General features: G+C 40.6%; 1 protein-coding gene across 3 annotated transcripts; it reads left to right on the top strand.

Annotated features, from left to right (window-relative positions):
• Positions 1 to 35,861: 35,861 nt before the first annotated feature.
• On the top strand, positions 35,862 to 124,530 carry ZNF608 (zinc finger protein 608). Of its 3 annotated transcripts, none has more exons than XM_075740252.1 (10): positions 35,862 to 36,232; positions 39,411 to 40,458; positions 77,743 to 77,998; positions 115,158 to 115,245; positions 115,715 to 118,166; positions 119,929 to 120,346; positions 120,908 to 121,080; positions 121,987 to 122,140; positions 123,402 to 123,483; positions 124,394 to 124,530. In XM_075740252.1, exons 2-10 carry the CDS (start codon positions 39,571 to 39,573, stop codon positions 124,398 to 124,400), a joined length of 4,518 nt encoding a protein of 1,505 aa, XP_075596367.1. In that variant the 5' UTR covers positions 35,862 to 36,232; positions 39,411 to 39,570; the 3' UTR covers positions 124,401 to 124,530. The 3 variants fall into 3 exon arrangements, with proteins under 3 accessions (XP_075596367.1, XP_075596369.1, XP_075596368.1); XM_075740253.1 differs by lacking the exon at positions 35,862 to 36,232 and adding an exon at positions 37,770 to 38,456; XM_075740254.1 differs by lacking the exon at positions 124,394 to 124,530 and having other exon boundaries at positions 123,402 to 124,291.
• The last annotated feature ends 19,649 nt before the right edge of the window (positions 124,531 to 144,179 follow it).

The raw sequence follows: 144,179 nt of genomic DNA, 5'->3' as shown, positions 1-144,179 counted from the left end.
AAAGAGTCAGAAATGCACTGCATATGTAAGCACATATGCTCAGTAAAAAAGACTGAGCATGTGAATTTGATATTTGCAGGTGGGGAGTTACGCAACTGTCGGGAGACAACTGCATGCACCAAGACTCAGCTATGGTAACTCAGGAGCAGATTAAGCAAGCTACCGCATGCAAGGTTTTTCTGCATAATTGCACATTTGACCTTTCAAATTCAAGCCAAAATGTCAGTGATCATTGGTTTTGTTTATTATACAACTCTAGCTGTGTAACTGTTTTTACTACTACTCTTTGTTTTTATTATTACTCTGTGGTTAACCCCAGGACTCTAGAGGAACTGTTGCTTGCTGCATCGCACATGTTAATTTTGCTTATTGTGCACATTTTTCCTTTTGCATGATTCAAAAATAAGGCACAGTGAATCTGTTGCAAGTAGCCACAGCTAAGAAAGAGCCTGTGACTCCACAGAATTGTTCGTTCACAGGACAGCCAAAACAAAACTGGTTTGCAGAACTTTTCCTTGTAATATTTTCAGAAGTATTCTCGAAGCCTGGATTGTAATCTGTCTCATGGAGAGTGCTTGTTTGCTTGTTTGGTTTTGTTGTTTTGGCTTCCTTATTTGCTGCTCCCTCCCTCTGTTCAACTCTTTTCCTTTCTTCAGCTACCTATGCAGGAAGCATTCCCCTTTCTTGCTTTCTCCATTGATCCTTTCCCACCAGGACATCAGGACAGCACTAGTTTTGGTCTAGCATTCAAATGGTTGAATTAATAATGAGCTGGAACTTAAGGGAAGTTATGTAGAATTCTTACAGATAGTACCCCGAATTTGGATAATATTTATTACAGATGTCTGTTGTCACAAGCTATTTTTTGCCTCTCATGGTGCTTCCAAAAGTCTGCAAAGCTAAATACAATTCTGTCACTAAATTTGTGGCAAAATTTGAATCTTTTTTCACAGTTTTATTTTTAAAGATTTCACTCAAAGGGCACAAAAAATAGAAAATGACCATATCATTATGCTTGAGGACAGGTCCTCACCTGCTATAAACATATCTAGCTAGACACAATTTTGTGTGAAAACACACCTTCAGCATTCCCTACGTGCTTCCAAATGGTAAATCATTCACCTAACTAGCCAATAACACGACAGAAACATTGATTTACATATATACCACAAGAATTGCTGTTTGATTTTCAGCATGAACAATTTATAGCAAATGCATAAATTGCATTTGGGATAGCTTGATTGGCTATATTATATAAAGCCTCCACATGCTCAATAAAATTATTTACCCAGTAACAGTTGTTCTTGGGAAATTACTAACATTAGGGCTTCCTTTCTTCCACCAATGTCAGCAGTGTTCACCTCTATTTGCATATGCTTATATGAAACTGTTTTAAAAGTTGTGGAAGAGAACATAGTCCTTGTAATACCCAAGAGAACTTGTCTCCTACTTCTGTCCTACTGCAGTATCATATTACAGTTGTTTTAGGAAGGTAACATACTTGCTAAATGAAATATAATTTTTTCACATCTATGACTATGCCACTGAGATCAACAGGTCACATTTTTTATCAGCAAAGTGACACCAAAAAATCGGTAGAATTTAATCTACCAAACCGGCAGCGTCCAAAGGCAGTATTCCATATATGTCATGTTATATTTCTGTCAAAAGTGCCCATGTCAGGATGTTAGTCTGCAGTGAGTCAGCCTGTTTAAGTACCTGCTTCCCCAGGCAGAACCTATTTTTCTTTTCTGATTTGATAATGAATACGGAGAAAATAGCCTTCTAAAGGTGCATGCTTTAATTCAGGTGGCTATCCAAATTTTATCATGACACTTCTGTTCCCACATTACTCAGGGCTCAACTCTAACCACAGCAGACAACTTTAAGTTACCCAGGGTTGCTGACAGGGTTCCCTGAGCGGGTTGCACGGCATGCCTATGGGGGGCTTGGTGGGAATTAGGCATGTCCCAAGAGGGTGCAGTACAGCCAGCACATGGAGCACTGAAGTTACCATCCTAGTTAGCCAACAGGCACTGCAGCCTTGCTCTCAATCTCCAGACTAAAATCTCCTCCTGCAAACAGCTATCTGAAATCTTTCCTTTAAGGATCATTTTTTTTTTTTTTTTTTAATACATCTAGAAAGTATAAAATTTGCATAGGAAGTCATCAGGTGCCTCTCCAGCCAGAGGGAAATCAAACCTTCACTTCCCTCTTCCTTTTCCCCACCAAAATCATCAAATGATAGGGCATTCACAGTCTTGTGAGTCTTTTTGCTGAAGCTATTTTATTTCAAAGAAAAAAATACAGGATTCGCAGGATCACTGGGAGGGAGCAGATCGTCTAAACTTTGTGCTGATTCCTGCTTCAAGTGCTGTTGTTATGGGCATGGAAAGGACCAAAGATAGACATGATGCATCTTATTAATCTGACAATTCCTGTTATCTTAGTCCACAAAGGCAGTTAGAAGACTGTGAGACTGTGTGAGTACATGAAATACTAACTTTAAAAAGGAGAAAGTTTAAAAAGGCAAAGTTAATTGCACCAGATGAGAGTACCAGGAAGCATCAGAAGACATTTACTCAGAAAGAAAGGATGACACGAGAAGAGTAGAAAAGTGAAGGGGATATGGAAAAGCAAAGCTTTAAAAGGCCAAAAATCTCAAAATAGTAAGAAAGGAGTTAAGGGAACAGAAAAGCAATAAAGAGATTTATGAAAAATGATGGAGCCATTAGTGATTGCACTGTTAAAGCAGGATTGACTTTGTCTGATAAAATGAGACTTACATCCATTTATTAACAAAAGACGAAATGTGGATCATAACCAAAATTATACCACCTACTCTGTGGATAATGATTCAATTTTATCAAAAGTCACAAGAAAATTGTTGAAGGAAATTGAACAAATAACTTTCAACTCGATGATTGTTAAAACTCACCTTTAAAGAATTATACTCTGAAGGTTTTTTTACATGTCTTTGTGTCCCTTATATATAAAAAGGGGAGGAAAATTTCAGCTGCAGGTCCGTAGATTGGCCAGTATCCATCATAGACTTAGCACACAAGACTGTCTTTGAAGCCACTAGGAGAGGAAACCATGACATGAGCTTGAATTTCTAAATAACCAGAGCAAACTTCATTGCACATTGTTGGATATATTTTCAATTCTACTTTTCCTCATGAGAAAAGCATAGGAAATTTGAAGACAGCAGATATACTCACATATTAATTGCTGTTTCAATTGCTTGCTATTTGAGATGTTTCAATAACAGTCTTGTAAACAGCAACATGGAACAAAAACTCAATTATGGATGTTTTATTACAAAAAAATGAAACAAATCAGCGCAAAAAATTCTACCACATTATTTTTCATCTTGAGAAACGTTTCGAGGAATCACTGAGATTTTCTCCATAGGATGTCTCCAGCAGCAAAAAAACTCCAAATATTTTATTATCTAATTTAATTATTTATAGTTAGATTAAAATAACTAAAACAATAAAGAAAATAATTACCTAATAAACCTCAAATATAGTAATAGCAAAATATGAACTACAAATAAACAGTAAAATAGAATATATTAATATTTATACTGATTTTACCTTTTGTTATGTATTCATTGGCTTAGGGATAACTTGAATATCCATTGTGCCTCAGAAAATCTCCCCTTTACATTCCAGGATGCTCAGGATCCAACAGCTAGCAGGATTCTCTTGCCTGACATCCAAGTCTCACACTTCTAAGGAGCTACGTTGAGAGGCACCCCTGGCCCTTGCACATAAAAAACGAGTTGAGAAGTTATTCCTGGATATTATAAAGTCTTCAGAGGGATTTCATTTGGGAGTAAAGAATACTGACCAAGAGAAACCAGGACAAAGAAGAAGCTGCAGAATTTTCAGCAACCATATAAGGAGTCATTGGAAAGACTTCAGCATCCTTCTCACCCCTTCTGAAGCATTTTCATACTTAGATTTATAAAAACCAAAAATAATGCCTGTTCTCACACAATGTGGTGTTCATCCGGATGCCCTATTCTTTCACAGCTTCTTCTTTTTGCCCAAAACTTTGATTTGCTGATTTGCTGCCTCTATTTCTAATAAGTTAACATCCTCTATCCTGAATTTTTGAGTGTATTTGAGTTAACTGCACTTCATGGTATAAGAACTGGGCCATCATTTACTCCTGTGGATTCCTAATATCTATAATAGCTCCCACAGCATTCATAACAATGTTTCATGCTATTCTTTGGGGAAAACAACAATATATGGAAAACCATTTTTGAAAGGCCATAGTTGCCTATTAAGTTGGAAAACACCACCAGAAAAAATCAATCACAACTTTCCTTGATGTACCACTTGTGTATTAATTTATTTACATATTATATTACTTTTTGTGAAACAGCCTTTAGTTAATACAAATCTTAGAATGTATGCTGAGACACAATGTGCAGTTTTTCCCTATACACATTTTCTTCTAGGTTTACATGGCACTTTTCCTCATCAGTCCATCTCCAAGTTCTCCATCCCAGGGGTAAGTGTGTCTTCTTTTACAACAAAGAAGATGAACTTTCCACATAAGTATTGGAGATGTCTTCTAAACAGTAAATCCCAGATTGCTGAACCATCCTTGCTGCAGGGCCAATAACTTTTGGTGTGCAGGTAGAAACAAGCGGCCGAGGACTGGTAGAGGGAAGAGCTTCTTAAGCTTGTTTCACTGTCAAAGAAAACATGCAATGTAATTACAAGTTGTAGTACAGACTCGTTACCTTGTCTTTTAGTTTCACTGAGGAAAGCATGAGATGACGTGAAGCCGTGACTTGAAGCCCTGAAAGAAATATTCTGATGCCCTTCCTGAGAGCAGAAGCGGGAGCATTTTCTATTTTAGTCTTACGATGTTGATGGCAGTTTGGCCACCAGCGATATGAAGGAGAGATGGCAGAGATAGATCAGTGTGAGCATATGCTGTTTATTACAGTGCTTCCGGAGGTGTGCTCTTAGCAGCATTTTTTTTCTACATGATCAGAGGTAGGGAATCTCTTTGAATGGCAACAGTGAGAACCAACGCTGGTGACCAGCTGCGTTAAAGCAGACCTTGTTGGCAATTTATGGAGATTGAGAGGTTGTTGGAAAGACATCACTGGAGATTTAGGGATTGCTAACATGGAGATTTTAGGCATGTTTGTGGATTCATTCTCAAGGGGGATTTTGCATGGTAGTTGTTCTACAGGTTGTCATAGTCAGATAACGATCAACCTCAAAGGAATTCAGCTTGGTTTCAAGAGCAGTTTCTGATGATAAAAGACTTGACTTTGGAGTAGTTTAGTTAACTTGTTTCTACCTTGTACCATGCTGTACATTCATTGCTCTTCAGAGCATGCTGCAAAGTTCTTCTTATCTTTGTAGGTATTTAGGGAATCTGCAAGTTTGTAAGAGAAGGAGATGAAGATTACGAGTGACTGAGCTGATGTTTTATGGTGTGCAATTGTCAGGCTCCTTTAGGGTTCTGTGAGAATCTGCTAACAGGAAAATGCATAATAGGCAATTTATTGAATAAAGTGGGGGGTTTTTTTACTGGGAAATGCTACATTTTCTGATTGGGTATTAAATTTTAGAGGATTCCAAGAACTCTGGATAGGTACCAGAAAACAAAATAAAGTAACATGAAATGAAATAAATAATTCCCATCAATAAGAGCTGAAGTTGCAAAATTAGGGCAAGTCTGGATTGAAATGTTTAACATTGTTTAAAGGGCTCCATCACTAACTCTTCCCTTGACAGGCTTATTCCTTTAGCAAATATTTTTTTGAAATATTTCCTTCCATGTGGCATTACCATATGTTTCATATTGCATAGATTTCCATAAACAGTGCTCATACACACATTTTATAGAGTATTGGTCTTTTTCCTGTTCTGAACAATGTTGATGAGATTTTTTTCCCTGACTTTTATAGGAAAGAGTTTATTATTTTTTAACAGATTAAACTATATCATGTGCTGTTGGGGAAGTTTGTACTTTTCCAAGCTATTCCTTACAGTGACTACATAGAGACTAGGGAGAAAACTAATACAGTTTCTTCTCTGGAGAAGTACATCCATCAGTAAGCCACCCCAAATGCTCATTCCAGTAAATGTGCTCTACCCTGAGCTCTGCAGCAGTCGCTGAGTGATGTCAGCCAGGACATCTCACCTCTCTGCGGGTCGTCCACATCCAGGCCTTGCTCCTCTCCTCTTCACACACCGAGGCCATTACTTTGAAAGCCTCCATTTTTATCATGGGACATATTAACTAGGATGCAATTTTCTGAAAATTAAAGCTTTTAAGGTATGGATACTCGCTACTTAAAAATCATACTACAAAAAAAAGAAAAAGCCAGGTTTAAATACATCTCTAAGCAGTTATAATGCCCTTGTCAAACATACTTAGCTAATGAATAGCTGCATTTTGTGTGCAATAATGTTAATTTCCAACATACAGAAAAGAGCTGAGGGAAGAGATCACAGAAGTGTGCCAGAATATTAAAGCCGTACTTTGAGATCCACCTATGCCACCTCTGCCACTGAAGAGGTCTCTGCCCTCTTAGCTGCTGGCTGCTTCTCTCCAGGCTGGTGCCACCTTGCAGCCAGAGCCAGAAGAAGTGCTTGTGTGCTCGTGAGCCAAGATCAGGAAACTGATACAGCTGAAAGACAGCCCAGCACGAACCGTCTCTGTGCATTTCAGATGGATCAGTTCCCTCAGCTACGCTTAGTCTCTGCTTCACAAATGCTGCTTGTGCATGTTGCAGGTCGGCACAACGGAGGGAATGGGCAGCATGAGCTATGCATAGGGAGGGCCGTGATTTTGGCAGCACTACCAGCTTAGAGGTGCCTAAACCTGCAGCCTAAGATTTTCAATAAATGGTGAGACTTCACGACACAAGGGCTCCATGAATTCTTTCATCTTATAAATTAGACATGACTGAAAAATTCTGTATACTGCTGGTACAGAACTTATAAATAAAGCAGGACTGGAAACACACAGGCAATACAGGCAAATAAATTAGCAGTAATTAACCAGTGTTGTATTTTTTCCTTTTCTTTATAATATCTGTCTGTGTAACATTAGGTCATTCAGTTAAATCCCTCTTTAATAAAATAATCTCTTCTTAGTTCTACAAGATGGCCTTGTCTTATCATCTGTTTTAATGAGGGCAACAGTACAGACTCAAGATCACTTATTGATGCAGCATCTCCCTTGTTAAGGTTATCCAGGTAATGAGGAGGCGGACAATCAATACATCTGTTTGAAAGAGCAAATTTTCAAGGTGTATCATGCATATTTCTAATCATTCAAAAAAGTCATCATGGTAGGGAAACATCTTCAAAAAGGGAAAACTGATGCATCTTGTCATTTTCTGGAAGGATTGTGTGTGATTTTTAGAATAGTAACAAGAAAGTTAACATTGGTATTCCTTTAATTCCTCTTTCTCCACACAGACTATTGAGCTGATTATTATTGCAGGATTATTCCCTGTGGAACATTTTCACAAATGCTTTCTTTCCTGTGACCTGTCCATATATCAGTAAAGTTCACTTGTACATAAGGAAAAGGGAAATGAGCAGAAGTTTCCATTACAATACCGTCCCAAACCATCCTTTTAAGGCCATATCTTTCCTGACAATACGCACCACAGAACTCCCACTTCAGACTCATTCCTTTAGCAAGTGGTAGCCAGCAGAAAGAAAAAAAAATACACAGTTAGAAAAGCTTATGTCAATCATTTGAATAGCATTTGCCTCCAGCAGATATCACTGAAATGGAAGAGAAAATGGCGCCAGCTCATCACAACTGAATCTTAACCACCATTCCCAATGGGTCAAATGCTGACATGGCCAGAGAGATGTCAGAGCTGGTAGGGCCACAGCAATACAGTCCACTGGGCTGTGAATAGCTTCCACCATCTACCCAAATCCCTTTGTGGTGTTGGTTCAGCTGCCCCTGAATCCTCAATTTGTTTTGCCTTGGTGAGGTCTAAGTTTTAGGACCTGGCCTAGAGCAATGCCCTGTTTACATGTGATTTTTAAGTGTTAGTTATTAATTGCATTTTACTTGCAGAGATCTGAGCTCTCTCAAGAGATCTTGAGTGAAATTTTGCGGCTCTTTTCCTCTCACTATGCACCCATAATGTTGCAAAGAAAAAAAATCCTGTTGCTTGTCATGGTTGATAAAATAAATATGTTTTTCAATCCGTTAGTGATATAGTGCTTTCAACAGAGGAGTGAATAATACCAGGTGTTCCGTGGGATAGAGACGTTGTACTCACATTTCGTTTCATAGGAAACCGTGGAATAAAGCCATGTTTGCATTCTATAGCTGGAAACAAAGAAGTGAATATGCTTGAAGTGGCTGCCTTCAGTGTGAAATGTGGAATGAGGGAGGTTTTGTTTACTGTGAGGAATGTCACTACCAAGTTTCTTAATCCTTTGTCAACACCGAGCTAATTCAGCTTTCATAAAGACAGGGTAGGGCAACGAGTAAATGGATCAGTTACATTCTTCTACTATCACACTATATTAACATTAGAGTTTGCAGGTTGCTGTGCTTAAAGGGCTGTCTCAGTTTTATGCTTCATGGGGATTTTTTTGGCTAAAGCTTTGGCAGACAATTCTTTAAGAATATAAGGAAACAACAGAAGATGTCTGTGAAACAAACATGACGCATTTCGCAATGACCTCAGCTATGCAGTAATAGCAATTAAAAGCTACAATACCACAATGGTCACTACAATTAATGCCATTAAAGTAATTAGGCCCAGCAGCTGTAGGGTCAAATAAAGACAGCTTTGTAATGACAATACGCCAGAAGAAAATTACTGACATTTCCATCTAAATTATATTCCCTAAATTATCATCTTAATACTAAATAAATAAAGTTACAATAATTCAAAGACTGATTACAGATGAAATTAACAGAACTCCTTGCTCTGCTGTTGGCTAGGGTTAACATTTTAAATGTAATTAATAGCCTTTACTCACTGTATCTGGTTATACACGGTGTTTCTCATTTACATTCCTTTGCAATATGCTGACAGCACTAAACGCCTGAGAAGAAAGATCTCATCCACCAGACAAAAATGGTTCTTCGTGTTATATTGCTTATAACAGACATGGTTGCCGCACTGTTCTAATAATAATGACCAGAAAAGGAATGTGGGGGAGAGAGGCTCTGTGCTGTTTTCTTTTCAGTTTTGTGCTCCAAGCCTTTCCTGGAGTCAACGTGAAATGTAATTGCTCTTTTGACCTCTATCTTCTCTCTCCCCAGGTCTGAGGAAGAGCTACACTGGTTGATTATTGCAGGAATGAAAGGCACTCTGACCTTGTCGACCGAACGCCTTGCTGCTTTCAATGTTGCCCATTATGCTGAAGGCAGGCAACTCCTGGAGAGCGGCTGAAATCTACAGGAGAGCTGCTTGCCGGGCAGCCTGCCAGCACGGGCTTCGGCAGCGGCACGGCAGACACCGCCAGGCAGCGAAGGAAGCCAGCTGGGGAAGGGAGGGGGGGACTATATCAAAACATTGTTAGCACAGGGTATAAAGAGCTCTCAGATGCTGATCACAGATTGCTTCTTCATTAATAGGACTTTACATCATCCACCTGAAATGAAAAGTAGCAGAGGAGCGAAGGAGAAAGAAGAGCACAGCGATATTTTTTTTTTCCCAGTGGAATGTGGCAGTCGTTAAATTAAAAAAAAAAAAATACAACCCCAAACCCACAGTTTTCACAAGAATAGAGAGATTGTTGCTGTATAAGGATCCATTGAAAATACTCCTCCAAGGAAAACGGGTCAAATATTCAATTGCTATAATTGTGCTAAATCAGAAAACATTCACCATAAAATCTTCCTTAGAATATTTTTGGAGCTGTAAGAGGCTGGAAAACATACCACCTGGCAAACATTCTCTCTCTCTTTTCATGTGTGTGTGTTTTTATATATATATTTCAGAAAACCAAAACCTCAGAATCCACAGTCATGAGAAGACATTATTTGAAATTATTTCCTATTACTCTGACTGTAACTTTCTTTGCTCTGAGCCAGCCATGATGACTGACTGAACGTGGTTTCTAATCTGACCTGAGAATAATGTGGAGACTCAGGTGAAGCTGTTGAAGGGCACTGATAGTGCAAAGCCCGTCCATTTTAAATTAAGCTATCCAAAAAGACAAATAACATGGGCATTTTGTTTAGAAACGGAGCCTGTCCCAGCTGGGTCAGTAGTGTTTCAATGTCATCATGACTTGAAGGCTGCCTAGTGACTCATACAAAATGAATCAGTGTTCTTTATTTGTTGTTGGGTTTTTTTCTTGGCCGTGTACCCTATCACAAAAAAAACCACTGCTAAAACACGGACAAAGAAACTCTCATGTTGTTTCCTCAAGCTGAAGCAAGGACTGGACAATTGCTTGATTACTCTCGCACTTACGGAAGTGAATGCTGTTTGCCATAGTGGGAGAGATGCAGGGTTAGGATGACAAACGTACCATGTATCATGTCTTCAGCGGCCATGTCACACGTTCCCCAGCTCTGCTAGATCTCCAGGCTGTGGAGGGGGGTGTTGGCTGCTCCTCCTGGCAGCAGGGCCAGAGTGTGCTGGCAAGTGGCTGCCCTGCAGTGCCTCTTGCCGTTCCCCTTCTCCAGGTCAAGCAGGGAAGGCACATGCTATGTCTTCACAGGCACTTTCTACCTTGAGAGGATGGTTATATCAGGTCACTGATGCTCAGAAAGGGAAGCCCTGCCCCATGCTGATGCTGTACTGCTGCCCAAGAAGCTGGAGCAATTGTGGTGGGTTGACCCCGGCTGGAGGCCAGGTGCCCCCCAAAGCCGCTCTGTCGCTGCCCTCCTCAGCTGGGCAGGGGACAGAAAATACAACAAAAGGCTCCTGGGTCGACATCAGGACAGGGAGAGATCACTCACCAATTACCATCACAGGCAAAACAGACTCAACTCAGGGAAATTAATTTAATTTATTGCCAATCAAACCAGAGTAGAGTACTGAGAAATAAACCCAAATCTTAAAACACCTCCCCCCACCCCTCCCTTCTTCCCAGGCCCAACTTCACTCCCCATTTCTCTTCCTCCTCCCCGCCAGCGGCACAGGGGGACGGGGAAATGGGGGTTGTGGTCAGTTCATCACACGGTGTCTCTGCTGCTCCTTCCTCCTCAGGGGAAGGACTCCTCACACTCTGCCCTGCTCCAGCGTGGGGTCCCTCCCACGGGAGACAGTCCTCCACCAACTTCTCCAATGTGAGTCCTTCCCATGGGCTACAGTCCTTCACCAGCTGCTCCAGCGTGGGTCCCTCCCACGGGGTGCAGTCCTTCAGGAGCAAACTGCTCCAGCGTGGGTCCCCCACGGGGTCACAAGTCCTGCCAGCAAACCTGCTCTGGCGTGGGCTCCTCTCTCCATGGGTCCACAGGTCCTGCCAGGAGCCTGCTCCAGGGGAGTCACAGGCTGCTTCAAGTGTCTCCACCTGCTCTAGCATGTGGTCCTCCGCAGGCTGCAGAGGAACCTCTGTTCCCCATCATCCTCCATGGGCTGCAGGGGGACAGCCTGCTTCACCATGGTCTTCTCCAGGGGCTGCAGGGAAATCTCTGCTCTGGTGCCTGGAGCACCTCCTGCCCCTCCTTCTGCACTGACCTTGGTGTCTGCAGAGTTTTTCCTCTCACATCTTCTCACTCTTCTCTCTGCTGCTGTTTTCACAGCAGTTTTTTTCCCTTTAACTGTGTTATCCCAGAGGCACTACCACAGTCACTGATGGGCTCAGCCTTGGCCAGTGGTGGGTCCGTCTTGCTCTGTCAAACATGGGGGAAGCTTCTAGCAGCTTCTCACAGAAGCCACCCCTGTAGCCCCTCCATTATGAAAAACTTGACATGCAAACCCAATACAGCAATAAAGCCAAATAAATTACTTGTAGGTCATGTCCAGAGTTGGGCATATATTGCCCTCATTGCTTGGGGCAGGGATTGTCCAGCAATGGAGAATCTATCAAAAACCTTTGTGCACGGTAAAAATAATTAATGACCTTTATTGTTAAAAGAAATGCCCCCATCAGGATTGCACTGAGATGGTCTGAGTTTGTCTATCATCAATACATTCCATGCAGTTATGTCTCTGATGGAGCTCCATATAATCAAATTTCTGATTCCTTGTAGGAATTTGCAACTGTGACTCATGTTCCCATTTAACCTCCGTGTGATAAGCAAAACTGACTGCACACCCCAAATCTTTCACCGGGAGACTTTAAATTTCTCTTCTGATTCTTTTCTGCATTTTCTCCAGAATATGAACATCCTGCTTGAACACAGTGCTCCTGTACAAACCATCCCACTGCTAAATAAAAAAAACCATAAAGGTAAGATTTCATCTCTTGAATCTTATTTGAGAGTCACCCAGCTTTGTCATTCAGCTTACTATTCCCCATAAGCCTCAGCTCACTTTCAGAGCTGCTGAAGTCCTCTACCCTGTAAGTAATGGCTTCTATTATTTGTTTCAAGTTGAATTGCTATATGGTATGGCTGGTCCCTTTCTCTTTCCTTTTGTTGGATAAAGAAAAGCTGTAGTGTTGTGTCAAAGTGAAAGAAGTCGTGTTTTAAAATAATGTGTGTAAAGAGCCCAAGTGTGCTAAAACAGGGGATCCTTTCATGCAGTTACCATACCTTCAGTAGTTTTTCCATGGAACAAATACAGATTATAGACAGGAATTGTTATATTTACACTTCACCTTATAGTGAAAGGGCATTCATATTTAATTTAATTTTATTTAATACTATTTTTACTCATGCCCTGTAGATTTCAAGAAGTAGTTACCAGGATTAGTGTTGGAAAAAGGAACATATTGTACAGGCAGAATTGGCATAGCAATAAGAATGAAGCCAGGTGAGCAGGAGTCTAACACACAAAAAAAGAGTAAATATATTTTCTCCTACACACTGCAGGAGCTAAGTGGCTTTTTTCCCCATTCTTTCCAGAGTTCAAATCCCTGGCAAACTGCTTGCAGCTCAAGTTATTTTGTTTGGAGAAATCTAAAAAGGTTAAGCCAACTAACACCATGAAACAAATGGATCAGAGGTATTTGAGCTCTGGAAAGTCAAAGTATTAAATAAATTGTAAGTTCATACTGTGCCAGTTCTTAGTTTTCATTGCCTTAATCTGAAGGATGAAGTAAAATAAAACTATGTCAGATAAAAACAAAACAAAATAAAAAAGTATGAGTAATGTGACATAACATATATAAAATAGAAAATAATTGTTTTTACTCAATCTGCTCACACAGAACCTCAGCAAATAGATGTATTTTTCCTGAAAGCAGTTCAAAGAACACGAGCTGTGGTTTGTACCCTGTGGTTTTTGCATCTCTTTGTGCTTGCCATCTTCCACACTTGGTTCCTAAAAGCTTTGTATGGTGGGTACAAAACAGGAGTTTTGACTGTGAACCTGACAGCATATCCAGGTTTTTCTGGCAATCTCGATGGGTGCAGTTCTCCGCAATACAAGTACCCACTTAACACAAATGGCTTATACATATATATAACCACATGCACTTTCAAAACCAAATATTCCTGAATTTTGCATGCACTTTGCATGCATTGGCTTGAGGCACCGATCCTCGTTTAGCCTGAGAATCAGGCCTGGTAGGTATTCAAAGAGCATAGAAATGCATACGTCATAATAAGTCCTCCTGTCCACCTAGACCTTCACTCTATTAAAAAGTAATAATAAATGTCATTTTTCTAAAGTATGGTGGTATGTTCACCATGGAATCACTGGTAGATAAAGCAAAATGTTTAGAAATCACACAGTATAGCTCTAAAAACAGCTTTATGAAGATTTTTTCTTGGTCCAAAAATGAAAACTGAATAGTAGCAAAATTGAAAAGATAGAAGCAGTTTTCCAGTGTTTGTGTACAGTTTGGTGAATGGTCTATTGTTATCTTTAATCTTTATTTGGGGATTTTGTTGTTTTGATCGGAGTTGTTCTCACACAGATTGCATTTTCCACTCTTAAAGCTTGGCAGTAAGGGGTGTTAGTGAACCTCAGAAAGATGACCAGAAATGAAACCCTGAAAAATACATTAAAATATTGGTTCTTTTGCTATATCTGCCCAACTCTGCAAGGTGTTGGAGTTTTACTGTTGTCATTGAACTAACCTGGGAGAAATGATAAGCCTCCAGAAGAATCATGCACCCCCGAGGACTGGGCTCAAGTGTGTCTATGGGTTCAACAATTGGGCTTGATGCATACATGCAATCTACGTTTGCTCTTTGCTTTATTTTAAAGGTTGAAATGTGGCATTTCAAAAATATAATGTCAGATAAGTAATAAGTCTGAATGTTAAGGGTTTATTGAATATCAGATTTCATCCAAGGAGATGAGAAAGGTATAATTTCTGCAACATTTGCTACATTAGGGCTTTTATTTTTGTAGGAAGGGTAGATTTTGTCAGGGTGGCTGGCAGCTCCTTGTCAGCAGACGGGTAGGAGTACAAGAAGCTTCCTTGTGTTCAGTATCAGCAACTCCTGTTTAATTTGCATTTGAGGGAGTTTTTTCCATAGCTTATTCATTTGCCAGTGAGTTAACGTGTCCCTGCATAATCAGATAAGAATGGAATAGAATTACTAATGATAAGAGGAGGTGGAACAAGGGCATGCCAGTAGAGCAGCCTTTCATTTGCCCACCTAATTTGAACAGACCATAACTTCAACTATCTCAAGTTTGGTTTGGTCTTATTTCCTTTCCCAAGGTAGGAGTAGAGGGTTGGGGTTTTTTCTCAAAACCGAGTTTAGAAAATGAAATGCTGTGGATTGGCTATGACAGCTACTATTTCATTCTGTGAAGCTGGAGTTAAAGAATAAAGCACTCTTGCTTGCAGCTAGGCAAACACATCACTTTTACCCTCTAAATCCAATCCAAGGGCCAATTAATTAAAGCAGAGTAAAAAATATTCTCTGTAAAGTACAAAGGACAAAAAAAACCAACCCAGAAACAGAAAAATTTTGCTCCCAGTGCAACATACTTTTAATGCGTGCAAGTCAAAAGTCATAATTTCATTACAGTAAAATGCAAATGTTACAAACCTTTAGGGTTGTAGTGCGCCGTTCATGAGGCAGGCCTGCACAGTGAAGGAAGGAGGACTTCCAAACAGCTTTGTCAGCTGGTATGGGGCCTCTGGGGGCTCGGAAAGCAAGTTGTGACAGCAGCAACGCGTGGGCTGCCCTGCCAGGCTTGTTGGTGTGGAAGAGGTGGGGCGTTGACCTCACCCTGGAGGTTACAGCTGCGGGGGGGGGGGGGGGTGTGTGTGGGGGGGGGGGGGGGGGGGGGGGGTGGGGGGGGGGGGGGGGGGGGGGTGGTGGTGGTGGGTGGGTGTGTGTGGGGGGGGGTGTGTCACAGCCACAGACAGGGATGGTGCCTCAGGCTGTTGAGCAATGCACGTGCGGGTCCTTCTTTAACATTGCGTGAGGGGCACAGTGACGAGCAAAAGGCAGCCACGCGAACCTGCAGCATTTCAAAACATCGCACAAAAAAGCTGATGACTTTACCACTAGTAAATTCTACTGTCTCCTGGACAAAGCAGCAGTACAAACACCCTGGAGTTTTATGTTGTATCATTACTTCTAAGCTTCTGTAACTTGACATAGATTATCCTTTTTAGCTGAAATACTTTGCAATGTAGATGAAGCTACTTTTGAATCAGAGACAGGTGTTAATGGCCGAGATGCAGGAGGCCAAATCTTAAACTTGTGTATGATGTCATTTCATTTGGCTTCCTCAGCTTCTAATTTGGTTTTGTCTGAGCAAATTCTCACTGAACTCATTGAGATACACTCTTTAAACATGATAGCTAATAGAAAAAGTGGATACTTCGTAAGTTTATTAATTCTATTTAAGAGATTTCATTGTGATTTTTAGCATAAAACTGTGAGCATATATGCTATGATATATTGAAAGAGAATACAGAGCTATGAATATCCATAGCGGTATATGGGGAAGGGAAGGGCAGGGCAGGGCAGGGAAGGGAAGGGAAGGGGAGACAGTAGCTCAATATATGTGTTACGGTCTTTCAATCTTTATTTCTCTAAATATGTATTATGTGGCAAACCTGAAACAGTTCCTGCAGCCTAAAGCTTTCCTATGGATTCTGCTTTGGCCATTTAAAAATATACGTATACGTTTCCTGTTTGCATATCATCTGCTCAGCAGGACAGATATACCAACTATATTCCACCTAAGAAACATAAACTACATGACCTTGCAATAGCCTCTGCAAATTATTTGGACCAATGATGTGTTTAATTGGGAATGTAAGGGGTGAAAGAGACGTTCCTGTGCTTTTCCAATCCACAATTATGTCCTTCTGCTTTTACTTCCAGGTAATTCTACTGACTTTGAGGAAGGCACACTTTGGACACCAGAAGAAAAAAAGTAGCAATGCAAGAGGCCCACACCAACTTCAGTGCTGAAAATCAGCGGAATTTGCACCACCACAGAGCAAGCAGATCAGGCTATAAAGCAAGGCAAGTAAGCAAGGCAGTAACTATGATGTCTGTTGAAACAGCCTCCCCAAAAGAAGCACCAGATCCTTGAGAGATGTTTCAGCCACTGTCACTGAAACTAAACTTTGTGACTGCTAACACTGTTGAAGAGCATTGAAGAATACTTGATCCTATCGCTGAAATCACAAGCATCTCCTCCAAGAAATACAACCCAAGAAACACCCTAAAGATTAAAATAGCTAGTCCTTTCTGAAGAAAGTCTATGCTTGATCCTATGAAGTTCAGCCTTTATAGTGCTCTTTCTTCTATACTCTCTTTTCTTAGTAACATAATTGAGAAAAATATATAACTATCATCTAATCTGAATAGGTTTTTTCCATCACTACAGTGCTTGAAAACTTAGTACTGTTTTGAGAACTGTAGTGGTATCTATCTACGTACAGGATTATGGGATTCCTTGTTTAGATAGGAATATGCTTCAGAAATCACCCCAGAATTCAGACTCTATCCAAAACTTCTAGCTTAGATTACTTCCCAAGTCACCTTGTGATTGGCAAACTACAAAGAAGATGCAATACGCAAGAAAGGTGAAAGTATTGAGCTCCAACATAGCAAGAGAACACAGAGCAAGAGGGCTCTTGTGGAAACTGGAGCAGCTCTCAGGCATTGTTTGATGCAGAAATGCCAAGCTGAGGACATCTAGCACCTGAGGTAGATACTTATATAGGAGGAACAATCCAAGTAGAATGCTTATTCTGTCAAAACCATAGAGATTCAAGCTATGGACAGTGTGTTCAGATCACAGAGACATCAGGAAAAAAAAGTTTTTCTTCAATGGTAAACTGCTGTGTAGAGTTTCTGTTTTTCCATTGGTTTCTGTTGGTGCCATTGCACCCCCCAGGGGGAAAACAAACAAAAAAAGCATGATCTGACTGGGGCCACACTAGAATGACATTGATTAATTGCTAATTCTTCATCTCCTTATGGAGTTTATTTATGGTAGGCAACTGGTAAAGTTAAAAGAACGACATGCCTCTGATTTTTAAAGATCATTTTGTTCTCTCTGTACTGAAGATTCTGTTCAAGCACAATACATCATTCAGTGAATCACTGAACTTCTGAGAATATCAGGCCCACACAAAATTTTCCAAAAATAGGTGCAACTAGCTTTCTTACTTCAACTTTCCCCCAGTCTCTTAAGGGATTGGTGTTACCCTTCAGGTACCCAGTCAATGTCTGGGAATGTCTATGATCTTTAAAATACAAAATTCCAACTTCACTGTATTTATATGAAAGCAAATTCTGTATTTTTCCCTAAGCCATAGAAAATGTCAGAATGTGTAAGGCATTGTGACGGTCAGAATTAGAGCCCTTACTGCATTATTAAGGTATGTCACAGCAATTGTCCTACATAAAAAAGCCCAAGAAACTTGTATTTTTAAAGGTCTTCAAGTGGGTATTATTTACTTCATAATAGTTGTGAAGGAGTAGATATGTTCTGCTAGGCAAACCTCTGTAAGTCACTTGTTTCTGCAGTTGACAAGAGCTTTTTACAGGACGTTATAGGCATGTCTACAAAGTTGTTGCCATCTAGCCAGAAAAAAAAAAAAAAAATCTGCATTTTAAGAAGGATTTATTCATTCACATAACTAGACTCTAAAGCTATAAATGGCTGTGCTGTGCTGTATGCTTCCATTGTTCCCAAAGCTGCTGCATATGTTTATTGAATTGGCTCTTTCCAGTGGTTAGTGCTGGTCAAATCTGACTTTTCTTTTTTTTTTTAACTAAAAGGGGAACAATTAATTTTCTTTAAATAGCCCTCTAAGCTATGGTCCTGAGTTTGTGGGAGTACAAATATATACTTAGGATTTATCTTATCAAGTCTCTAAACTCCAGCAACAATGTAAAGGCACTATTCAGGACACGCAGCCTTAAAGAAAGTTATACCAACGTCTTTGAATGGCAAGGATTTTGATTCAGCAACAAGAAAGATGAATAACCATTCCTGCGTGTTGATGAGCCACCAGAAGATTTCTAAAGTTCACAGACCTTAACTTTTGTGGAGAAAAGCCACAGACTGACAAACTGGATCCTCTCCAGAAACAGGATGATCTGAAATAGTTGAAAGGCGTGGGGTTCGGTTTCTGAGCATGCACAGTAAGACAGAAGGATCAGATTTCCAGCACATGGGCTACTCTCCATTGTTTTGTGAAGGCAGCTGATCATCGCCTGAGCCCAGGCAGCTCCAGGGACACCTGTGAGGTTGCAGAGCACCTTTGTAGGGAACGTGCGATAGGTCCAGCACGCCTGGTGTCGGGCTTCCAGCAGTGGCCGTTGGAGCCTCTGTGAATGGAGACCTGCAGCTCCAGGGGCTCCTGCTCTGAGATGATCGCTAGCAGTAAGAGTGAGAAGCACCCAGAAACAGTTGCATTATCCTTGTTGATTGTTTTGGTCAATTCTTACTGAGTTGTGAAAAACAGACAAAGCGATCACCTTTCTGCTTTTCAAATGTATGTGGTGATGACAGGCATACATAAATTGTGCCTACAAAGTACATTTCCCTTTTTCTGCTTTACTGCTTCATAGCAACCTACAAAAAAAGTCCAGTGGGCAATAGGGAAAGTAATGCACAGAAGAGGGACATGTTGTTAGTAAACTGGTGTTCAAATATTTGTTCTTTTTTTTCTCTGGGTTTTTTTTTTTTTTTTTTTTTTGGTCAAACAACTGCAAATTAAAATCACATTATTTGATTACAATGACTTGTATATCATTCTGTATAATTGGTCCTATTGCATTCCTTTAGCAGCATGGAATAGGTGTCAGTTACTATTTGCAGGTTAGGAGATATATATATTTGTTACATCTTTCTGGAAAAGCTTGAAAATAAAAGCATTTTCATTTAGCTTATTAACATTATGTAAATGGCAACTTAACCAGCCTTGATTTGCTGCCACTACCTTGGAAATATTTAAACATTATTATTACTTAGCTCAACATTACAGTTTTATCTCTGAAATTAATGCTTTTAGGCTCAATTTATGCTTGTCAACAAATAATGATCATAGATGTGAGCTGGTTCATAATCCAGAGGTACTAGGTTACAATGTGTTGCCATGGAAACTGTGTTTTATTGCATTTTCTCTACTTGATTTAAGACATTTGACAATCATAGCAACTGTTTGCCTGTCTTCCCATATCATAAAAAATTCAAAGCCACAAACAACCAATAGGGGACATTCATACAGTTCTTGGACCTCACTATAAAAATAAAAAAGAAATGACAACCTTATATTTAATAGGGACCTTTTGTGAATAGTTTATCTCACAGAATGTCTAGGAGTGTTGGAAAATTCAATCAGTGGTTAGTCATCGAATGGACCTGTCTTGCCTGTGGTTCATTTTGTTTATTGCATCATATATCTTTTATGATCACTGGGACTTTAGCCTGAAACAGCATTTTCTTTAACAAGAGCCATGTTTCCTCTAACGTTGTTTATTGCATCTGAAACATTACTCTTTGAAACCACAGTACATTTTCAATTGAGCAAAGGTCTGTAACGGAATACAGCACGTCTGTGTTTATTCAGGATCCCGAGTAAAAAATATCCCAGTTCATGTAACATTAATCACTTTGCCAGTGTTCAGCTGAGGTCATTGCCACATTCCTAGCAGTATTAAGCCGAGTCAAGATTAATCACGTACATTAAACCCTGCAAGGAAAGCACGTGAAGCGGATCTGAAATTAGACATTTGGTGAAGGACTGAGAGAACACTGTAACAAAATATGTTAGCAGTGCTGTAGCAAGCTTTCAGAATGATACGAGATTTTTCCTACTATGTTGTTGTCAGCTCATCTATATTTAGGGCTTTGTTGCTGTCTCCTTCATTTAACCCATTTTTCAGAAGTTTTAAATAAAACCACTAAAACCCTTTCTAGATTGTAGGAGTGATTTTTTCCCCCTTTTTAACTTATTCATATATTTTTAAAATGCATTAATGTATTCTTATGTAACTCAAATTAGGCTTCTGGGATTTTAAAAAAAGCCAAACCAGGTAATAAAATTCTGCAGTATTTTAAGACAGAAAAGTTATTAATCAAAGAGTATTTAAAATCAGTTATCCTTTCATACTTTCTCTTCTTTCTGTATGTGTACATGCGTTAGTACCATAATGCTTCGTATTTCATGCTGATGTCACTGGAAGTGTAAAAGATGATACATTTTACACTATGCCTTTATGTTCTACACCGTAGAATGTAATGATTCCTTCGTCCACTCTTGTAAACTTCTATTAAATGTTTGTTTGTTTTTATTATGTTATACAGTCATAAAAGGATAATTGAAGCACAAATAATTCCCATTGAAAACCCCAAGGAGAAAAACCTATTGTGACGTGAGGTTTACCATCAGTTATCTCCGTCTTGAAAATATATTGAAATGTCAAAACCACTAGATTCATGTTTTTAAAAAATTAGGAAACTAGGCAGTTCAGCAACAGGAATGGAAACTAAACTGCTGAACTAAAAAATTAAAGCAGGCAGATTAATGTTATTTTGCTATTCTGCAATGGCCTAGCAATGGCCTGCAATATCAAATGCTTTATTTTTCAATGATAACAGAAAGTTTTTTGACATAGCCAACATCCAAAATTTGGGCTTGCCCAAATTATAAGGTGATATATATATATATATATGTATATATATTATATAAGGTTGTGGATTTACATGGCCCTACAGAGTCATAGAAGTAAATAACACAGGCTCTCACACAGTGGTCCCATCAGAGCACAAAAAAGGCTCCTGACTGGGGCTGGATGGACTGAGCATTGAAGGTAATCCTCCTCCCCTTGGAAAGTCCCATACTGCCTACCCGACTTCTGTGATGTGCAGCAGGGATATTGCCACATCAAGGTCCTCAACAGGAAAGGCTGTTTTCTGTAGAAAGGGTAGGTGGCAGCTTACCTTGGTAACCTGAAAAGGATGCCTAGCACCAAACTCTAGAAGCTTTAGGAGAATCACATTTCTGCAAGGGTTCAGACCCTATTAAGTTTTTTTATCTCCTTCCCTATGTACTGAGCAAGAGTGGGCTTTTTGTAGCAGACCAGTGCAGAAAGCAGTGAGAAAGTCTAATGCTTCCCTGCACTTAGAAAAGAATGTTCCTTTTATGGATCATCAGAAGCACTGGTCACAGCTGAAGGCAGGAGATGCTTCTAGTAGCAACGAAATTTATGAGACATCTGTTTCGTGTGTGTTTGCCACAACTTTATGCCAAACTCATGTCTGGAAACGATCTTTGTTGAGATCTGATTGGCATAGACTCTTGATGTTCCTCTATAGAATTAGCCTTTTTCCAGTGGTTGTCTGGGAACTTTCTCTAACAAGTTCCCCTCTGCTGCAGAGGCTTACAACGCTGGAAAAAAAAAAGTCGGCTGCCTTCCTGGGACATACTATAGGTGTGGCTTTTGTTGTTTGGATATAGGTCTCATATTTAATGTGGTACTTGGGAATGCATTCTGTGGCCTATGATGTATCAATAGTATGTAGAATACATATTCTATGCACCTCCTAATCCACTTATTGTATGGTTTTCTGCAACAGCAAGGACTTAGACTTCTTGTACAGTGTCTTTTCCAAACCCATACTCTGGTGTTCTCTAACAAAATGGCTAGGAGTCCAGTGATTTCAGCCGTCCTCTTAGTTCTGCCACAGACTTCATGCATGACACTTAAACTTGCACTCATTCATACTACCTGTCTATCTAGCAGTTTGTCTACTAGATATATCTGTCATATTTGGGCTTCATACACATATTCTGAAGAGGTATTTATTAACACCTGTTTGAGAAATAAATCACATTTTCTTGGGGTTTTTTAACTCTTTGTGGAAAATAAGAGGTAAGAAAACTAAAAAAAAATTTAAACAAACACAAACAAACAAACAAAAAACCCACAAAAGTTTTGGTCTCTCTTTTCTGTCTTTGAATATTTGCTTCCAAAAACTTCATTAATGCAAGTTTAAAGTCAACTGACAGGGCCTTCCATGCCTGCAATATATCAAATTGCATGTGCAACATTGTCTGGAAATCAGAGTTTACCACTGGCTTTATCTGATACTGAATTGCACCAGTACTGGTCCCACTGGCTTTAGGTGATGCCATAGTATTATGTTGGTTTGGTAGTACTACTACAGTTAAAGTTCCACCACTGTAACCTGACAGTGTTTTTCCGAGTCCTTTTTTTTTAAAAAATTGATAAACTGATTGATTGATTGATTGATTGGATGACTGATATCCCATTACAGATTTGGAATTAATAGTGAGTCTATGCCAGTCCTAGCAGTAGGGATGCCTTTTAGAGATATTTCTCCATGCTCAACTTTAAAGCTGAAGAGACAAAATGAGTATGTCAAGAATATCACTAAAAAGTTCCGGTTTTGTTAAATTCACAGTGAAGAATAAGACATTGAAATCCTCTGTAAAAAAATAAGGACCTGTGGCTCCATGTGTGCCAGTGAATGCATCCCAGGCTGATGCACTGAAGGACAAGGCAGATGAAGCACAAAGTAGTCCCCATGGGCGAGTCTGAGACAGGAATGCTTCAACAACCCAGTGGCCCACCATAAGACAGGGAAGAAGCCAGTGGGCAACGGGGCAAGAAATCGGGTGACTTTGTATCGGGTTCCTTGTGTCTGAAAGAAGTCATACAGAGATTTACTTTGTGTTTCTAAAATCGCTCAATGAATTTCACTCAACAAAAAAATACACAGACTAAGACAAGAAACAGTAACTCTTGCAATTCTTACTCCTGATTTCTTACCATTTTGGAACATTCTTCAGTAGTCAGTGGCCTGGCTGAATATTCTATGTGACTCTTCCAAATCATTTGTCTTCCAAACCATTTACTGCCTTCAGCTTAGCTCATCTATTACATATGTTGATCTAACAGCCAAATCTCTCTGCTCTGCTGTGAAAGCAGGTTTATTTTCTTCCCTTCATTTGCTTAGGATTTCCCATGCATCTCTGTGAGTCCCTGTTCCAACACCTTGATTTCTTTGCTCTTTTTTTTTCAGTGAGAAAGTTACTGCAAAGTATACTGTTGTGAATTTATAGCACAGTCATTCTTCTGCACTAAATCCCTCACAGTGTGGATGCTCTAAGGACAGAGGCAGATCATTTCTTTTTACTGCAGCCATGCCAGAGGAAGTGGTTTTTATCCCTAGGTACCAAAAGTTTTTACCTGTTTCTCTGAATGAGGTGCTTTCATAAGTATGTCTTAGTCTGCTCCTGGCAAAATGAACTGGATTGGTTTATGTTTAAAACATATTTTTTGGCAATTCAGCTGGCAGATCTGGTGATGGCAGCTGGGACAGTAGTCTGAGAAGAGACAGGTCTCTGTCCTTACAGTGTAGGTAGATGAAATGGCATAACCCAATTTCATGGTTTACCATGACTAAAAGGCATAGTCCTGCTCTGTTCAGCCCTTGGTTTCCTCTCCCTCACTCCCACCGGACCTGCATGCTGCCAGCGAACCCTTAGAGGTGACGCAACAGCCCCTCTGACTGCAGAGTGAGCTGATTCAGCTCACTGAGCCAGCAGCATGCTAACCCCTCAAAGCAGTCAACAGTTTTTTGTTGGCTTAACAAACTCCACTGACTCACTTAGGGGTCAAATGAGTGCCAGAGCTGTGCAATGGAGAGGATGAGACCACACAGCTTGAAGGGCTGGAGAAACAGTGAGAAAACAGGGCCTGAAGAACGGGGCTGCCCCTTTTAGCAGCAGCAAGCTGTTAGAGCAGCTCAAGTGTCTGCACCCTTACCGTGCACAAAGGATGCCCATACGAGAAAGAGTGTAGCAGTTAGTGTGCTGTAAAGTCACACCCCTGCGTACTTTGCAGTAACTTCACTTGATCCATAAGTCTTTTGTGCTGTGTTTATTCTCCAAATTCCCTCCCTGCAGGCAGGTAAGGGAAGCAGCTTCAGTTAATCTCCTTAGCATACCTATTGTCTGGCTTAAGTACAGTCATTATGTTCAACAAGTCTTCATTGTAACCAGTCTAGGAGAGAGAAGACACAAGCCATGGGAGTTGGATACCCACTTGCCAGGGCATTCAGAAGTAGAGTAAACCTGCAAGCTCACCACACCAACCAGAACTCCCAAATCTTACCCATTCACCCCATGGCTGTATTATGTCAGAGTTCAAATTACTAGACGTTGATTAGGTGGGAGAAAGGTTTTCCAGAAAACTTTTTCTGGCTGAATGCACATACATTGCACAGCAGAACATGTCGGGCCCCTTATCTAATTAATTCTGTAATTAACAGGCATTGCCCAGTTTTGGAGAGATCAGCCTTTTTGCGAGCAGAAGTAATGCCAGTGGCTGGGGCAGAAAATGTGGGTTTGAATTAAATTTTCAGTGACCAGTTTTGACCTTATTCCCTCTAGTAATTAGCAAGAATATTCTACTAGAATCAATGGCTTTGTAACAATAGAGGCAGCTTCAGGAGATGATTATTAGGCTGTAAACAACCGTTGCAGATGAAACAGAGTTATTTTCTAAGTCTATTGTGACTTGTTTATCATTGAACTCCCATGCGTCTTCCCAGAAGTTACTAAACTTCACCTCTTCCCGTAAGAGCCCTCTCTAACTCACTTCTGCCCAAGTGGGTTCAACTACTTAAATAGTGGGGAAAGTGCTTTTGCTAGTTTGTTTCACTTGGGCTGGAATGGTCTAGGGAGTGTTCAGGTCAGGGAGAATACGATGTGCTATCCCCAGGCAGATAATGGCAGTACCTCTTCCACTGGCACAGCGATTTGCAGAGTAAATGTCTATCTCTACCACTCTGGTCTCCCAGGGAGATATCCAGGGATGTCTTCAGAGTAAGAAAGTTTTAAAGAGCAATTAGGTATATATTGGATAAGCCATTAAAACATCATTTCATTTTAATGATTTGTATCTGCAAGAGGATGTAAATTAGTAATGGCTTATCAAACTTTACAGCTGAAGTTCTTAAAAAATACTTCTGAGTAGTAGATGTCTTAAAAATTATATATATGTATATACATACATATACTCACACACGTGCACATACTCACATTACTGCAGGAAGAGCTAAAATCAGTTTGGGGTTTTTTGTCTCTCATAAAAGAAATGGCTCACACATGTCGTCCAGCTTGAAAGTTTCCAAGAGAGCTGATTGCCAGCAATTATTTTATATTTTATGGTGCATTCTTTCACTCTATATTTGGGTTTGTTCATATGGACTGCTCAGTGCAATACAAAGGTTTGTAGAGGGTTGGAATTCCTAGATCCCTCCTGAAAGCTTGTTATTAACAGAGGGTGCTTAGAAGTACTTTCCACAGCTGCTGGCTGCTCCTGAAATGCATAGCAAGCTTTCTTGGGGGTGGGGGAGAAGGAAAAACTAAAAAAAAAAAAAAAAAAGGAGAAGACACTAATTTTCCTCATTCTAAGTAGGAGGTATAATGTCTTTATAAAGTAATAATTAAAAGAAAAACAATTACCGGTGCCTTATCTGGACCTTGCAGCTGTACTTCCCCCTTTTGCATTAGCAGTGTGTGTTCTAAGGTTATGAAAAACCATGAAAATTGCATCTTAAGAGGAGTTTTATTCTTTTTCCTAGATTTGATTGAAACAGACAGCTACATTTTGTGTATATATAATTAGGCAGTAAAATAGGCTTTGAAGGCAGATTTCTGTTTAGTATGTGAGTCACACACACAACAGTCTTTCATTCAGCAACCAAAGACTGATCTTTTTAATGCCTCAACTCGCTCAACATGTTTTCTGAATGCTACATCTTGCAGGAAAGAGGAAAAAAAAGAAAAAAAAAAAAAAAAAAAGGAGAGAAGGAAAAAAAAAAAAAACCCAACCCCAAAGACCTTTAAAGCCATATTTCTCTCTTTCTTTCTGTTTTTTCTCATTTTCCCAAAATGAAAAACAACCTGAAAAGCCAATCTAGCTAGTCTGGGGTGATTTAACCTTATGACAAACTGATTTTTATCGTCTTTCTTTCCAGATTGTTGTCCAGGGCAGCACTGAATGCTGCACCAGCTCTAGGCGTATCTAATCCCTCTCATAAAAGGCCATTGTGGTAGTAAAACTGAGACCAATGGCTTTTTCATTCTCCACCTCTCAGCTCTCCAAAGTAATGGCAATGGGGTCTCCTCTTCATGTTTTTCTTTTCAGATGCATAGTTTCTCTTTTTAGTAAGGCTAAAATAGAGAGAAATAAAAGGAACACAATCACATTTTCCTCAAAGCTCTTTCTATAAATACCTTCTGGAGAACTAAACTTAAGAACAATTATCTGCAACCTGAGTTGCTGTGACACTGTGTGTGAATACAGCAACGTATCCTTGGAAGTTTCTGGTCATCCTGAAGTATGTGAACATGTTAAAATGTTGGGCAGATAATACTTAGCGCTTCATATTTTCTGCTTAGGGTCATAGTCTGGCATTCTTCCTCACCCTGAAGTCTGTGGAACTGTGGATGTGACAAGGATAGGGCTTAGCACAGGCACAGTTCTCACACCTCCTCCTTGGAAAGCAATCGTGTAGAAGCCGTTGTCCACTTATTTTTTGCACTTACAATGCATCCTTGTCAACAATATTTTCCCCCAAAAAAGACAAAATATAACCCAGGGTTTTTTACAAAGAACAAGTAAGAAGAGCAGACAGCAAATACTCTCCTGAAAAAGTGCACTATGCTTTTTTTTTTTTCAAAAAGCCTTGCCCTCGGTGCTAAACGTTTTCATTACTAATATGCTAACAGTTTGTATTTCAGAACTAGTTCACCATTTTGAACAGCAGTACAAGAGAAAGTTGGTCTGCATTTGATTACAATTTTTATTTGACCTCAGAGGAATGCTTTTAACCAGCAAAATACAGTGTGCTAGATAAAAAGTTTTACAGCTAGAAATAGTTCACACAAATTCATTTCTCCAAATAAAACCTCTGCATTTTAATACTAATTATTGATATTAATGTACTTACAGATATCTTAATATCACCATTAAAATTAAAACCCAACAACACTGTTTAAAAGCTATAAAACTTTGCTTTGAGCAAAATTTTAACACAAGTGTTTTAATTCTGAGGGCATTACATTTGTGCACTTACAGAAGTGTAAAATGAAAAAGCAAAATTTTATAATAAAAACTCTATAATTTATTCCTAAATTTCAAATCTGGAGATAAGGGGAAGGAGGAATATGTACTCTGCAAAATAGTATTCCATGGTCCAGAGTATGGAATAATTCACACATATCTTTGTCTTTAAGTACAATTTGGAAATCTGTTGGGAATTCTTGATGAATTTGAGCTAGAATACACTCTGTAGAAGCAGTGATCCTCACAACATTTCTTCCAGGTTCTTTTATAGTATTTCTGTGGGAAGATGTTTGAAAAAATAGCACTTCTGGCTCCAGGACACCACAGAAAACCTTAGGCTCCAGAAGGATCCCAGAGCATCTCCAAAGGACTCAAGACTTCTTTAACCAGAATTATGAGAAGTGCACCAGGTCTTTTTTCACATCCCAGTGGCTGTTCAGGGAATATGACAAAAACTCTGCTGCCATCCCTGCTTAAAGGGTTTGAAAGCACAGAGCGTCTTTACATAAGGCAGATAAAGCTGAGATCTGTGTGTGACTCTTCAGACTGTCTGTCTTTTCTCTAGTCCCAAAGAAGAGAGCAGTTTCACTCACTAGGTCTGCTTTAATAGTAGTTATTTGCAATACACGTCTAAATCTAATGCAGATGTTCGTAATCACATTACACTTGATCTCAATATGCTTAACAAACACAGTCCTCAGGGCACCCTGTAAGGTAAGTAATGGCTGTTAGACCAAATTACAAAGTGAGGAAGCAGAAGCATTGTGATGAGAAGACCCACAGATTTCAAAGTCCAGATTGTGCAGAGGCTCACCAGCTGAACAGATCACCTCTGCCTCTGTCTGACACAAACTGTGACAGCTTGAGTGCATGCCACTGCTTTAAAACAGAGACATAAGTGATGTACTCGGTGTAGCTACAATTGTAACTTTCTTCCCTAATAAGAAGAATGATCAACCAGTGATGATGATGTTAGTTATTTTCTTGTATCACAGCCGTGGTGTGTAACACCAGCTAAATTTCATGGCCCCTGCTGTGGTACAACTCCTAGACATTGAACCAAGGAGCGTAACAAGACCATTAGAGCATTGTACACACACATATATTGACAGAGCAGGACACCACTGAAAACTTTTTGAACGTTGTATAATTTTTTTCTGGAAACTCAGGTGATTTATTGCATTTTGTGGGAAATTCTCACAACACTACATTTTTTTGTGACTTGATATTCCTTATTGCCAGACTTCTAACTATGCATTCCTCAGATTTTTTTTTTCTCACCATTTTCTTCTTTATTTATCAGGTTTCTTCTCTCTTTAAATTAAACTTTTGCAACCACATCTATGCAGAAAATATCTAAAGGCTGAATGGGTCTTCTCCTCAAACATCAAGAACATAGTTCTGCAATGTTTCAGGTAGCTCCATAGAGAATGTAAGCAAGTAATATCTCACCTGATCCAGCCTCCCCTTCCACTGAAAAAACATGGCTGCATTATTTTTGGCTGAGGAATTAAGGATGTTACGTCCACACATTGTTTTAGTTACCGTTTCAAGGAAAGACGGCCAAGTCACAGGGAAAAGTACCATGATCTTCCCAAGGTCGCATAATAATTGTGAGACAGCTGAGAACAGATTCCCCAGTTCCCCATCCTCTGCACTGACGAGATCATTCTTCCCCTTTTGTATTTACACTGTTCTCTTTTCTCCCTTCCTCTCTCAGTCTCAAACACCCCTCTCCTTTCCTGCTGTCTTGATCTCTCTCTCCTCACGCTTCTTTTCCAGCAGGTCCCTTCTTGTGCAGTTGAGGGTGTAAAGCTCTCTTTGTGTTTCTCTCTTCCTGCCCCAGTACAGCAAAGAAAACAATGAGACAGCAACAAGAAAACAACGGGAAAGCAACACGCCATAGTTGCCAGCTCTGGTACACACAGAGAATTTCTAAGGGATACTCTCTTCACTTGAAGCTGCATTGGCCCACATATTTAATTTGTTAAAATGCCTCTCAGCCTGATTATCAACATCTCAGGCATTCACCTGATAATTTAAAAAAGTTTATTTTCTCCTTCCACACCTCTGCAGTTTTTGAATCTAGCAGATGCCAACTCCCAAACACATTCTGATAACTTCTTTGGTGAGTTTTCAGGGTCATTCCTCTTCAAGCTCCTTTCTGTCAAAAATGTAGCAGCACGTTTCCTCATTCCTCCCCTGAGGATGATATACCTAACCTTGCCTTCGAAAACTTTCACAGATTCATTCCTCACTTCACCAGCCGGTACACACTGCCTCTTAGTTATCTTTATCTTACTCCTAGTATGTATCTGATCTTATCTCTGGCCTATTCCTTCTGCTTATCCAGCATCGTGCTTCTCTCTCTGCTTTCACATTAGACAACAAATCCCTCTCACCCCTGCTTGTGCTGCAGACTCCTTACGTCTAACTGGCTGCTTCTCTGCAAATTCCATTTCAAGACTCATCTTCCCTCTCCCTGCCCTGTGACTCCTAGCCTTCTCTCTAATAAAACAATCCAATCCTACTCCCTAAGTCTCAGTTTCATTTCCCCATGCTCATTTATTCTCTCTGAAATTCTGAAGTATGGCACCCAGCCACTGGCCTTTTGTACATTTTTCACCTTAGCACTACTATAATGTGAATGCTGCCCGACTAAAATACTGAATCTGCATCCATCATTTCTATAACAAATTATAACCAACTGTGAAACATTAAGCTATTTTGTATGGAAGTAGCTGTAAAAAATACACTATGTAATAGAGTACTAGGGCTATGACAAAAGACTATAACAGATTTTAACATGTATTGCCTGTTTCTCATCGCACGCAGTCTATTAAGCAAGAAATATACGTTTTTAATATTATTTGAATGTTTACACAATGCACAACATAAATAAGCTGTTGTTTAAATTACTTGAGGAGAAATTGAGTATCTATACAGTGAACTGAAGGCTATATTCATGTCTGGATAAAAGGTTTGTAGTTCAAATTCTACAGCAGAACTTCACAGAACTATTAAGTTACAAAATGGGAAAGACTTACTAGGTCATTCAGCCTGTTCTAATGCCAAAATCGAGTAATTCCCCATAGTATTTATTTTTAGTGCTTTTCCCAGCCTAATTTTCAAGTCCTATGCAACAGGACTTAAGAACTTCCTTTGGGACTTTTAGTTTACTGTTTAGCACATTTCGCTGTTAGGATATTTGTTTGTTTGTTTGTTTAAATCTTCCACTCTTGGGGTTTGTTTGTTTGTTTTTTAAATCCCTTGTGCTCTCAGAAAGATAGTTTCTATTCTGTCTACCTTTTACACTCTCTCCCTACCCCCAAATAAATACACATACACACACACACATACACACAGAGTCTTTCATAAATCATTCCCACTATTTGCCAGTTGCCAGGCCATTTTTGTTGCTCTTCTTTAAACACCACAGTGGTACTTTGTTTCCATATATAACCTATATTTGTGTGCTGAAACATCAGAGACACTGACCTTTAGATTAGATATCAAACTGAGACTCCTTGTGAATATGCAGATAATTGTAAAAGAGTCTATGGACTGTTCTGAAGAAGAAGAAAACATTGTTAGCGTTGCCTCTTTCAAAAAAAAAAAAAAAATAGTATCTAATATAAGTATCTGCCAAGTGTATAATGACTCCTCTGTATGTTTGTATCACCAGTTCCCACACTCCAGTCTGTTGATCACTGGCAGACTGCAAAGCTGTAATAAATTATCCACAACTAATCTGCAGAGCCAGTAGTTTGCGCACATCAATTAAAAGTTTGTTCTTAAGATTGTAGGATACGCTGTGATTGTAAAGATGTGCTCATCCAAAATTTTTGGATCAATATGATAATTTTCAATGTACCGCTTTCAAATTTGCTGTGAGAAACCCTTTATGTGCAAAATGTTGTATATGAGAGAAGTACCACTCATTGTTTACCTAATTAATCTGGCAAATAAGTCCTCAGTAGAGATAGGTTTTTTGTCCTCTCTTTAATGCAAAGTTGAAGAAAAAAGAACGATGGTTTAATCTTCGCAGACATGCTGCGTGTAATACTGAGGCTGCACATACACGTACCTCTACTCCTGCGGCATGAAAGGCAGGAACAAAGGGTGCAGTGCGAAGAGATCGTCTGCGGGAAGGTAATTAAGGATCAGCTGCAAATGACTGTAGGACGACGTGGCATTTTCAGACATTAATAAATTTAACACCAGTGATCTTAAAGTTCGTCCTATTAGCGGGACAGGAGCATCGGCAAGGACTGGGGGAAAAAAAACCCCCAAAACAGCAACAACAACAAAAACCCCCAAACAAACCACCAAACAAAAACCGAACAACCCTTCCTGAACTTGTCCGTGACTAAGTATTTGCTGTAGTCTTTATTTTCCCACGGAAGCCTGCCTGTGGGCACAGGTGCCCCGGTCTTTTGGGGAACACGGCACAGCGGGGTGACCCGGCCGCCTCCCCCCCCCCCCCCGCCGCGGGCAGAGCCGGGCGCGGCGCCGCCGCCAGCCGCACACCAGCACCCAGCCTCAGCCAATCAGAGAGCGGGAAAGCGATTTCTGGAGCGGTGATTGGCCGCTGCCCTCTCCGCGCCCCGAGCGCCGGCGGCTGGGGGAGCGGAGCGGAGCGGAGCGGAGGGGAGGCGGGCGGCGGGGAGAGGTCTCGCCGCTGCTCCGCGGCTGGCTGGAGGCTCCCGCTTGGCTGCACTGATTGATCTTGTCGCCAGGCTGCTTCGGGAGAAGCAAAAAAAGAGCGTTTCCTCATAACAAATGTGTTTTTAAACTGTCCAGGAGTGTAAGATAAGAGCCTCACATTCCTTTCGCGAAAAATAGACGTTTGCCGGTAATTTTTCTTAGCGTATATGATGCATAAGTCTGGCGAGATTTAAAAAAAAAAAGGGGGGGGGGGAGGAGGGGCGAGAAGGAGGGTTGGGGATCTCTTTGGGATTATTAGCGGTCTGCAGCTGCATTAATTAAAACCGGATTTCCTATTTTAGACAAACATCACTAATTTATTGGCCTTCTGTCTGTCTTGTAAAACGTACACGAATACAAAGTTGTAATTTAATTTGGCGAGCAGGCAGAAACTAAGGAGAAAAAGCCATTAAATCACACAGCGGGCACTGGCCTCTTTTTGAAACAGGGACATTTCCAGCCTGACAAGACAATGTGAGTTAAGCGGTCTTTTTGCAGTCACTCATGGGAATCGACTGCTGCAGATACACCCAGGGGCCTTCGAGTGGTCTTGCTGTAATTTCTGCCACAGAAATGGATAAATAAAACCCTGCTCCGATAATCATGCAGTACGTCGGGCAGGCTCCTTCCCTGTATAGTCACACACAAAAGCCAGGAGGGAGAGGGGCGAGAGGGGAGTCTCCCCTCTGAATTTTGTGATCTAAGCAGGTTTGTGAGGATATTTTACCCATCAATGGGCAGCTGTGGTTGGAGAAACGGCTCTTCCGCGGGCCGTTGCTTTCAGAAATTAAGATGATGGTGTAACGCAGATAAAGCAGAAGCATTTTTGCAATCTCTCCCAGTGACTGTTCCTTGGCTAGTTAACAGACCGTCTATTCAGAAGCAATTTTCTTTGGGCTGAAATTATGTGCTGACCGTAGCAGATCACTTCCCATAATACCCCTTCCCCCACCCAACGCTAAATACAAACTGTCTCCTACTCACTGTATAATAATGTGAAAATGACTGTAATTTCGCAGACGAGAAGTAGCCCAAAGTGAAACGTGTCTAAACAGAGGTCGATAGTGAAAAATCAGGGCCATTACCTAAATCTGAAAAATACATACTGTAAAAAAAACAGGAACAGTGATCTGCGACTAAGCAGACTTAAAAAAAGTAGGCTTGATGGTGCTGATCTTAAAATATTTGCTAACCGCTGAGTGAAATCACCCAGAAGTTGCGCTGTGGAACCTGTGATTTTTCAGTACCTTGTAACATTATGCTCACTCGTTCTCCCACAAATTGTTTTCTCGCACAAGCGGGCCGTCGCCGGGTACAGCTGGCAGCGTCGGCGGCCACCCGGGCTGGGAAGCGACCCCTTGCCGGCGCTCCTTGCCATTGTCCCAGCGCGGTCAGAGCGCCAGGGCGGGAGGGCAGAGACGCCTTCACACCGCCACTGTTCTTGTTCACGCTACACACATGCCGTGCCTTTTTATTATTATCATTTCCCCCTTTGTAATCACTTAAAAATTTAATGTGATCAAGGGCCTCCTTGGCAATGAACTGATCCTTGCTAATAAACCCTTCATTATCAGCCCCTGAAGAGCAAGCGTTCTTACACCGGGAGAAACGGAGCGGGTTTTCTCCGGGCCGCTTCCACACCTCCCAAGGGAGCGTGTGCTGGTGACCCCAAGCGCCCTCGGCGCGGGGTCAGAGGGGCGATGGGGACACGAGGATCCCGGGACCGGGAGGGGAGCCTTACCTCCCCAGCGCCCAGGCCACGCACGGCGGCCTGGTGGCCAAGGCACGGCCGGGTGCCACATCACGGGGCGGCTTTTACCTCCCATCTTGCGTCACCTTCCCCGATGCCCCCGCACCGAGCAGGTTTAGGAGGTTTTACTCCCCCACTACCTCTGAACTAATCACCTCTTTGATGGGAAGCGTGTAACGCGGGGACGCTAACGCCCGCAATTTGCTCAGCTGGATGAAGTCCAAAGAGGTATTTTGTCACCCTTGTCACGGGCGTGCAGGACATCGTAAATGCCACGCTTTGACTTCTCGCCGGAAACCTTGACTGGGGCAACGCGTGCGTTTGGCAAGAAAAACATCCCCTATCGATTTTCACAGGGAGATAATTCCCAGTGAGATCAAGGGAAAAAAAAACCCAAAACCCAACCAACCAACAACAACAACAACAAACCCGTCCAAAAGGGGGGGGGGGGGAACATAAACCGTGCTTAAGGGTATGAAAAAGGACAGGGTCCGACCCCCCGGGTGCCCGGCGGCGGGTACCGGCGACGAGCAGCTCCCCCCCACCCCCTCACCCGCCACCCTGGCTCTCCCCGGTGCCCGCGGGCGGCCGCCGCCCCCGCCCCCAACCACCACCGCCGTCTGCGAAGGGTTAAACGTAATTTAACGCAGTGGTGTAGCATAATGGCTCCCAACCTAAACAAAAGGAATGATTAAGGGGGATATTTTCGAGCTACACAAAGCCCGATAGGGAAGATTTGTGTTACTAATTCCTGTGAAAGGATGTTCACGTGGTAGTTATACGGTCGCTGGCATTCACAGTTCAGTGCGTGCGGCAGTAAATCAGCAGCCTGGAAACAAAAGGGTTATTTTTTGCTCCCCCTCCTTTCGAAAAAGAGAAGGAAAAAAAAAATAGAAAAAGAAAATAATAAACCCCGACCTGCCTAACTTAAGCCATATTGTAAAAATGAACATGGAATAAACTGCGTGAGGATGGGAAGAGCGAATGCAAGAGGGCTGGTCCGAAAGCGCAGCAGCACCTCGGTGTCCCCCCCGAGCAGAGGTGGGGGTGCTGCCCTGCCCTGAACCTCCCTTCAGCCCCTTCCTCCAGACACTGTTTGCTTTTCTCCTCCACTAAGCACGAAAATAATCGCAGTTGTGTATCAGCAGCCCTCTCTCGCTGGCTTCAAGCTGTTATAATTTTGAATGAGGGGGCATTTAAAAATTATGAGTGAGATTCTAAATTGCCTCTTTGAAACCGGCACAGAAAAATCATTCATCATCGCTTCGAAAACTGCCCTGAAATTAAATTAAAACGAAATGAGGGAGTCTTCCTCCCAACGTGTGAGTCTTGGCAGAGTTACTCTCCACCTTGGTTTTCTATTTTTTCCCCTCCTCCTTCTCTCTTACTTTTTTTTTTTTTTTCTTTTTCCCTAAGCCCTAAATGTTATATAGGATAATTGAAATGGGAAACATGATTTGTATCTCGCTGCAGCAGGAGGCTGCCGACTGTAGCACCCAGCGTAGGCTGAGGGCTGCAGAGCGGGGGGACGTGTGTGCGTGCGTGTGTGTGTGCCTAATGCGAACGCGCGCGCGCGTGTGTGGTGCGTGTATGCGTGCGCCTAATGCCTGGTGTGCACAATGTGTGTGTGTGTGTGTGTGCGTGCGTGCGTGCGTGTTTCTGTCTCTCACCCTCGCCGGCAGGCAGGAGGAGCGGCGGACCAATCAGAGAGCCCGGTTTCATAAAAGCTGGCTTTTGATTGGACAGGAGGGAAAGGGCATTGTGAACAAAGAAAAGTCCCTCTCAGGTACCGCGCCGGAGCGGGCTCCCAATCCCCCGCCTCGGCCGCCGCCACTCGCGGCCGCCGTGGGGGCAGCGCCCGTGTCCCCCGTGTGTGTCAGCCCGTGAGGGGACAGCGATAGGTGCTATTTTACTTTGATTTTTTTTCTTCTTCTTCTTCTCTCCCCTGTTTTTATTTTTGTTTTAATTTTGTTTCTATAAAGAAAGGAAGGTTCATGGTATCTGGTGCTCTCTTCTTCCAAACACAATAAATCTGTTGAAGACATTAGATTTTTTTGCCTAAAATAAAAAGCGGCTGCAACAAAAACACACTCAATGCAGTTAGAAGGAAAAGGTCAACTCGATCCAATACAGACCGTAAGTACGGTTGCGTGGTGTGTCTATAGCACTTAGAGGGGATTTTTTTTTTTTTTTCTCTGCAAAGGGGAGTGTTAAAGAGTTTTGGGAGTTAACTAGGGTTTTTTTGGGGTTTTAAAAAGAAAAAAAAAAAAAAAGAAGAATCCCACAAGCAGGATGAGTTATTTGAGGGAAATAAGTGGGTGAAAGCACTGTAGTCACACAAATCATACTTGACGGTGCATTTGGGGGGCGTTAAAGCGTAGTGCCTTTTTGGGGTTTTAACTAACCAAGGGGGGAAAATAAAAGTGACACAATTACAGACAAGCCTGCAAACCGCCCCCTCCCCCCCTCGGCCCCGCGAGCAAGGCGCTCGTTAGGAGGAGTGATGGGGCACCGACAGATCCCGGCGGCACGGGAGGCATTTCTGCTGTCACACGGAGACGCCAGAAACGCGAGGCTGGAGCTGGGGGGGTGGGCGGGTGTGGGATGGGATCGCCCCTTGGTCGCCGGTGCCTTGGCCCCTTTTACCCCCCGCCTCGATCTCCCAGCTGGCTGCCGCTCGCCGTCCCGAGGCGAGAGGAGGGGAAAACCCCCGGAGTAACGGCACCCCCCCCACACACACACACCGTACCGCCGGGAGGTGGCGGGGGAAAAGTTTGTAAGGTGTTTCTCGGGAGCACCCGCTTTGCCGCGGCATCTCCGGGCTCCAGGGATTCCCCGCGGCCGCGGGGGTGGCTGGGACAGGCCGGGGCGAGAAGCAGACCTGACGGGCTCTGCCTGTCCGTCGTGGTGTGTATTTTGTGTGTTACAGACCCGACCCGCATTCGCTGGATACGCTTGTCACCCATTTTTGTTCTCACGACAACCAATGGAGCCCGCCAGCCTCACGTGACGCGGGCGGCCTGAACTGTAACGGAACCGCCGCGCCTCGGGGGTTGGCGGTTGCTGGCGCGAGCGCCCCTCCTCCCCCCCCCCCCCCCCAGCCCGCCACCGGCAATTCATTACGGCTTTTAGCTTCCCATCGCCGGCTAATTAAAAATACTAAGCTAAAGCTCCGAGACCGTCTGACTTGGGGAGGGGGGAGAGGCGGGAGGGCGAGGGGAGGAGGGGGGGATAGAAGTAGACTGCGACGTTTGCCGAGACAATAAGGTGGGAGCGATCTGTCCTGAAAAAAAGGTCGTCTGCTTTATCTCCTCGGACTCTAATTACTGAATTACTTACCGCATGACTGATTAGTCCAAGCTCCCGGGTTTTTCATTGTTATTATTATTTTATTTTTTCCCCGAGACAGCAATTTTAAAATCTGTGCCTATGCTTTTTTTATCACTCTTTTTGAAAAGCGCTGATCTGAGGCGGGGGGGACAGGGACAGACACCCCCCTCCCCGAAATCTTATCCCTGGGAAAATTTACTTCGTTTGAGAGTACGCTGTCCTTCCTCCACTCCCACTAAATGTTTTGATAACCGGTTTATCAGATCAGTGATTCCCCTCTCCCGCTCCTCCTCCTCTTCCTCGCCCCCCCGTCCCTTCCCCCCCCCCCCCCCGCCCCCGTTTCCCCTCAAGTTACTTCAAGAAATCAGATCTGTCAGGACGGGCGAAAAAAATGCCACTTCCCAACTAACAGGCGGAATCCAGCCCAGATTTTCAGTCCTTTCTTCTTCTTTTTTTCCTTCCTCCCTTTCACTAATTTATCCCGATGTTAGCACATTCTGTCTTGTAACACCCGGGCGCCTGTAGGTTTGTTTCATGGGATCATTACTTACTGATCAGGATGGCTCCCAGGTCCGGGGCTGAAGACGGAGTGTGAAGTTGGGGAAACAATTTTTTTTTTATTTTTTTTTTTTAAATAACTGTGATGATTATTACCTCTCGGTGCTTATTCAGGAAAAGCAAACAAACAAAAATCTGGTCCTTGATGCTTCAGTTCTGAATGTCTGAATGTGAAATATTACCTACCAGCTGGTAAAGTTGTGAGGCTCAGCATTTTTAAATTTTTTAAATTTTTTTTTTTTTAGCAAGGAGGAAAAAAAACCTAAACAAACAAAAAAAAGGACTTCTGATCCGTGTGCCAAAGTAGGGGGAGATATGTTATTGACCGATTTATACTGGCTGAGATGATACTTGCTTTCTACTTCTTGATCACTTGCTCTTTAAGTAAAATGAGGCACAGAGTTGTTGCTGAGACGAGTGGGAACAGCATTTTGATTTGCTGGTTTAATTAAAAAATGATAAAGGATTAAAGGTAAGCATTATGCATATATATGTATATAAATATTTCGACAGTCGACTGTAAAAGGGAGAGATCCCTTTAAAAATCGTTTTAACTAAGCTTTGTCAAACACACACTCATTTGCGGTCACTGAGGCCACCTTGGTGCAGATCACTTAAAGTGTATGTCTTAATCAGTTTCCTGTACAGTCAGTAATACTATATTTAACAGACCTAGCAATTGTGTGACCTAGGAGTACATTAGAACTGCTTTTAGAACTGTTATCGTGAGAATATTTTTCTGTAAAGAAAAAAGACCTTTTTATTTATTTTCTTCTTTTTCTCTTTGTAACCAATGAAGTTTAATATTTTCCAGTAAACGTTTGTGTTTGTAGGTTACTGGTTTTTAACTGACGCTGTATTGTGGCAAGGAAAATTAGGTTTCCCACTTCCCTTAGCGCTCCCTCTCCCCCCCCAAGAGATTAAGTGGAAGGAGGGTAGAAGATAATATAGGAGAGTCACAAAACTTCAAGGGTCTGGTTTAAAGCCACAAAATCCATGGAATGCAGTGAAGAGTGAATCTGTGTCCTTCCTTTTCTCCCTTTCGTGCCTAGGTGGTGGTCCAAGGGGTTAGATTACAACATGTGCTCCAACAGCTAGGCACCACTTCTAAGACTGTATTTCCTGAGCTTTGTGGATTTAAATCATGTAGTTAATTGAGGTTTTGGGGGTTTTTTTCTTTTTCTTTTTTTTTGTGGACGTGACTTTTTAAGAGCAATTGTGGATATTGGTATACAACTAGATTAAAGATGCTCACTATAAAAGCATCACGGCCATTGCCTCCGGTTTAACAAACTTAAGAAAAAAAACGTGGCAACAGTGAATGATTTCGCTCCCCCTACCTCGCCCCTTTTTTTTTTTTTTTTTAGTCGTATTATGTTCTGGTAACACCCAGACAAGAAATATTCGACTTTTCCCTTCCTCACAGGACAAGGCGGACGTGGACTGCAGGTTTTGAAGCTAGACACACCTAAGGGAGGAAGACAAGAAGAGTTGAACTTAAGAGAGCCCAACGGAGATAAACGAATGTCCCCACATCTCCAAAGGAAAGTTCATCGGATTTTTACTCTAGAGATCTCATCTTCAGGATGTCATTGAACACTTCCACTGCAGGAAAAGGTGTGGATCCAAACGCGGTTGACACTTATGACAGTGGCGATGACTGGGAAATCGGTGTTGGGAATTTAATAATTGATTTGGACGCCGATTTGGAGAAGGACAGACAGAAATTTGAAATGAATAATTCTACTAATACCACCAGCAGCAGCAACACCAGCTCCAAGGATTGCGGGGGTCTGGCTTCCAGTGGGGCTAATGCTACCTCAGCCTTAGCTGATGGCCTAAAATTTGCTTCTGTTCAGCCCTCTGCTCCCCAGGGGAATTCCTCTCACAAAGAGACTAGCAAATCAAAAGTGAAAAGGAGTAAAACTTCTAAGGATGCTAATAAATCTCTGCCTTCTGCTGCCTTGTATGGGATTCCTGAGATCAGCAGTGCTGGCAAGAGGCAGGAAGTCCAAGGGCGCCCTGGAGAGGCAACTGGCATGAATTCAGCACTGGGTCAAAGCGTGAGCAGTAACCCAAACGGCAATAATAATACCACCAGCACCACCACCACCATTGCCTCTTGTGGGAAAAACAAAGAGGAGAAACCAGGTAAAGCCCTGGGCAGCAGAGGCTCCAAGCGGGATAAGGATGCAGGAAAATCCAGGAAGGACAAGCAGCATGACCTGCAGCAGGGCCACCCCAACGGCAGCGGGGGTGGCAGCAGCCAAACTCCCCCTGGGCATCTCTATGGCTTCGGGGCCAAGGGAGGCGGTGGTGGAAGCAGCAGCCCCTTCCACTGCACCTCCTCTGCCATGGGGGAGGTGAACAAAAGTACCCCGGATTCAGGGTTAATGGGGAACTCTATTTTGGTAAAGAAGGAAGAGGAGGAGGAGGAGAGCCACAGGCGAATCAAGAAATTGAAAACAGAAAAGGTAGGACAAAGCTCCTCTCCACCTCTTCTCTTCCGTGTCTCCCTCTATGTCTATAATAAATGTCCCACAACTGTGTGTTTGGCTCCTGTGTCCTACTCTCTGCTGTGTATTTGTGACATGCATCTGTTCTTCCTCTTTCTCTTAAAAATAAAAGAAACAACCCCAAGACTTCTTCCCTAGACAGAAGACACCATGAGTGTGCTGTTCTTCCTCAGGATTTCCCCTCCCTGTCCTCAGACCTGGAGAACGTTTCTGTTTTGTCTGTTCCTTTTGATCGCGTTCACCCAGAAGGAGAACCCCCGAGACGTCCCTGACTGAGCTGTCCCTGGTTTTAGCGGAGACCAGCAGTGTTGGTACCAGTGGGATGGCACGTGTTTGCAGGCTAGAGGTCTGTGTGACTGCCTAGGGGGGTGCGTAACTCAGGCTCCAGGAGCAGCAGGTCTTGTATGTGCTGACAATTTTCCACAGCACTGGTGGGCATTCGCGGCTGTTCCTCTCCCAAAGTCTAAACGGACCCTTCTCCCTTCTCCTGGGACCCGCTGCCTGGAGTTGAGATGGTGCTTGGTGGGGGGGAAACAGGAGGCATCGGCAGAGACCCCAGGCTCCGCCGTAGCGCTTCGTGGAGACACAGGATGCTTATCGCACCGGGGGCTCACGCGGTACAGCAGCCCAGAGGCCTCAGAGGCTGGTGTGGAGGACGGGGAGGAAGGAGCCAGCAGACAGGCGGTGCCTCTCGTCCTCCTGGAAGGAGGCGGCTGGGAGGAGGGGAATGCACCTTGTGCTGAGTTGTGTGTGTGCAAAACAGCTTTGGGAACAGAGGGGAGCAGTTTGTCTCCTGTCTGGGGGAGCTTTCGTATCTGAGCCCCGCTGGTTCTTGGATGTGAACTACTCATTTGTTGAGTGGTTGAAATGTATGAAAGAAATCAGATGGGGTGTGTGTTGGGTTTTTTTCTACTACCTTACGAAGGATGCTTTCTCTAAGAATAGATGGCCACGATGCTATTCTTTGGGAAGGGTGGAGGGAGAGCTTGGCTTTTGTTAACCGCTGGTTCAAGGAGGTTCTGGTGTTGGCAGGAATTGTTCTGTCCGTAGGGCAGAAGGCGTCTTCTGGGGGACCTGGGGGCGAGTGTTCACCCAGGATTATGAGTCCAATGAATTCTACAGGTTGTTAAACAAAGATAACCTGATCTGCCTGAAAAAGTAAAGCAAACCAACACTCCCTACATGAACAATCTCAGGGTGTTAGATTGTGATTTTTTTTGTCAGCTGTTGGTCTTAAATGACCTGCTTTTACAACTTCCCTGTGTGAGTCTTCAGTGATGGGAAAACTTTCGGGTCAGTGTTAACTGTATGGTCTGCAAGCGCCTGCTAGGGCTGAAGGTCTCAGGGAAAAGTTATGTCTTTTTTACGACCCATTACTGGCTTTTTTTGTATTTCGGTCATGTTGAAGTTTTTGTAATACTTAAGTTGACTGGAGGATTAGATTTGGGTGTTCATGACATCAGATATTTGTTAAAACTGGAAGATAATTTCAAGGGCTTCTGTTCAAGGCAAAGAAATGAAATTTCATATTGTATGCATATTATTGCTTTTAAGATAGCATATCTATGGCTGAATTTGAATGAGCCTTGCAACCTTTTCTAAATGTAGATGAGAAAACTAGATTGCTGTGATTCATGTGTGTGTGTTTGAGCTTTGATTTATGAAAGTTCTGTTCGTGGTGGAAAGGTGTCCTAAAATCTCATGGTCTCTTTATTAACTTAGTACAGTAGGCATTTACTTCTGTTGCCAATAGTCTTCAAATTGCAGTTCTCTAATCTGTTTTAACTATCTAGATAAATTGCCCTAATCCGGTCTTCACAATGGCTGTGGTTAAAGAGTCAGAGCCATTTGATTGGATTCAGTGGCTGCCTGGAATGTGGGAGGTACTGCCCTTTTGCAACCCCCTTAGCCTTTTAATCTCTCAGCCAAATGTTCACATTCAACAATTTTGTTTAGCTGGCAATCTGAACATTTCAGTATCTCAAAGACTGCTGTCATGGCAACAGAGATTAGAGGGTGGTGTGGTTTCTTCCTTTTTTTGTGATCTTTTCACTCTCTAGTGACACAGGAAATTGTATGAAGAAGCCATATACATGTAAGTGATTTTACATGCGATGTAAATGAGATGGCATGCAAATAGAGAGCAAACATGTATGGAGCAGTTTAGAGCCAGTGGTACACTTTGTGTTGTAGTTGTTGCTCCAGGAGGAGGTTTGGAGCTTGCATTTCCAGTAACAGCCACTGCTGTTGGCACACACCGAGTTTAATATAGGCTTCGCACATTAGAGTCGTGCAGTGTTGGCCATTGTCTGGCACAATGGCGTGCTTGCTTGCTGTCCTAAGTAACATCCCTTAGTATTTCTCTTCCCAAAGAATGATCCCTTCTAGACATACCATAATAAAACCTCATTGCCTACAATGGTTGCAACCTTAAAACCAGCCTGTGGTACTGTTAGTCAAACTTAAGTGCTTTATGTTTGTTCTTCTGGCTTTTTTCCCAAATGTTTAACAATCATTAGAAAGATTTTTTTTTTTTTAAAGGTTTTAGATTTGTTAAGTGTTCTTGCTTTGACTATTTATACACTAGAACACACATGCTGTACTTGCACAAAGCACCTTGTGTCTGTAGATAAATATATAATTTTCAAGCCTGCATGTTAAAATCAATTTCTAGTTATCTTGATGTTGTAAAAGACATGTCTTAGGAATTTGAATGTTTTGTCTGAGATACAAATGAGTTCATGCCTGCTGATTCAAAATCTACAGGTTTTGGTATGTGGTGTGGAATATAATATTGCATTTGTTTACTATTTGTGAAGAGCTTGGAGCAGATTCCCAGGAGTTGTAGTCACTGTTCAGCTTTCACAGCATGCTTCAATGTCTATTTTTGGTCTATTTATTCTGTTTCCTTGCTGCAGAAAGTCATGTAAAACATGATAAATTGGATCTCATGAAGCCTAATTAAATCAATGACTCTGTTCTGCCGGTTCTTTTATGCAGAAACCGCAAGTATGTTGTAAAAGTCGCCACTCCCCTAATATGTGGATAAGTCAAAGTATGCTGTAATTCTAAGATGTTTGAGCTATATTCGTGCAGCCCGTTTTGTGGTTAAGCCATCAGTGACATGTCTGAATAAGTAGTTTTGACAGGTAGGCTAACCACTCCTAAGATTTTTGGTGTTAAAACCTGTCTCCATTTTCCATTTCTCATCCATACCATTTTTAGCAGTTACTGACTTGTTTGTCAGCGTGAACTCTTCATCTGTTTTAGCTAAGTTTTGGGGGTTTTTTTTGTATTTTTTAACAGCTGTTTCATTGAAAAGTGTTCAGATTATCTAGAAGAATTTGCTTTGTGTGTGTTGCAGGGAGATTTGGGGATTCAAACAGACACAATTTACTCTGAGATATGGGAAAATTGTATTTGGCATGTGAAAATCAGTATGTTTATGTGAAAATAATACACAAGATACAAAGCTATAATCAGAGGTGTCTAGCTGCAGTTTTTAAATGAATCAGTCTAGTGATATTCCAGGATTTAATTTTTCCCTTGTATTAGTTTATTGCTTCTCATTAAGACTGCATCTCACATCTGAAAGTTGTCTTCAGTAAATTCACATGCTGGTATTGTTTATTTTGTCTTTACTTTTTTTTTAATAGAGGGCTTGATGTTGTTTTACACTTCATCAGGAAACTCTGTGTACATTTTACCTATTGATGTAAATCATTTAAGTACATGCTTTGATTAATGATGTTATGGAGATATGCTTTTCATGTACTTTTCTCGCTGGCCTTGGGTGTAGTTTATTCACTGTGAAATAAAAGGGCAGGGAGGTCACTTGCTGTAATTAAAGAACAAAGTCTATTGTTGTTTGACAGCAAACTGTTTTGAAAGCTACATAAGGGATTTAGCTGTTAAAAACATTGATAACTATGGGTGTCTAACAATAAGCACAGCTCAAGGTTCTTAAAGTTCTGTAGTGCTGTCTAGTAGTGTGACGGTGCTTTTTGAGCTGGGTGAAGAGGTGTTGCCCTTTGGCAGAGGAAAGCTTTCCGTGTGAACCTGCTGACCTCTGCCAATATGTATGACCAGCCCTTTGAATTCCCGTGCAAAGCAAGAGCTGGTGTAGCCAAATGGAGGCTGCTCTAGAACGTTTATAAAATAAAGTAGGGAAGCTGATAACCTTATTCGGAACTACTGGAAAAGTATTTCACTTTGGGCATCGGTAATTTTACAATTTTAATAACTTCATAAATACCCAGTAAAAAGGAAAGGATTGATTGTCCAGATGTCATGAGGTTAACCATGTTCTCCATGTTAAAGGGCTTTGCTGCAAGACTGTTTTAATTATAGCTATATAAAGACTTGTTTTTCCAAAGTAGCATTTTATAGTCCAATAAATGAAATGTATGTTAAAAGTGCTAAGCAAAATCTCCCGTAACCATAGAGGTGTTCAATAACCAGATTCAAGGAACATGGAAAGTACCATCTGTTCCTAGTTTTAAACATAAACCCAGGAATTGAATGGCTGAGATTTGCTCATATTTTTTCGACTCTCTCTTTTTTTTATTATTATTATCATTATTTAAAAAAGTTCACCTGGCACTTTATAGAAGCGTTCTGAAATGCAGTAATACAGGAGAGACTGTGAAAACACATGTTCGTACATACAGTTAACCAGTTCCACTTTCATTTAAAGAGATTTCCAGAAGCTCAGTCATTGAAGAATTTATAATAGTGAATCACCTCCTGCAGGCAAACACAGTAAGGGTCAGTTCTTCAAAGGTCTTACTATTTAGGTAGAACCTGAATTATTCTGACAATTTTTCCCTAAGAGGTAAAAAGGGGGGGGGGGAAGCAAGCAAGCCTCTCAAAGGATAACTTTAGCCAGCTCTTATCAGTCACCTAATTGCATATGATAAAACCATTGACTAAAATTTTCCATGCAGAGACTTTTCTGCTCTTCAGAGAAGTGTTCTAGAATTGTTGATAGGGGGAAAATTACTCTTTTAAAGATAACTTAAGTTCCGAACTGTTAGGCAATGAGATTCTTGGCTGCAGCCTACCAGCCCTGGATAAAACGCCATCCGGCCTTTGTTTGAGGTCTTTTACTGAAGCTAATGACTGGTCTTGTGCCGCCCTGAGATAAATGACATTATCTCTGAGTGGTCTGACAGGAAACAGACATGTTAATGGTGAAGCTGCGGGGAGGATCTGCTATGGCTCTGACAAAAGAGTAAAGCTTGGACCCCTGGTTGTGATCATTAACACATAATGCATTCCAGCTTCTCCTACCAGGGCCTTGATAATTGGAAAGCTATTTTATTGACAACAACGTAAATCATAAATCTGAAATGTGCAGTTTTTCTTGCATGCTAAAACCTGTACTCCCCCCCCCCCCCCCCCGTAAGAAATGAATGATCTATGTTTTAAAATGTATCATCTGTAGAGATTCTGTGGCCTGCTTTCTGTTAATTGGACACATCCTTTGCATGTTGAATACAGGCTCCCCTTTATTTGCTCTCTGTTATCCATGTGATTTGCATTTGTAAAAGTAGCTAAATGCTATTACTTCAGTGAGAGCTGGCCCTGTCTGGTGCTTGCTTTGTAAAACAGGTGTATTAAAAAAAAAAAAACAAAACAAAAAAACAAACAAAAAACCCAAAAAACCGAACCCAACAATCCACAACAGTGAAAATTATGTTCCCTTAGATAAAAGACTGTTCTGCATAGGTGGCAGGGCAGAACACCATGGTACCCATTGTAAATTGAAAATTTGACATTGTACAGGGCTACGCAGATCTGCTTCTGTTTGTTTCTCCCTTGTGCCGCTTTGCTGCACATTCCAGAAAATCCACCAGCACGTTCTGTACCTGCCAGCCTGATGGATGGCAGCCCCAGTGCCTCGTGTGTACTGTCTAAATTTGCCATGCTCTCCATGGCCAGTAACTGGATCTCAAAACACTTCTGTATGTCCTGGCCATCTCAAGACTGTTCCAGTTGACAGCTAGACTGTGTGCATCCAATTGTTAAAATCCACTGGACAGGTAGGAGAGCAGGTGTCTGAGAGATCCCCAAAAGCTGTCGGGTGTGAGTTTAATAATGAGCGTGAGATTATATCGCGGCACACTTTTCTCCACTCTGAAGCCACTGATTTTGCACTTGTGTCTAGGAACCACACAGAAGATTAAAAGGTCAGTGAATATAACCTGTGGAACAGGAGATGAGAAAATTTGCCTGAAGGGAAGGTACAAAGAAATGGGACTTGGGGGATGTAGGCCAAATATGCTTAGAATGAGAATTTCCTTCAAAATGCCCAGTGTGTCAGTTCAAAATGCCAGTAGTGTTCCAACAGGCTATGCATGCTTGTTTGCCCCTGGAGCCAAGGTCTTGGCTGTAATGCTCTTTTTGAAGCATTTTTTTTTTTTACTAATTTAGAGTAAAAGAGCAAAAAAATCTGTGTTTTTGCACATCTTACACGGTGTTACTGGTACAGGAGGTATCTGAGCACATTTTACAAGCATCATCAGGAATATGGTCTCACATATCTGCTATCAAACACCACCTTCACTTCTATTTTGGATAAAGATTAATATATTTTGGATTTCCATTACCCACTCTTGAAAAAAAAGGTTAGATTACCCCCGCAGCTACTTAGGCAGCTTTGTGTCATTGCCACGTGTTCTGTATTTCTCAGATGTAGTACTCACTTTTTTAATGGCACATCAGCTACGTGTTCCAGTTTTGTTCCATAATATAGAACTGGCATTGCTGATATAACCAAGTTGTAGAGTCTGCCTTGTTCTGAGCTAAAATACTTTGTACAGATGACCCAACAACTAGGCTATTCTTTACATAATATGCTTAGCACTTTACCAGCTTTATATTGTATTTATATAATGTTCTAACGTACATGGTGATATGTCACTGCGTTTTCTGAAAGGCTGCAGAGATTATCTGACTTGTTAATTGTGCTTTATTTCTTACGACAGAAATACATCCTTCCATGAGTCCTCCGATTGGGTCACACCTGTGGATCTGTGGATGCAGTGACTTCAGTTGAAGGGCTGGCCACGGTTTTGTTAAAAACTAGTGTTTGTTTTAGTATGTTTACATGTCAAGGAGTTATTTTTATTTCTTAAGAATAGTCACAGAAAATATATTGATCTTCTTTAAAATTTTGGTCTGTACATAACATTTCCTGTTGGGTGAAAGACAGAAAAATGGTGTTTCATGAAAATTTCTGATGATGACATAATTACAAAAAGTGAATAGCTTTTAGACAAGTTCATTTTTTATTTTTTTATTTTTCAAATTTTTCTTTTTCCCTTTTTGCATCAGAGTGTTTCTGCCCAGTGGACCTCTTTTGTGGTGCAGTGTTTCACCAAAGTGAATAATAACACAAGCTCTCATTTTTTAATTTGCTTAAAAATATGTTTGAAATGAGATCATTTGAATAAAGATAATTACCAGTTTTCATAGCAGGACTTGAGGGGTTTGTTAAAATGAGATTGTAAATCACAAGATTTGTTTAAATTATTATTACATTCTTGGATTGAAACCACAATTTACTGCAGGCTGTGAGTAGCCAATTGGGCAAATACGAAGATCAGACTATGACTTTTGGTTGTGCTGTAGCCAGGGTTTCAGTAAGAACTCTGTATTGCATTTTCTCGTCTAATTCTGACTAAATGGTCTTTGCAATTGGAACAAAGCCTTTACATTTGAATGAAAGATTGTAAAACTATTCAGAGTGACTTGACTGACAAGCAAGTTCTTTGTAATTTTTTTCACCTTTTTTGAAAAAGCTGAGAGAAAATTCAAGAGGGTGGGAATAGGTGGTTTCCTATGATGTCCCTGTTTGTATGTACATATACATATACATAATATATATACTTATGTAAAAGACTAGTTGATTAAACAACTTAAGTGAGCACGTAGGGTAATTTGCATGCAATGAAATAGGATTGATGAGTGTATGTGTAGGTTTTCCAGTTCTAGGCTCACTATGGTGTTGATTAAATTTTCTGAAATCTTAAGCCAACACTACAAGTAAAAAAGTTGCATTTTGGTGAGAAGTTTTATAGAATATGTCTACTTTTCCTGTAAATTGGCAAATACTGCTAAATCTCAAAACGAAGGGATCAACTCTCCTAGCATCTACCTGTAACTCAGCCCACTGAGGCTATTCAGATCAAAGCCACTGGGAATTAAATGTGAAGCTCTTTGTTTCAGTAATTTTGAAGTGAACATGTGCTATGCTGAATTGCATGTCCTTTATGATAAATCTTCCTCAACCATTTTGACTTACTGATCTTCAGAAGAAATAAATACTGAACATTTGGTTCCCTTATCATGTCCCATCTTCCTCTCCCAGTTTTTCAGTCTTCCTAGCATAAATCTTATTCCTGGGCACAAACCCAGCTTGGCTAGGTGTTCCTGTCTCCTGAGAATCTCCACCAAATAACGTAAGAAAAATGTCCTCATGAGGATGTTTGAAGTATTTGCCAATAGTGGCATGCAAATGCAGTTTTTGCAGTCAAAAGAGCAAACTAGAATCTATTGATTGTGGTTACTTGGTGTTTTCAAAACACTGGTATTCTAGTTGTTGAATTGTCTTGTCATGTTAACCAGGAAGCAGATGGCATTATGCCACAGAGGTGTATTTTTACTTAAAGGAACTTTAGAGGTTTTGATGTGTTTTCTTTTCCTCTTATTTCCCTGATGGCTTCTTTTTATTGAAGAGTAACATGAGGAGACCTGGTAGCAATTTTATTGCTTTCCCATAACAGTTTGAAATAATAGCTTGGTCTTTCGTTGCCAGTCAAGTTTCTACGAGTCAGCCTGATTCTGTTTTTTATCATGTGGCAGTGGAATATAAAAAGTATATGTTTGTAGTTCGCCCTCAGAAACTGGCTCTTATTTTCATGCTTCAATTAGCAACAGAAGACTAGGCTCCAATTGGTCACACTTTTGTAAACTCCTGGAGCTCACTTTTTTTCATTCTGATAAAAGAAAGCGCCAAGTTTAGGCTTAGTTTCCCAGGAAATTTTGAGGCACATCTGGCCTCTCTGTGTGCACTAGACAGTGATTTTGCACACATTTAGTCATTTGCATTAGCCATTGAATCAGTTCAAGGGTTTTGTTAAGTCCGCAGCCCCCAAACCCCCAAACATAAATTCACACTACTCAAATGCCACCTTTATTGATGCATTTCAGTGATGTTGTGACCTATGGTAGAAATACGTCACAGGAGTGATAACAGAGGTGTCTGCTACATAAGCATAGATTTTATAGTTTTCACTGCTTCCCTCAACCAGTAAGAAGAGTGAAAAGCAACTTGTAATCTCCTTTCTCATAGTGTGTAGGGCCAGACCAAATTATTTTTGGATTTCCTGTCACCTCCTTGGCTGATTTCTATGGATGGCTTATGTTAAAAGCAACAATAATGTTTGAATTGGAAGGGTTTGGTCTTTGGGTTTTCATTCTTCGTGGAGAACTGTTTATTTCTGTGTGGTTCGCCACACTACATGGATAGTACTATCAAATCTGTGATTTATTATAGGCTTATAGCAGTGGAGTAATGGCAGTAGTCGCATTCATGTTCTTGCCAATTCTTCCTTTTTTGAAGGAGGGAAATGAAACTAGATCTGTATCTCTCTGACAAAAGGTAATAGTTAGAAGCAAACACAATTAGAAATGGACTGCATTACTCAGTTGAACTTTGTTTTGCTGCTAGGCGTTTTAAATCTGATTTAGTAAATGCCCAGGGAGTTGTTTAGATAGCTTGCACTGATGATAAGCATCTAATATTCCAGGAGTATTTCTGGATATATTGAACATATTTGACATAAAGTTTTACTGGTTAATTTTTGCCCTGGGTTTAACATTAGGCAGTGTATGTTGAATTGCACTGGAGTTCTGGATTTTGAAGGAAAAATACTGCTGCATTTGAGAACAATGAAGGTGGTTGTTCCACATCCAGTGTTATAAAAAAACATGTTCTTACCCACTTCAGTCAGTAGTAAGGTGCAGTGTCATGTAATAGCATTACTAGTTGCTGTTTAAGGACAGGATTGTATGTGTGTATGTGTATCAATATACATATACACTCACTTATATGGAGAAGGTGTACACATATATGTGTGTGTATACATATATACATATACACACACATGAAAAAAGAGCTGCTACTGTTTTATAAATACAGTGACCTGAGTTTTGGCTAATAGTCTGTATTTACATTTCATGTGAAGTTCCTTTAACAATCTTTCCTGTGATGCTGCACCAGATGCCAAACATTGAAGGAGAAAGCCAGCAGCTGTTTCCATTACAGCATTGGTACATTAGCCTCTACACTTTATTTTCATTTTTATATTCCCCTCCAACTTTTCCTAACCAACCCCTAAAAAGGATTTTTTCCTCCTGCCTCTGATTTTTCTGTCTGCTTTTTTCTTTTTTTTTTTTCTGTCTGTTCTGTGCTGCTTTTAGCTTTGAAAATACAAGATGTGTGATTTTTTTTTTTTCTCTTAAGAAGTTAATGCTTTGACTCTTGCTCACAGTTAGCAAGGGCTTACAGCCCTTTCTCAACTCAAGTAAGTAGTTCATTGCATTATGTCTGTGTAAGCCCTACTTGAGATGAGTCCAGGTTACAAAACAGGGCCCAGTATGACCAATTTGATTATTCTTGTAACAGCTTGAGCCACTGTACAATTTATATTTTTTGCACACTGCCTGAATAGTGGTTTTTTTCATTCTTACTCTTCCCTTCACCATCTCTCTGAAAATAATAGTTTCATGGCTGTATGCTGTTATTGCTGAGATATGAGTGAAAACTGCATGCAGTACAGTGAAGCACATTCATTTTCATCTAGCACCCGTTTATTGCCTTGAGCACTGTAAATCTGTCAGCTCTTCACGATGCTTTCACCTCTTTCTTCATTTGCTCCAGCTTCTAGTTTGACAATGTTCCCCTGAGGCAGAATTCTAATCTGCTTCCAATTAGTTGCAAAATGTGACTCAAATTTCCACATTATGGCTGCTGTTTTACTTGCACGCACAAATCTAGAAACAAATTAATGCTCTTGAATATTTATTTTTGAGCTTTCAGATTTACTCTGGGAGGAAAAGTTGCCAACTATTTTCAAACTACTTCCAAGATCTGCATTTTTCCTCAAACTGTAATATTTATTACAGTTTTAAAGTGCCTCTTACTGCTTAATTTTTACAAAACCTTTTCAGCTGGTTGGTAATTATTGAAGATACATTATATATGGATAACAATGAATGATACTTATAATTAAGGTTAAAATTTGGTTGAGATTGCTGTGCCAATTCAGGATATGAGGCATTTCTTTTATGCAGGCCTAGAGCAACCTTTTTTTTTTTTTTTTTTTTTAACCTTGAAGTAGTTTTTCAGGACGAACATACTTACCTGCCACCTGTCTGCCTGCCACCTATTATCTGCAACTCCAGAAGTTGTCATTTGGCAGGGGGGAGGGAGACAGAGACTCCTTTAGTCTTTGGTGAGTCTTAATAGGTACAGCTAATTAAAATCTGTTTGTATCTTTGTATGTGTCTGTACTTGTGTCTGCATGCATACACAGGAATACATGGGTGTACTTTTAAAATATTTTATATAAATTGAGTTTTCAGGATTCTCCTGTAGTGTTCATAGTCCTGTGAGCAATTGCAGTAGGAATACGGCCTTTACTGTTGTATTCGTTGGGGAAGAAATGAAATTTTGAATGGTAAGTGTGGAAATCTTGACTAAAACACCATGGAGAGGACTGGAATCTAAACCCAAGTGGGACTGTCCTTGTTCAGGCAAAACTGGCATCGGAGGCTCTGTGACAATTCTGCTTTATTGCTCGTCCACCTCAGTGCCTTATGTCTGTAGTTGCCTGTATGGAGAAACACAGTGTATTTAATCGAAATATACCAGTAGCTAAATTTATAGGTGCAAATCTTTAGTGGAGCTTAGCACTCTGCAGCTTGGCAGATTGATGTCAGCAGCCGTAATAGACTTTAAATAGGCTTGCAGAATTTCATTGAAAGTATATTGCTGAAGTTGATATTGCTAAGTACCTGTCATTTCTAAATAAGATTTACAGCTGTACATTTAGCTTTTAATTTACAATAATTATGTATAGTCACGTTCTAAAACATGTTTCATTGTCTTTACCGTCCCATTGATAGCCTGCTAGCCCCGTGTTGTATGTATAAACATATGAATGAAGGCAAACACAGACATGCTGCGTTTCAGTTCACAGTCCCCGAGAACTTACTTTCCACCAAGAACAGAAATGTAAAAATAGAGAAAAAGGAAAATGACCTTGATGTCACTTTGTTTTCTCTTGGGTTGTGAGTGACTCTTTAACTGCAGAGATGAGAAACCTAACATGTTATTTATTTCTCTAAAGGTTTTGCTTACTCTAGTAGATTCCTGTGATTCACAGTATCATTTTATAAGGAAACAATATATGCAAACACTGAGAAATACTGCAGCAGTGTGACATTTTTTTTCTCATACAACATAAAAGACTTTGAGGTTCAGCACTGTAGCCACGGTGAATCGCAGTTCCTGTGATTATCAGTTGTTGAGAGAAAAATACACTGACAATTAAAATTGAAGTGAAATGTATGTATTTGTAGCTTACAATAACTGACTTAAAGACATCCAGAGTGTTTAACCAGGCGAGCACATAAAAAACCACCCAGACATCCACACGTATGTGTACGCACGCACGCAACCACACATTATTAATTTTTCAGGCAAAAGCCACAGTGCTTCAGAGAAGCATTAAATGCTTTTGTTAATAGCTTATAGTTTTATAAACTCTAAATGAGCTTATTGCCTTTTAACCAGCACTAAATAATAGAAGAACCTATGAGCCTCCACGTTGGACAGCAGCCAAGCAGCCAAAGGGTGGGGGGGGGACCGAAAGAACTGAATGGTTTAATTGTAGAGCAAATCATTTGTTTACAGATTAAGACCTATTTGGTAGCCAAATCCTGTGGACAAGGAGGTGAAAGAATGAGGCATTAAGGTACAGGAAATGAGCTTTATACTTTGTGACTAAGTTCTGCTATTTTTGCCTCCTCCTAAAGCGGGAGGAGGGGGGCAAGGAAAAAATTAATTGTTTAACAGCAACGACCGCTGAGCAGAGTGCACATATTAAGTAGGACCAAAAGGGTGGGAGAAGGGAAGTGTTGGTGCGCTTTACACTCTGACAGGAACCTGACAACTGGAGCTGCTTCCAGTTCAGGGGCACCAGCAAGAAGAGGTGCCCTATTTGGTTTTCCGTCCGAATGCGGTGGGGGAGAAACGCCACTGTTAATGTGAGCAAACATAATACATTTTCTTGAAATTTGCTCCCTGAAATGCAGTTTGGCTTGCTCACAAGACCTTTTTTCCCCTCTTTTTCCCCCCGCCTCTCTTTTTCTCGTCTGTTCTTTTTAAGAGCAAGTTTTTTAAATGGGCCTTGTTTCAGTATCATAATTAATTAGTTGACAGTTCAAATGGTTAAGAAGTACTTGTGGTTCCTGCTTTATTGTCATACAACACTTTTTTAAAGACCCACTTACTGGTGGCCTGTAAATTTGAAGATATCATTTTCATGAGTCATTGGTTTAAAGATTAAAGTCAAGAAAGCATTATAGCACAAGTGGAATAACCTCTACAGTAAAGGTTGCTTAAGCTTCTTCATTTGAACCTCCTCTTTTTCAGTAATTTATAGCCTTTCAAAATTTTTACCTTTTGAGCTGAATTTTCTGTGACTTCTCTACTGTAATTTCCCCACCATCATTGCCATAAAAATGAATTTACAAAGGCTGAATAGGGAAAATATATATTAGGGGAAAAAAAACCATCATGGAAAAGAAAACATTTTATTTATACAGAACATCCCTTCTGCCAGTAGCTTGGTAGGCAAAGCCTTCTTGGAAAACGTGTCATGATTGTGTGAAAATTTGCTTTGATTTGATCAGATTATGAACATTCTGAAGAATATGTTTGGCCTATGTAAAACTGGCTATAAATATTCCATTTTCCATCTTCAGTGATCATAGTAACTTTGCATGAGAGAGGGACTAGGCACAGCTGAATTTGGCAAGTTATGTCTGGTCATCTAAGTTATTATAAAATACGCTTTTTGTTTGATTGCCTTTGTATTATAATAAAATGGACATTAAAGTTTTTATCCCTTTGACTAGTGGCAAGCTAATGTAAAGAAAAATTGAAAGATGCAGGAAAAAAATAACTTGTCACTTGTTTATATTTGAAATCCAGTACAGGAATAGGAAAGTTTTTAGTGTACATTATATTGTATAGTTTCCATAAGGGGATAGGAAAAAAGTTAATGAGCTTCAGGTGTGGCCTTTTAAGTGCTTAGCAACACTATATGTTATTTCTTTTCATATTGCTTGATTTAAATTTACTGACAGTATATAAAACTTTACTCTCTGCTTATGTGTAAACAAACATAAAGAACATTGCCAATAGCTTGTGCTATTAAAAATATTACTCTCTCAAACTACTAAGTCTACTAAGTAGTAACCCTAACAGCAGTATTCTTCTTAATAGAGTGAATTTTTTCTTTATATTTAGTTTCCACTGTATTTCCTTATCCGGGGAATGAGAGAGAGTACATGGTGACATGCATGTAGCTGTATTCCCAAGTAACAAGCCAGTTCACCCATCGCATTTAGTGGCAGTCTGCTTGCTTTGAAATGAGCAGCAACATTAGCACTAACATATCTGCAAAGAGGATGCTGCCTTGAAAGTTGTGTAAGAATTGGGTCTCTTCTATGCAGTCTAATTGTAAGCATATTTGTGTACATTTATGTCCCTCTGTTTTCTCCCTAGGCAGTGAAATGACTGTTTCCGTTGGAACATTAAATCAGTCTGTTATCTGATATCTATTTGGTAAAATGAGCGTTGACATTGTATTTTAAGTGACTGAAAGCATTGTTCCAAGTGACCCTTAAAGAACTTTACATTATGTTCTGGTATTGTGATTTTGTTCACATTGTACTTTAGAACTTGTATAATGTGACTGGCAGAGCTACAAAACCGGTCTGTAAATAGGGAAGTTGCAATAGAAAATTTTAAGGCATAGCCTCCATGTGGTAATATTTTTTTTGCATTTACTAAGAAGTATATAATTTTATCATTGTTACTGCTTCTAACAGATACGTGGCTCCTCATCTCACTGCAGGTTAAAAATGATAGCATTGAAGTAACAGGTGAAGTTTCATAAATTCTCAAGACAAAATTATTCTATTTTGCGGGTATGTGATGCTTAACTATCAGTAGACAAATTCACTGCAGGCTAAGTCTTCCATTTTTGATCAGCGTAGTGAAGAATGTAATAGAAAGTTAAGGGTTTTCTTTATCTATAGTACCACATCCAAATGCTTGATAGACTTAATGAACTTCTCTGTCTCCTTGGTAGAGTAGAAAACTGTAATTAAGCAATGTTGCCCTGACTGTGGGTCTCAGTAAATTCAAAAGGAAATTTGCATTCTAAATTGACAATTTAAGACCAAGAAATTATTTAATCTCAGGATTTGGGGAAATGTTATACAGGCTTAGTTTGATTGTTGTTGTACTGGAAGCCAAGGGGCTGGTAAAATTCTGAGGAAAAAAAGCAAGTTGCTGACATGATTCTAACTGATTAAGCTAAAAATAGTTTCGGATAATATTTATGGTGCCATAAGAGCTCCTCTTTCTTGTAATTATCAACTTTTAATCCTTTCAAGAAAAGCCATGCAAATATAATATTACTTTCAGAATTAGGTGGGGAATGAGTGGTTTAACCTGCACTAACAAATTTTCAGTATCTTGCAGGAGACAAACCTTTGGTAAGTTTAAATACAGAAGTCAGAGTACTTTTTTGTCTGTCGTACTTGGCCTGCGTTTGTACGGCCCATGGGTGGTTTTGACCTGTTCTTGCCTTTGTTTGCACAAAGGAGTCACCGTGTGTACTTACTTTTGCGACTAAAAACCGGCTGGGCGGATGAGGAGTGTGACATCTTTGTTGTTCATTCTCATACTTTCAGTATTTTCAGTGTTTTGACATAGAGAAGGTCATCTGATCTGGAAACTGAAAGTCAGTATACCAGGTTTTTCAGGTAATTAGGCTAATTTGTTTTAGTCATTACTAAATTTGTAAAGCAGTCGCTGAGAGACCAGGCTATGAACAGGGAGGAAATATTAGTTACTTTGAGATTAATTGACTCTCCTTTTAAATTACAGCTTCATTTAAAAATAAACTTGGAGCCCACTTCAGAGTTGAATTACTGCATTCATTGGTTTGGGGTATGAGAGCAAGGCATCATTACAAGTCTTTTGAGTAGGGAAACGTAATTTCTTTGGTTTGGTTTAAGTCAGGCTGCACTTAAAGGAAGCAGGCCCTCCAAGACTAACTCCTCTTACAGCACTACAGAAATTCTTTTATATCTTTATGGGTTTGCCAGTGTGGAAGTGGGCTATGGTAAATCTTGTTTGCTTGCTTTCTGGACACAAAAGGTCACATTTTTGTTCAGCTTTCTCACAAAAGGTTTTGCACAGCTCTCTTAGAAAAGAGTCTCTGCAAGTGCTTTGCCTGTACTGTAGTCTTTGCATCTGCATGTGTAGTGAAATGAGTGTGAATGGAGCAGTGCCAGGACAAAACTGGTAGCGAGAGCGTGCCTCAGCCTGCAGGTATCAGCAAAACAGTGGTCTGAGGTTTCTGAAAATGAAACTCAAGCTGTAATGCCTAGTGGAGTTCTAACGGCATCTACCCAGAACGCTATCAATACTCATCGCTGATGAGTACTTTCGTACTTTCCCTCCTTATTTTCTACAAGTTGGGCCATTCCCTAGCCTGCTTCTTTCAAAAAAAAAAATTGATCACAGTAGTGTGCTACTTCTAGCCTGGTGTCCAGCTTGGCTGGAATGAAAGGTGGGGTTAGTTGGGTAATGTGGAGGGAAAGGCAGTAATCTCCAGAAGTGAGGTGGGGCTGGTAATGAGTAGCTGGGTTTGATACCCTTGTTTCAGTTTAGCTCAGTTGCAGCTGTAACAAGACGTGTGACTCCAGCCCAAACGTATTGAGTTTATTTGTGTATTTAGACTGATATTTGCAATCTCCTGGTTAACCAGAGCAATTTAGTAAAAAAAAAAAAAAAAAAAAAAAAAAAATTAAAAAAAAATCAAGTGAAATGAGCACTGAAAGTCTTTTACTTTATTATAGCATATTGCCTGCTCTCTTCATGAAAGCCATCGCTATGGGTAATTCTTTCCCCTCGTTTCCACAACATGAGTGATTATTCTTACTTCTGCTTGCATTTGTGTGATACACTAATTCCTTGCATTTTAATCTCACATAGCAATACCTTTTTTTTCTCATCTACATTGCCATATTCAGTGTTAGTAGAAGAGGAGGAATATAGTGAGAACATTTTCCTCAGGACTCTCCTGTTCGTTTGACAGATTGTATACATACTCAAATCTCTGGTTCCCTGGTGTACTCTGTCAGTTTCCCCTGTTGTTTCTGTGGTCTTATCAACCAGTTACCGAGGAGAGAAAAGTATTTCCAAATTAATAGGAAAATGTGTTGTGAAACCGCAAAAATGTATAGAAGTCTCCAGGGTAAGCAGTAATCTGGAACAACTCTGTCAGGGCTTTCCTTTTAAAAAGCTTTCATTAACCTGAAGGGACAGTGCCTGTAGAAACTCAGTTGCTGAAATCCTTGTCTCGTTTGCTGTCCTGTCTTGGAAGTCTCCAACTAGACCTCCTCTTTAGCAACATTTGAAACTTCTCATCTGGCTGTATGGTTGCCAGGTGCTCTGAACATAGCTAGAAAATATATCACAGGTAGCAAGAAGGACAGGATTTTCAGGCATAATGATAGGAGCCAGAAATGAGTCACTTCATATGAATGAAGCTCACTTATCTAAGATGAAAATTCACCCTTCAGTTCTTCAGGGGATGCTGTTTTGTTTGGGGTTTTTTGGGGTTTTTTTGGGGGAGGAGGAGCAGGGGCAAAGGTTGAGCAACATCTGTCTTCTGGTCATGTGGAAGGAATTTTTTTTTTTGTCTCTGTTTCCACACTTGCCACCAGACTTGGGAAAACATATTTTTTTGGAGCTAGCACAAGACAGGAACAGCCTTGTCTTTATGGCACTTTGGAGTGCTAAACAGGCTTTTGGGGATCTTTCATTGATATGTTGATCGCCCTATGTATCCAGTGAAATAGTTATATGGTTACCTCTTTCTATAGGTTACCATTGATTCTTGTGCAATTTGAGGTGTATATATAGAGAGATATATACAATTTGATAGATTCTGTGCTTATGTGCAAATCTATGCTGTTTAGGCAGTCAGGCAGTGATGTGACTGTGGAACTGGCATGCCATTGAAATAAAAAAGCACCTCTTTGGGAAGGAAGAGGAAGCAAGAGAGTGTAAGCCCTCGGTGGGGGACAGACAGCCTCTTCATGGAATCTCTGTGTTGCCTGCGTGAGGTTGTGACACAGAGTGACTCATGAATCTTGGCTTCGTCGTCCTTCTGTGGCCTTAGCCAGATATTGCAAGTGCTATGTTTAATGCTGAAATGTAGCTTCTCAGTAACCAACATAAATCAATGAACATTTTGTATGAACTCGTTCCTGTTAGATGTGTTTTCACAGTGCGGAGGCGCCTGTGGCAGTAACTAATGACTAAAGGGTTAGTTTTTCTTCAGAACGCCAGCATGTTCATATAGATGCTTATGCTTGTAGTAACTTGGATTTCAAGCTACTTTATCTCAGGAAGAGAAGTCTAAGAAGCACAAGAAATGTATATTTGCTGATACAGTACTGGGGGCTGGAAGCAAAATACCATCTTTCCTGGTTACAGTTAGCCTCTGGTTGAAATCTGGACAGCTTAAACTGGCACCAGCTCCATTTCTCTCCAGATTTGTATATACAGAGATCGTGGGAGTTATGATGATGATGACTGATGCCATTTACAGGGCAGTGGGGGACTAGCTTGAATGACCTGGCCTGAGAAATGTGCTTTAGGTAGTTGTTGAAAGAGACAAAGATACTTAATGTATGAGGCAAGCAAGCACAGTATCACAAAAAGATTTTCCAGACTGTTTTACTTTGCCTAACCTAATTAAAGATCCAAAGCATTCTATTAATAAGCCACAGATATGTACTGTGCAGAGACTTATAGTTGCTTCCATATCACTGAGCTTGAAGAAGTACGCATAATTGGAGAAAATATTTTCGTGTGATGGGTGTGCCTGTAAGTCTTGTGCATCTGGAAAGTGGAGGCTATCTTCAGTTTGCCCACAAAATCTGAGACTAATTCAGTGGATATTAGCGTTGACTTTGATTATCAAACAGTTTCAAAGCATGATGAAATAATGTTTGTTCCCTAGCTCTGACTTCTGAAAAGTCACTGTATATCAGTTAATTAATGATTTTTACAGGATCAACATGTTGTTCAGTAAGCAGATTCTTCATGTTAATGAAAATGTGAGTGTTATAATCTTAAAACAGTTACCTGACCTTTTCAAAGAATGGCTTGTGTGCTACTCCGTGCCACTGTTATAATGAATTAGAAATCAAAATCTAATAATGAGTATGTTTTCTCTCTAATGAAACTGTGTGGAGATCTCTTCCCCCTGTGTCGCTGCTGTTACAATCTAAGTGTTGTAAGCATTAAAATTTGAATACCTCCTCCTCCTCAGTCGTCACCGCTGAATAAACTTGGTTTTGAGTGTAACTTTACAGATTAGCGGTTCCTTACTGCCCATATTGCTGTCCAAAGCACAAGGGTAGCCTAAAATGGCTGCAGATTATGATGTATGGCTGCTCTTGTGAAGCTGCAGCTGTGAATCTCAAAGAGGATGTAACCATGCAGAATCGCTCTTTTAGATGGTCATTAGCGCTGCATAAGTACAAGCCTCTTTTTCAGACAGCATTTATTCTTCACGGTTCTTCTACTAGTATGTGATGGCAATGTCATTTGCCAAGCATTGAATAACAATGAATGTTTTATTGAAGTACAGTATTCTGAACCAGTGCTTTTTTAAGCTGTTTAAGTGCTTAATTTTCGTTTGACTGCTCCTTTTCATGCAAATGTGAGTGCAGCAGAAAAAAGCCAATACATCCTCCTCCCTTGTGCTGGTGTGATGTATTGGACTAAGCTGAAGGCTTGTGTGTGGGAGAAGGAAACATAGCTTAATTTGTCAGTTATTCACTGGCATCCTATCCTACTCCATTTTTAGTCGTCTTTCTTCATTTTGCTTAGAACAAACACGTGCAAAAAAAGCAGAAAGCTTTCTGTGTGATACTGAGGAAGAGGCGAGCCAAGAAAGAGTCTCTTCCTTGCCCCCAAACAGATGGAAGACCAAATTCCAGATTCCTTTTACGTGAATGAAAGAGGAATTAGGTCTAAATATTTCACTGCATGGTTATTTCAATTCTTCCAAGGATCTCAAAGCACTTGGGGGCATTACAAGTTCATTTCTGAAGGGCAGATTTTTAATGTGGTTAACACCTACAACTAGGTAAGATTTTTGAACTGTCTAGCACTTACTTTTGCCATTGTGAGAATCTGAGGGAAACCCGTGCGCCCAGTGTGCTTTGTTCTTTTGAACATCTGGCCTCTTGTTTTGATTTGTAAGCTATTTTGAAAATCTGGCATCAGTTCTGGGTTTTAAGTTCTAATTAAATATAGTACACAGTCTGGCCATAAGCTTCACAATACCCAGAGGGAAGTGTGGGGGGGTGTGTGAGGGAAGCTATCCCCATTTTATAGTCAGTGAAATTGAGATGGAGAGATCATCAAATTATTGAAAATTACCAATATATTTCCATACTGAATAGCTCCATCAAAAGCGGCTTTTAGAGCCGAAATTGAGACCAAAAGAAATGTGTCTGTGATCTCAACATTCCTAGGTTTTAGAACCACAGAGCAAATTGTTTGCATTAAGGCATGGAAATTTGCTGTACAATGCCATAAGCACTGACTATATCCATTCCTACATTATTATCAGACTCTTTAACATGATTTGGGCATGTGAAATAATACTCACTTGATTGGGGGCAGAACAACAGATACTGTGTTGTTTCTATGGAGCAGTAAAAAAATACTCCTCAGAATTCAAGTGCCGTGACAGTAATTTTAATAAAATGCATGGAGATTCCCTTTTAATTATAAACAGTATTGAAAGCATGTGGTCAGTCTTAAGTAGATAATCAAGCTAATCCAGTCTAGAGTAGCTTAAATACCTATTTCTTTGCTGTGTAAAAGTGCATAATTTTCTGTATCATGCCTATCGAGATCAAAGAAGCCTGTGTTTATCTGAGTCTTTTTGCCATTTTTTCTCTGTAGAAAAGCTAGGTTGCAATGTAAGAATGTGTATGAAGTTCTTTGCTTACATTCAAAGATCCACCAACTCTGTATCTGGGATGTATGCTTTTCCCAACGTTTTTGTATGTGTGTGTGTGCGCATGTGTGCCTCTTCTTTCTCTATCCTCAACGCACAAGCAGTGCATCTTCAGATATCTTTGATCCAGTCTGTTCTGCTTGGCCATTAGTCATATTGATTCTCCACTCATAAAAGAAGCTTTGCTCTCAATGCAGTTTTAACAGTACAGTATCATGGCCTGTCACATAAACATTGTTGACATCAAAGAGACTTTGCAAAACCATGTAATTTTGTAAAAATACAAAGTCAGTTCAGATAGAAAAAGGAAAACTGACTTCGTTGGTTTAGTGTCCAAAAGGAGTTAAATTCCAGAAGCAAATAAAAACAATTACATGAAAATTTAACTTCTTCCTTTTTCACTTACCTAAAGGGCTAGTAATAATACAAACAAGGCAGCTTCATTTTAGTCTGTCAGTATCCCTTTAATATAATTTAGCATTGATACAATTTTCTATGTTTTCAGATGGAGTAGCTCCATCTAAAATGAAAAAATAAGTATGCTATTAATTTCGGTATCTGAGAGTAGTTTTGAACGACTTTGTTTGTGAGTAGGCTTTGAACTAAAATATGGTGTTACATATTGAGAACTGTTGTCAACCAGTGCACTTTTTATGTTTTATTGTAGTACAGTATTTGCTTTAACCATTTAAGAGTCCGTCCAATAAGAAGGAAAGGAAAAGTAGCAGAGGTGTAATAAACGCTGGTTTAATTTTTACAGCACAGTACATTATAGAACTATAAAATTGTGTGATTAGCCAAGTCATTAACACTTTCTTAAAGCAAATAAGTGTTTAGAGCTTGACATAGTGCTGAAAACCTTTCTAATAGTGAATTGAAAAAGTAACCAGTGTTGCTTGGAATAAAGATTCTGCTGCTGTGCATGATCAGGAGCTCTGTATTAGGGCTATCATCCAGTTACTATATTCTAATGCATTCCCTTGTTTTACTGCACTTATATCTATACCATTTTGACATTTCCTTGAGAACTGTGCCATGTAGAACCTGCGGAGCATTTGTACCAAAAATGAGTTAATTGCTTTAAGTCCTGCCCTCTACTTTATTCAAAGGGTTTCTTTTGACTTGCTGTTTTATCCTGCATTTAATGGTGGTGAGTTAGGAGGCATAGTAAGAGCCAATCTAAGAGTCATTAAAGTCAGTTAAAGTCTCCACATGTCTAATAAGATCCCATTGATTCAGGCACTATGTTAGTTGTTTATGCTCTTATATAAAAATTTTCAATTATGATTTAAGAGACCTCCAATTGCCCGGTATGAGACATCTCAAAAGTCCCATATTTTTGTACACAGACTGCTCTGTGCTTTCTGAAAAGGATGTCTTTAAGTTGGAAATTTAGAAAATCTTGACCCTGTTTTGAATACAGGCTAAAAATAGATAAACACTCTCTTTATAATTTGCTAGATACTGGGAGGCCACTTCTGTCAAACTTAACTCATGTCAGTTGTTGCATTAAGTCCAACATTTGGTATTAGTTTGTATTAGTTCATTCAAATTTGAAAACAATGTTAGAGAACATTTGGAAGACAAATTTCCTGTCCCAGCCAGCTGAACAAAAACATGGCCTTGTAATAAATTTTAACTTCTTTTCAATCCAAAATCTGCCCCCCCCCCACCTCCCCCATCCCCTTATGAGCTACACAGTGGTTAAATCACTTTCTTGTTTTATGACACGCTTATGAAGTTACTGCTTTGGAAGACATTTGCCTGATAAATGTTTTCCCAGGTTAGTTTTTAAGCAATTGAATTGCAAAATCACTAGTCCTCATAAAATGATGGAAAGAGAGAATATACTGACATTAGGGAGTGTAGTGACAGGACAAGGGGTAATGGGTTGAAGCTAAAGGAAGGTAGATGTAGATTAGATGTTAGAAAGAAATTCTTTACTGTGAGGGTGGTGAGGCACTGGCACAGGTTGCCCAGAGAGGTTGTGGAGGTCCCATCCCTGGAAGTGTTCAAGGCCAGGTTGGATGAGGCTTTGGGCAACGTGGTCTGGTGGAGGGTGTCCCTGCCCATGGCAGGGGGGTTGGAACTAGATGATCTTTAAGGTCCCTTCCAACCCAAACCATTCTATGATTCTATGAAATTAAAAACTTGAGATATTTTAGCGTGGCTTATAGCATAATGTTCTTTTTGGACATGTAAGAGAAACATATCCTTTTTTAGCATGGCTCATAGCATGATGTTCTTTTTGGACATGTAAGAGAAACGTATCCTTTTTGGATATATATCAGAGAGAATCTTTTATTTTAAAACAGTGGATATATTCCCAAAACATGTCTAGGATAAGATAAAAAGTATTTCTAAAATTGTGTCAGCTGCTAAGCTGCAAGTGATAGATCTTTAAGGACCTGGCATGTTCCAGGCATTGCTTTTGCTATGGGAAAATAAAGTGCAAACTGAAGTGAGCAAGGGACTCTCACACACAGTATTAAGCTATCAAGCATCAGTGTGAGCTTAAGAAGTTGCATGTCTCTGCTAGCAGTTGCCATCTCCGTGGCTGTGCTGGCAGAATGATTGCATGAGAGTCGTCTGTCCCCTTCGGTGCAAAGCATACTATTATTCTGTGGTTCCATCTCTGCAGAAACCGATGTAAAACTCAGCTGTCACTGTCACACTTTCCCATGGACCCTGGATAACTAACTGGCATGTCCAGATGAATCCCACCAAAAGTGTGAGACAAGGAGACAAGTTGTGGGATATTGGTTTTTGGGTTTTTTTGGTCAGATATGAGTTGTCCACCTGTTCAGCTGTAGGAACACAAGGACTGATACAAGACTGTACCCTTAGTTAAAATTGCCATTATGGTTGTCCCCGAAGCAGTAAAGCTGTGGAAGCTAACATTGCCATGGTTATCTGAGCAAACAATCTGGGACTGACATCTTTGCTGCAGCTGTTCACTAAGTGGGCAGTTCTACAATATGAATCTGTTGCTTGAAATGCTTCCTGCCTGTGTGTCCTTCCATGTGTGATTATGACCCTCTTAGCTGTGTCACTTTGACTAGCAATATGCCAGCCTCTAGTAGGATATGTATGTGTAATATTCCAGGTAAAAAACAAGTGAAAGGAATTAGTGGAAGACCACAGGAAAGTGGGAACTTTTAAAACTGGCTCATCTGGCAAAGAATATGTATTCTGGAGCTGTGCCTAATGGTACATTTTTCACATTACTGGCTCTGGGGATGTAGAGACAGTCTAAAAGGTTTGTGCTTCTTACCCCCTCTTTGCTCAGAGGTTAATTGCTGGCAGTAACCTGAGATAGCTTATTATATAAAGGTAGCTCTGTAAAGTCCCCACAAATGAAATTCTTCCAAATTCTTCCAAATTGCAAACCCTTAAATACAGTATTGGTAGAATTGAATGCAAGTTGTTTGCAGCCATACTGTAAGACATCTATTTTTAGACCCTTGAGTAGAGTCTGGACAGGGTAACTGATGACTGGATAGTGATTAGACCAAGCTTAAAGACTATACAGTTTAATGTTGCTGCATCTAAAATGCCAGCAACAGGTTGTCCGAGGTCTATCTCAATAGGCATGTTTACATTTCTACAGAGAAATAACTGCTCCCTTTGGAGGTTGATTCTTGTCTTGTTTCCATTCATTTATACATAATAAGAAAAACCCTCTAGTCAGCCACCCTGTATAGAAGTCAGTAAGAAAGGCACAATTGTGGGTTTTTTTCCCTCCACAAGACCGAAATGAACCTGAAGATGAGTTGGTAGTATTTCTGCTGTAGTTTTCCTAAGTCATTAGCAAGACAGAGTAAATGGATGCCTTGAAGGCTGGCTAATTTGTTTATAATAGTAAACAGCTCTAGTTTTGAGGGAGAGAAAAGCCATCAAACACTTCTGTGCATGGATGTTCATTTCCAAATATCTGAATAATGATTAAGGTTGTATAATTGATACATTCAGGGAAGGAACACATAGAAGTTGTCGCCTTTATCCACCAAATAGAGGTTTTGCAGCCTTTCACAACTTCCCATATGTTAATGAAAAACATTTTCTGAGAAATTGGCAGCTTCATGCTTTGTAGCTGATGCCAGCTTTTTTCATGGACCAGTTCAAGGCAGAGCAAAGGGAAAAATGCCTTGGTTTAGTGCGTGAATTACTCTGACAAGCTTTCACATTGCCCCTCCTCTTATTAATATTCTTTTTGATGTGAGCTTGTAAAACAGAGGATTGGCTGTTAATCTCTGGGATCTCAAGGGCTTTTGGCAGTGGCCCATAATTGATGTGTTCACATGGCTGTTGTCTGACTACTAATGATTAGACAGCAGTGTTATCTCCTAGCTAAATCAGTGTTGCTTATAAATCACACTTGATAAACTGCAGTTTCATTTCTTCAAAGGATTTGCACACGTCTGTATAGTTTGATAGAACTGCCAGAGTAATTTCATAATTTCATGACAGCTTAGATTAGGTTTATTTTTTATTTCAGTTTAGCAAAATATTTGGATTTCTACCAAGTGTACAAAAATGTTTCTTTTGGTTTGTTTGTCTTTGTTACAAGCTCGTCATGCAGTGGATAAAATAGAAAGGGTATGTACAATTAGGGCAGAGCAGAGAATAGAAGGTGCAAGTAACTGCAGAATATAACACATGAAAAGTGGAATACTTGGACTACTGATTTCTTTTGCTTTATTTGAACAGAAAGGGAGCTTCATTTGCAGCAGGTGTTGATCAGAGTGTTAAACTATAAAAATAGTCTATGAGACAGTGTAAGAAAGGAGGAAGTTAAAGGTTAGATTGATGTACTGAAACACAACATTGTTTCAACAATGGTGCCTGGGATTTTCTGGGTGAAATCGGGTCCATTGCATGTCTCCATTCTTTCTCAGCAAGACAGGAATGATAAGCCCATACTGAAACTCTGCAAATGTAAACTTTTGTCTGTGTTTGGGTGCTTGGCGAGCATGCTAATGAGGATCCCAAGGTACTAAGGCAAAATCAATAGGGAAAAATGTCTTTGAGGTAGGGATATGAGAACAACGATCTCAAGGTGACCTGCTTCTAAGCCACAGAAAGGACGTGATTTGGCTGCCTGTTCAGCAGCCTGTAATCAGATGATTTGGTGCTGATAGTGTGGATGCTCTCATGAAAGAGAATTAAAAGAACACTAAACCAGGGCTTCTCATGTCTACCAAAACTGAGTGGCCTCAGAGCTGAGGCAAGTAGGTAAGTAGATTTAGAAAGGTCTTTCCTGCTGTCTCCACTTCTTCTATTTGCCTTCATGCTGTAAGATTAATCCTTAAGTCTCATTGTTAAGGATTATCGGACACACTGCATCAGTACCATGTTCAGTTTAGAAAGACTAAAAAATACAAAACAATTTGGAGGGAATAGGTTTTGGCGGTTTCCTCCTCACAAGGATTATTTTCCTCTTAAAAATCTTTACTGTACATGTATTATTTTCAGAATATTTTTGGAGCTCTTGAAAAATTATTTGAAATCCTAATTACTTTTCTTCCTGATAAAACAAACACTACAGTCCAAATCTGACCATAGTTATGCTTCAGTGGAACTACTCTGGATTTACACCAGAATAAAGGTGTACACCAGTCGAGAGGAAAAAATCACTTATAATAAATTGACTTTCCCTAAGATACTGTAAATACCTCTGTCAGCCGGCAGCTGAGCACCATGCAGCTGCTCGTTCACTCCCCCCCCATCGGGATGGGGTAGAGAATTGGAAAAGTTAAAGTGAGAAAACTCGTGGGTTGAGATAAGACAGTTTAATAGGTAAAGCAAAAGCCGCGCGCACAAGCAAAGCAAAGCCAGGAATTCATTCCCCGCTTCCCATGGGCAGGCAGGTGTTCAGCCATCTCCAGGAAAGCAGGGCTCTGTCACGCATAATGGTTACGTAGGAAGACAAACGCCATTGCTCTGAATGCCACCTGCCCCCCCCCCCCCCACCTTCCCCCAAGCTCCTTATAAACTGAGCATGACGTCATATAGTATGGAATATCCCTTGGGGCAGTTTGGGTCACCTGTCCTGTCTGTGTCTCCCCCCAACTTCTTGTGCACCCCCAGCCATCCTGCTGGCCAGGCAGTGCAATAAGCAGAAAAGGTCTTGGTCCCGTGTAAGCACTGCTCAACAATAGGTCCATAGAACAAAAACATCTCTATATTATCAACGCTATCTCCAGCACAAATCCAAAACATAGCCCCATACTAGATACTATGAAGAAAATCAGTCCTCTCAGCTGAAACCAGGACAACCTCAAACTGTGTTTGAGAATAAAGATTTTATTTTTGTTATTAACTGTAGATATTCAACAGCAGGTAGTTGCAGGGACAGCTAAATTATAGTGCTTCAGCTCTTTTCAGTTGAACTATCACAGTGAAAAGGAAAGCTGAAAGGTCATTTTAGAAGTGTTTCCTTTAGTGACTTGCTAAATAACCATGAATGTGTATGTACTATTATTAAAAGTAATAACACTGTCTTGCTCTTTAAATAGAATTAGGACACGCTATCATACACTTGGTAGCGTTTGTAGCTAATACCATGAAGTTAGTTTAAGAAATACAGAGGAAAACTAACTGATACAGGTTCTTAAAAGTGGGAGACCTAGGGCAATAATACAGGAATATATTAACCAAAAATATACTTATCATGCCTAAGAAACCTAAGGGCTAGTTATATTAAAACTTTAGAGGTCTGTAGACACTGATAAATACAGAGCCATGAAGTCAAATGATGAATTTTTAGAACATGCTAAAAAATCATAGAATCCTAAGGTTGGAAAAGACCTCTAAGATCATGAAGTCCAACTGTCGATCCAACACCACCATGTCTACTAAACCATGTCATGGAGTACTGCGTCTACACATTTTTTGAACACCTCCAGGGATGGTGACTCCATCACCTCTCTGGGCAGCCTGTTCCAATGCCTGACCACTCTTTCGGTGAGGAAATGTTTCCTAATATCTAATCTAAACCTCCCCTGACGCAACTTGAGACCATTTCCTCTTGTCCTTTCGCTAGTTACTTGGGAGAAGAGACCAACACCCACCTGGCTACAACCTCCTGTCAGGTAGTTGTAGAAAACGATAAGGTCTCCCCTCAGCCTCCTTTTCTCCAGGCTAAACAACCCCAGTTCCCTCAGCCACTCCTCATAAGAACTGTAACACACAACCTTCAATTTCCCAATTAGACAACTACTTGTATTTGATACTGTTTTCATCTAAAATAAAAGAAGCAAATAGTAGTTCCCTCAGTCGCTCCTCACAGGACTTCTGCTCCAGTCCTTTTACCAGCTTAATTGCCCTTCTCTGGACATGCTCCAGCACCTCAATGTCCTTCTTGTACTGAGGCACCCAAAACTGAACACAGTATTTGAGGTGCGGCCTCACCAGAGCCGAGTACAGGGGGACAATCACTTCCCTAGTCCTGCTGGCCACACTATTCCTGATACAAGTCAGGATGCTGTTGGCCTTCTTGGCCACCTGGGCACACTGCTGGCTCATGTTCAGCCAGTTGTCAACCAGCACACCCAGGTCCTTTTTGGCTGGGCAGCTTTCCAACCACTCTTCCCCAAGCCTGTAGTGTTGCCTGGGGTTGTTGTGACCCAAGTGCAGGACCTGACACTGAGCCTTGTTGAACCTCATACAGTTGGCATCGGCCCTTCAATCCAGCCTGTCCAGATCCCTCTGCAGAGCCTTCCTACCCTCAAACAGATCAACACTCCCACCCAACTTGGTGTCATGTGCAAACTTACTGAGGGTGCACTCAATCTCCTCGTCTAGATCATTGATAAAGATATTAAACAAGACTGGCCCCAAGACTGAGCCCTGGGGAACATCACTTGTGACCAGCTGCCAACTGGATTTAACTCCGTTCACCACAACTTTCTGGGCTCGGCCTTCCAGCCAGTCTTTTACCCAGTGAAGAGTGCACCCGTCTAACCCATGAGCCACCAGCTTCTCTAGGAGAATGCTGTGGGAGACAGTATTGAAGACTTTACTAAAGTCCAGGTAGATAACACAGCCTTTCCCTCATCCACTAGGAGGGTCACCTGGTCATAGAAAGAGATCAGGTTGGTCAAGCAGATTCTTATGTCACCCATAAGAATCTAGTTAGGGAACTAAAAGGTTTTGGTATACATAGACCATCAAGGAAACTCAGTTCTGTTTCTGAGAATTATAGAGGTTCTTTGACAAGCTTTTGGAAGAGAAATTAATAGCTTAGTTGATTTTTCTCAACAAGAAAGTATTGAGGAAGTGACAACCTGAATCATAATGTACGCAACTTTGCACTCGCAAAGTAGAATGCTCAGCAAATTGATAAAAGGCAACAAAAAAATCTAGTGATAGGCCATTGACATGCAGAAAGCTGAAGAAGTGCAGAAAAGCCATTTCTCTTCTGAGTCTTGTTTGCTACTGGACTATACGTTGCAGATTCCTAGAAAAGCTTGCTTCTGTATGTCCCTGCACTCCAGAGTGGCTGAAAAGGCAGTTATTCTACCAGACTGTAGTCACATCATTGACTAACTGAAACCACTTTTGGTAATGGAGAACTTCTGCTGTGGGGTCATAGGGTTGTGGCATGATTTGTTTGGACATTAAGAATGAAAACTTGAAATGTAAGTTACGTGTATTCAAGTCATGGTACAATTAAATTATCCATTATCTTCCTACAATTAAGAGTGGGAAAATTTTCCTTGGTCAGTTGGTATCTTGATATGTCGTAGAACAAGCATAGCTTCATTCCTAGGTCAAAGTCTCACACCTGTTAGACATAAACATTGGCAACTTCAGGGTACCATTTATTAGTAATGCTGTGAGATTTCCATGACCAAATACCTTATCTTTCTTCAAGCTCAGAACTCTGAAAGGTTGAGCGTAGCAGAAACTTGGGAAGAAAAAGAGGTGATTGTCATCTTTAAAATGAAAAACTTTTTTCTTTAAAATTAAAAGCTTCTAAAGGGTCACAGAACTCGATAAAGCAGTACCTAACCCTTACCAGCAAATGGCTGTGTCTCGGTTTTTACCATATTCAGTCACATTACATCATCTGATAGAGGATCATTTTATGCACATTCTGTTTAAACCCAAATAGTTCAGAGAAATTCCTTTCTTAACTGTGGAATACAGTGTGTCTCTCTAGATTCGATAAGTATCTTCAGTGAATTTCAGTGCTTGTTTATTCTGTATTAAAACTTAGCAAAACACTCAGGCTGACTGAAGAAAAGTTTGGAAGTGCAGACTGAAGAGCTGACCAGGAGAAATCAAATTTCAATGGAGAAACGTGTTTTAGAGACGTATGGACAAAATTATCTAAATGAATACAATTTTCTTAGGCTGAAAAAGGAGAAATGTCTTCACTAGAAATTTGCAGGTGGTGATCTGGACATCCTCCCAGGACTCTGCCAAACGTTAGAGTTGATGTACAGTTTTTCACAGATGCAGCCTTTGGCAGAAGGATATCGCTGGCAGCTGTCAAATGCTAATCTCTCCCACAGTAAAATGGGTGAATGGCTTTGGGAAATCCCAAGCATCTAAGCTAGAATAGAAGATATAAGGGAGGACAAGGAATTTTCCTTGCCTGTTGTTTAGCCTCATTGTTTCTGCATTAGACCCTACTCAAAGCTTTGAGTTTTCATCACGGTCTTCATTGTATATTAATGCTGTCCTAAAAAAATATTAACATTATCATGTCAGTGGAGGTGCTCTAGATACAGTCACATAATATTTGATGAGGTCTGGAGGTCTGCCTGTAGAAAGAATAAGTAACTGTCAAAAGATGGTGAGTTTGCAGAACTGTGTGTGCTGGTTCAGCAGCTGATGGGAGTGGCATACACGATCTTGAAAAGATTAGTAGCATAGTAAGAGTTTTAAGTGGATTTTTTTGCTTGATAACAAATATTCAGAATATTGAAATTATTCCAGATGTGAGTGATTTGCTGATTTATCGGGAAAAAATGTGTAACTTTATATTAGTGTGTCTTTTTGATTGCTTTTTTTTGCCTTTCTCTCCAACTACTCAGTTGATTGGAGAAGTTTATTTTAAGAGTAGGAAACAGCTGGAATGTCCAAGTAGATGCTACTTGTGTTACTCAGTTCAACACAATTATGTTCAACACAATTATGTTCAACACAATTATTTCTCCTCCATACTACAATATTTTTAAAGCATAAGCGTATTTTTTTTATTATTCTCGATCATAGGTTTTTAAGTCTAAAATTCAGATGAGATTTAAGCAGCCTGAATCTCCTTCATCCTTCTTTTTTATTCAGGCTCCTGCAGTTCTCAACTAAGTTGACCAAAATAAGTAATTTCCTTAGTACCTCTGACTTTCCTGTATTTTGAATGTAAGCCTTGTAATAGATATGTCTGTCCTGTGACCAAAATTCTTTTCTACATCAATGTCTTGCGGTATTTCTTTCCTATTTTCTAAACATGTCCTTCATGGCACTGAACTTTTCTTCCAACAATTTGATGTAGAAAGTTTGTTTGCTTTTATTAGGTAATAAGCATGTGTTTTAATAAATAAAATATCTTTAGGTAATGAGTAGTATTTCAAAGGTATAATTGATTAAATCCTTCTCATCTCAAAATTTATACTAGTTTATTTAAGAGAAAACATCAGTTCTGTTAAGTATGGTGTCAAAACGCTTCTGAGCAGCCTCCTATGTGAATTTAGATGCAAGAAATACAGAATTGAGATTAAATTGAGATTCTTCATAGGGGCGATTTCTGTTACATGGTAGAATATGAAGGAGTGGCTTTAGTTTTCAGATGTGCGAAGTCTTTGTGGGGCAAGGTTTGTAGCAAGAACAGATGTGAAGATCAGTGAGATGTCTAGAAATGCAGACGCACTCCTGAGCACACAAACATTTTTTCCATGTCACATTCTCTCACATTTGTTTTCTTCCAAAGCAGTTTCATTGATTTCATTATAATTACTTCTGATATGTGATGCTGTGAATGAGATTAGAATGAGGTCTTCTGGAGTCACTCTTGCTTTAGAAAATTAAGGTGGGGCAAGCATACTTTATATAAAAACATGGTAATGTCTGTTTCACCTTAAAATCTACAGAAAGCAAAACTTCCATCGCGGGCTGAATTCCTTTATTTCCCATTTTTCATTTCAGAGATAGTGATTCTGTGAAGTATTAATTCATAACTCTAAAGAATTTGTCATTTACAAGGTTGGAGGTTTCTTACTCCTTTCAGTCTTTATGTTGGTGTCTTTTTTTTACAGAAGGATTTAGTTTTGCAAAGGGTCGAGCTTGTTTTTTTTAGGTATATCACATAACAGGATTTGGATCTTCTTCCCACATTCCTTCTACTAGTGCAGACATTCCCATTGGGAATGCTTACAGTAGATTTTTTTTCTCAATTTAAAAATCAGTGCTTTCTTGGAAGGGTGTGTCCTGAGCATTAAACCTGCTCCTCTGCCTTTCTCCAAGCTCTATATGGGTAGACGGATGAAATGGCTTTTGGCATGTATATATCAAAATCACCTGGTGGGTGACACTGCAGTAGTCTCTGACCTCGTTTGATCTTAGATTGGTAGACTATGTCATCACTGAGTTACATCTACAAAGATATACCTTCATTAATGAGGTGGAACTACACATACATTCATAGTTACACATGTTGTAGCACACTTTGCTGGGTCACATCACGTGGCCTGGCTGCATGGCAGCTATTTTCTAGTTTGCATTTTGTGATTTATGACAGAAACATTTCACACTTAAGATACACACTCTCTGAAGGTTTTCAAAGTTGAAATGAATTAAATACATAGATACAGAATACTTCCACTTGACAATACGATCAAAAGTTATCCATTTAAATCTCTGTGAAAAGTGATTTTATTTTGAATACTACTGTAAATCTGTTTCTGTCAGGTTAGTACCATGTCAAATAGTGCCATAGGTGTTCCTGGTAACTCACTATTCTTTCATTCCGGTGAGTTTTCCACAGAGGTGCATGAGAGACTCTGTCCCATAAAGACTTAAAATTCTCCCATTCCTGCAGGAATGGAATATGATACGGCTGATTGCAACAGTATGATGTTGGGCACTCTCTGATCTGGGAAGTCCTCTCAAATCTGTGTACCTTCTTCTGTGAGCTAAGCATTCCCCATTGGAATCTCTCCTGGTTGGCAGGAAATTGGGTACAAAGGACAGAAAATGTTAATTTTGCAGACATAATTTTAGAAGCCTACACTGCATCAGGAAGATGAGTTTTGATGAGCAGAACTTGATTCCAGCATGTAAAGTGCCTGCCTGAGTAACTGGAAGAGAATCCTGCTTATTAGAGAGTCATGCCTGTTTCTAGTTAGGATGATATTTCCTCTCTCTTCCCATAGCCTCTGCCTCATACAGACTAATGTTATGCAGCCACCAAAATACTTTTTTTTTTTTGTCGTAGAGGATTGCTCCATGGAGCACTGACTACATTGCTTGGCAGGCATTCTTCATTTTCTGTGAGCTTTCTACTACTAAGAGCCATAGCTCTGTGATACAATCAAACACTTGGCAGTGGAAAGCTGCCATGAATAACACTCCAGCTTTCTAGCCTTTGCCACTAATCAGCTCTCAAAAGCTCTTGGAATTAGGTGAATGAAGAAAATATTGCTTGAATATTTCTGTCTTTTTTGGAGCCCTTTGATTATGTGTATAAAGAGAGCATCTATGTAAATAACCTTCCTCAGCTTTACATTTTCTTTCTCATATTGGAATCTCTTGTGTGATAAACAGCAAGGCTACTGCTCAGTATGCACCAACACCTGGGAATAATCATGCAAAAATAACAGTGAGAAACAGCGGAGCATCTGTTCTTGACATTAACTTTCCTCAGTTTGACAGACTGCCACCACCAGATGTTAGTCTTATGTGCCTTTTTTCCACTGGAGATGGCGGCCTTCCTGCCTCTCTCTTTGCCTCTAATAGCTTACATCAGTGCCCTTTGGAGAATTCATGAAAACAATTGTGTCACCGCAATGATCGCTGAGAACCACCACTTTGCCATGCTGACGTTATGATTATCAAACAAGATGGGGTAATTTTAAAACATGGAAAACTGGAGCAATATTTAAGCTCAGCATATTTTTTTCTTACAAGGTCATATTTGTGCAATGAATATGAACCTCAGGGACAGGAAATGTCCACTTAGTGCTTGACCAAAGGCTTAGTGTTTTAATTCACAGAGCAACAGCCCCTTTTACTGCAATAGCCACTTTTTGGCTTTCTAGTGGAAAACATGCACATTTATTAACAGGTCTAAATAAACCAGAACTGAATACAAATATTTGTAACAAAGAACTTAGTAGGGTACACTGTCAGATCTGTGCTTTCTTTAGCTCCCCCTCACTGTTTATAATACTTGGAAAATGGAAGACACATCTGCCAATTTAGTCTACATTTATTTAAAACATTGGCTGGTTTAGTATGATAATAGCAAACATTTTGTTTTTTCTCTGGCTTTGTGATGAGTATGTTTTACGGAAGAACGATGTTGCATGTGTAGTAGGAGGTTTTGCACAGCTTTACAAACCACCCTGTAAACTATCAAATGCGCCATTCATTGGCATTTCTTGGGTTTATAAAGGGACGTGGCTTAGCTTTTCTTAAGCACTGGGCTCCATTTACCTGCCAGTTACTGATCCTGCTTCTCATCCGGCTTGAAGTAAGATATGTTAAGAACTCCTCAAAATTATGCCTGGGGTACATACTGACCCCGTGTCATTGAGAAAGCCCCATTACGTGGCCAGTGCAAGGGAGCAGGGCTTGGCACTGTCCAACTGTTTGCCCTCACTTGCTATCAGACAGCCAGAATCTCTATAGCATAGAATCAGTGTCCCCCTGTGCGAGGCATACACAGTTACGGTTTTATGTTATGCATACTGTTAGATATTGCAAGTCACAGCTGCTGTTGGGGGTCACTTGGTATTTGACTTGTCTGTCTGCGTTCAAGTCTGCTCTGCAAAGCATTCTTGCCTGTGCTTTAACTCTGCACTTGTGATGACATGAAGAGAAGAATAAAGATATCATGGCTTGACTGCATTGTTTTTATGCCACAGGAACTCTGCTTTACTTGGTAGAGTTTTGCTGGTATTAGCAGGTTTTTACTCCTAAAGGATGCTTTCAGTATTCATGTTTTGCTTTGATTTTTTTCTTTCAAACTTTATTCTATCTTTAACCTGAAGGTTTTTTTAGTCCTAAATAAGAAGAAGCCTCCTCAAATGGGGAAGAATTTGGAGAACAATGTGGTCATAGGTCCTTCCTCTCTCTTCCGTATTTCTAGTGCAATTGAGATCAGAATCCAGGCTGGTCGTACAAAGATAATACAAAACGTTTTTGTGAAATATTTAGCACACTTAAGGCTCACATGCACACGTAAAAGTGTCGGCTGTCAGTTTGTATGTAAGAATGATGGTCAAAGCAAAAGAATTGTTACAAAGGCCAATTGTAACAATTGTTACAATTTTTTAAAAGTTCTTTTTAATTTTAGATTTCCATTTTATTTTCTCATTATGAAAAGTGAATATGTGATAAAGTGAGCTGATCTATGATACAAAGGATATATAATAGAATGATAATACTCTTTAGTCCTTTCTTCTCTTTGTATCCCCATTTGCCAACTTGGCTTTAAAAGAAGTCAAAATTAATTTTGATCTATGTTAAGATACATCTGAATGAAACCTAGATGGCAATGTACAGTGAGTCATTGTGTCTTTTCTGTTGAGTCTTATATGGGGTCCAAAATTAAAAACAGCATAGACTTAAAGATATTTATCATCTATTTTAAAACAGCTAGAAAGCAGCCATTTAAAAAAAAAAATCATTGGATTGAAGGATGATTTCTTGGTGTGATATCTATGATCCAGTGGGCCAAATAAACATGAATTTTAGGTGGTTTAGTAATTTGAGTGGGCACACTCATAGCCTCATTTAACTATCTTTTATGTGACAAAGGACCTTATGGCCACAGTAAAATACTGAGAACCCTCACGCCAAAACTGTATACAGAAAATCTGCTACTGGGTATATTCAAAATCATACAGGAAAGATATACTTCTTCAGTTTGTATATAGATATTGTCTCTGTGTGAATTGTCTCTGTATAGACTGATTGTCTGGCAAGTTGTATTATTCCAGATATGCATTTTGGAAACCCTTAGAAATTAGATGGTTTGGATAGATCTTGTAAAAGTCCTCATCTGCTTTTTCAGGTAGAAAGATGTAAATGTTATCTGTAAATGTTATCTGTTGGGTGGGTGATCCTAATGTATTTTAAATGATTGGATGACAAGAGATTATATTTGATGCCATATGGATATTAGAATTGTTCCAAGTTCTAATTTCTCTATGATGCACATGAAAAAATTGCATTTATATGTCTTTGTCCTGTCTTTATGTGTGTTTTTCTTTAAATAGAAAATTAAGTTCCCAGTTTGCAAAATTAATTTCTGTCCACAAATCAGCACCAGGAAAAAAGTAGCCTTAATCTTTGTTTTTAAAATTTATTATTATTTCATACTAGCAGTTTATGACAACAAGGAATAGTCTTGTAGAAACCTAGCAATTTGCCTTGTTTAGCATGATAAATATTTTTGTACTTAATTTTTCATGTGCAGCATTTGGGCTGATGTCAAAAAAATTAAACTCATAAGATTGAAATTACCCATGATACACTAAATCCACTAAACACAAACGCAGTTTCAGCAAACTGGGCTTGCTTTCTTTCTTTTTTTTTTTTTTTTTTAATCTCACAGCACCATTATAGTAAGTTTGTCTGTTGTTTTCAGGTTGATCCTCTGTTTACAGTGCCTGCACCTCCACCTCCGATTTCCAGCAGTATCACTCCTCAGATTCTGCCTTCCTACTTTTCCCCATCTTCATCCAATATTGCAGCACCAGTCGAGCAGCTTTTGGTACGGACCCGTTCCGTGGGTGTAAATACTTGCGAGGTTGGAGTAGTAACAGAACCTGAATGCCTTGGACCCTGTGAACCTGGGACCAGCGTGAACTTGGAAGGAATTGTGTGGCATGAAACTGAAGAAGGTAAATTGTTTTTTCCATTAGGTTTCTGTGAGACATATGTTAACAAGGAGGACACTTCACTGTACCTGCCTGGGTGATAACTAAGGGCTTGCTAGTCTATTGGGACACCATTATGTACAATGGCAGTCACAGCTTTATAGCTCACCTAGTAAGTTTTTCTTTAAAAACAAATGGCAGGGGTTTTATTATTTAAGCAACTGTGTTTTCCAAATGACCTAACATGTAACCCCAGTTAACAATAGAATTGTTTCCTATTGCTATGTTGAGAAAAGCATATGAAGAAATAGCCAATAGAATAGCATAAATGTGCATCATGAGGAGGGTGTATGTGATAGGAGTGGATATATGAATAGTTTAGATGAAAACTTAGAAAGCTGAATATTTTGGAATTCAGAGACTATGATCAAAGATGCCACTATTACAATAGAAGCCTCAGAGACCCCACAGAAATTCAATTTGATGTGATTATTGTTTGCATTTTGGTTATTTGAAACATGCTTTGAGAGGAAAGCATTCTTGCTCGAAGTGTTCCATCTGGTCAAAGAAGTGCTATCTATCTAAACCAGAGTGATTTTTTTTTAATATTATTTGAAGGCATTTGGCCAAGCAGGAGTGCTGGAGAGCTTTGGGGAATACTAAACGTTGATTTGCTATGATTTAGAACAAAGTAAGTAGGAAGAGGATTATGGTGTGATATGCAGATTTTTCTTTTCCATTTTGGTTTTCAAAAGCTCATTATTAAAATACCAGCTTTCTCCTGTTAATGCTAAAAATACTGCAACTGTACACCAACCTTCTGCAACTTTTTGTTTCATAATAGTGGATTTCTCCAGTTATAGCTGCTTGAGAGTCTTCCTGTGATTGTTCTTTTGTTTAAGAGTTATTTAATTTTTAGTGATCTACCTCTCTCGACAGCAAAAACAAGATTATTTACTAAAGGGTATAATGAAAGAATACAGCAGTGCATCACTTCATGATAAATCCTGACATCCTTCAGACATATGCACAACAGCATTTGGTCCTTTGCAGTGATATATAAGACCTCACCAAAGTGCTCTACACTGTCCTCTCAAAAATCAATAGAGAAAGTCAGATTTACTTGCTTTTATATGCTTTCATCCATCCATCTTTCTCTCTGTGTATGTCTACAGCAGATTCATAAGGTAGATTGATCCTTTTAGATTGTTTTTAAAGCACAGTATAAATTCTGTTTTAAAATATCCCTGCAGAGCTGCCTTTAGCAGCTCCAGTCTTCCTTGACTGGCCTGTATTAACCAGAGTTGGAATGTGTGGGCGTTAACTGTGTTGACATGAAAGAGCAGTAGCTGTTAATAGTGTTATTCTTGCTGAATAAACTAAACTTCTGACCCTCACTGAATTTAAGAAGCCTGCCTTGTTAAAGGCTTGGCACCAGAAATGAAGTATTCAAAAAAAAAGAGCATTTTGGTCAGGATGACATTCCATTTACTAGTTTCTCAGCACTCTACTGGTTTAAAAACTCTTGTTAGTTAATAGAAATTAACTCCCTTAACCTTTTCCCAGTTTGTCTAAAACAATTTTCTGAATCAACTCAGAGTTCAGTGACAGCATGTTTGAGTGAAACGGCTTTGAATGTGCCTGTTTTCACAGCTTTACAAATACTGTTTAGTGACACTACAGCTATGAGTGACTACAATAACATAAAATAGGATTCTAAAATACTCTAGAAATATAGCTAGAATGTAGATTAAAAGACTGAAGATAATTGATATGATTTCATATTGTGTGGTTTGTACTGTGCCCTTTGTGTTTTACTGTTTCAGACCCTGCTGACTGAAGAAAATAACATTAAATTTTACTCTGTTTTCCCAGTGTTCACAATCAACAGTGTATTACGAAAAATGAGTTTCTAATGATAATTTTTGCATTTTAATTACATTTTGACGTTTGGGGCACACATATATGTATATATTTAGATGTTTTCAAATTTTCTGACATGCTCATGAAGGCAGCTTGCGTGAAGCCACTTCTGCCAAATTTTAGAAAACAGGGTGCAGATGGGTCTTCTATTTATCTTTAACAGAAGGAAGATTATCAGATACTCATTTGCTCCAGTTATGATTTTGACTTTAATTAGGCCAGAACATGACCTTTCCTAAACTGGTGTAAATCCAGAATATTCTAACTGAAATCTTTGTAATTGGTGACATCTAAAACCATCTTGATGTTCATAATGACCAACGGAACCACAAATTTCTTTAGTGATGCCCATATGTTTTTTTTCACTCCCCTCACTGCTTTCCAAAACCTAATAAAAACACACATGCAAACTGACATCTATCTAGCTATGTATCTGATAGGTTTTTAACGTATAACAATTCTAATAAGCTAAGGTATGATGTTGGCTTGTGTTTTGAGATGCTTGAATTATTTTGTATCTGATTTAGCCACTCTGAAAGATGAGTTGTGAGGTGATGGGAACAGGCTTGTAGGTTGTCTGCATATTCTGTGGCATATGGGAACTATGAACTAAATGTGCCCACTGAGCAGCCTTCATATGCTGCAGCAACTAGCTGTGGGAATGCAAATACAGAAAGGATGTGGTGATCGCAGTTATTATAATAAGAATAGTGGAGTGATTAGAGAAAGATGAAATCATATACACTATTAAATGTAATATATGCTTTATAGAAGAGGTGGTGTATACTTGAGAATTCATGTTTTGAAGGTTTTTTGGTATCTGAAATAACCAGTTTTTCTTTTAGGAATATTAAACAAGTTGTCACATTCTGTCGCATTTCTTCTTTAAGGTCAGAAAAAGGATAATATTTGGTTTTATCAGTCATATTTTTAAGATAATCACTCCAAAGGGGGGAGGGGGGATGGAAAGCAGCATGGAATTTCAGACAAAACTGTGGCAGATCAAAGAGAGCGTTGTTACTACAGCTCTTTTAATTTATTCCACACCAATCTATTCAGTTGACTTGATCAGCAGATTTAATAAATCAGACCTTTTTTTCCAGAGTGTTCCAATCTTAAGATGTGTAGAGTAAAGGTGGCATCTGAAGTCTGTCACGTTTTATTACAGGGCTTTGTAACTAACCATAGCTGGTTACTCATACAATTGACTGAGACTGCTGGTTATCACGTGGGCGCTTCTAAGTTGCACTACTAAGTTGTGTAGTGTTTAATTTCTACGTATGTATGATGTAGGCATTTTCATCCGCATAACGACGTTCTTTGGCTATGACCTGATAATGTGTCCAAAGTAGTGTTAATGGCGGTAGAAAAGAATATTGAAGGAACTAGCTGAGGCTACTCTGTAGCAGTGGAATGAGAAATGGTTATGGGTAAGTCAACCTGAAAGTTGGCAGCGGATGGGGATATTTAACACCTGAAACTACCATCCAGTAACAGTAAAAGTCCTTCACAAAAAGCTACTTGGTATTGTTAATGGAGTGGTTTTGGGGTTTTTTGGTTGTTTTTTGTTTGTTGTTTTGTTTGTTTTGTTGGTTGGTTGGTTTGTTCTTCTGATACTCTGGGAAACAGCTGCTAAAAGACAGTATTTTTATACTGAGCAAGAAGGTTTATCTAGAATCAGGTACTTGCTAAAGCAAGTAATTATCTTCTGGGAAAACAATTTTGAAGAGAGCAGTAATTATTTCTTACTACCTGGAGGAAACAAAAATGACCCAGAAAAAAGGGAAACCACCAACCAACTTTCTAAATTGCTTAGAGCTTGCTTTTTTGCTTAGTTTCTCACACGCAGTTGCCCTGGGTCACGTCCTGTTTTTGGTTCTGCATCTAGTAGTACAGTCTGCCCTAAATGTGGGAAGCACTAGTTCTGATGATGTTTTGTTTGCTTGAAAACTCTGCAGGAGACAGCCATCCGTCACTTTGCTGCCTTTCTGTGTGGAACAAGCTGTCTACGTGTGGTGGTGGAGTTCACACATCGCTACACTGACATTCTTCCTCTCTGTAGTTTGGGTACAACTTGCTGTTGTTGTTCAGTAACAGATAATGACAAATGAGTTGCATTTATGTCAAGTGTCCTCTTAACAGAGTTAGCTTGTTGATTTTTATAACTTGAGACTAGTTGTCAAATGTAAGAAACGGGAATCTGCTGGATCTCAAAAATCTGATGGGATCATCTCCAGGGTATTCGAAACTTATCCTAGCATCAGTTCTGAGACTATTTTGCAGAAATTTTCAGTAGAAAGGAGAACACTTAGATGCAAAGAGGCATGCTGGTACATGTTGTGTATCGGTTTCCCAGCCTGCCAGGTTTTCAACTAATACGCGTCGATGTTGCTTTGAAAAGATCTCTGTTGCACAGAACTGATGTGCATTCCTCCCTGCCTTACTGTGTGGTGTTAGTTTTGCAAAAGCTATTTTAAAAGAACAGTCTGTTTTAAATGTCTTTTGTTATGTCGGGGTTTGTAGATGAGTGTGTAAGTAAGGGTGTGTATCTGTCTATAGAAATAGAAGAATGAGAAGTAGTCTGACTGCCTCTGATTCCTCTTAGCAATTTTTGTGGTCTGACAACCACATTTTCCTGCTTTCACAAGTACAAAGACATGATAAAACAATGAAACTTGTAATGTTGAATGCTATGTCAACTATGTAAGTAAACAAATGCAAAAATTAGAGATTTTTTAATAAAAAATATTTTATCAAAGAACATTACAATAATTCATAGAAATTCAGATAAACATGATTAAATCACACTGTTGTCTTGAGCTGAGGCAAGATTTATAGAGAGAAGTAATATCTTTTATTAAACCAAGTGATACAGTTGTAAAAAACAGGTAAGCTTTCAGACTGGATGCATTTATATTCTGTCCTTTCTGTGTGATGTAGACCATTGACTTGCTGGATGCAGGAAGTAGTGGTTTGGTATTGTTAACCACCATGTTCAGAATTGACAGACAGAGGGTATTTTTATATGAAAGCAGAAGCATAAAGATATCCATTGCGCAAAAATTAGGCTTTCTTATGTCTGTGTTAACAGAGAAGCAGTTTACAGAGAATAAATTTTGGCTAGCTACATTAACAGAACACCTAAAGTCCAGCTATTTTCTACTGTCATGTGAGTCACCTGCTGACCAGTATGAATGTCAGCCAGTATCAAAATGGCATCTGTTCAGAAGAAGCCTATATATGTGTTTATATTTTTAGATGTTACGTTTAATTTTTCCTCTTTCTACTGTCTGTGATATCAGAGCCAGTAAATCACGGATTTAAGGAAGCTTGAGATAGGCAATTCTTTATAGACCTCAACTGTCTCATTGTATTATCTAAAGCACCTGGAATCTGACACTTAGCACGTGTAGAAACTTGTAGCAAAAGAGAAATGGGCTGTATCTCACAATGGGAAGCCACAGACTTGCATAAAAATGTTTGTGGTTTATGGAAGCTCTACCTACTTTACAAAAGGAGTTTGGGAGATTGTACTTTGTGATGTACGCAGACTATCTGAGAAAAGCTTTAAGAGTTTAACGTGCCAGGATTTGGACCAGGAGAGGGATTTAGCTGTAGGTACACTGAGGTTTTTTGGGTCTGAGGGGCCTTTTTGATCATCTCAGCAGTTTGCCTGATCTTATCAGTGCATGCGCTTGTGTAGGGACATAAATTCTGACATTGTCCTGTAACTGGCTTCTGCAGTGTTACTTACACATTTGTTTGAAACATCCGGTGCTGGCCTATGTTAGAGGCAAGGAGTGGGCTAGATGGACTGCTTGGTCAAAGCCACTATGGCAGTAATTTATTTTTTATATTTTATATTTAATATTTATGCTTTATATATTTTATTGCTACAGCACAAACAGAGAACTGTTTTTGACTGAATCATAGAATCACTTAGGTTGGAAAAGACCTTTAAGATCATCAAGTCCAACCATAAACCTAACAGTATCAAGTCCACCACTAAACCAGGTCCCTAAGCACCGCATCTAGGCATCTTTTAAATACCTACAGGGATGGTGACTCAACCACTTCCCTGGGCAGCCTGTTCCAGTGCTTGACAACACTTTCGGTGAAAAATTTTTTCCTGACTTCACTTGTTACTTGGGAGAAGAGACCAACACCCACCTGGCTACAACCTCCTGTCAGGTAGTTGTAGAGAGTGATCAGGTCTCCCCTCAGCCTCCTTTTCTCCAGGCTAAACAACCCCAGTTCCCTCAGCCCCTCCTCATAAGAACTGTCACACACAACCTTCAATTTCCCAATTAGACAACTATTTGTATTTGATACTGTTTTCATCTAAAAGAAAAGAAGCAAATAGTAGGTTTAGACCCAATCACCTGTGTATCCACAGAAGCCCTTTAAAATGGTTTTAAACCATTGGAACTGGCTCTTATGAACCAGGTGTACATGGTTCAGTTGATGAGGCTTTAATGAGTTGCCATGAATCAGCTGGGCTAACCAAACCTTTGCAGGCTCTTCGTTCACAGCAAACAGTAGATAAATCATGTCAATATAAACCTTCTCAGTGAAAGAGAAATGCAAAATAGGCTATGGATGTACCCTGCTGGCAGAGCTAAATGTCAGATGGGAGATGTTTTGACCTTCTTGAGTTTAATTCTGATTCTTTTACAAAGCACTCCTTTTTCCAGAAATGTTCAATTATTTATTCATTTCAACAGTAATTTAAGTTTAAAGCTGTTTGTGATGGAAAGCATCACAGGTCAGTGAAGAATTGTAAGAGAAAAAAAATGAAAAAAAAATGAAAACAGAGCCACTGCTAATTTCCAGGCTTTCTTAATGCAGTGGAGAAGTCCAGCTAGTTCATCACCCCTTCCATTCCTTCCCAACACCATTGCTTCAGAAGACTTTTAAAACTGCAAACCGCTACTGGAAAAAATGCACTTGGGAAATTTGTGTACAGATGCTGTTAAATGCTAAATTTGGTATTTACATGTCAGTGTTCCTCCTTGAACATACACACAAGCAGGGCCTAACTGGTGCTAGTCCTATGACTTTGATTAGAGAGTCTGTACATCTCTATTGCATGGAGGGACCCGTGATTTCTTTACTGCCGAGTGCTTGTCTTGTTGCTTCGCTCCTATGGATACAGATGTAATGCTAAGCAGAACATAGCTACAGTGCAGTTTCAATAACCAACCAAAATTAGCCAAAATACCTTATTTAGCCAGGGTAGTAATGGCCAGCTTATCTAAAGAGACCTGGCAAATGACACATTGTACAGGTCAGTGAGAAGACTGGGTGCAACTCTCTTGGTATAACCCAAAGCAGAGGATGAAAAAACTTAACAAATTCCAGAGAGTGCTTACAAAAAAAAGCTGTATATTGCCAGACTGCTACAGAGGAAGACTCCCTGCACTGCTTGTACATACACAGAAAATTATCCCTTTTACAAACAAGCATATGGGGGCAGGGAGGGTGCATAGAAAAAGGAAGGAGGATAATTGAGATTGGAAACATTTGCTTGGAGCTATTTGAATGCAAAACTGAGCCTGCTCAAGCAGTGAGGTTATGAACACTGAAGGAGTTGCTTTAAGAAAAGCAACAGTTTTGAGCACTTACCGCTCAAAAGCAAAATCTCAATAGCAGCAGATTGCTTAGAAGCGAGACCGTTCCAGCACAAAATACTTGCAACATGTGGTGTTTGGATTTGTAGATAGCAGGGGGGAGAGATGACTGCTAATGAAAAAAGTGTGTATGCGTGCAAGTGTTTTCTTACTAAATAAATACCACTGGAGTAAGGAATGAAAGCACAACTGAAATGGTATCTTTAACTGGTGTGGTTCAGGGATTAAACCAGTTATTTAAAGATGTTCTCACAGTCACTCTAATTTTGTATGTAGTTTAACTACTTAGGACAACCTGTGGTCTTCCAGTTTTGTTGTACCCCTAAGTATTGCTGGTCTTCTGCAGTGGTGAATGGAAGGCTCTCTTGGTTCCTGCACTGTATGTTTTCACAAATACAGATTAATATAAAGTTAATAAAATAATACTTTTTTTCTGCATTTCAGGCTATGTAGCAAAAAACTGCTTTTGGCATTGGGACTAACTTGCCTTTATAAGATCAGTGGCTGGCCTAATATCCAGCTTCTCATTTTTTAGAATCAGTAGAAACTTACATTTTGTCACCCTGAGGGCATATTCATAATTCTTTCCAGTTATTACTGATGTGGTAGTAATTAGCTACTAGTCTGGAACTCTTGGTGACAAGACGCAATTCAAAAAGAAGAAGAAAAAACTCAATTTAAAAATTTTGAACAGTGAAGAGTTCTTTGGCCTTCAGGGTTACTAAAAGATTACAGCTTATATTTTTGTTCTAAAAGAGGGAGACAGGAAAAGTAGAGGTTGAAGGTGAAGACAAAGAATATAAAAAAAGAAAAGCTCAAGGGAAATAGCTTTCTTGATTTAGACTGAAAAACTAGGCCTAGATTTATTAAAGCTAGTGTTGCAATGGAAACCACAATTGAGGTTCATCAATTTTATATACCCAAATGACATGAGATTTAGGGGAAAAAACTCAAAATCATCTGAGATAAGAAACAAAAGGCCAGTATTAGAGTGCTTTGCTCTAATTCTGGGTTGGGGAATTTTTGTTGTGGTTTGAGGGGTTTTTTTTAAGGAGTATCAACTGAAGTTTTCTTTGAGTTCTGTTGTTGTTGCTTCTATATGAGCGTTAGCAGGCAGATCGGGTCATTTTTCCGTAGTGATTTAGCCAATAGTATAAAGATCGCCATTAATAAAATGGCACCAAGTTAGTTGTCAGAAGATGGCAATTCTGTAGCCGGTCCCTAACACTGAGCACAAGGGTTGTGGAGAATCGGTTTCAAGTGGGGGCAGTTCCAGATCAATCTTCAGTTAATCTAGAGGCAGCGGGGAGGGGGCGGGGGGGGGGTGTGTGTTCCCTGGTCACTTAAAACTTCTGCATTTAAGTAGGTTGAAACAAGTAATTACGTTTTACTGCCTGTTTGCTTTCCCCTACAGTGACTGAACCTGTACTTCTTAACCTTGTATTCATACAGAGCTGGCTTTTGTGGATCTTTTAAAGCCTGAGGCTGTGTGACCCCCTCTAGTTGGGGGATTTTAGAAACAGAAAGAAAAGTCTCAGGTTTCACTAAAGGAGCTGTTTTCCTTGGGGAAGAGATAAGCTGATGTCAACTTTTAGCAGAGTATGACTGTTAAAGGAGTAGCTGCTGCCCCAGCATTCACACACCATTCATGGTGTCGCACACACACATGCACACACACACTTGTTCTTGGGCACGCTTCCTCCTTCTTCAGGCTCGACCCTAGGTTTCCCACAGCAGAGTCTCAGGTGTTGGATTTTATAAAAGAATTAATGTAATTGAAAGGTGGAGCAGCAGGATCAGCCCAGGCTGGGTGCCCCCAAAGGAAGGGACCCAGAACAGAGAAACCCTGGGACAATTACACCCTTGGGACCCATACACCCGCCCCTCACGCGCCCTTCACACGCTGTCCATGTGTCCTTCAGTCAATGGTGATTTTTGGTCTGGGGTCTTCTAACATCTAATGGGATTCTTCTTCTGTGTCCAGGCAGGCAGGATCTTAACGTGCTGACTTGCAGTTTCCGCAGTTTTCCCCAAAGGTTGGAGTCTCCTTATCTTCTGGTTTACACTCCCTGTGCCCCTGTCCTCACTGGTGGAACACAGAGAACTGAAGAGTCCCAGACTTGGAAAAACACTGCTGAGACATTAGTGTGATATCAAAATACTTTCCCATACTAAAAGACTAAACACAGCGCTGTACCAGCTGCTAGGAAAATTACTGAGAAAAATACCTCTATCGCAGCCTAAAGGCTTCACCAAATGTAGCCACTCATGCTAAGTAGAGCTAAGCAAAGAATTATACTCTATTATATTCCTAAGTAATTTATTATAACTAAAACCTACTTATTTATGTCAAACAACTAATATCCCTCAACAATGACTTCTAATGTGTGTTACAAAAAGCTTACTTTTTAGGTTATTCTCTACAATTTTATTAAAGTCCCAAAAGTTATGACTGTAGGTTCTGTGGTTTCTGAGGAAGTTTTGCAATGAATTAATATTTGCTTCTTGACAAATTTTGTTCAAACCACTACTGGTGGCAGTGAAACCAGTACAAGTTTGTCTGTATCCATGCCAGTTTCATCCAGAAGAACCATGTTAGACTTAATTTAGCTTCAAAGTAAGAAGTATCACTGGTTACAAGCCTAAGCAAGTAAAAAAAAAAAAATATATTGTTCCTGGCTTGCCACAATTCCCAGCTATAGACCTGTATTTAGAGGTGATACAACCTGAACTAAGGCCAGTGGAAGCTACTAATGTTTGTTACTTAATGAAAATCAGATCATTTTTGTTGACTTCTGAAAGAGAGGATGACATTTCAGTACAGCCTGCATGTGCTTGAAAAAGCCTTTCATTTTTCTGTTGTTGTATAAAGAAAAGAGAAAGTTTTCCTTGGTAGTTGTATAGAAATTAAGAATTCAGTATTTTTAAGCATGTCTGACCGGTGTGACTCTTAAGTGGCAGTATAGTTTAGTTCTTTGACAGCTGCCAATTGCAGAGCTTTATCAACTTGACCAATTTTTTGCAAACCCCAGCTAGGCCCCATCTCTTCCTGAGTGGGGGGCTCCTTAAGGTGGGAGCGAAAGCTCTTATTTTTGAAGCACAATGACATAGTAGTTTGTTTCTCATTAAACTGGCTAGTCAGAGTTTGTTAGAAACAGGTTTAGCTGGGAAAGTGTTCAAACACTGTTCTGGTGGGGAGGGAAAAGGTGGCACCAAAGTTGTCCTCACAAGCGCTGGTGGAAGGCTGAGATCTCCACAGTGCTTCCTTCCAACTTCTGCTGACCCATTTCTTCCAATCTGGCTCTTCTGGAAACTTCCCACAACAAACCTTCACATCTTATTTAAGAGTTGTCTTCTAGTGGGTTTTTTTTGTTTGTGTATGTGTCCCAAAAGCTGCCCAGACTGGTTTCTGTGAGTTTTCCTTTCTCCAGCACTTGCAGTTCTGACAGCCTCAACCTCTGTGCTGTTACACCCAGGTACGGCTTCTTCCTGTCCAGGGAAACTGTAGATGCCAGCAGACTTGAAACGGATTTGGAATGACTACACCTTCCTGCTGACAGTGGGAATGAAGTTGTGTAGCATTTTAGTCATTTATTTCATGATACCCAGTCTGGAGGTTTTTCCACAAGAACTGACAGGCAGTTTCTCCCTTAGACTGAGACTGAAGGTGGCACAGAAGTTCAGATTTACCAACTGATGGTGAATTTTTATGAAACATGAGCCAGAAGGTTACCACCATTTCTTCTTATCTTGATTACGCGCACGCAAGTGGCATGTGAAATTAGTAAAAACAAGGGAGGAGAAGGACTCTTGAGGGACAGGAGTAAATCTGTGCTTGGTTTTGCTTCAAGGCAGTGGGTGGTGATTGGGTTACAAATGGTTCTGTTGGTCTAGACAAGCAAGTGACGGGAAATAACTTCGAGAAAGTTTTTGTATCCCCAAAGCATTATCTTCAAGGAGCACAGTTTGTAATGCTGTTGTGAAAAGAAACCTCCATTTGGACAGACAGCTTGATGCAGGCAAAGCTGCTAATTTGTTTTCAGCTTCAAGGAGATTTAGAGTCTTTGCATCCTTGGCACTAACACACAATGTAATTGTTTCCCTTCTCCTTAATCTTCAGTCTAGCTTCACTGGCTTAGTGTAGCTAGGAAAGGCTGGAATGTTGACTGAATTAGCTGCACTGGGTAGCTTCACTGAACAGGCGAGGAGAAGTTACTCTGGGGCTTTACTGACTTTCTACTATGTGAGGAGAACACTCGCTGTTCTTTTCAACATTTAGTCATAGAAACCCTTTTGCACAGAAAGGAAAATAAATTGTTGCGTATGAAAAGGAGGTGACAGAATTAATGTTCTTGCATTGGCAACGTTACTCAGTTATTAGGGGCTCTCTGTAAATAACAGCTTTGCTTTCATCTATTTTCTGCCTCTTTCTTCCACAAAAGTAATTTTGTAACCCTACAATTTTTAAATACTTTAAAAAACCTAAGTGTGCACCAGGAGATTTGTTTGCATTCCTGTTATTCAGTTTGGCAATGTTTGTGGGCAGCAGCTGCTTACACTTCTGGATTATGTGCCATTAAGATACCACTGGTATAAACCTAGCTCAATTCACCAAAAATACAATTTTCAGAGAAGGGATATAGCATATCATTGAGCAATTAAATTATTTAGTCGATCCAGTGGTTAAGCTTGGGTCAGCTTTGAAGGGTAAATTTCATTGCTGGGATACATTCTTGGCTATGAATGAATGCATGAATAATCTTTCTTTGAACCTTAAGATGCACAATAGACACAATAACTCTTGAGTTGAACTCTTGAGAGTGGGCTGATTTATGGGCAGCTGTTCAAAGTGCTCCTAGTCAAATTATTTTTTCATCTGTGAAGTAGAAACCTGTAGTATATTAATTACTGTATACCATTGCAATGGTAGACAGACAAAAGCTGTGCAAGTCTTTACTATGGGTTTTTAATTTATAGATTAAAAGAAAAAGCAATGATTTTGACATGGTACACTGCCATAAACTCAGAATCGCTTGTCAGGGCTCCAGCAGACAAATAGCTGAAGGCATTATTGACCTCAGCTGCTCAGCTGGTTGATCTGTGTAAGTTGCCTCCCATTTAGCAGAGGCAACAGCAGGAATTGTGTGTGCTCCCCAGTGCCAGCAAGTTCACAAACCTGCATAAGCCAGCACTAGTTTCATTTACATTAACACTATGATTGCAGGTGACCAAGGATCTGACACGCATTTGTTTCTACCCGCCCTGCTCCAAAAGCGGTAGCCTCAAGCAAAGAGCCGGGGCAGCTGTACAGGAGGGGGAGCATCACCCGCTACATCAAGATTTGGCCAAGTTTATCTGCTGGAGGGCTTAGTTTGCTAAAAGGATCAAGAGAGGTCTGATTTGTGATCAGCAATAGTGGCTTGGCACAGCACCTTTTCAGTGCTGGGGGAGGAGCAAACCGTTCTTGTCTCAATACCCATTTCTGAGCTATTGTGTCTACATTGCACAGTGCTAGGAGGTTTACTGATTGTTGTAAGGCATTCTGCATTATTAAAATTGTGTCATGGAAGTTGTTTTTTAGGGAGTTCTTCTGAGAATTAGTTGCAGAAGGAGCAATTTGATTATTTTCTTTCAGTTAACAGGCCGAGCAGATGGGAAAGCAGACCTGGAGTAGTTTTGCTGGCTGGCTGCCACAATTCTGTAAATTTTGATTTGTGTGGATATGTAACAGTTTTATTTTTCCCTTTTTGGAAATGTATGCCTGTAAGTCTTTGGGAAATTAATTGTTGGTTTCCTGTGAAACGTGCACTTGTAAAACAAATGTTGTAGCAATGTGCCATGCAGACCCTGTGTTGTGTCAATTAGTAAGTGTGACATCAGCAAACTTCATAGGCTGTCAAAGGCTAAAGCACTTTTCAAAGCATCATTCCTTCACAGCTCTCCAGAGAAAGGATTAAAAAATGACAGAAATTTGAACTGCAGTTCAGTACAGTTTTATTGTTTGCCTTTGTCACTCAAAAGGCACAGGATTCGTAATTGTACTCAAATGAGAGTTTTAATGCCATTTGACTTTCCTCTTATTTTGTATTTGAAACTAACAAGGCATTCAGATTTCCAAATCTGTATTAACAACTAAGTGTGTGTTGATCAAAACTTGGAAATCTTAAACTTAACATTCCACAAGGGGAAAGATGAAAAATGCAACTCATGTTTCACCCTTGGTCTCTCTCTCCCCTTCACTTCTTGCTACTCTCTGCACCTCCACACCAGAACAACCTGCAAGAAAAGAATTAAGCATTTTTTAACTGTGGTTTTGATGAGGATATCATCACTAATTACACTGCAAGAGAGCTACATTTAACAGTAAAAAATGCTAGGGATTTAAACACATGACTGACAGCCTGGGTCATAGTTCTTTTTTTTGTAGCTTTTTTCCTGGAAATTTAAAGAATTCAGATTCTCACTGTTCAGCATTTGAATCTTCGAGATCAAAAGGCCTTTCCTTCAAAGAGTTTCATGTTGTTATTTAAATGGTAATTGGCTCTATCCTCAGTTTGACTGGGAGCATTTTAACTTTAGTAGGTTTGGGATTTTCATTATTTTCAGTTCTGTGCTTCTAATGGAGGAGGTGATTTGGGGAATGACAAAGATTAATTGCAAATTTGGAACCTAGTTACTAGTGACACGAGTTGATAACTTTTGGGAAGGCACATATGCTATTTGAGCAACATGTGTTCCATAATGAATGATTTTGCTGCGGTAATAATCTCTCTCTTCTTTACTGGTGATTTTTACATCTGGAGTAGTTCCTCATTGACAGGTGAATGTTTCTGTATAGTGTGGACTGTGAAGTAGAGATACATTACAGAATTTGTTAAACTATTTGCCTGCAAACTTTCAGTTCAGCACAGTACTCTCTGGAGAGAAGGTCATGGCCATGAAACTGATCTCCAGGGAGGCAATACTTGAAGAGTAGTAATCTTTGGTGAATACTTTCCACTGTAATCTTCAGTACTTTCTGGTGTAGAAAAAGTTATGGTCCCATGATGTTTTTAGGAGACAGAATCAACATTTTGCTTTAATTCCTATTCATTCCTTGCTGAATGGGACTTCAGTTCCTCTCTTGTAAAGTATATTACCTTCAGCTGTCAGTGTGATGACGAAACATGAAAACTGATATCCTTGTTATCCAGGAAAAGCTAAAATACTTCCACAAACAAGGTATTGCTATACGATATCACTATAACTGAAGTAAGTAAACTGCTATTGAAGAGCACGGTGAGACACAATTACATTTCCTGTACTTGGTGACTTGGTTTTCATTCCACTGAAGGGGGGAATTGGGATGGGGAAGGAGAAAAAAACAAAGACAAACCCCCCAAAAGACCCTCAAGTATAATTACCACTGAAGTGGCTAAGCTGCGTTCAGGATTAAAATGTCTTTGTGCTAAACATTAAACAAGAACCTGCAGTCCTGGGTCAGAGAAACAAACAGATTAATGTGACAATTTTCGAAATGCAACAGTTCAATTTATACGTGTAAGGGAAAGAGACATCTGAGGAGTCTACAAAGGGGTCTTCATATTGGTGATGTAGCACCAAGGACTACATTAAGAAGCTCTGGTGTTTTCTAATAATGCTAGATGTATCTTCCCATTCCTGTGTTCATTTTCTACCAGCTTTAGACCACCCAACATCACATCTAACCTGCAGCCGTTTCTTCCTGCAGTTACTTTCCTCCCCACCCCCAAACGTATGGTGCATGTGTATTCATGTTTTTGCTTTCGGTTCACGGAGGTATCCAGCTGGGAAAATATAGTGTGTACAATACTCTCTGCCTTCAACTGACATTTCTCATAAATTGCAACAGAAACACTGCTATCAGCAGCTTAATAGCAGGTAGAATGCAGCTCTACATATCAAGTCTCAGCAGGACACAGAAACTATGGTTACCAAATTTCCAAAGAGAAAGGGTTGGGAGGGAAAGTTTTTATATAGGAATAACTGGGAGGGGGTGAGAAACATTTAAAATGGATTCATTGAAAGCTGCCTTTTTGAAAAAAAAGGCTTATAGAGGCTGACTCAGTGGCTTCAGCATTCACTTTTTGCTGAATTGTTGTTTTAGAAGACCTCACAAGAGGTTTCTATTATAAGCAGTGCAAAAAAAGCAGTGCAACAGTCCTTCCTCTTTGGACCTTAAAAAAACCCCCCTACCCTCCACACCCATTCCTTGAAATACTCTTTGAAAAATATGTAATACTTAACTGCTGCTGTAGTATAAGGTATTTATGACAGACAGTCTGGGTCAGCCACAGTGCATTTATGCAGAAAATACAGGTTTGGTGGAAATAGACTTGTAAATAGCATTAGGTTCCTAATCATAGGATTTAATAAGTTTCTATTTTGCCCCCAGCTCTCTTTAAACCCAAATCTTCACTGAATAAGGTCAGCATACATTAGAAAATAACCTCACAGCATAGGTTAGAAAATATATCACAATGCTGAAATTAATTGATTTATGATTATTTTTTATTGTTTTATTTGGTTGGTTTGGGGAGAATATTAAGACAGATGAGGTCTTGTTTATCACAGATTGGTCTGTTCTTTGTGACCATGGCAGAAAGAAGAGGAAATAATGATCTTATGTTGAGGCAAAAGAGATTCAAGTGAGAAATCAGAAAAGCATTTCTAACAGCAAGGATAATGAGGCTGTGGAGTAGGTAGTCTAGCAGCTTGTGGGCTGTTCTGTTAGAGGAAAATCTATGCAAGGAAAATCTATGCAAACATTTTTCAGGATAGATGGTGATGCTGCTTCAGAAGTGTGTGTGGGGGTGTGTGTGTGTGATTGCCAGACAACTTCTTGAGGTCCTCTAAGCTCTATAGTTTGGTGTTTCTGAGAACAGGATAGTTCATAATTGATTTGGTTGGTTTTTTACTTCTCACACGGGAAATTCCTAGGAAATTAGGACACAGTGTGTCACCTTCTTTATTTTTCTTTTTTTAGATTTGAAATTAGTTGAACAGCATTAGTGAAATATTTAAAAATGGCAGTAAAAAGGAAATTGTGCTGCTTAAACTTGGGCTGTATATAAATTATAGCAGACAGCTATTAATCAAGGGCTCATGGGAACCAAATATGGAACAGAGAACAACTCTCTTATGGACAGCCTAGTAATGAAGAGACCAACTGTTGAATCTATACAGCTGAAGAAAGAAGGAGAGTGTGCAGGTCCTCTTTGCTGGAAAGTTACCCCTGTGCTTGGCTTAAGCTTTAATTTTTCATACCAATACCTAGCTAGTAAATATCTCATCATTTTGAAGGACGCTTCTCCAGTAACCTTTGCTTTTCTGTAACGTAATCTTTTAAAGCTGTCTTATGAGGAATGAGGGAAGGCAGTGTTATAAACATAGTACAGCATATTGAGATCCAAGAATACCGTTGAGTCTGAGTGAGGCACATAAATAACACTAATCTTCCTTCTGTGAGGACAGCTGTTGGTTTCAGTTTGGAGAGTAATAAAGATATATTGCTCTTCTCCTTCATTATTTTCAAACTATGTTCAATGGAATATTTTTCCAGCAGTAAATATGTATTAGCATTTTTGTTTGTTTCTTTGAGGGGTACTGGTTGTATGCTGAGTTTTGCTTTGAGAAAAGGAAAAAAAATAATCTCTTCAAGGTCTCAAAGATACAGCCAGGTATATTTTATTTATGGCATCTATAAGACAGTTGGCAGCCAGCCATAAAGAGAAAGAATTTCACTCTTAGTCTTTCCACTTTTCTCATTCTTCCCTCATTATTTCCTACCACCTATCGGTAACAGTATTTCAGATTTTCTTAGTTCTGTGTTTTTTTCGCTATAGCTGACTTTCCTGTGACACAGAATGTTCTCTTTGATTCTTGGGTTCTTTCTGCAGTGTTCCCTTGCACTCCTGAAATTTTATGAAGTCTAAAGATCTCATTATGAATTCCTCAGCTGGTCAGCCATATAGTTTTGTCAAAGAACAGTCTTTACCCATTTGATTATCTAACCATGAACCTTTTTGCCAAGGAGCAACTGGCTTGCAAATACATTGTATTTCTCTCGGTCTAGAATCTCTGAAAGAAAGAGGATGTTTTCTCATGGTCAACAAGAGAAACCCCCACACTTCTCTAAAAGTATGTGTAGTGACAGGACAAGGGGTAATGGGTTTGAGCTGAAGGAGGGTTGATTTAGATTAGATATTAGAAAGAAATTCTTTACTGTTAGAGTGGTGAGGTACTGGAACAGGTTGCCCAGAGAGATTGTGGATGCCCCCTCCCTGGAAGTGTTCAAGACCAGGTTGGATGGGGCTTTGGGCAACATGGTCTAGTGGAGGGTGTCCCTGCCCACAGCACGGGGGTTGGAACTAGATGATCTTTAACATCCCTTCCAACCCAAACCATTCTGTGATTCTATGATTCTATGATTCTGTTTTAAGTAGATAGTTTACTAATCTCCCATTGAGAAGCATTGAAGAAAAGAGATCTTCAGCCAATAACAATCTAACTTTTGATTCTGCCTGCTACATTCTATAGACAGGTCAGGTGAGATGGTCGTTTAAGGCAGTTTTATCTAGACACAAATTCATCCTTTATTTCTGCAGTCGCTATCATTGTCAATACCTGAAATCCAGAACAATTTTGAAGGTTCTGTATGCAATGCCTTTGCTTTCAAAAACAAAGACCAAAATTGACTCAAATATTTTTAGAAGTATTCTGCTTTGATTGCCAAGGGACTGATAATTATGTAGGTGGGAAATCCTTTGGAGAGAAGAAATTATATTTCCACTCTAAATGTTTCTGATGATAGTCTCCTGTCAGGTAGAGCCTCCTATCCATGGACGTTTAGAGGCTTCTTTTAAGTTCCCAAGTGTACTAGAAGTGGATATATTTAACCCCTAAAGACAGACATATCAGAGACAAGAATAGGTTTTAATTTTTCCAAAACAGTAGGTGTTGAACTGTGAAATTTAAAAGTACTTGATATAAACTCAGTGGCTGCCCTTTTGCATGGAACAATTTCTGAACTACCTTAAAGGCTAGCTACTGAAAGAATCACCTGCAGTCTTTTGGCTTAAAGAAGTTTTACTTCCACTTCCTGGTTTTTCAAGTTTACCACATTTGCCTTTTGTCATTTGTCATCTGAAATACTGAGTCTTTGCATCAGTCTATAGGCGATTAAAGATAAAATTTTCTTTTCAGAAAAAAACCAAACCTCTTGAAAGGAATGGTTGTTAAATTTATCACTGTTTAGGAAATAGAAATTGTTTCATGAGTGTGCTTACACCTTCAGGATCCTATCAGTGTAAACAAGATGTCTATATAATAGTCTTTATGAACTCTTTGGTCAAGTTTGCATTTCAGATGGACCAAATGCAGATTTTGGTGTTCTCAGCCACTAAACAGTTTAATCAAGAGAGGAAAAAGGGGCCTTTTCAGAGGAGAGAAGCAAAAAGTCAAATAAGTTTGCAAAACTTAAGGAAAGTTAGAATGGATCTGTTGGGCAACAGGGAATCTTTGCCCAAGACATTTTTCCATAGTGTCCCTCAGTTCAGAAAACCTTCAAAACAAAGGATAAAGGTACCAGCTTTCTACCAGCCTACCAGTCCTGTCAGCTGGAAGGTGACCAAAAAACCTGATGTGGGTTTCGTTTGGTGTAGCTCCTCTGTATCCTCAAGCCTTCTTCCTTGGAATCTCATTCAGTTCACCAAGCAGCCTTTTCATCTCCCTGTCCCAAAAGGTATCCTACTAAGAAGAGGTTGTTTCTGATTGTGCGTAGTGCATTGGATTCTGCAAAGAAAAAGAAGGCTTCTCGTAATTAAGATGCTAACTGGATCTAGGCTGTCGGTAATATGCTGAGGGGAAAAAGACATTACCTCTACAAATGTTTTCCAATGTTTTCATTAAAAACCTAGTTTAGTCTCTTATTTGAGTTGTCTGGTAGGTATTTCAGGTGGTTTCAGATCTTTGTTAAGAATAATACATCAGTTCCTGTTATTAAACCTGCAGTCCTCAAATCTCCACTGGTGTTCCTTGTTTCAAAAGCAAGGTGACCCATTTCTGTGGAGTTTTCATTGGTCATTTTCTTTCTCAAAATAACATTTGCAGAAGCTCTTCAAACCAGAATAGGAAAGGTCTTCCAGGTAACATTCCCTTACCAATGGACAAAAGTCCTACTTTGTTCAGTTCCCAAAAGAGACAGAAAGACCTCCATGTTATTGTGTTCCTTAACAGTTAAAACAATGTATGACCTTATCTTGAACTCTAGTAGTCTTTTCTGTCTCTGTTGCAGAGGAGGGTCCATGAGAAAGAAACTCAGGCTCTGTAACTGAAGTCACTAGTTGACTAAAATACCCAAAGATCATTGGTAGAACATGGTGAAACTGTGAGGGAAAGGTGCCACAGCCTTGGCTGCCTTCTGGGTGAGGAGAGAGGCTTCTGCCAAAGATTTAAGAAAGGCAGCCAACTGTCATTCCTTTCACACCTTCCCGAAGTGTTATAAACTTCTTGTTACGGCATCTGTTGTTACTGCATTTGGTTGTCTACTGCTCAGAGACGTGGTCCATCAACAGAAACCCATGGGTGGAGACATACGGAGGTCTGACCTTTTCCCCACTGGCACCCTTTCTCTGTCAGCGCTGCCTCCTTTTCCTAATGAAACGCCCTGATTCTGTGTGATTCTACTCTATCCTTCCCTCTAAGCAGCCTTAATCTGCTGGTGAATATTGCACAGCAAGTGTAAGGGAGAGAAAAATACGGTATTGTTTTTGCTAATTACTTTTGTGGTTTCAGATGGTCATCTTCAGGTGATCTGTCCTGAAACACAAAGACTCCTCTTTATAAGGCAGGTAGGTGAGTTAAAAGACAGTCACAAGTAGTGTGGAAGACCAAGAGCAAGGAAGCAGTCTTTCCATGAAGTTGTCTTCCAGCCTACAGGAGAGTTAATACCCACCCTGGTGAACTCCCACAATCTCCAGGGTTACAACAAAAAATGCATTGGCAAAATGGAACCGCGTTCACACGTTAGGACTGAGGGAACTAAATTTTACATGGGTTTGATACATCACGCTGGTATTTCATGAAAGGGGAGGTCCACGTGAGGTATGTAGATTATTCCATGTAGTATAATGATGGCATCATTTCACTTGCTTCTTCCCTGACAGAAGCCATTAGCTGTAGTGGATTAGCTGCTGTCTGAGTGGAAGTTGTTCTGACAAAGATGATCATGTAAGGAGGGAGCTGTAGTTTTATATTAGGAGAGAGGTCAGGAAATTAATGCATCAGAGGATTTGAAGAGAAAGAACAAAACAGTCCCAGAAGCCTTGCTTTTGTGGCTTGTCAGAAGCAGCTTTCTTCATGTGGTCAGCGAGAACGTAAATGACAATAAAACATGCAGTGAAGAGTTGTACTTAATCTGACTAAATATTACGCATAAAGTCTTTATCAGTCTTTTCTGTTCCTGCTGTTGCAGGCATATATTTTCAGACATTCAGTACATTTCCCCCTCCCTCCCTTTTGTGCCTATTCCGGGGTTGCAGAAATTTAAATTAGCTGACATTTTCAGTATCATAAATATAGGATTAAGGGTTATACTAGTATGATCTGGTGACAGTTACCCTAGTTTGGACATGCTGTTTCTTTCTTTTTTTTGTTCCCTGTCAGTTACACTATATTACTGAGCATAATTCACAGTGTAGTAGCGATCAAGTTCACAACAGTGTCAAAGATGGGAAATTAAAATGTTCCTTGCCAGACTTTATAAAGAAATTGAGGGTGAGGAGTGGAAATCAGAATTAGGGTCTCGGGGCTTTTGGTCAGTGTACGGTGCCCTCTCCAGCGTGAGTCTGCGTAACAGAATGAAGGGAAGAATTTTCCTCATTAATTCATGTGACAAGGAAGTGAAACAAACCACACAGCTTGTACTACAAAGTTTTTATTGCTTCATAAATTTTATTGAGATAGGAATTAACCAGTTTCCTCTATGTTTTAAACAGTTTGTGTTTATTGACAGAGGGGAAGCTCATCTGTGTTCAAGAATAGATCTGTTTTCTGTTAGAAAAGGCTGCACTTCAGAGATATTTTTAATACTATCATGTATTAACTCGACCCACCATGCTTAAGAATCTGTGGTTTGGGATTTCTTAATTTAACAATAACAGGTTTTCTACCTGATTGGTTTTGTGATAATCGGTGAAGTATCAGGAAACGGGTATCAAATTGTAAGAAAACCACTGTGAGATGCAGCAGACATGCCAAAGTCAAGAAATGTTTTTGTGCATTTCCAAAAACTTTTCAGCACTGCATCCACATTAGGGCGGCTGCCATGTTTACTGAAGCATTAGAACGGTGTTTTCCTGCTCACTTAGTGAGGAGCATAAGCATGGGTGTGTTACATTGTGGCAAACATATTCAAGAATGTCTTTCATTTAAGCTGTATTATTCATTAAGAGTTTTAAGCTGCCCTAAAACATATGGAACATACACAGCTTTGTTTGGGTACTTCAATACAGACAGGTCCGTATTTGAAATGGGAGCTTAATGAGCTGTGACTATCTGAAAAATGAAAATGTATAGGCAGAGCCCTTGAAACATCACCCATTTTTTTCCTCTATTTTTACAATAATGATTGTACAAGATGGGATTTGCATCTCTGAGCAATGAGTTAAATAATTCCAAATCTCCTTGAAATCAATTTCGTGTGATCATGCATGCAGATTGAAAACCATGACTTTGAGATTTACGTTCTGTGAATAAAATTTACGTTCCCTGAAAAGCAAAGAAGGCTGTCATTTCATGCTTCCTAACCTTCATTGTCTATTTCCCTTTGGTACACAGAAGCCCAGCGCGCCTGCGCACAGTTTAGAGGAACAGCTTTCTGCTCTGTCGATTTTGTTTTATAAAAGCCCTGTTTTCTTTATTGTCTTTTATCTATTACATCTGTAAAATTTATTTAAGCAATGACAAATTTCTCTTTTGGGCCTGGAGTCTAAAAGAATAACTACTGTCAGACTATTTGTAAAAGATTTGTTGGATATGACTGTTCATTAAATTGCAAGGATCTGTGGGTGAGGCTAGCTGTCTGAAGCTGCTGTGAGTAGGTGGGTTATGGGCTGTACTTAGTGAATATACATCATCAGAGAGACAAATGTGCTTCCACAGTCTCTTGTTTTGTTCAGCTAAAATGGGTGTTGATTTTGGAAAGCTCAGCGAAATCACTGTCGTTTTTCTAAATCAGCTATCATTCATCCTACAGAGCACCCATGAAAAATGGCATTTAGGTTAAATATAGCAGCATTACTTCTCAGCTTTGTAAGTTGACAAGAATAGTATTACATTTATTTCCCTTTAAAAAAATGCTGAAGCTGAATGCAGTGCCGATGAGTGACAGCTAATTGACAGCACTGTAAACAGGAGCCCAGGGTGCTGCAGTGCTCACCTTTTCACACCACTTTGCCAGTTTTTCTCAGCCACGTTCTAAGTCACTGTAGGGACCAGAAATTTAATATTGCATGCATTGTTGCTATTTTTAAGAAAGGAAATAAGAGAATATTCATAAGGATTAAAACTAATGCTGTAGTTACTAATACTGTGACTGATCCACAGTAGCTACATAAATAAATTGAATAGGCCTGCTATATTTTTAATTTTTACTATGCTACCCAGCACTACCAATGCTTACTGCTCTGTTTATTCAGGTGTCCACCTAAATAACTGTGAAACTTCAGCAGAATCTGAAAAACAGGCTATTTGATGGACTACAAATTATGAGTTCTTCTCATTTTTCAGGGTGTAAATATGCTTTCAGCTGAAAGCCAGGCAGGGAGGGGAATCTTTCATTTGAAACAAGCTTTTAGTCTGCACTTGATCTCCTCTGGTTTTGTATGAAAAGCCACATTGGACTGAATGACAGCTGAAAAGGCAAGCTGCTGTATCAGGGGATTTAGCAGAAGGAAGCTGCTGTTCTTTCAGCCAGCACCTTCCCAGAAAGCTCTCGGAATCTCTTACCAGTGGCAGTCCAATTGTGAAGTCAGTGCACTAACAAATACGTGGATGAAACAGTTTAATTGAAAGTACCTCTCACTGTCTTAGTACTGATATTCAGGTTTAAGAAAGTAAATATTTAAAATCAAGAATAAGATTATCCTTTCCTAAAAGCTGGAGTTACAACAGCAGAATAATCTAAAGCTACAGCTAATTAAAGGGGGGGGGGCAAAAAAAAAAAGGCAAGAAAGCCACTCTTCCCTCTGATTCTTCAATACCCAGGGAAACTGATCTGTGGTCACTGCAGTTGATTTCTTGATGTCTGCTAGTTGATCACAAGTTCCATCCCTATCAAAATGAGCCCTTAAAAAACTGCTTTCCTCTTTTCTTTTTTTTCCCCCAGTTTTTACTTTGATAAATAGAAGAAAAGACATAGAAGACTTTGCCAACTGTAAAATCTAGTCATGTTATGCAGTGTTGAAATTCTTACCCAGAAAAAGGGTTTCTGTGCATTTGGTGACAGTACATTATGACTCTGTAAATGACCTGTTGGTGGTAGAAAGATTTATGCATGTAACTGAAGTGATACACAGTTGTTTAAAAATAATACGAGTAATTAAGGGTGAATGTTTTCAAAGACAAGTCAGTATTCTTCCGTATCAGACTTGTAGGAGTCCCACTTAAATGCTTTTCAGACTTCAGAACGGTAGAGAAAAATATTATGATTAGTTCTGAAAGTGTTTTTCCATTTTGAGCACAATGTGATATTGATCTTGAAATACTATAGGGTGACTAAAGAAGAAGATATCCACTTGTCCAGAATTAGCATAGCATGATTCCACAAGGGATATTTTTCATCAAATCTGTTTTGGTCACTGGTTTTCTAATACACAAGTTATGTTACGGGACATACCAACATTTGTATGACAGTTCTTGTGTGGTTGAAAGATTATCATACTTGCTGTGTGTAAAATTATCTTAGGAAATCTTTCTTAGTGTGTAAAGATGATGAATCTAGCTGTTTGAATGTTACACCTTTCTTTCCTGCAAGTAGGTGTCTAAGGGCTGATCTTTGTTACTGATGATTATTAGCAATTAGGAATGTGTTACTTTCAGGGAAAAGGCTTCTTGGACTATTGTTGTACAGCTCAGAGTCAATAAACCCTGAGCTGCTCATAATAGCCTTTCTTTCTCATTGAAGCCTTGGACTTGCCCTAACTTCATCAGAGCAGAGGAAGAAAGAATAATGCGAACAATAGGAGTTTGACTTAGGCCTAATGTGAGGAGGCTGTAAAAGCTGTCAGGGAGCTTGATTGATTGGCTCCAGGGCTGCAGCCCTCAGTGCAAAGCAATAATGTTCCTGCCTCTTGTGAGAGGGCTGGATGTGCCACCTGGGGTCAGAGCTTATCAGCCTCAGGGGCCAACGTTTCAGATGAGGCCAAAGTGCAGCCAATAATTTATACAGAAATTTGCGTGTAGATTCTGGAGTAAAGCAAGCTTTATCTTGATACTGTTTGTCTGACCAAGGAAAGAATTAAGTCATGTCTGAAAGTACAGCCTCTTTTTTTTTTTTTTTCCTCTTTTAGTGACATGGGAAAATAGTCTTCTAATATTGAAATATGTATTTCTGTCATCATGTTGGTTGTACTTTAATGAGGCGAGGGCATACCTATGATGATCCTTTTAGGGCTGTTTCATTGCCAAAATAAATGTAGAGATTTTTACTTGATTATATTAAGATTCCTAGAACCCTAAGATTTTACTTACATTTTATGCAACACTAGTCTGTCCTCAGTGTCTAAATTGTTTTGTTTCTAAACCCATGAGGGTCAAAGGTTGATCAGCTCTAGTGCATGAAAAAGCCAAGAGAAGCTGTAGTAGCAGCATAGATCACAGCAGGTCAGGGAAAACTAGCCAGGCTCTTATTAGTAAGTGGAGAAATTGGGACAGTGTGCACAAAGGACTGTTAATGGAAAGTTGTCCAACCAGTCACTGATAAGAGAAAAGAAGCCTAGCAGAAAATGTACTGATTACTAGTGGGAAATCAGGTTGCTGGTAGCTTGCCTTTGCATTGCATCAGTATTGATGAACAGCTGGAATAAGCCAATTGGTTAACTAGATGTTTTACTAGTTTACCCACTTGGGAGGTAATGTGAAATAGAGGAAAGAAAATCATGCTGAACTGGTCTGCAGAACTGTGACACCTATTGAAGTTGGTTAGTTAGTAAGTAGCTGACTTTTGTTCTGTCCCAGCAAAATGACTACTTTGCTTCAGCAGATGCTAACAAAAGCCCTTTTACCTTTCTTCTGCTCAAGGAGAACACTATTAGTCATAGTTCATTAGGCTTGTTACAAAACAGAACTGGTATCTTAAGTGTGTTACGGAAATACTTGTAACTGTTCTGGGCATCTTTTTCCCCACTAAAATACAAGAATTTTGTAATAGGAAGGACAGCACTGCCTACTATTTTTTAAGGAAAAAAACTAGTTTGTGGCATAAGGGCTGTAAAAATTATGTAACGTTTAGCCTTGGCAATGTGTAATATTTGTTTTGTGGTTTTCAAATCTAAAAGGGAGAGTTTCTAGCATATTTTTGTTTTTAATCTGTTAACTATAGCAACAAAAGACCTTACAACAAGGTTACTCCAAATCCTAAACTGAAGCAATTGTGTAGGAAGAAGAGCCTCAGATGAATAAGGTTCTTGATCTGCTTTTCCTCAACAAAGGAAAAAGTGGAATGGTGGAATCACTTAACATTCCTTTCCAGTGCATGGGCGGGAAAGAGACAGAAGAGACAGAACTACTTATTTACAGTTGCAGTACTCATTGAACTGTAATGTACATCCCATGCTTGACTATACGCTACTTTTAGCTTTATGTATTTCCCTGTGAAGTTTCACGGTAGGGTAATTACTGTACTAAGATATTAATAGAGTTTATCTCCACAAACATAAAAGAGGTGTCCCTGCAAGTCCCACAAAATGAATGAAAGAAGAAAAGGTACTTGTCTTGTATTAGCTGTAGTAAGAAATCCCGAGGGAGTTCTGCAAAAGAAACCCCAAATGTTTTTTTCCCCTCCTCTTTGTCTTGGATGTGTCTATCTCAGGTGTTTACTTACCCTTTTCCCAGGCTGAGGGCAACAAAGTCTTCATGAAATAAATGAAGCTTACTGCAGAGAGAGATATGTAAAATGCAGTTCAGTAGATTTCAGTGTTACAGCCACTGCTTTAAATTGCTATTTTAAATTCCAGTGAGTGGAATAATAGAGAAGTTACCATGTCTAGTAACTGCAGTTGGCCTTTGTAAAGAACGGCTTGTTAGGAGGCTTTATGATTTACTGAGGCCACAGCTGGCTGCCAGCAGAGCTACAGGAATGTGTTCTCTCTTGGGCCTGGTAGCTAGAGATGAAAAGGATCCAAAGCTGGCACAAAAGCAAATAAATGCTTTGACTTTAAGTAAAGCATCATAATTTATAAGAGGCTCTGCTTCTCAATCCCAATGAGGTACACGGATCAGCAGCAGCTCTTTGAGGTTGAGCAGAATTGTCTGCCTGGCTCGACTGCAATTCTGGTATCTGCAGTCTACAGATTTGGAAGCATTTTCACGGTTTGGGCTTGGAATTGTTTCTTTATCCATGCTGTTTCTTTTCCACAAATTCTCTCTTCCATTCCTTTAGGTTTCATTAGCTACTCTACTGTTTGATAAATAATTGTACTCCTGTTTGCACCTGGCAGCTCTCTATCATGATGTAGGGCACTGGGGAACTCATCACCAAAGACACCTGAATGTTTATAGATGCATTTTGTCATCTGTTATTTGCCTGGGTTTTACTTTCTTGCTCTCCAAGTGAATTGTTCCTATGGTAGTAGAGTTCAGAGCTGGGACACAAACCTCTATTGAGATGTCCTAATGCTTACCTTAGGAAGAAAAACAAAAACGTATGAGCTCTTTAAGAGCGGGTTTTTTTGGGTTGGTTTTTTTTTTGATAGACAGATACACACGTGCGCGCGCATACACATGAATTTATACCAGCTTCCCTATTTCTGCAGCTGTTTCTCAACAGTCTGCTGATGAAAACAGTATTTCTGTGGTCTGGTGTCTGAAATGAAGAATAGAAATGAAGCAGATAATTATTAAAGGAACTCCTGAATGCTTGTCAGGGTGAGAAAAAATAGTTTTGGTTTTCCCTTTTTTGTCTTACTTCTCATATTTAAACAATAGTGCTTTTTCCTACACTCTAGTCTTGTTTTGCTTTGCTATTTACTTGCTTTTAAGGGTGAAAGAGTTTGGGAGAGAAATAACTAGCTGAAGAGATCCTGTAATTAATATGAACTGCAGGAAGCGAGTGTGACAGATGAGTTGAAAAGCCCTATGTTCTGTTGCTTATCTCAAGTGACATATGGTCCTACAGTACAAGCAAAGGCAGTGGATTGTGGGGCTTCTTTTTCTTGCGCTCTAGTAGAAGGCAGAGGACTGTCCATGTGTTCCACTAAGCAGCAATATAGGAGCTGAAATAACACTCCTTGAGAAGTGAGTGGGAAATTCAGGGGATTACAGAACAGCATTTCCTTCTTCTAAATTTGAGACACTGACATTTTTCAGTGTCAGGCTATGTGAATCACAGTTATGATTACAGAAGTAAAAGAGAAAAAAATCTGCTAGAAACAAAATACTTTATTTCTGAAACAGATTTGGTTTTCTTCAGAACACACAGATGTTAAATGATTTTCAACTTGCATTTTTAGTGTCAGCTGAAATAAAGTAGACTGCAGTTTTATTCTCAAGCTTCAGTAAAACAGTGAAGTGGTTCAGTTACTCTGGCCAAAGAAAAGGTAAGGTTTGTACAAAACCAAATCTGTAGTTGTACTCTGGAGGTCAGAAACCTATGGTTAGTTTATAATAACATTAATTGCACATTTTCCTGTAAACACTGCAAACATGTGGTCTGACATTCAAGAGGTGTAACAGCAATTTATCCAAAAGTTTTCCTAGTCCTGCCAAAATCTAATCACTTCAATATAAATCTGACAGAAGAAAATTATACTGTGGCTTCATAGTTTTCAAAATCACCATTCTAAGTAGCCTGTATTTTAGTAGATCTATTCAATTGTGGATAAAGCCATTCAGGACCCAATCTGATGTACTTTCTGGGGTATTACCCAGTTTTCACTGAGTCTTTTATTGCTTTTTCAATGAATTTAAAATTTACCCTTGTACTTGATTACAACCATTTGTTTCTCTTTCAGTTCTCCATTTGCATTTAGCTCTTGCTTATTGGTTATTTGTTAGGCAGACTGTCTTTGGAAGAAACATACACTGAAAAAATTAGAGTGGCATTGTTGTTATAACTGATAAAGGACATAAGCTCTTTGAATAGATGCTGCCCTGTTTTCCAGAGCCATCCTGCCTTTAGCATTTCAGTCATAGCTTTGTCCAGAGGCACTACCATTTCAGCTCACCCTCAGCAACAAGTCTTCCTAATGTGCTGTGTTTTGTTGTCTACAAAAGCTGAAAAAGGGTAACGTTACTAGGGAGGCAAGGGAAAGAAAAGAAACCAGAACTTCTTTTAGCTGACCATACAGCTGAATATTGACCAACTGTCTTCATGAGAAAGAAATAGATGGTGGTGAATAAGCTAGAGTCTAGTTTTCCAAGAAGCTCAATGTTTTTCCCAAATCAATACAGCTCATCAGGCTTCAGAACAAAGGCAGCGGGAGACGTGACAGTGATGGAAGGGATTGTGTGTTCTTTTGTGTATTAAGCACATGGGCTGATGGGGAAATGGGCCTTCTTCCATTATTTCAGGATTTGTTCTTCTATACACTCTGGGATAAACCTCTAGATTAAGAAAATATATTCCAGTTATTATTAAGTGGGATGAAAAAATAGTGTCCTTGATAGCCCAACTCAATAGCTTTGAAAGGTACTCCTCACTGTATAATTGCTAATTCTTTTCTGAATGCAAATTGGAGTATGTAATGCAAGTCCGGGCAATATATGTTTTGTTTGTATATCATTAAAGCTATAACACAACTTTTTCAAGCTAAGGTGGTGGTTGCTACTCTGAATATATTGTACTGATGACTTCATAATGAAGGGGAGAAAGAAAGGGCATGCCATTTGAATAAAGTATGTGTGAAATGTAGGTTGACATTACTCAGGAATTACTGGAAATCACATAGATAATGAACTGAGTTTGTTATGCTGTTGAAGAAGCTTATGTTGCAGTTTATGTGGCTAGAGTAATGTCAGCCTGCTTTAGCCACCAGCTGGGCAACATTAACTAAAATAGCAGGTTTTAGCTTCTCAGCCCTTTAACCTTTAAACTTACTATGCTTTCATAAGGTACTAAATTACCACCACAGCTAAGCATCTCAAAGGTTTATGACTGTAGCAGCAGTATTTCATTATGCTTCTTTTCCTTAATGCTATCCAATCTTCCCAGCTTCATTGCTATACAGCATTTGTTCAGATAAAGTCCAGTGTCCAAGATGACTAATTGCAGATCTGTGCTCCAGGTGGTTTGATTACAGGATGTGGTTAAAGTGACTTCTCAAACATTCAGTGCAGCAGTATGGCTCTTTAAAAAACAAAACAAAACACCAAAAAACCCCCCCATCAACAAAACCAAAAAAAGCCCACCAGTCTTGCATTTCCAGGCCACCTGACAGTCATTACATTCTCAGGCTTGCTGATGTTGATGTCTGTTACATGTGCACCTGCTGTAGATGTAGTTAAGTTCTTGTGCCATGCTAGACAGAGAGTGTGATTAAAGCAGTAAATAAATTGTATGTCTACCAGATCAGTATTCAGTGTAGAAGACTTGACTTTATACGTAGAATTTTTACCGTTAATTTTAGATTACTTTCTTGATGGAAGCAATCAGGGAGAAATAAGCCATTTGCATTGCAAGTCTAATATAAACATTGTTCTGTGTTTTTTATGCCTGGCAGAATTGCAGGTGTATATGTGGATCTGGGATTGATGACAATGTGGTGGATGTTGTGAGGCAAATGAGTTATACTGCTCTTACTAAAGCAAAGTCAATGAAAAAAGTTGAGATAATCCTAAGGTTATAGATTTTCATCTTATGGCTTTTTGCATTTCATATACTTTAGTTACTGTTAGAACAGTGATGTCAGATATATGTGGGATTAAAAAATTTGCAGTGCCAGGTGCAGAATAAAATGTGTTTAATCCATGGTGGTGGAGTACTCACTGGTGACAGATATGCCATGGTTTGGCTATCCCAGGCATGTCTGTGTTATTTGTACGTGGCAAGGTTGGGAATTGGGAAATGGAATTTGGTTTGCAAACAAATTTGTGGATTCACTGACCATAAAGATACAAGGAGTTGATTTTGCTGTAATGTTACATCAAGTGATGATGTGATGCCTTCTCAATACTGAGAACTGCATTTCAACCTTGAAGAGCTGCTATGCCACAGGAATATTGCTACAAGAATTTGTCATATTGAACTTTTAAAGAAGTACTCCTATAAAAATTACTACAAAGCATAGTATACTTTGGTAGATCTTCCTCTGGCATCAGCAGAAGTTGTCTTAAAATAATACTCAAAATAGCAAAGACAGTAGGCAGAACTGTTAACCAAATGGGAATTTTGAGCATGTAGGACTCCACTTATGTTTAAACATAAGTGACTTATGTGACTTTTTACATATAAGTCGCTTCTGGTGACTGAAAAGCAAACACATGATTCCTAGTTTTAGAAGATCATTTAAATATTCAACAAATCCGTTACAGAAGTGTTCAGAAAGACTTTGTGCAGATCTGCATTCCCCAGAATTCTGCAGATACTTTTGGCCAGATTTCTCTGCTAATAACAGAGGGAACAGCTCCTTTTACAAAAAAGAAGGCGCTACCCATTCACCCGTTCAGATAACTGGTCTTTTGAGTTTTCTGGGAAAATAATCAACTTGAACTAAAACAGAATTTTGTAGCAGTTGCTGTGATCTGAACACAAAAGCAGCCTATGCTGTAAACATTAAGTCAGGATTTCCAGTCTGAATAATTGAGCTATGTCTACTTATATTGGAATTTGAATGTGTTTGTTTTCTACAGCCAGTATTTTAAAAAACTGGGGCCTGCATTTAAGATTATTAATGTGATAATTTGATTCCTAACCACATGATCTCATTTTCAAAGTTTTGAATACAAAGCATAAAAATTCTTGGCTTATGTTCATTGCAGAAAACAGAGTCAAGAAAGCAAAAGGATTAGTATCTGCTTTAGACTAGATCCTTCAGTCTTTTGTTATTTAGATGAAGGAACATCTGCAAGAATGTATCCTGTTAGATTTGACTAGATCCTTACAAGCTTGATGTGGCTGCTAGAAGTGCAGTGTCAAGGTAGTCAACATGAATGGTACCCTGGCTTGGTACTGAAGATGCCAGCACATCTGCATTTGTGAAGCTGACTTTAAAAGAGAAAGGCTCTTTTTTAAAACAGTGAACAATGAATGTAGTTAGTTCACTTCCAGTTTGTCATGGCATTTTTCACTCTATATGTTTAGTTAATAGTAAATAGCCAATTTTAGTTCTGGTCTGTGTTATGCAGTCACTGAAAAGAAGGAAGGGAGGGGATAAGAAATAGAACAAATGCATCACATCCACAGTACTCATAAAAAGTGCTTCTTTCTCTAGATTTCTGAAAATTAATTTATTACAAATCACTTTTGTGACATGTGACCTTTCATTCCATAATAAAATTCAAGTACAAATTGTCACAGTTATTTGTACAGATTATCACATTATATCTATCAGAACAGCTTATGTAAAATGGTTTTGTGCTCCTCTGGGCATGTGTTAATTTTTTTCTATCTGTTGTTGGGTAATTTTTTTTTAATAATTGTGGTTATGTACGTGATGAGTAAAGAAAAAGCTCATAATGGCATGTGCACTGTGAAGGAAAACAACAAAATACAGAATCTTTTCTTGCTCCTAACAAGCTAATGACATTCCCCTTGATGTTAAAGGAGGGACTCTATTATAGTGGTGGGCACTACGTAACATCCTGTGTGCACCTTTGCTGTGCATTAAGGCTTTTGTGTGTGATCCTGCCTTGGCTAATAATGGATTTCAGCAGAAAAGATGCTGACTAGTGTAGGTGAACTCTAAAACTCCTAGGCAACATGACCCCATTTTCTTGTGTTAGACACCATTTTGCAATTCCTACAAATAACACATTCACCACTTACTGTGTCTACTCCTTAAAGAGTGGCATGGGTAGCAACTTTTGAAATTTTCATTTTCTTATTCTGCTTTAGTTTATGATATTTGACACTGAAGAGTGCAGAGGATACTGCTAATTTCAGATATGCTGTAACTGTGAATAGTTATGTAGTTTGCAAATGGAATGATAAGCCAAATTAAATTTACATTCTCATTTTGGAATAAGTTTTCCTCTATTACATCCAAATCTTGTGAACTCTGCTGTGGTAATTGGAGAAACTCTTGAGTTGACACCCTTACTTGGTGGACGAAATATTTGCATGTAGTCTAAATATATTCACTATTGTTTCATCCGACCACACAAGAACAGGATTAGGTATTTGGCCAGATTTCCTGAATTGGAATCCAGATACCCTCACGTATGCTGCATTACAAGCATCTGAATTTTTCTCCTGTTCCTCATAAATGGTTACTTTAAACAGTTTAGCCTCCTGGGCTTTTTCTTAAGGTGAAAAGACATCGCATATATTCAGACAGTACAAAATCTGTGGGTTCCTCAGACTGCCTTTGCATTTTCACTCTTGTTCAGGCAGTGGTAAATAAATAATTGTTACATGATGTGGTTAGTCTAATGTAATGAGAGGTCTCATTGCAGGGACTTCTTAGGCCTTGACACAGCCCCAGTGAGGTTTGATCCTGTATGTGATATGTTACTTACTTTGTCAGATGGAAGGAGTATGTGGAGAGCTATGCCCCAGCATATACAGGCTCAAAAGAGGAGTTGGGACCACTTAGAGAAGAAGGGTTGGTGCATCCATGGCTGCACACCCACTGTACTCAGGTGCAATACTCAGAGGTGAACTGAAGACTGCTGTAGCACCATTTGAGTCCTGCTTCTGAGACAGTGCCGAGAAGCCGCAGCAGAAGTTCTTGTCTGGAGCTTGAACCCTGTACCAGGACAAGTATTTTGGATCAAAGAAACCTGTAATAGTACACCCTGGCTGGGTGCAGCAAGAATAATCCTTTCTCTTCAGTAGTGCATCCAATATATAGTGTGGACCTTTCTCATCTCCATTTTCATTTTCCAGTGCTTTGGTCTAATAAGCCTCCAGCTGCATGTTTCCTTAGGGGTCAGTCCTACCTCCCATGTTACTTAGATTCTCTTGACCCATTTCTAGGTAATCGTAGAAGATTAAATGAGCTACCTTCACTGCCGGTTCTGTGGAATCTTACCTGTGGCTGAGTAATGTGCTGTTCATTAGGGAAACGAAATCTACTCCTTGCCACAGTTATTCTAAGGCAGCATGGGGATTAATCTTCCCTCCTACTTACATACCAGGGCCTTTGCTAAGACTAACAAACTTACTGAGACGCTAAATGTAACTGACTTTAAGGGAGGAACTTACTTGTGTTGCTTTTGAAGTATTGACTTTCTTACAGTGGAAGGTCATTTGAATGTCTTCTAAGAATTACTGAAATGTGTATTGATTTCAGAGGGTTTTATTATTATATCTACTCCATGCCTTCTACTTTGCCCTCTTTTCTATTAATAGGTAACAGACTATTCCTAGGTCCGTTATATCCATTAACAAATAAATAAAGTGCACCTAGAGATAGACAGGACTACAAGTATTGAGGAAGATGGAAGACTTACTTAGGAATACAACTTAATTTAAAAAAAAACAAAACAAAACACAACACAGAAAACACCACAAACCCTAACAATTCCATTTTAACAAAAGGGTAAGGGTGAACTGGCTAGTGAAAAATGAAGGGCACAGTTAATTCTCCGGTAATACTCTGTGGGAAGTCACAAAGCCCTCCTCGCTTTGTGCATTTAGGAGATTGGACAAACACTGGTAAATGGACAGGAGGGAGCAATTGTGCTGCTGAGGGTAGATGGGCTGCATGACATTAATAGAACTTAGCGATGGAAAATACCCGTGATTTTCAGCCGTAGCATTATGGAGTCACAGCTGACAAGCTACTGAGGTGCAAGTGGAGCATCAAAGTTACCAGAGAAACCCCTCTCTAGCGTGCGAGCAGCAGATGGGAACATAGCTTGGAGTTGCTTGTTGTGAGAAACCCCATTTCCACTGACAAGCTTTTCCTCTGCGGATCTACTGACGTGTTCTTCTCTTCACGATTTTGCCCACACGTTTTGAGAAGGTGTAGAGGTTTCAAGACATGGCATGATTTCAGCACTCGAGGAAAAGGACACGGCGTCTACTCTCCCAGAGCCAAATGCTCCCCTCCGCCTTGGCGCCAGTGGCAGAGGCGCGGTGGACGCGCCTGCTCCGCTCCCGGACGGGGCACCGTTCCGGCGGAGCCCCCCGGGCCGCCCTGGGGCCCTCGGCCGCAGGAGCCATTTCCCGCCGATCGGACTCCTCCGTCCGCTCGCCTTCGCTCACGTAACACCCCGCGGTTTCAGCGCCGTAGGGCGCGGGTGCCGCCTGCGCAGTGCCGCAGCCGCGGGCGGACGGGCGACCCAGTTCCCCGGCGGGGCTCGGCGCTGCCCGAGCAACTGGGCTACAGGCAGAGCTCCGCGCTGCCCGCACCGCTCCTGCCCGCGGGCCGCTGCTGCCTGCACGCGCCTCCCCACCCCCACCCCGCCCGGCTTCTGCCACCAATGGGCTGGCGCCGGCGGGAGCCGCTGAGCGGGGCGCGGCCAATCAGGAGCCGGAGCCGGCGGCGGGCGCGGGCCAATGGCGGCGGGGGCCGGCGGCGACCGAGGCCCCTCAGCGCCGGCGGGCGGGAGCGGGGCCGATGCGGGCAGGCCCCAGCAGCGGTGTTACCGCTCCGGAGCTCGTTCCGGCGGGAGCAGAACGTGCTTGGTTTTATTTTTTTTTTCCTGGCTTCCAAGTTTGCGTAGGTCGTAAAAACACGGCATAACGATCTAACCTTAATCCTTCTAGGTATTCAAAGCCTGGCTCTGACCCTGGGTGGGAGAGCCGTTTATCTTTGCTCCTTCGGAGCATTTCACCCCAGCACACGTAATTTTAGTGGCCTTATCGTAACGGCAACTTAAAACCATATGGGGAATAATTTTCAAATCTACAGAGAATTTTCAAGGAAATCCCTTCTTCCTTGGTACCTCCACTAACAACACTTCAAATATACTTCCCTGCTGTTAAAAGGCCCCTAAGGAAATAAGTGGCTGTTTGCATGTTTACTTTACCTTGGTGCTGCAGAGAAGGATCGTATTAGTGCAAAATGAGAAATCACACTGGTAGGACAGAGCAGAAAGTCTGGCTGGAAACGTTCTGGCACAGTGCCCTTATTATATCTCTCACAGAAACGCTACAGCCAGAACAAGGGAAGTGTAGAGGAACAACAAGTCACAAGGCTGGCAGCTGCAAGTTTGTGTATTCATGCCTCATAAATTGGAACTGTTTTGCATCACGCCTTTCTTTGCTAGGTAAAATATATTTTTTATTTCAGTGTATGTTCTAATGAGAAGAGATGGCTGGTTCAATGTGTTTGTCTGCAGAAGTTAATGAATTAAAGGGGTCATTATGCTGGCTACTCTATAAACATGATGATAAATTATGTGAAGAAGTGTTTGAGGGCAACCTGAAAATGTTTGAATTACATCCCTCACATTTATTTCATTGTTACTTAGGATACCCTTACCATGCACACATTTTACAGGGATAATTAGAATAAACCAAAATTAATAGTCTGTTTTAGGTGGGCAGATGAATTTACATTTATTAAAAGTCATAAGTGGAAAAGCAATTAAATTACGTTTTTTAAAGGATCCATCTTTCTAAGTATCTGTATTGCCATTCCTCTTAGCTTTACTGTATGGTTGTGGTTCCATGTCTAGTCCCTTGCTTTCCACAGAACAAAAACCAAGATAAATAATACACTTTTCCATCTATATCAGCTGAACAAAACTTGCAGTGCATATGTGTGTGTGTTTGTGTGTTTGGATATATGCAATTTCAAAGCATCATTATCGTATTGTTCAAAGCAAAGCAGATTCTTCTCAGTCACCTACTGATTTAAACACCCTAACTGGTGCTTAGTTTATGCTGGCTGGCTGCCAAGTGAAAGCAATTATGTGCAATAATAGCAAAATTAAGAGGTGAGTGTTGCTGTTTTACAGCAGGACATGGCAAAGCCCATTTCCTTCTGTCAGCTGTATCTTGATTACACACACAGTCACACAGGCACACACTCTCTCTTACACGCATACACATGCACATACACTCTCTTGTTCTTTGTCGTTTGCTGTCTTTCCTGTGGGTTTTAACTTGAGGTCACTGAAACCAGAAAAGAGGAAGAGGATAGACCACAGCGTTTGAAACCAAATGAGAATAAAGCTCTCACTTTATGGGGAAGGAGAGAAAGAATGAAAAAAGAGCAAAACAAAAAGCCTACCCCAATTATTGTTCTAACTGTGATAATACTTTGTTTTTCTCCCACTGGCAGGTGTCCTGGTGGTAAATGTTACGTGGAGGAACAAGACTTATGTGGGAACACTGCTGGACTGCACAAAGCATGACTGGGCCCCTCCTAGGTAGGCAATCATTTTGAGTCTGTTTCTTCTCTGCTGTATTTTCTCCCCCAATCTCTGTCAAGAGACTGTACAGAGATTAATAAAAACCAACTGGTTATAATTGAAAACATGCACCAGTGAAACTAGTAATTCTCTGTTCCACACTGAAATGTGGGGTGGGAGTTTTTGTTTCTTTTTGTGTTTCTGAGAGAGAAGGGGAAATGAATGGGATTCAATCAGAGGGCAATGAATTTAAAAGCGCGTTTCTGTAAGTTTGGAAAATTTTTCTCTCCATTGTTCTAATTAAGTGGTCTTGTTCTTAACGTTTTTGTCCATTTTTAATGACTTTCCCTTTAAGACTGTAGCATTGTCATTTGGAAGAAGCACACCTTTCCTTTAAGATGTATGAAGGTTCTGTTACGGGAAGTGGTGTTTTGGTATTTATTCAGTTCACAGCTCCTGCTGATGAAATCTGCTCTTGTTTATGTAGGTTTTGTGAATCACCAACAAGTGACCTGGAAATGCGTGGAGGACGTGGCAGGGGAAAGCGGGCAAGGTCCGCTGCAGCTGCCACTGTGCCTGGGAATGATGCGAGTTTTGCAGAGTCCAGGGGACTTCAGAATAAAAATCGAGGTGGTGCCAATGGGAAGGGGAGGCGGGGCAGCCTTAACTCAAGTGGGCGCAGGACACCCCCAAACTGTGCCATGGATGAAGTCAAAGCCAGCCCCTCATCCACAAACAAGAGAAAAACTAAGCCTCCAATGGAGCTAGATTTGAACTCCAGTTCAGAGGACAATAAATCTGGAAAACGTGTTCGTACTAACTCTAGAAGCACTCCCACCACCCCACAGGGGAAACCTGAGACTACTTTTTTGGACCAAGGCTGCTCTTCTCCAGTGCTGATTGACTGTCCTCACCCCAACTGCAACAAAAAGTACAAGCACATTAATGGACTGCGATACCATCAGGCTCATGCACATTTAGACCCAGAAAACAAACTGGAGTTTGAGCCTGATAGTGAAGACAAAATTTCAGACTGTGAGGAAGCACTGAGTAATGTGGCACTTGAATGCAGTGAGCCAAGCACAAATTTGCCAGGCTTCGATCCACTAAAAGCACCGACATCTCCTTCCTCCATGACTACCCCAGGGACCCCGAAGGGAAAAAGGGAACTGACCAGCAATGGCCCCGGTTCAGTTATCAGTTCCAAAACTGGCAAGAATTCTGGCAAAAAGAAGGGTCTGAGCAGTGAATTGAACAGCCTTCCAGTAATTTCTAATATGGCAGCCACACTGGATAATTGCTCAGTAGCAGATGGCAATTTGCAATCCGAAATGCCGAAATTGGAGGCTGAAGGGTTAATCGACAAGAAGAGTTTGGGTGATAAAGGCAAGAAAGCAAACAATTGCAAAGTGGATAAAAACCTTTCCAAACTGAAAACAGCCAGGCCCATTGCCCCAGCACCAGCACCGACTCCTCCCCAATTAATAGCTATACCTACTACAGCCTTTACAACCACCACTACAGGGACAATACCGGGACTGCCCTCTCTAACAACTACTATTGTTCAGGCTACACCAAAGAGCCCTCCCTTAAAACCTATTCAACCAAAGCCCACAATTATGGGAGAGCCAAGCACTGTAAACCCAGCTCTCACATCACTCAAAGACAAAAAGAAAAAGGAGAAGCGAAAGCTGAAGGACAAAGAAAGCAAAGAGACAGGAAGCCCCAAGATGGACTCTAAGCTGGGAAAGCTGGAGGATTCAAAAGGGTCTGGGAAGGACTTAACTGGACATTTTTTAAAGGACCATCTCAACAAGAATGAAGTGCTAGCTAATGGACTGTCAGAGTCTCAAGAGAGCAGGATGGCAAGTATTAAGGCTGAAGCTGATAAAGTTTACACCTTCACAGACAATGCGCCCAGCCCTTCCATAGGGAGTGCCTCCAGGATGGAATGCAGCACTTTGGTGAATGGACAATCTGCCATGGTGCCACTGCACGTGTTGACACAAAATGGCGCAGATAGTGCGGCCGCTAAAACCAACAGCCCTGCTTACTCGGATATTTCTGATGCGGCTGATGATGGTGGCTCTGACAGCAGGTCAGAGGGCATGAGGTCAAAGGCCAGCTCTCCGTCGGATATTATTTCTAATAAGGATGGTGTTGTAAAAGGACATTCTTCAACCGCAGCACAATCAGCTCAAGCAAAAGAGTCCCATTCTCCCTATTACCATGGCTACGATCCTTATTATTCCCCAAGTTACATGCACTCTGGACAGGTCAGTGCCCCAGCAGCTGGGAACAGCAGTACCCCACAGGGACTGAAGATCAAAAAAGAGGCTGAGGAAGACGCTGAAAAGAAAGAGAAGGCAGAACCATCAGATGCCAAGAAAAGCGAAAACACTTCCTCTAATTTGCAGCCACAGCACCAGTCAGTAATAACGCAAAGACACCCTGCACTTGCTCAGTCACTTTATTATGGACAGTATGCCTATGGGCTCTATATGGACCAAAAGTCCTTAATGGCCTCTAACCCTGCTTACAGGCAGCAGTATGAGAAGTACTATGAGGATCAGAGACTAGCAGAACAGAAAATGGCACAACCTGGGAGGGACTGTGAAAGGAAGAATGACCCACCCCTGAAGGAGATTGGGAAGGATGACAACAAGCAGAAGAATATTCCATCTGCCACTATTTCAAAGGCCCCTTCAACTCCAGAGTCCAGCAAAAATAACACTAAAATAGGGTCATCAGTCCCTAACAAAGGTGAGGAGACAAGCAAATCACAGATCCTTTCCAATCACCAGCAGCAGCTTCAGTCTGACAGTTTCAAAGCCAAACAAATGGAAAACCACCAGCTCATAAAGGAGGCTGTGGAGATGAAATCTGTTATGGACTCCATGAAGCAAACAGGAATAGATCCAACCACAAGATTTAAACAGGTAAGATGGAACAAGGAAATGGAACAAGGGTGTCTTGGTTTATCCTAAAGTCATGTGAGATTTTGTCCCTGATTCTGATAGGTTTTTACTTTTGCAGCCAAACAAGCTCCACCATCCTTTTTCGTGCTGGATATAATACAGTAGTCTGTGAATAGACCAATAGACCTTTCAGTTGAGCTGTTTGAAAAGAAAAAAGAAAATAAAAAATCTAGCAAGGTGGTGGCAGAACCCAGGCTTAAGACCTGAATAGACTATTTTAAATTACATGCATGAATAAAATAGAATTAGATTTCTCTTTTAGATGTAAATTCTAAGCAATTTGCTTAGTTCAGAAATGAGAAATTTCAAGCAAAATAAACAGCTTTCATTGTGAGAGGACTTAAAGTAGATTTGAAACATGGTTTGAAGTGTTTCTTTTTTTTGTTAAATGACAGTTGACATTTACTAAAGATGGGTGAGCTGGTTCTTTGAAGAGTTGGCTTGAAGCTTACCTCTTTATCTGAACCCAAGGTGGCCTTTTTGAAGCAGTTAAGTTCCCCTGCTCCTCAACCAACCCCAAGCCCCTGCAGACCTGCACAATGGATGAAATCCTCTCTCCACTGAAGTCAGCGATAGTTTTGCCGTTGACTTCAGTGGGACCAGAATTTCATCCAGTGGCTTTGTGCTGACCTTCCTAGATGTCACATTGCCTTCATTTGAGGCAATGGGACTGTCTCTGTGCTGTGAACCGGAGCCTTAATTCTTGATGCTTTCACGTTCTGGTGCATGGCACATCCCAGACTTCATCCTTATGGGTTGTCTTTCAAGATACGGTTGGGTCAGGTGAGTGGGAGTTAGAGAGCTCTGAAGGGAGTGGGATGGTGCAGCCCCGAGTAGATTTCTGCTGATTCAAATGAGTATTTGAACCAGACTGTCCAAGTGTCTAGTTGCATGCTTATGTTTCTGTTGCATGTGTCATAAATGTGTATCAGTTGGAGACAATGTTTACAATGAGCTCTTGCATATCCTGTATTAGAAGGAAAAGTCTCCCTGTTACTGACGAGTACTGATTTGGTGTAGTCTTGTAAGGAGCTCACCTACCTAATTCTATAACATGTTTATAAACTGGTCTATGAAATATTTTATGCAAAAATATGATATCCTGTATGTGTTCTTTAAACTGTGTGGTCCTGATCCTGTAAATACTTACACATGTGTAATTTTACAAACTTGAAATAAGACTGTCAGGTGAAGAAGTCTGCATTAATGTCTGACTTCCACTGATTCCTGAATGTTTGTAATATCAGAGGCAGGATTAGCATCTTTCCAGCTAGATCAGTTTTTCAGGTTCATTGTTCCAGGTAATCTAAGTGCCCCGGCATATCATTAGGCAGCTTAATTTTGTGGTTCACAGATATTTTTTGCTCTCTAGTGGGAAAATCTCTCTGTGGGCTTTAATTAAAATGTTTTATGAATAGTGTGGTCTCAGAACTGTGATGCAATGCATATGTATTTCATGATTAAAATAGTTAAAAGCATGAAGAAGGATATAAGATGAAGCAATTGAATTAAATTTTGATAATAGTCTCCTGCTCCTTCATGGGAATATTAGTTTGACTTTGAGCTCAAGGCACTCGTAGCAAGCAAACGTCTTCTCTATGTAATAGGGATACGTTATTAAAACAGCTATTAAAAATACATTAACTGAAGTATGGGAAATATCAATAACGATCTTATTTCAACATCTAAGTTCAGAACAAAATTTTTTTCTCCTCCATATTAGGATCCAGATTCGCGAACATGGCATCATTATGTCTATCAGCCCAAATACCTTGATCAGCAAAAATCAGAAGAACTTGATCGTGAGAAAAAGTTAAAAGAAGACAGCCCTAGAAAAACACCTAACAAGGAAAGTTCCCTGCCTAACCTTCCTGTCTCATTAGCAAGCATTAAAGAGGAGCCTAAAGAGGTCAAGCGTTCTGATTCTCAATCAGTGGATGAAGGCAAGATGAAAAACGATGATCGAAAGACTCCTGTAAATTGGAAGGACTCGCGGGGTGCTAGAGTAGCAGTTTCCTCACCAATGAGTCAGCATCAGTCATATATCCAGTACTTGCATGCTTATCCTTATCCACAGATGTACGATCCCAACCATCCAGCCTATCGTGCAGTCTCTCCTGTCCTAATGCACAGCTATCCTGGTATGTATTCTGAAATTTGCCTTGCACGTTAGTTAAGGTTTATACCCTCAAAGTGCAGTAAAGCCTGCATTTTAATATTTCTGTTAGTAGCTAGGGTAAATTAGAAGCTTCATTGGTGACATTTGTTTTGCTTGTGCTTCCACTAGGGAAAGTTCTGTAGATGAAACTGATTTAATACAAGATGTTCCTTTTATGAACTGTCACAGTTCCTAGCTACAGTTTTCTCAACCCTTGACAGTCCGCTATTGCTGTTAGACTGACAGATAGTTTATTGCCTATAAAAATATTCTAAGCACTTACTGTCAGAACCATTATAGTTACTATTCCTTTCACTTAAAGAGGACCCATAAATGTCTGAAATGGCTATCAGCTCAACCTTCTTTATAACCTCCATTCATCAGGGTAAATTACGTGAAGAAATTGAAGAGCAAAGATGCTGTTTGATAGTCACGTGATCCATTTTTGATGTTATCCTCTGTCCTGGCATCCCCTCCTCCCACCTTGATATAACCAAAATGTAAAAAACGGTAACTTGATGTGGTATTTATTGTTTACCTGCAGGGGCCTATCTCTCTCCAGGATTTCATTATCCAGTTTATGGGAAGATGTCAGGGAGAGAAGAGGCAGAGAAAGTCAATACCAGCCCAAGCATCAATGCAAAATCAACCACTGAGTCCAAAGCACTGGATTTGCTCCAGCAGCATGCCAACCAGTATCGCAGCAAGTCCCCTGTTGTAAGGCTTCATCTGTTGTTACTGAAGAGTGGTACATATGGGGAGGGGTAGAGAACATCATTTTAAGAAGCACATAGTCTGGCATCAAGCTCTGAATGCATGATTCTTCTTTATAGTACTGCTTAAAATAAAAGCAATTTATAGTCAGGATGCTTCCGTGGCATAAACTGCAAGTGACATGTATAACACAGTTCTGTGCTCAGAGTCTTCCTATCTTAAATTAATGGATTCATATAGAAACATAGATTCAGAGGTGCACAGTTTATTGCAGTTAAACAGGAAGCTCCTGTTTGGAAACAGATAATGAAATGAGAAGTTGGGCTGTGGGATTTGGTAATATCCGCTCCCTGTATTTGCCAAGAAGCAACATCTACCAAATAGCAGATTACTAGCCCGCATTTCTGAAGATTTCCACATTGGATTAAATACTGTTATTTTTACTTTTGGATAAGTTGGTGGTAGTTTTAATTGTGAGCAAGTCACTGACTCTGATTGTTTTTAAAAGGGCTCTCTTGCAATTCAGGCAGGCTTGATCCCCAGAGTGCATTAAATAGGGCTGAAGATTCATTTACATCAGCTTTCAGCAGCTCAACCAGGTTGTTCATGCATTGGCAAATCAGCCAAGCTTAAGGGAGCCCAAAACTAGAAGTCATCATGGTGGCTTCAAGCTGCAGTGTGTTGCCTCAAAATCTCTGTGCCTCAGAAAATCTTCCAATAGCCAGACACACCAGCTTTAGTTTGGAATCAAGTGCAAATAATCCAGTGGAGATATTACTTCTTCAGAAAAAATCAGTTTCATCATTTGAAATCAAAAGGTTGTTCACAGGTAATGGCAAGTGTGATTTTGTTGTGATTTTGTCCCTTTTAAAACTCTCACATCAGTTTTCTTTCACTTTATGTTACAAGCCTGTGGAAAAATCAGCAGCTGAGCGTGAACGGGAAGCAGAAAGGGAACGAGACCGTCATTCTCCTTTTAGCCAGCGGCATCTCCATACACACCATCACACACATGTTGGAATGGGTTACCCCCTTATACCTGGTCAATATGACCCATTTCAAGGTGAGCGGATGATTTCCAATGGTGGGATTAGCTTGCCTCACGGAGCTGTTATCTTGACATTGGAAATCAGGCCTATGTGAAGCATTTTAAATAGAGATCCCCTTGTTAAGTCAGAAGTGCTTTACATTTAGGAAGAAGGCTTGAAAATTCACAGCATGGACTAAGAGCAAATGAATAGCTTTATGCCTGAGAAATACCAAGTTTTGTTTCCAAAACTGGGTGTTAGAACATTATTAAAGATGTTACCAGTTAGGGTGTCATTCATGTGAATGTTTTGATTCCTACTGCAAACTGACATTAACTGGCTGAAAGGCAGTAAGAAAACTGAACCAAACAACATCCTTTTTGTATAATTAGGGTTGTGTAAGCAATGGAAGAAGTGTAGCAAAGACAAAAGCTTTTTATACTGAACATATTTTATGTACAAGGCGTTGCAGTCACAAGGGTTTGAGCTTGTTATAATTTGACCATCTGAAAGAGAACTCTTTGTATTTTGGCAAATGCAGTGCACAAAGTTGCAGTCAGGGAAAAAGCAGCACAGTAAGATACGATTCATTCTCCCTAGGTTTTATACCAGTCTTTGACTGTTTTTCTCTAACCCTGGACTCTAACTGAATTAAAAGGAGATTTCCTCCCATGCAGCAAAGTACATGCTGTCACAATTGGTGGCTAAATGACAGTAATTCATTACATTCACTTGGTGTCTCAGCAGTTATTTTTCCTGTGTAAAAGTCTTGACATTTCTCAGTTTGATTCAGTGATTCCATATGCCTTTTGGGATGCATTATGCTTGTTCAGTAGGAAAACTGCAAAAATTGTAAGTTATTATGAAAGTATTGTATTCTGAGCAGCTGGCATGTCGTTTCTGTAATTCACTGTGACTTTTGATTCTTGTTGTTTCTTGGTACCTATTATTTCTACTGAGCTTCCTATTCAGGAACTCATACAAACCACTTAGCATCATGCAGTGCAGTAGTTGGAAAGGAATATAATAAGTAGGGATACTGTATTTTCTTGTAAAATATCTACCAAGGACAATTCAGTTTACTATATGAGGGCATATTGATCATACTGGGCAGACTGTCTTAACACTGTTGCCTGAAATACTTGCCATTTATGTAGTGTTAAAACCCCATCATTTTCTGATGGTGGGGTTTTTTTGTCTGTTTGCCTTAGAGATGCTTCCTAACATTTCTCTGAGCACAAAAATCCAGTAAAACCAGAAGTATATCAACATTCCTTCCTTTCTTCTTTCTCTCAGGATTGACCTCTGCTGCCCTTGTTGCCACTCAGCAGGTGGCTGCACAGGCATCTGCATCTGGTATGTTTCCTGCACAAAGAAGGTAAATAGCCAGTAAATCTTAAATTATATATCTTAACATAGAGAGGAGAAAGCAAATCATTGATTTTATAGCCTGATGGTCTGCAGTTCCCTGTAGGACACAGTTTTTAAGGATGAAGAAAAACTTCGGACTTTTGGTTAATTGTAGTTTTATTCTCTTTAAGGTGACATTTCGTCCTTACATCCTTTAACTGTAACATACATCATTAAGAAGGAAGAATCTCTGTCTTCTGAGATTTTCCATAGACTTATGTTTTAAGGATTGGTATTAAGATAAAACAACCGATTATGAAATATAATTTAAGCTCCAGATTTTCTATAAAAAGGGGTTAAAGTTTATGTTCAGTTAGATCCATGTGCTACCAGGAAAACTTAAGATTTTACCTATTCTGCAAGTCTGCCTGGTTTGCTGATTTGGCCTTCGGAGAGGATTGCTTGGGAGCCCATTAGAGGTGACATCGTATTTAAGTTACTTACCCATTCCATGCGTTTGCCTCTTGGTTGTGTATTAGGTTTTCAGTAGAATTTACTCTTCAAGGATCATCCTTACTCATCAAGAGGAAAGAGACTCTTCTGTATTACAATGATCCCATCTCAAGGGAAAAAACCAAAGTATCCTTAACACTAGGTTTTCTTTCATCGCTGCCATGTTAAGCCTCAGAATTTAATGTATTAAATAGTACTGTAACATTCCATGGTTATGGGTGTCTTTCTGAAAGCTGACTCTGAAAACAAGCAACCAAGTAAGGCTCTTAGCGGGAATTATTTGAGTGAGAATATTTGAGGGACAAGGAGATGGCTTGGGATTGAGAGTACCATGCAGATTTCATTTCATGGTGTATCCGAGGTGCAGAAAAAAACCTCAGAGGAACAGATACTGCATACTAAAACATTCTTCTTTCTCTTTGCAGAGAATGATGAGTTTGGAGATGTACATTGTCATGTGACTGGATCACATGAGGAAGCGCTTTATTACAGACATCAGTTCCATGGTGTTAATTTGAAATGCCTTAATGGCAGGCAAAAACCAGTCATTTCATTTTTGTAAATTGCAGATTTTATCACAGAGTAACAAATGTTGCTGTAATTAGACTTCTGTTTTTATATATATATATATGCGTATATATATATATATACATATATATATAAAAATATATATATATTCTTTACTTTTTTTGTATCAGTACCAAGGCTCGCACACAGGGTCTGCTGCTACGTTGCGAACCACACAGTAAAAGGAGATATGTATTTGTCATGTTTAGAAAGCGTTAACCGCAAAAGGCTGTTTGTTTCTTTTCTCTTCTTCCTTTTTTCCTTCTTTTTTTTTTTCTCTTTTTCTTTCCAATTGTAAATAAATAATGTTATGTATCAGTGTGCCTGAACCTTGCATACCCTTCTGATATTTCCCATAAGCTCTCAGAGAGGCTAACTGTGATGACACTTTGGTACAATGTAGACGTCTATTTGGTGGCTCCTATTAAGATGCATCAGTGTAAAATGTTACTGTATTCACTGTTTCATTGTAATTGTGTATTGTGAAAAATATACCTTTGGAAGGCATGGGGATTCTAGTACCACAAAAACTGTGTTGTATATAATGTATAGATTTTAAATGGAGATAATGAGCATCTGTGAATAATGAAATGTCTTTTTTGATAATCTTGAATGGCAGATAACCTAATAGCCTGCATACCAGAAGACATCTGTGATTGTTCTATTACTTGAATAGTCCTGCAGTCTTTTTTTTAATGTTTACAATTGCCCAGTTTTAGAAGAGAGACTTTAATGCCATTGGCTGGTGATTTGTTTTATGCTGTAATCTAGTTTATTTTATGTAAGATGTATATTGAATGCTTTCATTTTTATACTTGCCTTAAATAATTTGGCAATCAGAATAAAGAAAAAACCTTAGGTTTGTACTTTTTGGTGTCTATGGGCCACTTTAAAAGATGTGTCGTAGGTGTAGATAGCAGAGGCTGCAGCTACGTACGACACAGCTACTGGTCTGTGTCCCCAGAGGTTCTCCCTGGGGCTCCTACCAGTGTGCACCTGCAGCCATCCTGTGCCTCCCTGCTGGGGCGGTGGCGTGTCCTCTCCCTATGGGCAATGCAGGGCCCAAGCCAGATGGCAGTGGACCCCTTTAAATGGACCACGGGAGGCTCGAAAAAGGCCCGTAGCAACACCTTGGATGGTATTAGTGGAACTTAATTCTCTAATACCAGTTTAGAGCAGCTCTGTGTGCTATAAATTACAGGCAAATTTTTTCTATTATATCCAAATGAATAGATGCCTAAAAACAGAGGACCTGTTGATTAAAAAAAGTCCTGTGCTGTGCTTAACCTGCATTACCACAAAATAAATATTTTATGTGGCTATACCACCTGTTTTGTTACAGTGTGGTTAACACAGTACACAGTAATATGAAATCACTAATCACGACATGAAAAAAAATCAGATGTACTGGTCAGGTTTTTGAGGCTTTAACTTCTGTCCTTTCCTGCATATCCCAGTTATATTGATTGTCAAAACCGTTTTTGAAAGTTTTACTGTTTTTTTTTTTTGGTTTTGTGTCTGTTTTTTTGACAGGGTGAATTACTACAAGTTAAAGCTTGTTCTTGAAGTCGATTCCATTTCTCCTACCTTGTGAATACAGAAGGATGAATTAAAGATTCCCAACAGACAAGCACACTTGGACTTTTTATATTACTATGATGAATCTGCCATTAATATTGCTATAATTGTTTTATTTTTATAGGCATAAAATCAGTTCCTTTAGTGACTAGTTATAAGGTTTATTGATTTTTACTACACATCATTCATCTGTGGCTTACTCTTATTGTCTTGTTCTGAACACATTCAGAAGTCTCACAGTGGTGACATACTACAAATTAGCCTCATAAAAATGGGAAGGAAGGGGTGTTTTCATTTGAAAGGGGATATTGTGAATGCAGGGCTCTTGAAATAATAAATGCCTTATTACTTCTATAGTAAAGGCTCGGATGGTTTTGTATTGAAATGTATCATTGATTGTTTGGTTGGGTTTTGGGGTTTCTTTTCGCCTATCCAATTAATGTTTCTGCAGCAAAACAGATCTTACAAATTCACACTACTGGTGATTTTGATTTAGTGTGGTTTAAGATTGAGTGTCATAAGTAACTGGAATAAATTACTCTGATTGATACAGGGTAAGCAACAGTTAAAATTACAATTAATGTTATAGCTTTATTATATCCCTGATGTCTGTAAGAGGGGCTAACATCCATTGCCATTTATAGTCTTCCTCCACTTAAGGTTATTATCTTTCCTTTATAGCTTTCCTTTTAGTTTAGCACTTGCCATGCTGACCTCCTTAAAGGCTGTGCAACACTCCCCAAAGTCAAAAGGTATCCACCCACTTCTCCAAGCATTGACAAGCAGCTGCTGAGGTCACTTCACCACCATTTGAGCATCCAAAGGATGAGCAAACTGAAGCAGTAATACAAGGAAGACAATTTACAAACCTGTGAGCTGAGAGCTGCAGAGGCTGGTCACTGGAAAGCAGCAGCTGAAGCAGCATGATACAGATGCAGTCAGTGACCCCGCTCCTATCTTTCATCCAGATGTTGCTGGGTGTCTTGCAAAGGTGAAGCAGGACATGCATTGCACTTTGAGTTTCTAGCCTGTCCATGGAATGAAGCTAGAGATATAAAAGGTGTATCCATGGTAGCCCATCACACAGATCCAAAAAACCCAGCCAGTGAGCTACTGCCTGTAGTGCTTGCACTGCGAAAAAAATGGATGTGAACAAGAGAAGTGGTTGGGGTTTTTTTGAGCAATACAAATTTTGATACTCAACAAAATTTTGAGTAGGTCTAGAGGCTGAAACAAGACAGGAGTCTAACTGGCTGAGCTGGCTGGCTACCAGGGCTAGACTAGAGCTGGTCAAAATGGTGGCTAGGAGGAACATTTATCCATTTTCGTAATTTTTGATTCCCTGGTGGCCTTAGTCAACCTCTGAGAACTCACAGAGCTAATTCTGTGCCATGCCATCCCCCCTTGCTTCTGAAAGGTGCATTGGTTGGGCTCAACCATTGGGTCATTAGTCCCACTTGTCACTCTGACAAGTGCTGGCAGGACAAGTGTCCCTGAAGGACATGAAGTTAGAGAACCCCTGAATCCATCCTAAAACACACCAGGGATTATTGATAGGACAAAAACTGGCATAAGGAAAGAAGACCAAAACACCCTTCTGCAGCTCTCCACCCTGGCTCTTCTCAGAGAACCAGTGAAAGAGTCAAGCAGGGAATCTAGTTCGTATTTCCTTCTGGCATCACAGCCTTGTCACTGTCTTCATCACAACTGACAAATGTCATCTTTCTGCCTCAGAATCTCACTCTAACGTTTGCTTGCTACATTCACTCCTTTCTTCTCTCACCGCTCTACCCCACTTGCCCACCTAGTAAGCTCTTACATCCATTTGATATCATCAAAACTCAGTCTATTTCTGCAGCTAAAAACCTTCTGCATACATTTGTGATCTCAGCCCTTGCTTAGTTCTCCCTCTCTTTCCTTTTATGACACTACTTTGACCTGTGTTTTTTTCTGTATCTTATGCTGTGTTAATGTATCCTGTAAATCTTCAGCCTAAAGTGTTTGGGACAGAGAACATGTCTCACTTGAAATTTTTACAGCATAGTTAATAATTCCCTCTGAATAATAGCTATAGCATCTCATAGGTGATAGCACAAGATGCTATGAGGAGCTAGAGCAGACCATTATTAACAAGGAGCTTAAGATAACTGACAAAAACCACAACAGCTTTAAAAGGTATTTTGAAACCATCTAATGCTTCAAAAAGTGGAAATGATACCAAGCCCATATAGGAAGTCTGAAGCTGTATCTCTTTGTATCCAAGGGAAATGGAGGTATTAGGTTCAATAAGTCATTACTTAGTGAACCATCTTTGTTCTGCTTTAGAAAGATACCTGTTTTCTTCATTAGTTTCACTTTTGGCCCTTTACCTCGCTTTCCATACTAAACAGTCTATAGCATTACCGTGAACTACCGTTCTCTTTGATGTAGGTTTTTTTCATAGGTCAGTATTTCCTAAATTCTCATAGCATTAGCCTTTCCTGTAAGATTTTTTTGAGGGAATCTTACGGTTACTTTTACCAAGAAATGCAAGAGGTTTTTATTCATGAGAGGAGACATCAGCTGAAGTTACATATGTTGCAGTGGTAGGAAGGTAGATACCATTAAAATCCTCATACTGGCTGTTAGCAATTTTTGTGCAGCATATCACAGAATCCCAGACTGGTAGGGGTTGGAAGGGGCCTCTGGAGATCATCTAGTCCAACCCTCCTGCCAAAGCAGGATCGCCTAGAGCAGGTTGCACAGGATCACGTCCAGGCAGGTTTCGAATATCTCCAGAGAAGGAGACTCCACAACCTCTCTGGGCAGCCTGTTCCAGTGCTCTGGCACCCTAAAGGAAGTTTTTCCTCATGCTGAGATGGAACTTCCTGTGTTCCAGTTTGTGCCCATTGCCCCTTGTCGTGTCGCTGGGCACCACTGAAAAGAGTCTGGCCCCATCCTCTTGACACCCGCCCTTTAGATATTTATGTGTTGATGAGATCTCTGTCTTCTCTACTCCAGGCTAAACAGACCCAGCTCTCTCCACCTTTCCTCATACAAGAGATGCTCCAGTCCCCTAATCATCCTCACAGCCCTCCCCTGGACTCTCTCCAGCAGTTCCCTGTCTTTCTTGAACTGCGGAGCCCAGAACTGGACACAGAACTCCAGATGTGGCCTCACCAGGGCAGAGTAGAGGGGCAGGATAACCTCCCTTGACCTGCTGGCCATGCTATTCTTAATGCACCTCAGGATACCATTGGCCTTCTTGGCCATGAGGGCACACTGCTGGCTCATGGAGAGCTTGTTGTCCACCAGGACTCCCAGGTCCTTCTCTGCAGAGCTGCTTCACAGCAGGTCAGTCCCTAACCTGTACTGGTGCTTGGTATTATTCCTCCCTAGGTGTAGGACCTTACACTTGCCCTTATTGAAATTCATTAGGTTCCTCTCTGGCCAACTCTCCAGCCTGTCCAGATCTTGCTGAATGGTGGTGCAGTTTCTGGTGTATCAGCCACTCCTCCGAGTTTTGTATTGTCAGCAAATTTGCTGAGGGTCCACTCTGTCCCCTCATCCAGGTCATTGATGAGTATGTTGTATAAGACCGGACCCAGTACTGACCTTTGGGGCACACCACTAGCTACAGGCCTCCAACTAGACTCTGCGCCGCTTATCACAACCCTCTGGGCCCTACGATCCAGCCAGTTCTCCACCCACCTCACTGTCCACTCCTCCAACCCACACTTCCTAAGCTTGTCTATGAGGATGTTATGAGAGACAGTGTCAAAAGCCTTGCTGAAGTCAAAGTAGACAACATCCACTGCTCTCCTGTCATCTACCCAAGCAGTCATGCCATCACAGGTGGCTATCAGATTGGTCAGGCATGATTTCCCCTTGTGAATCCATGCTGACCACTCCCAATAACCTTCTTCTCCTCCACATGCTTAGAGATGACTCCCAGAATGAGCTGTTCCATCACCTTTCCAGGGATGGAGGTGAGACTGTCCTGTAGTTTCCTGGGTCGTCCTTCTTGCCCTTTTTGAAGGTCGGAGTAACATTGGCTTTCCTCCAGTCCTCAGGCACCTCTCCTGTTCTGCATGACCTTTCAAAGATGATGGAGAGTGGCACAGCAATAACATCTGCCAGCTCCCTCAGCACTCATGGGTGCATCCCATCAGGGCCCATGGAGTTGTGGGTGTCAAGTTTGCCTAAGTGTTCTCTAACCCAATACTCCTCAAGCAAAGGAAGGTCTTCCTTTCTCCAGACTTTCTCTCCTACATCCAGGGTCTGGGCCTCCTGAGGACCGACCTTAGCAGTAAAGACTGAAGCAAAGGCGGCATTCAGTGACTCGGCCTTCTCTTTTGCTGCTGATGGTCTTCCTTTTGCTGCTGATGTACTTGAAAAAGCCCTTCTTCTTGTCCTTGACTTCTTTGCCAGATTTAATCCCAAGTGGGCCTTAGCCTTCCTTGTTGCATGCCTGCATACTCTGACTACATCCCTATATTCCTCCCAAGTGACCAGTCACTTTTTCTACATACTGTAAACTTCCTTATTCCCTTTGAGTTTTTCCAGCAGCTTCTTGCTCATCCATGCAGGTCTCCTTCCTCCTTTGCTTGATTTCCTATTCTTCAGGATGCACGGATCTTGAGCTCAGAGGAAGTGATGCTTGAAGCTTTCTTGGATCCCCTTACCTTCTAGAGCCCTAACCCATGGGATTCTCCCAAGCAGGTCTTTGAAGAGGCCAAAGTTAGCTCTCCTGAAGTCCAGGGTAGTAATACTACTTACTGCCCGGCTCCTTCCACGCAGGATCCTGAACTCCACTGCAGCCAAAGTGGCCCCCAACCTTCACATCCCCAACCAATCCTTCTTTCTTTGTGAGTACATGGTCCAGCAGCACCCCTCTCCTCACGGGCTCCTTCACCACCTGTGTCAAAAAGTTGTCATCAATGCTCTGCAGGAGCCTTCTGGACTGTGCATGCCTGGGCTGTGTTGCCTTTCCGGCAAATATCAGTGATTGAAGTCCCCCACGAGAACCAGGGCCTGTGATTGAGAGGCTGCTTCCAGCTGTCTGTAGAAGACCTCACCGACTTTTTCTTCCTCCTCAAGTGGCCTGTAGTAAACACCCAGAGCAGTGTCACGCCCGTTAGCCTGCCCCTTAATCCTTACCCATAAGCCCTCAACTCATTCTTCATCCACCCCTAGGCGGAGCTTGATACATTCCAGTTGCTCTCTTGCATAAAGAGGAACTCCACCACCTCCCCTTGCTGGCCTGTCTTTTCTAAAAAGTATGTATCCATCTATGACAGCATTCCAATCATGGGCACTATCCCACCATGTCTCTGTAATTGCAATGAGATCATGGCCCTGTGACTGCACACAGACCTCTAGTTCTTCCTGTTTATTCCCCATGCTGCATGTGTTGCTGTACAGGCATTTCAGAGAGGTAATCGAGCATGGAGGTTTCCCTGGGGGGGTGCAAGAGGGTCCACCATAGCCATACATGCCCTTGAGGTAGTTGGCTTTCTGGTTCTCATCTCGAGAGGCAGCTAAGGAACATTTGTCGGTTCTCTGGTTGGCCTGGCTTATTCCCCATTTGGATGTGATGGCACTGAGTATTGAGACTTTGGACCTCACCCCCAAGTCCTTCAGTTTAAAGCCCACCTCACCAAGTTGGCTAGCCTGCTGCCAAAGATTCCTTTGCCTCCTCTGGACAGGTGGATCCCATCCCTCCCTAACAGGTTATAGTCATCAAAGAATGTCCTGTAGTTGTAAAAGCCACAACCCTTGGGACAGCACCAGCCACATAACCAGGAGTTGATATGCATTATAGATCTATTTCTGGCTGCCCCCTTTCCTCCAACTGTAGAATGGAGGAAAAGAGAACTTGAGCACCAATGTTTTTATCTTGCATGCCCAGAGCTTTATAGTCTTCCTTGATTCTGCCCAGGTTCCAGCTTGCAGTGTCATTCATGCCCACATGAAAGAGTGGCAGTGGATAGTCTGTGCTCTTGACCAGTTGTGGCACCCCCTCGGCAACACCTTGGATCTTGGCTTCCAGAAGGCAGCATACCTCTTGTGACTCCCTGTCAGGTCGGCAGATGGACACCTCGGTGCCCCTTAACAGAGGGTCACCCACTACAAGAGCTTGTCGTTTCTTTTTACGGTATCCACTGTGTGCTGCTGGTGCAGTCCTTGTGGACCTTGCTTGTGGGTGTCTACAGCTGTTAAAGCTTCATACCTGGTTTTGGTTGTGAAGCTGGAGCGTGGAGACTGAAATGAAGTCCTGCTTTTGTGGGTCACCAGGGTCCAAGGTGCCTCATTGTCAGCGGTGTCCGCTACAGGAACTTGGTTATGAAACCACCTATCTACCTCCATCTCTGCTCCTCTAATACTGCACAGCCTTTTAACTGTTTCCTGCAACTCGGCCACCTGACATAACAGATCGTCAACCTGTGCACACCTTGTGCAGATACTTACCTTTTCACTCTCTGCAACCTGCTACCTGTACCAAAGTCTCCTTCCTTACCACCTCCATCTGGGTGGATGCGTCAGACATCTCAGGGGAGATGTTCTCTGTAGGAACACTGGCTTTAACTCTGAGGCGAGTGCCCACCATTTTGGCAGAGACCCAGAGCACTTCCCTGGGCTGTGAGCCTACAAGCAGATTGTAGGGCCCTCCTGTGCAAACTGCCACACAAACTGCTAAATAGTGCTTTCAACCTCAGTAGCAACTCTGGAACTTCTTGTCTGCACTGATAAATTAGCAAACTTAAGGACTTAGCAAAGGTAATTATTACTTGCAGCCTGACAGTATTTATCATGCAGTAAACTTATTATTCGCCACCATAATACTGCAGAGAAGTGCTCTGGGGACTTTGAAAGCAGATTTTGTTATAGACAAATGAACTCAAGCTGGTACCTGTAGTTCAGTTCCAGTAGCCTCATAGTCATTTCAGCAGCATTCTGCAGTCATTTTGGATTGTATAATGGTGTGTATGAATTACATGATTTCCATCATTTGAGTTTGCTGATGGTAGAACAGTGCTTATTCATTGCTTTGAGCATAATGCTACAGGATTTCTTCATGAAACTGAATGGTGCAGCAGTGCCTGCTAAATAACGAGCTAAATCAGGAAGCAAAGATTCTCTGAAAGCCTATTTAAACCCTTCATACAGGAGACTAATTTTAAAGCATACATCTTGACAGGTAGAGTAAATGACTGCAATTCTCTTAATTGTTTTCCGGGCCCTGAGGGCACTACCAAGCCTTGCTGGCCCTGCCCAGCCTCCCATGGAGCCTCCCTCTACCCCTGCTCCGGGGACCAGGACTGGTTTCAGCTCATCCCTCCCAGCCGCAGGGCTGCCTGATGCCCTGGGCTGGGGCTGGACCCCTGGCTCCCTGGCTGGGGTTGGTGGGATGGGACCTGCCAGCCCACAGCAGCCCCCAGCCCTGGCTGTGCTCTCAGCGTTCTGAACAAGGATGTGCACTTTCTGCTCTTACAGGACTTGGGTTTAGGCTGTTTCTAAGAGAATGGCATGCAGGGAATGGGCTTCAGTAAGATTCTTAGTAATGTTGTCTTAATTATACAAATGAAAGGGGAAAGAGTAATTTTGTCTTTATATGTTTCAAAACAAGCTCTTACAGAATAATGGAAATGAGGTGTGGAATAAAAAGCTTCAGAACTTTCTGATTGAAGAACCTCCTGTGTAGTTAACAGGCTGCCCCGAAACAACAGTCCCTTTTTTTTCTTTATTTTTTTCCCTTTTTCCTCAATAGTATAAACTTGCATTTGAGAGTCCAAGTGACACTAGAAATAACTTGAGGGGAGAAGGGAATTTTTTCCTCTCCCCATCCAATGTGGGTGACTGAAAAAGAGAAGATTTGCAATTCGCTTTAAAAGGAGCTGGCCCTTAATACATGGTGCTCAAACTTGGCACCTGCCTTACGTGGAACAGGTTTCTCCTCCTATTCAGCACTAGTCAGCTCTACTGCCTGCTTCAGAATCATGACTCTGCCTCCTTCCTTTGGGGCTCTGTCTTCCCTGGACAAGAGCAGGAGGAACCAGATCAAGGGCTAGATGGACCGCAGGGACAGTTGATGTTTCTGCTTTTCCATTGCCTACACACGCCAGAGCAAGGCTTTTATAATCTCCTTTGTCCACAACTTTCCCCAGCTCTGTCACTAAGTCAGTTTAAGTGTTTGCAGTGATGAGCCTCATCAAGCTACTGATCTTTAAGCAGAGCTCCAGACAGAAAAGGTCATTAAAATGTTAATGAATGACACAATATGTCTCCCCATGCCGTACATTGTAACATAACAATTTAATACCAAGCTTTGCCGCAAGTATCTGCTGTGCTAATTCATGATCTTCCTACTTGGAAAGAAGCTGGCTTTCTTTAACAGAGAATTTGCCAAATCCTCAGCCTCTGTAAATGGCTTGTGGCTTTGTTGAAATCAGCTGACCACTTTGCCTTTTATCTGCCAAAAGTCTGTCGCCATTTTTGGAGTTACTTCCCTAAAGAACCAAGGTGCAGAAGGAACTACTATAGAAAGAAAACACTAAAAATAGCAAGATGGAGTCCACTTTTTTTTATACTAGAGCACCTCTCATTAGGCTTAGGTGGGTTCTGCTTCTGCCACTCAGGTAAGGATTTGGTCCCTTGAGGCAGAGCAGTAATTGCTATTCAGTATAGCTCTTTACTTCTTCCTAGAGTGCATGCACATGTAAGTTTCCCTCAGATGCCCATGTACTCACTCTCTCCTTTGTTAGAGGGTCACATATGAACGCTATATGCATGATTTGATATTAATTTGCTTAGAGGTTTCTTCTGTAGCCCACTGGCAATAAAATAGCTCTCTAGGGCACTAATGACTGCTCAGCTTTGGAGTTTTATCTCTGCACCTGACACTAGGTCACGAGCTTTTAAAACCTGTCCTGCTTGTAAAAGGGTTAATTCTCCTAAGTTGTGGATATACTAAAATTCTGTTTTATTAAAGAGCAGCAGTACATATAGGTCAGTGTATTGGCCTGGCAAGTCTTTCCAGATGTATACAGAAAGAGGAGGGAATGATTAAAGCTGGCCCTGATGGGGAGGGAGGACAGGAGGTTTTGACATAAAAATGACCTAGCTGAAAACTTATCAGTCTACTCTAAAGACTCCAGTGCTGAGCTCTGTACTGAAATACTGGGATTTGGAGGTTCATGGGTCCAGCTAGCTCACCCAAGCATCGCATAAGTCACTGAGCAAGTGCAGGTGAGTCCCCAAATGCTGATACTGGGGATTGGAATGGCTCCTAGTAAAGAAAGCTCTGACACTGGACAGGTGGATCTTCTTTATGCAGCTAACACAGAGCAAATATCCTTGGAGCAGCTCTGACTCTCCTGAAGCATGCGGGTGCTTGCTACATGCTCACATGCTGCTGGGTTATGAGCTGCCATCTCCGTATGCTCTGCTTTCCTCAGTGGCACACAGGTCTGCAGCATCAAGAGACAGGGTGTTTACAAGCCAAAGAGTGGTCAGAGTTACCTAATTACGTCTGAGCAACTTACAGAAGGTGAGACAGGATAAAGCATGAGGCAGCCTTAAAGCTCAAGCATGGCCTTGACAACATTGTCTTTATAAGGCACTGAACCTGTCCCATTACTCACATGCAACTCCCTTGCCCCAAGGGAACGTGATTTCCCTTGCTTCCAACTGCTGTACACCAAGAACCATCATCTGCCATGTGAGGACAGGAGTAAAGAGGAATACCTTTTTTATAAGGATAACTTTATTGCAGAGTAGAAAATTACCAGCCAGGAGACCATATGTGGCAAGCCAGAAATGTGTGTCTCCATTTACACTTCCTCTCATGGCAGTAAGTTGAAACCTTTTATCCTGTTCTCTTTCATTGTTTGTTGTCATTAAGTAGATTGATTCTTACATTGTTTTGGGGCGCATTAAATGGCACTGTTAGATTACTAGTCACCAGTACAAAGGACCCGTATCTCCTCATTAATTGGCTGATACATTTTTAAGAAGCCATCTTGAGTATTTTTCTCTGTAAGAAGGATATTTCCATCATGGGACTTGATAGTTTTGTCCTCACTAGATGCTTTTGTTTTGGCTGCTATATTTTTAGACATTAGCACTTCAGCATGCAGCTTTGATGAGGTCTCAGCTGAATCTTCAGGATGCAGTATGTTCAAAATTGGTACTAGACTTTCATATTAAGTGCCACATATATTTTGTAACATTTTGGTGTTGTGGGGTTTTTTTTTGTTTGGTTGGAGGTTTTTGTTTGTGGGGTTTTTGTTCATTGGCTTGTTTGGTTTTTTGTTTTAATCTTGTTCACTTGAAAGGGAACAATAAGCTTCCAAGAATTCAACTTGGACACCTTTTTCCCCTAGTTCTTTAAAAGGACAAAATTAATTCACGAATCATTCAGATTCTTGGCAGCGTCTGGTAGCAGATCCAAAGGAAAACAAATTTCAGAACAAGTCACTGATTTCATGGAGACAATATTTATCAATAATACGATTAACGCCCCTAACTCACACTGAAGCTCATTTGACTAGTATACAATGATCAGTAGGATAAGAATTGAAAATCTCTCTTTGTGAAATCTGTAAAGCAAACACGTGCCACTGGTTTCAGGAGAAGGTTTTATCAGGGTAGCTAAGGGCATTGCAGGATGCAGACTGCTTCCCCATCTCTCCTTCACACTCCCATACCCCTTTTAGATTATGCTTTGCCCCTCGCTCTCTCCTTATATTTACTATCCATTAGTCCCTAGTGATAGTATGAAGGTCGGATGCTCTACTTGAATGAACAGTTGAATTACCCCTATCTTCTGACACAATCAAAACCAAATTGCTAGCTAATCACCAAGGAAAAGAGACTTGAAGAACAAGAAGAAGTTCTGTGACCAGTGCAGCTAATAAAGGCCAGTTTTCAGTGGCTTCCTTGCTAGTTTAGACCCTCAGATGTTCTTCCTAAATGAGGCTACTAACAGGCTGCCTCTCCTTTGCCTGCTTACCAATAGTTGTGAAGTTATAGGGTGTCTTTGGAGTATCTAGTTTAATTGTAACTGGTCAGCAGGCTCGAATGCTATGTGCAAGTGTGTTGGGTTTGCATGGCAAGGTTTTGGTAGCGGGGGGGCTACAGGGGTGGCTTCTGTGAGAAGCTGCTAGAAGCTTCCCCTGTGTCTGACAGAGCCAATGCCAGCCGGCTCCAAGACGGACCCGCCGCTGGCCAAGGCCAAGCCAATCAGCGCCTCTGTGATAACACATTTAAGACGGAAAAAAACCCAGTTAGACTGAGCTTTTGCAGCCAGAGAGAGGAGTGAGAAGATGTAAGAAACTCTGCAGACACCAAGGTCAGTGCAGAAGGAGGGGCAGGAGGTGCTCCAGGCGCCGGAGCAGAGATCCCCCTGCAGCCCGTGGTGAAGACCGTGGTGAAGCAGGCTGTCCCCCTGCAGCCCATGGAGGAGGGATGAGGGGGTGTAGAGATTCCACCTGCAGTCTGTGGAGGATCCCACGCCGGAGCAGGTGGAGACACCTGAAGGAGGCTGTGACCCCATGGGAAGCCCACGCTGGAGCAAGCTCCTGGCAGCACCTGTGGACCCATGGAGAGAGGAGCCCAGGCAGGAGCAGGTTTGCTGGCAGGACTTGTGACCCCGTGGGGGACCCACGCTGGAGCAGTTTGCTCCTGAAGGTCTGCACCCCGTGGGAGGGACCCACGCTGGAGCAGTTCGTGAAGGACTGTAGCCCGTGGGAAGGACTCACATTGGAGAAGTTCATGAAGGACTGTCTCCCGTGAGAGGGACTCCACGCTGGAGCAGGGGCAGAGTGTGAGGAGTCCTCCCCCTGAGGATGAAGAAGCGGCAGAGACACCGTGTGATGAACTGACTGTAACCCCCATTCCCCGTCCCCCTGTGCTGCTGAGGGAGGCGGAGGTTGAAGCCGGGAGTGAAGTTGAGCCCAGGAAGATGGGAGGGGTGGGGGGAGGTGTTTTAAGATTTGGTTTTATTTCTCATTCCTCTACTCTGTTTTGCTCAGTAATAAATTAGATGAATTTCCTCTCTCAGTTCAGTCTGTTTTGCTCGTGACAATAATTAGTGAGTGATCTCTCCCTGTCCTTATCTCGACCCACAAGCCTTTCGTTGTACTTTTTCTCCCCTGTCTAATGAAAGAGGGCAGTGATAGAGCGGCTCTGGTGGGCACCTGGCCCTCAGCCAAGGTCAACCCACCACAGCAAGGTAAAGGTTATACACATGGTGTGGTCACAGGAACTGTAAATGAGAGCTGTGCAAGGGTATCCTCTGTGTGGCCTTGTGTGTGTGACCCAAAGAGTCAAAACCCTTAAAGGTGGCAGTGAGTGTAATGGCATCCTTTCCCCTTACAAAGATGGGCTGTGTTCAGGGCCAGGCATGGACTCTTTCTGTGAAATTGCTCCAGTCTCTTGCACCATGCTCTGCACCACGCTCTGTACCACGAGTAAGATACAGAACATCGCTGGCATCATAGCTGTTCAAAAGTATCTGGTTTATAATTTGTTCACTTTTAGGGTAAAGTTATGAACAAGGGAAACTGAAATAAGCCTAGGTCATGGCTCTTGACTCCTAAATCCATCAATAATCACAAGAATGTATGACTTGTAAGTAGTCCATTATATTTATGTATATAGCTGCAGGCTTTCTGTGTCCCTATTATATACCCATAGGCAAATAAGGAGCCTGGATTTAAGAAAAACTGTGGCCATGGTCTTTTTTTAATACTTTTGGGGACCAACAAACAACAACGAATTTTTCTACTGTTTAATAATAAGCTAGTTAAGATACAAAAAAGAACAAAGACTTATATTTGAAAGCTCTGGGTAGTAACAACATAATGATTTCATTATGTAAAGTTCAGTCACAACAAGGACCAAAAAAAAAATCCCTCTTGCATATGCTGAAGAGCTTTTCAGTTTTGAAAAAAAATCAATACCATATTCACACTAATGTTTGCTTGCATAAAATATTGACTGTAGTCACACTTGCGGTTTTACATAAAGACTTAAAAGCAATCTTGATTGTCTGAAAGGTTCTAATTGTTTTTCCCCTTTCCTGAAAGAGTAATGAAAGGACAACTAAAAAGCAGAACTATATAGTTATTTTATAACTGGCACTAACAAATTTCACCAATTACAGAGTCCATTCTGTAAGCAATGAATGTGTGGCTCCCAATTAATCTAGTGTACCTCCAGGCAAGGTCTAAATCAGCTGGATACAGCTAAAGCAATTTGCACACAGCTAAAAGCAAATTGGAAAATAAGTGTTCCACGCTACTGCCTATCTTTCTAAGCCAAATACACAATCAGTATTCTGGCAGCAGCACTCTGTCATGTTATTTGCAGCTATCAATTTTAATTATAACAATTATTGATTAGTTGGGAAAGTGAATAATCTAATGTTCAAATGAGGTTGGCGTGGCTGCTGGGGATCTTTTTTCCCTTTCATGCACATGTATGTTTAGTGTTAGGAAATATCAAGTGAAGAACATACCTGTACCACAGTGTTGAGCTCAGATAGCTATCATGGAAGTTGCAGCAGTGATTTTTGTTTGTTTGTTTGTTTGTTTACAATAAACATCCAGTTTTAGGATTCACCAATCTGCTGTACAGAAAGGTCGATATGAGCATGAGAGGGCTCAGTTCAGGAACATAGGCCAATACTTTCAAATTTGCGCATCTAAAGTCAGACTCCTATTTTCTTTATTAACCACTTGAATGAGTTGTTCTCTGTCGCGAGAGTGCTCCTGTTACCCATTGACACCAGCTATTTTGCTAACCTAGTTACTTTTAGACACAAGCTGTTTCTTCTTGTAGAACAATGCTTCTCTTGGAACAGAGAAAAAAGGAAATACCCAACCCTAGCTGCACTAACAAGAGTTTTATGTGTTGCAGCTAAATAAATAGCTGGGGGAAGAGTACATCCTGACTCGAGCTCCGTTACAGCCACAAAAGCTTAACACGAACTTTCTGAATCTGAGTTTTTGGTACAGACTGATCTACACTGCTAATCAAATATGTTTTGTTGTGTTGCTGAAGACGTGCTGCTCCCATTTGAAGTGATCCAGAAAACATTCAGTACTCCAGAGAAGCCCTACAAGTGTGCTGCAGACTGCCTCTTTTAAAGCTGGGAGAGCAACGGGAGAGTTTCCTCTGTATCTCCTGCTCCTGCTGAGATGTAACATCAGGAGGCAGGTGGAAGAGCTGTGGCAATTCTAACTCCAGGGCTTTAGGATGCTGTTGCCACGTGTGCCCTGTTTGCCCCATGGCTGAACATGCCCGTGGTGCTGGGGACAGGCAGTGCAGCGTGGCACAGAGCTGTCCCACGTCTGCCCCGGACTGCACTGACCCCAGCGGGGGAGAGGAGGCACAACCACACCACCTGGCTGGCTGCCTCTGATATGGGCATGACATTGAGGTAGTGACATCCTAAAGCTCTGAGCTGCCACTGAGGTCAGGTGAGCAGGATCAGACCCAGGATCACAACATTACCCATTTACCTGCCTTTGAGTTTAAAGCAGCGTTCTAAGTACAGAGGACAAAAAATTTTTTTTGTGCAGTTTTGCAAATAATGACCTCTGGATGACTGGTATAGTAGGTAGTGCATTGCACTGTTGTTCGGAAACTGTGGATGGACGAGAAACTGGGAAGGTCAGCTGCTGCAATTAGTTACCAAGAGAGAACAGTTTCAAAGACCTGCACAAAGATTTAGCTATGCAACTCCCACTGTCTTGGCAAAGCCTGGGACAGCTAATCATCTGCTTTGAAAATGTGAGTGAATGCATCCTTGAATTGGAGAAGAAGTTCTCTCTGCCTAGTCAGGAGCCAAAAAAAAAAAAAAAAAAGCATACAGTGCCTCATACTGCAATGGAAAAAAAAAAAAACAACAGAGGAAAAAAATAGCAAAGACACAGGAATGAATCCTGAATGTGCCAAACATGGGAATGCCTGTGTGTGATAACAAAACTGCTCTCTGAGAGAAAAAATAGTGGAACGCTTACATAAATATGCATACCTGCGAGATCATCTGGTGACCAGATATACCTTTGGTACGTGCATACACAGGTAATACTGTTGTCTGACATGCCTCCTGCTCTGTCTTTTGCCTTTCTGAGCTCTTTTGTTTGCAGTGTAAATTATTTTACCCTGCCCACCAAAGCTTCCAGCCTGCTCAGCTTGATGCTACAGAAACACACTTACAGAGACCTGTCCCACCATTTTTCCTTCTTCCTTTCTTTCTCTTTTGTTGTGTTGAGGAAAAAAACCCCCACACATATAGCAATTTCCTGTTTAATAGTATTTACCACTGTAATATTGTTGTAATAGAGAACCACGACAATTTATAGACTACAGTCCTTTAATCTGGCATATAACAGTGTGATTTATATTTTGCTAGGCCATAAATTGATATTCTCACAGCTTCTCTATTATTTAAAACATAGTATTAATATCAAAATTGCTGTGCCTGCCTGTAACTTTGGGATCAGAAATGTACCTCAAGGGATCCTGCTCCATCTGCAATAAGTGCTTTTCACTGCAGATTAATATATTTTCATTTGCCCTGTCAGCCTAGGCAGATGGAGCAGACTTCAAACCACACAGGGTCAAGTAGGAGTCCAATTAGACAAAGTTATTTTTAAGTTCTGGAGGGCACAGGGTCAGCACGCTAGAGAGATTTAAGCACCTAAAGATGTAGATAGGTGTCATGTATTTTCAGAAGTGCTATCACACTACAATCAAGGGGAGTTAGGCATCTGGCAACTATCTTGTGAAACACATTTTGAGATTCCTGCAAAGAGCCGGAACACTCTTGGAAATCCAGCTGCTTTTGCCATAGGAAGGTTCAGGCCACATAGCAGAGGCCAGCAGTGGTTTTACTTTCCCACTCCCGCTGTCTCAGGTCTGCTGAGATTTAGCTTCATGGCCGAGATACATGCAAAATCCTCCGGACACTGCGCAGCAGGACACATACATCAGCCATCCTGGGAATTCAAAGTGCTGGGGAATTGGTCAGGAGGCAGGAAAGCCCATGGCCATGGGTTAGCCAGCTGCACTCGGGCATGGCGTGGGGGTCTAGTCAGTCAGCATTCTTCTCTGTACTCTGTGTAAATGAAGGTCAAAGAACATAAACCCAACCACTTTCTGGCTAGCTCAGTCATCAGTAGTGGCCACAAGCAAATGCCTAGAGAGGGGCAAGAGCAGGGAACGTATCAATGCTAATACTCTCCCATCTTCTGACAATTTTCAGCCAGGGTATTTTCTATTGTGGTTTTTCTATGCAATAATTTACAAACTTTTTTTTTCCCCAAAGCGCTTGTTGAATCTACTCTTGAATTCAGTTTAAACTTTTTGTATCCACAGTGTCCTTCTTTGCCAAGGTGTTCCCACATGCACTGTCCATTGCATAAAGACCCTCTGTATGTCCTGCATGCAGTCCCTCTTACCTTTATTTGATGACTCTGGATTCTTGTACTGGAATTAAGAGTAAACAATTTCTTCCCCAGTCATCTTCCCCCTACACCTCTCATGATTTTATATGACTTTAATGTATTCCAGCTTAAGTCATCTTTTTTCCACAGTAAAGACTCCCAGACTAATCTTTTTTTTTTTTTTTTTTCCTGTTAATCATCCTTGTAATTCTTTTCTGAACCTTTTCTATTTCTAATATGTCCTTTATAGTTGTAGACATTCATTTTTATCTTTCCACTGTAGAACAACCCATTTATTCCTACCTTCAGCTTCCTGGATTGTAGCCTGTTATTTTTCCTACATGTGTTTTTTTGCTGCTGAGTTTCTTTAAAAGGCATTGTGAAGGTCTCTGTCAAAAGCCTTTTGGAAAGCCAAGTAGACAATATCACAGGAGCGATCTGGTTGAATCATCCTTTTCCATATGCTCGCTGATCCCTTGACTGTCAAGATGTTTGTAAGGCAGGACTTCCCTTGCCAGAAATGGTATAAAGAAGCCAAGTGTGGAAGTGCATTTTGTATTTATATCCAGCGTGAAAGGGAACGAAAGTAATTTACAGTTATGGGTGCTTTGACATTTTAATCTAGTTCTGTGAATTGTCTTGAGATTTTATACAGATTTGGAATAGGGCAGATGAAACAGCACTTAGCAGACTTTTCAGGAGACAACTTAGGAAGATGAGAAACGTACCCCCAGCCGTATTTTATTAAATCCACCTCCTTGCTTTGCTTTTAGAATCACAGAATAATATCTGCTGGAAGAGACCTGTGTTGGTCTGTAGTCCAACACCCAGCTCAAAGAAGGTTTGATTAGATGAGGTTGCTCAGGGATGTTCCACTTGGATTTTAAACATCTTCAGGGATGGAAATCCCACACCTCTCTAGGCCTCTGTTACAGTATTTCACCACCTTCACAGCGAAAATTGCCTTTATTATACCTAGTTGAAATTTCCCATGTTCCAGCTTGTATGTTTTGTCTTTTTTCCTACCCCTGTCTAGCTTTGGGAAGATCTTGCTCCACTTTCTCTACATCCTCCCATTAGGTAGCTGTAGACAGCAATCAAATCTCCCTTCAGCCTTCCTTTCTCAAGGCTGAACAAACCCATTTCTTTTTAGCCAAAAAGAGGTGATTCAATTGGTTTGACAGCAGCAGTAGCAGGGTGTTTCAGTTCTTGTTCTTCATAATGAATGGGACAGGGCCAGTATGTGAGTGTTGTCCACATGGAGTTGAAAGAAATCCTTAACAAGTTTTTTAATTAGGTTAATCAAAAATAGGTAGTTAGGTCTAGAGAATTGCACTAGAAGTCAGTGACTACTAATTTGTGAAGCATTGGTTGAATGATGTAATACATACAGTACATACCAGGGCAGAGAGCACGTGCACTACAAAGTTCAATCCTGATAGAATAATGACCCCAGAAGGGGCCATCAAAAGCTAGTAGAAGTTAAAGCAATTCAGGATGCTCTATCTTAGACTGAAGTGATTTCAATATCATGATCCATCAGAGTGGATCTGCAAAGACCAGCTGAGTTTTTAACTGGTGGTGTGCATACTTGAGGTCTTACAACCTCCAGCAGCTCTGTGTTGCTCTT

Source organism: Balearica regulorum, chromosome Z (assembly GCF_011004875.1).
Source record: "Balearica regulorum gibbericeps isolate bBalReg1 chromosome Z, bBalReg1.pri, whole genome shotgun sequence".
NCBI classification, from domain to species: domain Eukaryota; kingdom Metazoa; phylum Chordata; class Aves; order Gruiformes; family Gruidae; genus Balearica; species Balearica regulorum.
The sequence above is the reverse complement of the archived record's forward strand: the minus strand, read 5'-3'. Positions and strand labels throughout refer to the sequence as shown.

Excerpts from the sequence above, each read along its gene's own strand:
- ZNF608 (XM_075740252.1), top strand. The coding sequence starts at position 39,571 with ATGTCATTGAACACTTCCACTGCAGGAAAAGGTGTGGATCCAAACGCG. Across the intron at positions 115,246-115,714 it reads CATGACTGGGCCCCTCCTAG|GTTTTGTGAATCACCAACAA; the intron begins GTAGGCAATCAT and ends TTGTTTATGTAG. Across the intron at positions 121,081-121,986 it reads ATCGCAGCAAGTCCCCTGTT|CCTGTGGAAAAATCAGCAGC; the intron begins GTAAGGCTTCAT and ends TTATGTTACAAG.